Source organism: Squalius cephalus (genome assembly GCF_949319135.1).
Source record: "Squalius cephalus genome assembly, chromosome: 23".
Taxonomy (NCBI): Eukaryota; Metazoa; Chordata; class Actinopteri; order Cypriniformes; family Leuciscidae; genus Squalius; species Squalius cephalus.
The window spans coordinates 31,006,985-31,151,163 of record NC_137144.1 but is presented as its reverse complement, the minus strand read 5'-3'; the positions used below and the strand labels follow the sequence as shown (position 1 = coordinate 31,151,163).

The 144,179-nt window shown below is 38.8% G+C and overlaps 3 protein-coding genes and 1 long non-coding RNA gene across 5 annotated transcripts in view; 3 read left to right on the top strand and 1 right to left on the bottom strand.

Annotated features, from left to right (window-relative positions):
* Positions 1-14,163: 14,163 nt before the first annotated feature.
* On the top strand, positions 14,164-25,208 carry LOC307151578 (uncharacterized protein). 2 transcript variants are annotated; one of them, XM_079859673.1, is made up of 4 exons: positions 14,164-14,416; positions 14,778-14,887; positions 21,285-21,406; positions 22,352-25,208. In XM_079859673.1, exons 3-4 carry the CDS (start codon positions 21,293-21,295, stop codon positions 24,287-24,289), a joined length of 2,052 nt encoding a protein of 683 aa, XP_079715799.1. In that variant the 5' UTR covers positions 14,164-14,416; positions 14,778-14,887; positions 21,285-21,292; the 3' UTR covers positions 24,290-25,208. The 2 variants fall into 2 exon arrangements, with proteins under 2 accessions (XP_079715799.1, XP_079715800.1); XM_079859674.1 differs by lacking the exon at positions 14,164-14,416 and having other exon boundaries at positions 14,760-14,887; positions 22,352-25,195.
* Positions 25,209-62,442: 37,234 nt separating this feature from the next.
* LOC307151544 (E3 ubiquitin-protein ligase RNF19B-like) lies at positions 62,443-119,532 on the top strand. Its single transcript, XM_079859646.1, has 4 exons — positions 62,443-62,605; positions 117,670-117,773; positions 117,877-118,026; positions 118,124-119,532. Exons 1-4 carry the CDS (start codon positions 62,530-62,532, stop codon positions 118,574-118,576), a joined length of 783 nt encoding a protein of 260 aa, XP_079715772.1. The 5' UTR covers positions 62,443-62,529; the 3' UTR covers positions 118,577-119,532.
* Positions 119,533-136,507: 16,975 nt separating this feature from the next.
* Positions 136,508-138,100, bottom strand: LOC307151290 (uncharacterized protein; the record flags this gene model as incomplete). Its single annotated transcript, XM_079859242.1, has 3 exons — positions 136,508-136,779; positions 137,504-137,611; positions 137,704-138,100. 3 exons carry the CDS (start codon positions 138,098-138,100, stop codon positions 136,517-136,519), a joined length of 768 nt encoding a protein of 255 aa, XP_079715368.1. The 3' UTR covers positions 136,508-136,516.
* A 5,453-nt stretch (positions 138,101-143,553) lies between these two features.
* Positions 143,554-144,179, top strand: part of LOC307151548 — a 4,220-nt gene continuing 3,594 nt past the window's right edge. Inside the window, exon 1 of the long non-coding RNA XR_013819898.1 lies at positions 143,554-144,179. This exon is cut by the window's right edge and continues 293 nt beyond it. This is a non-coding gene — a long non-coding RNA (uncharacterized lncRNA).

Below are 144,179 nucleotides of genomic sequence, written 5' to 3'. Positions count from 1 at the left end.
CTACTCTAGGAGAGCTGGACAGGGCCGTAGAAGGTCCTTAACCCATCAGCAGGACCGGTATCTGCTCCTTTGTGCGAGGAGGAACATGATGAGCACTGCCAGAACCCTACAAAATGACCTCCAGCAGGCCACTGGTGTGAATGTCTCTGACCAAACAATCAGAAACAGACTTCATGAGGGTGGCCTGAGGGCCCGACGTCTTCTAGTGGGCCCTGTGCTCACTGCCCAGCACCAGGGAGCTCGATTGGCATTTCCCATTGAACACCAGAATTGGCAGGTCCGCCACTGGTGCCCTGTGGTTTTCACAAATGAGAGCAGGTTCACCCTGAGCACGTGACAGACAGGAAAGGGTCTGGAGAAGCCGTGGAGAATGTTATGCTGCCTGTAACATCGTTCAGCATGACCGGTTTGGTGGTGGGTCAGTGAGGGTCTGGGGAGGCATATCCATGGAGGGACGCACAGACCTCTGCAGGCTAGACAATGGCACCCTGACTGCCATTAGGTATTGGGATGAAATCCTTGGATCCATTGTCAGACCCTATGCTGGTGCAGTGGGTCCTGGGTTCCTCCTGGTGCACAACAATGCCCGGCCTCATGTGGCGAGAGCATGCAGGCAGTTCCTGGAGGATGAAGGAATGATACCATTGAAGGGCCACCACGCTCACCTGACCTACATCCAGTAGAACACCTCTGGGACATTGTGTTTCGGTCCATCTGACATCACCTGGTTGCACCTCAGACTGTCCAGGAGCTCAGTGATGCGCTGGTCCAGATCTGGGAGGAAATACCCCAGGACACCATCCGTCGTCTCAGTAGGAGCATGTCCCGACGTTGTCAGGCATGCATACAAGCACGTGGGGGCCATACAAACTACTGAGTACCATTCTGAGTTGCTGCAATGAAATTTCAGCAAAATTGACAGGCCTGCTGCATCATTTTTTCACTTGGATTTGGTCTTTGAATTCAATCCTCTGTAGGTTGATTATTTTCATTTCCATCAAACGATGTGGCATCCTTTCGTTCATAACACATTACCCAGTCCATATTAGTATAGATATCCAGCATGATATTTTTCCCCATTGAGATCTGATGTGTTTTCAAAGTGTTCCTTTAATTTTTTTGAGCAGTGTATATATATATATATATATATATATATATATATATATATATATATATAAAATGGATTGTTAAATGATTTTACAGTTCAGCTGGTGTGAATTGTTGGTAATTTATTGACGTTAAAAATAAAATGACTTAATGAAAGAGGATGGAGCAGTCTACTAGTAATGAGTAATGATTTTGTCCAGCAGGTGGCAGTAATGTATTGTATAAGATTAAGTGCATTTGCTAAGAAGGAATAGTTGTAATTTGCTGTGCGATCCATGTGGAATAAAGACGCCAGCACAGCCATCCCTTTCTCTTTCTCTTTCTCTTTATCTGTTGTCTCTTGAATATTACAGCAACAGCCGTGAGTCGTCTGTAATAAAGCTTTGTGCTCTAAATCCCAGTGGCTAGCATTGAGAGAGTTGTTGTTGTCAGTGCTGTGATCTCTCTGCTGTAGATTATTAACAGAAGAGAAACTGCTTTTGCCCCGAGGATCACGTGATTTACAAGAAGCGTTTGGCTTGAGGGAAATAAAGTGAGCTGAAGGAAGTCGGGCAGGGCGTGCATTTCTACAGTACAACACATTTCTTTCACAGTAACTGAGATAACCTGCTGAAGTGCTTCATTTGGTCCTGATGTTTAAGATCAGCCTTTTGTATTAGACATTACTTTGAATTTGAAAGGCAGAAAATTTAGTGTGTATAAAGAGCAGCGATCATCATAATACATATTATATATATACTTCCTCTTTTTAGAAGAAGGAAATGAAACAAAACACAGAGCAAAATTTACCCAGGAGTAAATGTTTAATGTCATGTATCATACAAGCTTTTTAGCCATGTGTTTCATAATTATCACCTTCTGACCAAATTATGCTTTGCAGAGACATTTTCCTTTACATAAACTTTAAAGTCTAGCATCAAAATTAAATACATACAGAAACATTCGTATTATAGTAATGAGAGTAGATTCGATTTACTCTCGATTTAAATTAAACTTTCAAATGCCATTTGCAAGAAAGTTTATCTTCCATGTAACATCTTAAAATATTTATGAGTTCATGTACAAATCACAAGTCATATAATGCACTGTACAGATAAAGCAACTGTTCTAAATGAAACACTGTGTTAAGCACTTTAACCTTTTTAAGTTATTAACAGGGCAATAAAAATTACAACAGAGCAAGTAAATCGTCATAAAACACTCCAAAATGATATAACTTATTAAAGACAGATTTAGTCACTGGCAACCTCTCAGTCCATTTGAGCATGTTTTTAGGATCCTTGTTTTGAATATGCACACATCTGTGAGAGAAACATATCAGAATTAGCAAGATATAAAACGAAGAGGATATCATAGCCTATAAAATGAAAAGGTATTAATGTCATTGGCCTACCTCCACCAGTCATCTTCATAACAAAAAATAAGACAGATAAATGTCTAATATTGTAAAAAGCAAGTGTCTTGTGGTCCTCTAGAGGGTCTTTTCCAAAGATAACCCTTAGGGTTTCAGCATCTGTATCAATACAGTGGGGAAACCAGTTGGATAAAGTGTTTTGTTGCTGTATTTACAGAAAAGTTGCTTTAGAAAGACGAGTGCAACCTACCCGGTGCACTAGCGATTTTTTCTTTAAATTTCATCTTTAGTTCCAAAATAGTGGTGTTATTAAATGTGTCCTGAGTAACTGCCACATCAAGCGTTTTATTCTTTTTATCTACGAAATTAATAATCACCTGAAAAACCATTTTTACACTGGCGCGTTTTGGATGTCAGATCACGCTGAGAAAACGAAAGTGTTTTGTTTATAAAATGGCGGCACGCCACCCATGAGCGAAGAGGAGAGGAGCTTCGAGTGGAGGAGCTTCATGATAAACTCGAGACTTCATGATAAACTCGAGATCTAATGAGGTTCACTTGTATGGAAGCAGATTAGTCTCAAATATAATTCACGCAAAAAACATGATTCACAAATGCGTAGACAATTTCACATGCATGAAACCTAATTCACGTACACACAAAAACAAGTAATAAAAACTCAGTGAGTGTTTTAGCGCAATTTTCTCACGTCATGGGATCACAACACTAAGAGATAGTAAATCTTTTCCCGGATTTTTTTTTGTGCATTCCTGAGATTAGACCTTCCTTAACATAATGCCGAAAACCCGAAGTCTCTAGGTGGTCTGGTTGAGGAGTAGATAGAAGTGCAAGATTGGTGCGCACAGACAGAACAGAAATCATGAGTTAACAATCGCAATTTTGTCCGGTGGAAAATTGCACTAAAAATCCACGTGCGTGAAAAAAAAAATATATTCACAAAAAGCAATTCACATGCGCAAAATAAAATTATATAATCATAAAATACATTTCACAAATGCAAACCACAATTCGTAGATATACAACTGTGCACAAAAACCTTTGAATGTTTAAAATGTACGAGTGTATCCTTGCATTTGAATGTGCAAATCGTCATTCACGTACGAATCGCCTTAGATATGTGTGTGTGTGTGTGTGTGTTTTTGAGACTTTCCTGGCAGCATAACACTCGTAACACAGAGCAGTCTACTCTTTAGCCAATCAGATTTAAGCTTATCAGTCGACCAATCAGTATCACGTGAGGGCGGGCCTACCTACATGTTACGTCATCAGCTTTCGACCAGTTCATGGCTGAGCAGAGGTAAGTGCAGTTAATCGTTCATTTCTGTGTTAACTGAAGTTAAAGAAGTTTGAGATCAGTTGAAGCAATTTATTAACTGCTGTTTAGTCCACCTGTGAATATAAACATTTATTTTTAGTATTGATGGATTTTCATGTCCTGTCCACCACACATTCAACTGATGATAATGTATGTAATGACGTGCATATATATAGGAGACATGTTTTGATCTGCATATATTATGTAGTTTTATTGTTTCAGATTTCCAAGACAGATGATGTATGAAGTTGCAGACAACCAGTACTGTGATCTTACCATTTCTACTGTAATTCTTTGAAAACAGTCATGTTACTATGGAGCTATTCTTGTGCCAATAAAAATGAACGTAGCTTTTCAAGAAACTAATGAAAATATAAATTGAAACTAAATAAATTATCTCTAAAACTGAAAAAGTATAAATCGCAGGCAAATTTTTTTACTTAGTTTTTAATACACTGCATGTTTTGCTAACTATTTCTCATATTTCAATCGCTGATCTGAACTTACAAATGCGCTTCCAGAGTTTTCATTTACGCTTCTGAAGTTTTCGTTTACGCTCCCTGAGTTTTCGTTCGCCGTTCTGACACATTTCTCTCGTGGGGGCGGGGCTAGTAGCAGTGTGTTCTCATTGGTTACTGAGCTTTTGATTGATGGCTTCGTGACCTGGAAGTGAAGACGTCAGTGGTGTGTTTATGTGTGGATGTGAGCGTCTGTAATCGCAGCTTTCTATTTCATTTTACTGATATTAAGTTATGTTTGTTTTTTAATTTTATCTGTATTTACCTGCTGCTACTACTTAGTTGGCAGAAGCTTTTTAGGAGCACAAGAGATCTATTCAGTCTATTCAGGTGTAATTGCACATTAAAGTACTGGATATAATAGGCCTACTTAAAATATTGTAGTGTCCAATGTTTTCGGAGAATATTTGTTTATTCCTGATGATTATTTTGCATGTTAGGCTGTGATTAGGTTCAGCTGTTACAATTTAAAGAGAATACTAGCAAACGTGTGTCATATATTCAGCCGTCAAGAAAGTCAAACTTCAACCAGGTAATCATGGCCATCACACTACTCATTGTTAGCATGATATACGTTTACACCATCAAAATTAATGATCACTTAAATAAGAGGAATTTAAACAATATGAAAATTACAGTCGTGGCCTGCTGTCAGATGATACAGACCTCAAAGGGCATTTCATTACATATGTCACACAAAGAATGTTCTTGTTGCCATTTTTTTTAAATTGATAATTGTATTTAGTTATTTCATATAATAAACACTATCTTCTAACATTTAAAATTGTAAATATATTTTAACAATCATCAACCGTTTCAATCGTGACTTATACAACCAGTTAAATAAATGTAATTGAAAATATGAATTCAAATAAATGTACATTTTTTATTGTCACTAAAGCATATACACAAGTATCAGTGAAAGTCTTGGATGCAATTATGTTGTGACAGGAAAGACCAGAATCCACAAAACATTAACTGCATAATATACATATAATGCACAGTATTCTGATATACATTACTATACAAAATGCACAATTACAAATTCATATACATTTTAAATGTTGCAATGATTCTTTGAGCAGTTCCTGTTGCAGTACAATAGCAAAGCAGTGACTGGACACAAGCAGTGCAAGGATAGTCCACCCAAAACATGAGCATTCTCTCATCATTTACTCTCCTTCATGCCACCCCAGATGTATATGACTTTCTTTTTCACATAAACATAGACAAAGATTTTTAAGGAAATAATCCATCTCTGTGAGTCCATAATACAAGTGGATTGTAACCCATGTACGTAAGACAGTTGGTCGGAAGTGAGTTTTAATAGTTAAAAGAGTCACATTATTAGTATATATTGTTTTACTTCAGAAGGCATTGATCATCCACTGAGGTCGCATGGATTACCGTCACGCTCACTGTGTGTGGTTTTTAAAGCGTCTTTAGGACTCGCAGAGATGGATTACTGTCCTTACAATCTTAATTCGTGTTTATCTGTAGAAAGAAAGTAAAATGCATCTGGGACAGCATGAGGGTGAGTAAAATAAGAGAGAATTGTATTTTTGGGTGAACTATCCCCTCAACATTCATATGCTGTTGGTATGCTAATCCAAGATCATCATAGACTAATAAGAATAAAGTGAAACCTCTTGTGTACTTGTGAACTGTGTTTGTTTTAATCTAGAGGAAATTGAAATATTTGCTAAATAGTTTATGTTGTGGCAAAAATATTCATTAAACAATCAATCACTGCGTAAGAGACACTCTAAAATTCAAATGATCATTAAAAAGTAGTTTATTCTTGCAAGAAGGCCCAGTTGCCACACAGAAGTCAAAAGTACAGTCTGTGAAACAAGTGCGACCAGGAAGGGAGGGCAGAGGAGTCTTTATACTGCTTTCAAGGTCTTCTGCTTACAGGCCCTTATCTAAACAAGGGAAGGTTTCTCTGCTAGTGATCTAATCCTGCTGAGTTTATTCTTACAAACTCACAAGTTCTAAATTGGACGGCCTCTGACCCTAGGGGACATAGGCACCTTTTCAATCTGCCTCCTCCTGACGTCTCACCTGTTTCCCAGTGTTTAAACGAAAAAAAAACACACACACACACACATTAGTCATATGTTGGCAGACCATGTACAGTCCAACAAAGAGTCATTTCAATGTCTTACTGAAAGTAAATGAAAATCAATACTGTAAATCAATGAAAATCTAAAAATTGCCATAATAGTTTATATTAAAATAAATCAGGTGTCTGAAGATCAAGATCCCAGTCATTCAAAGGTGATGTGTCTGAACAGAGTAAGATTATTGTCTGATAGGGACAGTGGATCTCTGGTACTATCACTCCATCCTCTGTGTCAGCATCAGGCTCATTCAGCAAAGTTGCTCCACTCCCTGGAAAATGAGAGAGGAAATGTATTATAATCTAACAATACAAACTGCTTTGAACTCCCCACACAGTAACAAGTTGCAGACTTAAAATATTTATTATATTTATATTTAAGGGATTTTACAGTACTAAATATTTACCTCAGAGTCAAGCAGCATTTATCATCTGTAATACTGTTGTGTAACCAGTAGATGGCTGTATAGCCCTATATATAAACATCTGGCTGTGCATTTCCTAGTTGCTGGATGTTTTCAGTCATAATTACTTGCATGTATTAAGTTTTTAATTTGGACATTTATGTATTATTAAAGACTATTAAAGATTTAACATTTGTCTCAGAAATGTTCATTTGAAGTGCACTTTTTTCATTATTATTAGTCAAATATGGACACAGAAAAAGCAATTTGTTCCTCATACTAGCTACATATAATAGCTTTATCAGTCATCTTTATCACACAAAAGTAATCAGAATAAATATTGCAACCAGGGCGATACTTCCAAATAATTGAGTGTTTACATATTACAAACAGAGACGTGTTCTGTGGTCAAGTCGTGTCTCTCCTCTTTCTAAAACTTTGCATCGCAAATTAATCAGCAATTGAGAAATTCAGGTTTAAATAGCTTTATTGGCATGGTAAAAAAGGCTTTACATTGCCAAAGTTGAATCAGGCAGTGATTGACAGCGCTCTGGTCCTATGGCATCAGTCATTGACTGATACACTACAGATACTGTACAGTACTAGCTCAATGTTGTTTGGGGTGGCTGGGGGGAAATATGATCTAATCGAAGACTGTAACCGAATGTAGATAAACAAGTCATGTAATGATTGGGCTAACAGTTAAATCAAGACAACACAGCTCAGCTGTATAATGTTATGGGCTCTCACTGAGCTCTAAAATGCCTCTCCACCTGAAAAAAGCCAGTATTGTTTTATAAATAGTATTAGTATAGTATTAAAAAAAAACAAAAATCAGACTTACCACGAGTAGGCTAACGTTATCCAGTATCCTCCTGATATAGCGACGATGACTAATGATAAATATCATTCGTCTGTACTATTCCTTCTATAAGAGATCATCTCATAGTGTAGCAGGAAATAAATACAGATATAAACTTAATATCAGTAAAATGAAATAGAAAGCTGCGATTACAGACGCTCACATCCACACATAAACACACCACTGACGTCTTCACTTCCAGGTCACGAAGCCATCAATCAAAAGCTCAGTAACCAATGAGAACACACTGCTACTAGCCCCGCCCCCACGAGAGAAATGTGTCAGAACGGCGAACGAAAACTCAGGGAGCGTAAACGAAAACTTCAGAAGCGTAAATGAAAACTCTGGAAGCGCATTTGTAAGTTCAGATCAGCGATTGAAATATGAGAAATAGTTAGCAAAACATGCAGTGTATTAAAAACTAAGTCAAAAAATTTGCCTGCGATTTATACTTTTTCAGTTTTAGAGATAATTTATTTAGTTTCAATTTATATTTTCATTAGTTTCTTGAAAAGCTACGTTCATTTTTATTGGCACAAGAATAGCTCCATATGTTGCAAGCCATCCATTTTGACAGTTGTTTCAACAAGTGGTTGAAAGTGATGCATTGTTACTGTATTAATTTGTCTCCTGCGGACTATATGTACACACTTTAGGAATAAAGCCTGGCTATGCATGCATTATTAAATGTTCTTGTAAGAGTTAAAAGATTCAGACAATATTCAATCTGATGTACACGTTTTATTAATTTGAAAGTTTCCGAATCCTTTGGGAATAAAATATATAAAATGACTTGATCATGATTAATGTTCCTGTTACACATGAAGATCATGAACTGACAGTCTAAACTGTGAAGCACAATATTCAGTACAGAGAAATATACGTCTCTTCAGGAGTTGTGAGATCCAGTCAGAGTGTACTTTGCTTTTAGAGTATATAAATATAAGTGCAATACATCAAGTGAAAAGTTAACAAATGAATTGTGTTCAGTCCGGTCATCAGTAGACCTCTCTGTTAGGACATATAAGATTTTGTCCTGATATTTAAAGTACTAAAACCCTATAGTACAAGAGGTGCAGACAGAGGACGTGGGAAATTAAGTGATGGTATTTGAATAGAGTTTACTGAGTAATCTTAGTCGCATAATCTTAATTGCCTCTCTATGATAAGTACCTTTGTCTTATCAGCATAAAATCAGATTTGCCTATTTTACTAGGCAAAGTAAAATTAATGCTTCACAATATTGTCCTGAGACCTTAAGATGACAATAAAAAACCTTATTTAAAAACCTTGAGATGACAATACAGCATAAAACAAGGAAATGCATGTTGAATATATTGCTAACACTCTACAATAAGGTACAATAACTTAAGTTAACATTAGTTCATGTATTAAATAACCATGAGCAATACATTTGTTGCTGTGTTTGTTAATCTTTATTAATGTTAGTTAAAAATACAGCTGTTCATTGTTAGTTTACAGTGCATTTACTAATGTTAACAAGATTTTAATGAAGTATTAGTAAATGTTAACATTAACAAAAAATAATAAAGGCTGTTCACGTGCAGTTCATTATTAGTTCATGTTAACTAATGAAACGTTTTAATAAAGTGTTACCAATTAAGACATAAATAAAAAAAATAAAAAAAGTATAAAAGTGAATAAAGAAACAACATGAATTAAGATGTCCGTGACTGCTATCCAGATGTCACACCAAAGGTGAGTAATCCTGATAAAATGCAGGGAAACAAGTGTTAATAATAATTTAACATCATACACAAATGGCAAAAACACTGGGTGCTCATTAAAATAGGTCTATTCACTATTTAAAGAACAATCTCGATGGGTATTGACCACAGATGATGGTTTTGCAATCATTAGCGTGATTGTAGCTGTGAGAGCTGTCTGTACCTTCAGCTAAAATACAACAAAACAAGCATCATTCTTCTTCATTTTTGACACGATATGGGACATCTGATTACAACAACACTTGCTTACATCAGTTAATAGTTCATAAACTATTGCTTCAACTGATCTCAAACTTCTTTAACTTCAGTTAACACAGAAATGATCGATTAACTGCACTTACCTCTGCTCAGCCATGAACTGGTCGAAAGCTGATGACGTAACATGTAGGTAGGCCCGCCCTCACGTGATACTGATTGGTCGACTGATAAGCTTAAATCTGATTGGCTAAAGAGTACGACTGCTCTGTGTTACGAGTGTTATGCTGCCAGGAAAGTCTCAAAAACACACACACACACACACATATCTAAGGCCAGGGCCGTGCACAGACCTTTTGAGGGGCATGTGCTGAAACTAAAAAAAGGGCACCCCCCTCCCATGTTCAATAACACAAAATAATAGTCTCAAAAGCTTTAGATTTATTCACGATTAATAACAACCATAATAATAATAATATAGATAATATAGATAAACATGGTTTTAAGGGCTTCTTTTAACCTAACAGCAACCTTCTGTGAGCCAGGGATGTTGGTCTCTTGAAGCCAGCAATAAAAAAATAAAAAAAATAGTGTGAAAAGTACAGTTGCAGTGAAAAGCATTTCTGAAGGATCACGTGACACTGAAGAGTACTGAACTGGAGTAATGATGCTGAAAATGCAGCTTTGATCACAGAAATAAATTACATTTTAAAATATATTCAAATAGAAAACAGTTATTTTAAATTGTAAAAATATTTCACAATATTACTGTTTTTGCTGTATTTTGGATCAAATAAATGAAGCCTTGAAATGAATTAAATCATGAATTCCATTTTGCATGATAAAATATAAAGATTTCACAGTGATCTTCTGTAATGTTTTTTTAAGTCACTACTACAATATTACTGTAGTAAAACCATGTGAGGACGAGCGGAGAGTATAGAATACTATAGATTAAAAAATTAGCTAGATAATATGTGCATATTAACAGCCTTGAATTAACCATAACATGATTAGTCTAAATGTTAATAAATTAAGTGTATCAGCAATCATAAATCAAAGAAGAAATGTCTTGTACTTCTTAGAAATATGTTACCTAGGTGACGAGGATCACTCATCGCTTTGTGTAAGTTCCAGTATGAAACAGCACGGGGGCGCACCTGTTATTTTTCCAATGGTAAAAACAAATTATATGATGTTGTATTAGGCTACTTATCAGTATATAGTTTTTGACCAGCGAATGTGTGCAAATGTGCATTTTTTTGTCCGTCATTAAAACGGCGCCGGCGGCATCACATTACATTTTCATCAACAGGTTACAAACTAGTCAGTTGTACCTATATGGGCGCTCAGTTTCTCCTGCTGTAAAATATATTTGTCCAAAATCGCATTTTATAAAAGATGAAATGCTACTGTATGCACAGGCTATTTAAGTGTCTATGTATTGGCTATGACTAGATGGCAAATGCTAGCCATACCTCTCAGTCTCAGGCGACGTCCCACATGTCTCAGTGAGTCAGACATCAAATGAATAAAATACTAGCTTTTATAGACATAGTGTTTAGTAGTAGCCTACTTATTCAAACAACAAGATATTTATTTACCCTTCTCAAAACTTCGTTCAGCTATATCTACTGTGCGGCTGCTGTGGAACTTCAGGATTCAGTGAATATAGAGGGGGCGGAGTTATCAGCTTACTGACAGCTTGAGGATCGAATACGACTTACACAAGTTCATTTTAAGAACTTTCATTGGCTAAATATTTGTAAAACAGACAGACAGACGTAAATGGTGACCAATAGCATTGATTTAAAAAAAAAAAAAAACACCACCCAAAAAAGGGCACTTCGGAGTGTAAGGGCAAAAAGGGCATGTGCTCTGCACAGGTTGAGCCCTACCTGTGCACGTGCCTGTCTAAGGCGATTCGTACGTGAATGACGATTTGCACATTCAAATGCAAGGATACACTCGTACATTTTAAACATTCAAAGGTTTTTGTGCACAGTTGTATACCTACGAATTGTGTTTTGTACGAATTGTACGCACGTGGATTTTTTTTTTTGTGGACGTGAATTAGGTTTCATGCATGTGAAATTGTCTACACATTTGTGAATCATGTTTTTGCGTGATTTATATTTGAGATTAATCTGCCTCTATACACTTGCGATTGTGTTGTAACCTGGGATCTCATAAAATAACACTTAAAAGGAAAACGCTGTAACCATTTCCAAAAACCTCCGATTTTTCCAGTGATAAGTCATTAAAAAAAGGCAATACATGCTATATAGCCTATATATATATATATATATATATATATATATATATATATATATATATATATATATTCACATCTTCTCTTTTCTTATTTGTGCATCCTCGCGTCTCTGCGAAAAACAAAAAATATAGGCTAAATATCCTGGATTTGCATTCATCAAAATATGTAATTACACAGAAAAAAAAAAAGAAAAGCACAATTATATTAAATCATAACTTTAAATAAGTCGTCATAATGCATAAAAAAACCTTTTTTGTTATTCATAAGTCTAATGGACGAAATAAAAGAGTTAATTTCAGCAAGAAAAATAGTAAAGCGTAAAGGAGACTTCAGCCATTTTTGCTTGTGAATGAAGAATTTTGCATACAAGATGAGATCCTCTCAAGCCAGATGTTAAAGACGTTTTTATTTTTCATAATTTTATTGGAAAAGTTTAAATGATGTCTGGTCACTGAGTTTTTAGTGATATGAACACTTAGATACTTTACGCTGTTTTAAGCGGGATACATTCTAGAAATATTGAGTATTAGACCCAAGTCTTAGAAAATTGCTCCACCAATTCCAGAGCATTGGGTAACTGTTTTTTATCCTATTTATTTATAATTTTAATCTCCTGTCAATTAAAGAAATGCCTATCAAACTTTCACTTTGGATGATCCTCAAGCAAAGTAATTCTGTGGCTAATAGAAATGAAAAGGGGAGATCGGGTAGCCCTGTCTGACTCCACTATAGATGTCAAAGTTAACGATCACTGAGCTGTCAGCCCTATACAACAGGGTTACAGCATCTAGAAATTAAATTTGAAAGTTGTGTTCTATGAAGTCAAAGCTTTATGAAAGTCAAGAAAAACTATGAGGCCATCTGAAAAAGCATATAATAAGAATAATCCAGCAAGTCTAATACTAATCTTATGTTGTTATATATGGCGGCTTTTCATGAATCCAGATTGAGATTCTGAATGTGATCTAGATCAGTACTTAGTCTTTTAGCATAGACAGAGGCTAATATTTTATAATCTAAAGTTAATAGAGTAATAGGTCAGCAATTGTCCATTAAGGGGTTCTTTAGATATAGGCTAAGAGAGATAACTCCCCGTTTCATAGTAGCGGTCATATCCTGACTAATGCATTCCTTATACATGTGAAATAAAGGAAATTTAATAATCTCCCCTAAAAGTGGAGCTAAAATTACTGAAAGCACATCAATACATTCGGGGATTTACACTTTTACATTGACTGTAGAGCTAGCTTAATATCATCTATTGACAAATCAACGTCACTAATTTGACTATAATCACAATCAATACATTCTATACAGTGTTTAATTCTATCAATATTTTTTTCCACAAATGTCATAGTTGAATCTAGACGTATAAAGACGGCTATAAAATTTGGTAACAAATTCTGATACTTTCCTTCGAAATAGCTAGAATTCTTCTCCCCCTCCACTAGATGTTTTGCCCGAGACCTTATATATGCACCTTTAGCCAACTCTAAGTAATATTAATATTTACATATGAATATATACCTTTATATTTAAAGAACTCCCAATACTTTTTTTTATAATCTCTGCTTAAATACTTCTTTGGTAAAGTTGCTGATGCTTTCATTATTATTTTGTCTTTTTTAACACAGGCATTATTAAGCTTCCAATAGCCCCTCAGTCTTAGGTTATATCATTAATGTTGATAAATTTTATTGCATCTAATATATGATCTGATTAAAGGTGCAGCGATGTCTCTTTTACAAAGTTTAGGATAGAGGATGAAATTAGAAGAAAATCTTTGGTAGAAGGATTAAGGAACCGCCTTACGTCAGTACGGGAGAGATCAGCGCATATAGGGAAATAATGAGATCATTATGTTATGTTATATAAGTAAAGTGCTATCTCAGCGCAGGAACAAACGTGTTACTGCACTGGCATTAGTAAAGTTATTGCGCAACATGCTATGAGTTTTAATACAAGCTCTATTCTTCTGCGCAATGGTAATGATCAAAACTTCAACATAACAGAAACTCTTTCAAATGTCAAACATACCTGAACATTAAACATTAGGTAACAGAAGTTTCCCTTCACTCAAAAACAATTTCAATATTTGAAATTGTAGTATATGCGGCTGCATATAGGTAATTAAAGTAACTCAAGTCTGTGAGTATTGATGCTAGTTACATCAAGGTCCCGCTAGAGGGCAGTGTTATGTTGTGGATGTGTATATAAGTTGTGGCATTCGTCTGGTGTAGTTGTTCTAGTGGCAGTATTAAAGACGATCGACAGTCACAGTGCTCTCCTCTGATGTTTATATGAAAAACCCACATAACAAGAACATGATATGGTGTCAGAAGTGCGGGCTGTCGTCAACGTTATAGTCAAGACATCGGCAAGAAGGGCGAGAATATATAAAGTTGAGACACGACTACTTCGGGCAAAAGTGACGTGCACATTAGACAAAAATGGAGCACTTCAAGCCACCCTCAGCGATGACATTGACTGGCAACGTGAGTGAAAACTGGCGCAAATGGGAGCAGAGGTTTGTGTTGTACATGACGGCAGCTGAGCTCTCAAAAAAGAGTGTGACAGTTCAAGTGGCAGTTCTACGGAAGCGTATTGCATTCACTAGAGAAAAAAAAAATGACTCTGTTTTTCTGAATTAACGACTTAATTATCTCAGAATTACGAGATAATTTTTCATGAAAAAATTTTTTTTGCTCTGTTTTTCTGAATTAACGAGTTAATTATCTCAGAATTATGAGATACGTTTTTCTTGAAAAAATTTTTTTCACTCTGTTTTTATGAATTAATGAGTTAATTATCTCCATGAAAAAAAAATATTTTGCTCTGTTTTTCTGAATTAACGAGATCCCTCAAAATCCTGCGAGAAGCTCTCACCTGCACGAAGTAACGTCAGGCAACAGTTGCTGATGCTCCAACAACAACAACAGTGCCAGGCTTACATGGGTTCAGTGCAGGTAAGATAGCTAAGTTATTATTACATGTCAATGCCAAATTATGTCCGCTAACTGTTCGCTTGACGACATGTAAAACGAGGTTAGAATAAGTTAGCTGTTTATAAACATGTAACGTTAATGTTACGGCCATATTTTTTACTAACTACGTTAACTTAATAAGTTACACCATCAACTGCAGTTGGTAGGCTATAACTTATGTAATGTTAAGCTAATATTTGTAAGTTACCGTTAGTCAGCAAAAAGGAAACTTAACTTTTAAGGTCGAGGGGATAATTACGTGTGATTTTTAGGAGGAATATTACGTTAACCACCTTCCTTTCAGTTCGTCGCGACATTACATAACAGTAAACAAACATTCAGAACTTCGCCAGTTTACCCTCTCTTTTGGTTTGTCACTATGCATATGTGTCCTGTAATTGCTTTATTTGTTGATATTTTATAAACTCTGTACTTGATGCATTTAATAATTTGGAAACAAAGCTAGCTTTTTGAAGCTTTCCAGAGCAAGTTATATATTTTTCAAAAACTAGATTCCGGTTGTGCAGTGATTCACAGATAAATGAGTAGGCCTACATATAGCCTATGTCTCAACACTTTTGACCTTGTTCTTGAGTCTAGCCTTCTCTACAATTTGAGTAATGTTACTGTTAAAGGTGAGTGAAGCGGCAACCTATAACCGCTGAGAGGCTAAGCAGCAGGAAAGATTCGTGACGCGTTTCCATCCGTAACATCCAATGGTTTATTCTTACAGGTAACAGATTGTCCACGCTCGAACCATTAACGTACGTACTGACACAAATCCATGTAAACAAATAACCATACAGACGTGCAAACGGTCAACTGAAAGTGAGCACTCCTTGCCACTCACCCCCTCTCTACACAGTGTTCCACAAGACAGGGAGCGCTACCAGGTAAATACCCACTAATACCCATGTGACCAAACACCTGGAAATGTATGCGCAAAATACAAAATAAAAGACACACGTTTTCTGCACTTACATTCCAGCCCCTGATTATTACACAATACACCTGTAATAATCAAAGACATAATAAAGATATGAAGAATACATTACATAATTGTCATACATGATTTTCGCTTTTTTTACAAAGTGCTTAAATGTGAAAAATGTATGCATGTGAAAATGTCCAATCACACAAGTGTTCATTTAGTTCATCCTCGTAGCCGAGTAAAGTTAATGTAAAGGTCTAGTCCAAGTCAGTAGAGTCAGTAATTCAATCAAGTCAAAGTCAACAAGTCAAGTCAAAAGGGTCAGTTGAGGGCTCTCAAATGTCAGTCATAGTTAATCTTTAAATTCCTCGGCTTCAAGAAGACGACAAATCTTGGTAATTGGCCTGGTCAAGCAGGTACTCATAGTCTTGATCTTAACTTGCCGTGTGAATCCTTTTTTGTCCTGTATCGTGTGGATAATTTTGCCCATGATCCAGGAACTTCTAGGTGCGTTTTCATCCATTATCAGAACAACATCTCCCAACTGATAGTTCCGTGTCTTTGCCACCCACTTTTGGCGTTCCTGTAATAGAGGTAGATATTCGCCAATCCATCTTTTCCAAAACTGGTTGGCCAAATACTGAACTTGACGCCATCGCCGACGAGCATACAAATCTTCTTTCTCAAACAATCCGGGTGGTAATGTAAACTTTGTTTTTAGAAGGAGAAGATGATTAGGTGTTAAAGTTTCCATGTCGTCAGGATCCAAAGATGATCTAGTTATGGGTCGGTTGTTAAGTATGGACTCTACTTCACACAAGAGAGTATGAAGATCTTCTTCATTCAAACTTTGCCCTCGAAGGATGGAGTTGAGTATTTTCTTTATCGATCTGATGAGTCTTTCCCAGATCCCTCCGTGGTGTGAACCGGTAGGAGGATTGAAAGTCCATTTTATCTTCTTTTGTAGAAGAAAATCGTTTATCTGACTGTGGTTCCAATTTTGTATCGCCTCCTTTAATTCACGATCAGCCCCGACGAAGTTCGTTCCATTATCTGAACGTATTTCGGCCACTTGTCCTCGTCGAGCGATAAAACGTCTGAGTGCATGAATGAATGAGTCGGTGTCCAGTGATGCAATCATTTCAATGTGAACAGCTCTAATGGTCAAGCAGGTGAAAATGACTCCGTAGCGCTTTAGAGTGGTTCTTCCTCTCTTTACCTCAAAAGGGCCGAAACAATCCAGTCCAACATGAGTAAAGGGTGGTTTGTCTGCGGAGACTCGATCGTGAGGCAAATCAGCCATTTGTTGATGACCTGCAATTGCGTTGAACCTTCGACACACGACACATTTTGATAGAAACGTTCTGATGGCTACGCTAGCTCCAGGGATCCAATATTGTTGTCTAAGAGTCGCCAACATGAAGTTACGTCCACTATGTCCCACTTCCTCATGAATTTGACGCAGGATCAGGTTGGAAATGTGTAAGTCCTTTGCCAATATGATTTGGTGTTTAGAGTGTTCAGGGATCAATGCGTTATCAAGGCGTCCACCAACCTTGATGATATCAGACTGAAGTATTGGATTAAGACTGTAAAGAGGACTATTTCGCTTGACTACTCCACACTTCCGTAGACTCTTTAGTTCCTCCGGAAATCTCTTACTTTGAGAAAGTTGGATGATTTCCATTTCGGCCTTTTCCAACTCTTCCAGCGAAAGTAAGTCCTTACGAACAGTAGGTTTAAACTTCTGCATTTCTTGATTAATAATCATCTCTTGTTGATCTAGGTCTTTATCAGAGCAAATAAGAGAAGCCTGCAGTCGTTTCCTTTCCTTGCTACGGTCCATCAAGATTTGTTTCACACGAAGGATCCATGCTACGGCTTTCTTTACTTGGATCCAAGAGGAAAAGTAATCAAAGAAACATGATATGGAGTCAGAATTTTCATTGACTTCTATCGTGTTTACCAAAGCACTCCTTTTAATCTCAGGATCATGAGAGAGTATTGCGTCCCTATCGGTGGGGTCCATTGGCCAGTCTTCTTGTGGCTGAACAAGGAATGTGGGACCAGAAATCCACATCTCATTCTTCAAAAATGAATCCACCTTTGCTCCTCTAGACGCCAGATCTGCTGGATTGCTTGACGAATTCACGTACCTCCATTGTGCAACATCAGAAACATTCAAGATCTCAGATACCCTGTTAGCCACGAAGCACTTAAACCTTGAGGTCCTATTTCGAAGGTACTTGAGTACTGACGTGCTGTCAGTCCAAAAAACAGAGTTCTGGAAGGGCATCTTGAGTTCTTTCATCCAGATCTTGTCAATACGGCTTGCAAGAGTGGCAGCTGCAAGTTCCAGGCGAGGGATTGTAATGGATCTCACTGGTGTAACTCTTGCCTTGCTTACCAGAAGAGTGGAATATGCCTGTTGTTGGTCATTATGAAGCAACAGGTAGGTAACCACCCCATATCCTTGCTCGCTTGCATCCGAGAAATGGTGCATTTGAGCAGAAGTTACTTCACCAAACCCATCAGGCTTCAAACATCTTCTGACCTCAAAACTCTTCAAGTGATGCAGATCATCCAGCCAGTTCATCCAGCGTTGAGCATACACTAAAGGAATATCATTGTCCCATCCAATTCCCTCTTTACACAGATCTTGCAGTATCCTCTTGGCAGACAGAATCACAGGTGACAAGAACCCCAGAGGATCGTAGATGGAACTGACCACTGAGAGAATTCCTCTCCTGGTAAGAGGTCTATCCTTGACTACCACTTTGAATTGAAAGGCATCTGATTCAGCACACCATTGCACTCCCAAGGCTCTTTCCAGTGGCAAAGTGTCATGATCCAAATCCAGATCCTTTACCTTTTTCTCTCTGTCATCCTCAGGTATGGCACCCAATACAGCACGGCTGTTGCTCGTCCATTTCGTTAAACGAAAACCACCTTTAGCACACATACTAGTAAGATCCTTGTACAGCTGCACAGCATCTGATTCGGAAGGTACTGAAACGAGGCAGTCATCCACATAAAAATTATTGAGAACAACATCCATTGTCTTGGGGTCAAATAGATCCTTATGATCCATTGCACATTTCCTCAATGCGAAATGGTCATGAGCTGGCAACTTCTAACAAGTTCTTTCGGCTGTCCTCGTGTATATTGCTCCAGGTAGTGCAGGCAATCTCCCAGATTGTCTGCCTTCTTTTCCACCACTTCCTCAAATGTGCGCATAAACTCATAAAAGCGCAATGGGTCTCCATCAAAATACTGTATTTCCCTGGGTGGAAGCGAAGACAAGTTATGCTGTTTAACCAATAAATTAGCAATTTCATTTTGCCTACCCATAAGCTGAAGCATGCTTGCGTGGCTCACATCATTTTGAAAACTTGGTCTTGACCCATAAGCATGTCCAATATTCTGATTATCCAATGATGTTGTGTTAGGCAATGCAGATTGTGATGGTTTAATTTTAGATCTTGTTGATTGTTGTTGTACTGGCTGAGATAGGGAATACTTTGACATTCTTTGCATGTGATCCACATGCGATGTACACGGTACAGACATAGACACAGATGCTGCCGGCCCACTGGCTGAAGGAACAAATGACTCCGCCCCAGGATGAAGAGATTTAGACACAGTTCTGCCAACAGATGAATGAGATTCAGAATGCACATCTTGATACACCTTTACTCGTGCCATTGACTCTGCTAATTTAGTTTCCAACTCCAATTTTTCCTTCCGTCTCTTCAATAGCTCCTCTTGTTCCTCTAAATCATGTTTCCTTTGCAGCATTTGTTGAGAGGCCAATAAAGCAGCCAGTTCTGCTTCAGCCTTAAGACGAGTAGAAGAAATGGAAGATCGGCTTGAACGAGATCCATTGGCTGTCACTCCAGATCTTTTACTGCTTATATTTGAAACGCTGTCCATAGGTTCAACTTCATTTTCAAAGCTCTCAGATTCCATTGTGGCTTGTTGATGTGCATCAGAAAGCTGAATATTATGTGTTGTGGACACCACGTCAACAGAGTGTGAAATACCAGATGAACAAACCCCTTGAGATGTTACAGCTACTTCCTCAACCCTGAGCTCATGGGTATCAGATAGAGCAGTGCAGGAATTAGATTTCCCAGTATCATTCATCCATTGTTGAACATCATCCACAAATCCATTATGAGATTTCAAAATTGATTCAAACCATTCGTTTTGTATAATTTGTTCCTCAGAAGGTAGTAGAGGCAATACTTTTTTATGTAACACAGATGCATCATCCATAAGCAGTTGTATCGTTTTCAGCATTGAACACACTTCAGACGCATTGTCATCACATTTCATCAACTCTTTCATTGACCCAATTGTACTCTTTACTTTATTCACTTTACTCTTGCGATCCCTTTGCAAGGCTTCAAGTTTAGCCATCAGGGCTTTTGCCGTGGGTTTATACTCTCGTTTGCTGCTATCAGCAGCGTGCTCCATATCCTCAGAGTTCATTCTCCAACGCAACGGACAATGTGAGCTCCGTTTCAAACAGCGCGCTCACAGAGCCAAACAATGAATGAACGTAGCGAGGCAGCACACGAGAGCCCATAAATATGCAACAGCAACACAAAGCGCGTTCAACCCAGCGCCAATCCAACGTGACACTATAACAGCGTCTTCCACAACAGCAATACAGCCACACTCCAGTTAAAACGCTGACATACCTCCTTTGTTGTATGTGCGTCGTGTCCGTCAATCCACTTCACGGTGCACGTCCGCCACAACATGCTGTGTGCAGAAACAGCCGCTTCCAAATTGCGTCCATAATCCAAAAGTTGTGTAGTTTTCAGTTGACTATAATGAAGCGGCAACCTATAACCGCTGAGAGGCTAAGCAGCAGGAAAGATTCGTGACGCGTTTCCATCCGTAACATCCAATGGTTTATTCTTACAGGTAACAGATTGTCCACGCTCGAACCATTAACGTACGTACTGACACAAATCCATGTAAACAAATAACCATACAGACGTGCAAACGGTCAACTGAAAGTGAGCACTCCTTGCCACTCACCCCCTCTCTACACAGTGTTCCACAAGACAGGGAGCGCTACCAGGTTAATACCCATGTGACCAAACACCTGGAAATGTACGCGCAAAATACAAAATAAAAGACACACGTTTTCTGCACTTACAGTGAGCACATTCAAATGCTTGAGACAGTTTGACTTCCAAGTGATAAGAAAGGCCTATAGTTTTCTACCTATACAGTTGATGCATGAAACATCCATTTTTAGCAACGTTATCACACTCTTGGCCTTTATTAATGTTCTCGTAAAAAAAATGCTTAAATACTTTTTTGAGATATTTAAAGAAATTACACTTTTGAGGGTACAGTCCTGAAATCTGTTTATATTTGTGGTGCAACACATATTTACATAAATGCTGCCTTTTTCCGACATTTGTTCAGGGCCAGCTATGGCTACGTCTTCGTCTTCAAATACCCCCCTCCCACAAGATGATGGTCTGTGGATGTTTCTTCAGAGCAGAGGGATTCCTGAGGAAAATATTCAGAAAATGCAGCAAGATCATGTAGGTGACAGCGCATTCATTCCTGCAATATATTAATTTTAATTGTTTTACATTTTACTGAATCTCAGCAGATTATACAAGTAATCATCATAAATTGTAACCCTATCATATTTAGTGCCAGTGCTTCCGATTTCTTTTTTATGCCAAGCACACCTGCCTCTCCCAACAATGCATTCATGTCTTCCCTATTCTAGCCCTGTAAAATAAGGTTTAAAGGTATCTTTAGGAGTCAATTCACTCTATATTTTGGTCTCTACCCTACATAAACAAGTAACAGTAGTCAGACTGTAACAGTAACAGTGCAGTAGCATCACCATTATACATTCAGGCAACGTGCTGACTTGTATGTTTGAAATAATAAATAAATACACAAAATAAAATATTGTGCCCTTACAATTACTGCTTTCCATGTGATTTTGATATTGTTTTAAAAGGATGGAGTAATGTTTAGATGCCAGCACAGGCCTTGGTTGGGAGCTGAAATATGGAATCAATATGGAATAGCAATATTATGGAGTACATACATAATAGCAGTAATATATGGGAGAAGTGCTTTTCTTGTAATTGAGGTAAATGGTTATATAATTAAAGAGGAATACATGAAAGTAATCAGACCCTGCCTAACTTTGATGTCAAGGATTTTCACTGTTAATACACTGTATTTTCAGCATCATTATGTCACTCAAACTTCATTGTTATGGTTACAACCATTTTTTTAGACAGCAGTTTTTGTTTTAAATTACTTAATATTTTAGGGAATAAAATAAAGGAAAACCTTTTTATTCCCATGCGAAAAAAGAAACAAGCAAGTGAAGAAAAATAGAAATAAATTGCTGATTTGTAGCTACTGCTAAGAAATTAATTTTCACTCATATGGAAATATAGCCATCTCTTAGATTTAGGATAACCAATATGTCTTACTGTATTGTTTTGTTTTCATTACAGATTGACAGCTCGGTAGTTGGAGAAATAGATGATGCCACTTTGACTGCTTACATTCCAGCATATGGTGATAGGATTGCTACAAGGCGTTTCTGTATGGAAAAACAGAGAAAAGGTGGTGATGATCTAAAAAGACTGTCCTTATTTGAAAAACTTAGAAGAAAGATGGGCACATTGACAAGCAATAAAGACACAGATCAAGATTCTGAGGAGGAGCATTCTGTGCAGCCAACAAAGATACATCTGAGAAATAACAAAAGGGCCATGAAGATGACAAGGAAAATAGAACTAGGATGGATACACGACAAGAAACAAGTGAGAAAACGCAATGGTGGAGGAACCAGAGTTCTTGATATTTCCAAGAAAGCCACAAAAACAGAGATTCTATCACAAGCTAAAAAGCTATTTTTCCCCAATGAGAAATCGAGAAAGGGAAAGTGGGAAGAGTTCAGTCACAACATTGTTGACTTTCAGGAAGCATACCTTGATGAGGGGGTTAGTGTGGGAGAGCTCTATGAGACACATAAATTGGGGATTTTAAGATTTTACTTGTTCACAGAGCACCTGACAAATGGAGATGAAGTGTTCACAGAGATGACAGAAGGAACTGATGAACAGACAGATGCAGCGAGGCTAAATGAGCGACAGAAAAACACAACAGAAGATAATGAGCAGCTGACACAAAAAACACATGACAGTGAACAGCAGACACACACTGAGGAAGCTTTTGTCTCTACTGCTGTAGAGATTGTTGATCTTAGATCTTTGTGTGATACATCGGAGGTCATTTTTGGCCCTTTGCAAGGTGGACCATTTTTAGAAGATCTTGATGACACAATCTTACATGAGCCTATAGAAGAGGCACAGATAAACATCAACGCCTACAGCTCAACTCCTGTCCATTCTGACACAGTGCCTGCTGGCCCATTAAGTCCTACTTATGAACTTTTGCATGTGACAGTGAAACTCCACAGAGTCAATCTCTTGGAGGAACTGATTTCCCAATTCAAGGATGAAGCGATGATGTCCTACCCTGTGAAATACAGCTTCATTCATGAAATGGGGGCAGATGCTGATGGCGTGTCCAGGGATGTATATGCTGCCTTCTGGACAGAGTTTTTAGACTGTGCAGCAGAGGGTGCAGATGTGAGGGTGCCATCACTATCCCCAAAATGGCAAGAGGAAAAATGGAAATCTGTTGGTAGGATAATGGTCAAGGGATTAAAGGACCATGGATATTTTCCTTCTCGGCTGGCTCAAGCCTTTACAGCAGCAATCACATTTGGTGAACACACTGTCTCACCTGATTTATTGTTTGACTCACTAATGTTGTATCTTAGTCAGTCTGAGCGTGATCTCTTGTCCACTGCTTTGCAAGATGCCCTTGATGGTGATGATGAAGATGAGCTTCTTGATCTTATGGATCGCATGGGAGTAAGAACAGTACCAACACAAGAGAACTTGAAAGCTGTGCTTCTCCAAGTGGCCCACAAGCAAATAATCCAGCAACCAAAATATGCACTGGATAACATTGCAGCAGTCGCAGGACCAACTCTCAGGGAGTTCTTCCCCAGTGTGCTGGATATGCAGAAGATGTATGAGGATCTTAAACCATCAACCCGAAAGGTATTAAAGTTGATCACAGCCTCTCCAGCTACTCCAGCAGAGAACCAAAGTTTGCGATTTTTACACCAGTACATCAGGGGATTGGATGAGATAGGCCTCCGAAAGATGTTGAGATTCGTGACAGGATCTGATGTCATCTGCGTTAAAGACATTCAAGTCATATTCACCCCTTTGGAAGGGTTATCAAGGCGGCCTATTGCACATACTTGTGGCCCAACTTTAGAGCTGCCATCTACATACAACAGCTATCCTGACCTCCGAGCTGAAATGGAGGCTATACTGTCCAGCAACTTCTATGCAATGGACATTGCATAGAGGTGTCTCACTCACTCACATGTACACACTCTTCCCTCTTGACCAGATATAGCCTTATCAGTGCCTTCTGTTTACCTTTAGATAGTGTGTGAATGTGAGACAGAGCACATAGGGGAAGTAATTAACTCAGGTGGTGCATTATGAGCGCAGGGTGATTTATTTTATATTTTATGTTTTTCAGTTTCAGTTTTATCTAGAATGTCATTACCAAACTTACTGTGGAAACATGTTTACTGGCTGTTAAACATTTTGTTGATGGACTCCGAATATATCCAGCCCATAGAAACATTTACACATGATCACAAGATACAATAATCAGTTTGATTTATTGATAATGATACAGGACCATTCAAATGCCATTTAGGTTGCCCTGTTTGCAGTGGGCCCAAAGTGTGTCAAATCACATTTGTTCATGCTGAATAGTTCACCATGAGGACAAATTTGCCATTTTGACAATGGCAACATGTTTTGCAACGTTTCATTTGCAGTTGCTGTTATTACCAGACTTAAACTGTCTGTAGAAACATATTGAGTGGCTGAACATTTTGTTAATATACTTTAAGGTCCACTTAACCAAAAACAAATTATAAGCCTTTTACAGAATGTATGTTATAAATGCATGTGGATCAATTTTCATTTTTAAGCGAATTAGATACATATACCAATATTTTAAATGTACTTTTATGTAAGCCATAATTTCTGTTAGCAGTTTAGGGTCATACTTTTTGGGACAATTTAAAAGAAATGTTCTTGTAAAGTTGCATTTTCATTGAGAAATTATAATTAACTTGGACCCTGAGCTCATGTTAAATCTTAATATTGGCAGTGTTTGGAAAACTGTTCTAACATACAGCACTGTACATTAGAAGGTGTTCTGCTTTTTACAAATAAAAAGCACAGGTTTCTCTCTTGTTTTGTACAGATGTTTTCAAACAAATCGGGTCTTTACTGCAGATAACACATGGATCTTGTCTCACACAGTAGAATTAGTTTTTGAATTAGATCAGAATTAGAATTAGAGTTTTGACAACTGCACTGCAGTTCCTGCATTCACCAGCACTCTTTAGACAACATATTTAAAGGACAACTCCGGTGAAAAATAAACCTAGGGGTAATTAACACATGGTTACCGAGTCGATCGTTCTCTGGGATGCGTTTTCATGATAATCGAATGTAAAGAGTTTTATCTCTAAAAACAGATTAGCTTATAACGCTAGTATATGGGGCACAGAGTAAGTAAAAGTAAATCGCTAACGTTAGTTAATACCACTAACAAGGCTCAAAATAGCCTCACACTAACACGGTAACAAAATGAGGGTCCCTGCATGCAAACCGAAGCATGGAGAACTTTGTAAGTGTACAGACAGTTTAATAAGTAGTTACTTTATAAAGACAGTACATTACACATATACAGACAGGATCCATCTTGGAAAACAGTCTGTCTGTATATGTGTAATGTACTGTCTTTATAAAGTAACTACTTATTAAACTGTCTGTACACTTACAAAGTTCTCCATGCTTCGGTTTGCATGCAGGGACCCTCATTTTGTTACCGTGTTAGTGTGAGGCTATTTTGAGCCTTGTTAGTGGTATTAACTAACGTTAGCGATTTACTTTTACTTACTCTGTGCCCCATATACTAGCGTTATAAGCTAATCTGTTTTTAGAGATAAAACTCTTTACATTCGATTATCATGAAAACGCATCCCAGAGAACGATCGACTCGGTAACCATGTGTTAATTACCCCTAGGTTATTTTTTCACCGGAATTGTCCTTTAAACAGTCATCTCTACATTACAAAATTTACCAAATAGGCCTATTTTCTACATAGTAAATCACACTGGGGAGAAAAGAAATTTGCACTGCACTGTCTTAGCATTTATTTATATGATGCCAAATAATTGTGTAAAAAAAAGTGCTTTATGTGCAGCCCAGAGACACGATAACAAGATACAATAATATGTTTGATTTAAAGGCCATCCAAACATCATGTAGGTTTCCCTGTTTACAATGAGCCCAAAGTGTGTCAGACCACATCTGGTGATATGAAATAGTTCCACCATAAGGACAAATGTGGCATTTTTGACAATGGCAACATGTGATAACTTTAATTTGCAGGTACAGGATTGTTCCCAGTTCTGTGGTTGAGATGGACTTTTTTACATAATGATAAATAAAAAGAGATGATATGGAGCTCAGTCAGACTTGGGAGATGTCAATTATGAAAGAGTTGTCTTTGCTTAAACAGTACTTCTGTCAAACATTTACAATGAATGTCATGGTTTCTGTCCAAACAGCAATTCTCTTTTTTTTTTTTTTGGCTATGAGTGGGTGCTCACATTCAGTCATTTGATCCAGTAGAACAACTTGTGACTATTACATTTGGGTACGTATGTAAGCACGTAAGAACATGTAAAGATCAATGGCTTCCTCTGGAGAGGTTGGCGGATGAAGACTGTTTTCTGCCATGGCAAGGCAACAAATGTCAAACACTGTATTATCACAGGGATATGGTCCTCTCTCACGACATTCCTCCCTACAAGCCTGTATCTTCTGTTGGGATGCCTCTTTAAGGTACTCTCTAGCACCAAAAAGATGGGGTAGGGTGTACATCATCACTGGACGTCCACCTGGAGACACAGCATTTCTGGATGGTCGAATTCTGTGAGTGTTCCAGAGATGAACAACATCCTGCAGTTCTTTCTAAATATAAAGAAAAGAGTGGGAAAGTAAGAAAATTAGTCCACACCGTTGCAATACCACTTGCAGGCAAAATAAATGCTTATGGTCCAGTATGATACAGTAGAGCCGTTTCTCAAACAGTTTCATGCATGTTAAATTCTATATTTGAAAACAATAAATCTCTGTATGTTAAGATTTGTGTTATATGATCAGGGTCAGTCAGATAAGTCATCCCTCTCTGACATACTGTGTCCCACTAATGCAGAGAAACAATTTTCTTTCACCAAAATGTACATAAAAGTACCAGAATGAAATGAATACAAGTAGGCTACTCATAGTGCGGTAAGTTTTGTCTTGTCAGTGTTTTACTATTATTATGTTTTTGGGTTAATATTAGATAGCAGTTTGTGCAACGTCCATATAACAGGATTAATATTACAGCTGCATTAATGTTTGTGTTGCATTTTATTGTTGTAGATGTAGGCTGCTGCTAATTCTAACTACTTATCCTGAGGTCCACTTATCTCTTAAAAAGTAAAATATGTAGGAAAAATTGTGATCTACAAATAAATGTAATAATCTAATTAAATAGCCTAACTAATGGTTATCGCCCATTTGCTTCTGTTATTGAACAGTTGTTAGACCTATGAAATTAGATAATTATGCTGCATGTCACAACATTTTGGTGTATTGACAAAATCTATAGCTGAATAACATATCACAATTTACATGTCTAAAGCACATTTCTTACCTCTATTATTTCAAGACATGTGAACTGTATTAGACTTTTGTCAAGGAAGTCACCGGAGAAGTCGTCAGAATCTTTTAGATCTTGAAATAGGTTGATCCAGAACTGTGCATGCTGCTTCCTCAAAAATCCCCACCAATGCTCTATCCGTTGGTTATGATTGCTTGAGCCATACAAATAGCAATTTCTCGAAAAGTCGTCCGTATGATCATGTCTCAAGAACTTCTGCATCTGTTCCATGTAACAGTTCTCTGTCCCCAAGTCTGAGCGAATTCGGGTGGCTGTCCCATTCCTTGATAACACCGCATCAATAAAGTATCCAGCGATTACCTTGGGATCACTACTTGTAGAGTATGCATGTAGCCATATCATCATTCGTGAAAACCCGTCGATTGCACCATTGATGCAGATCCCATATGGTTTAAGTTTATCATATGAATCAACATGCCATAAAAAGTTCGGGCCTGGATTATGATACAAACGTCGCCGAAGACGATTCCGGCGCCTAAGTTGCACTCCATGGGGATCCAGTATTTTCAACAATTGCCTGATTGTCTCTTGTGTTACCACGTAGCCAGCCTGAATGCATTTCAGATGCATCATCTTATATCCGTGAAGCATACCATATCGGTTTAACTGATCCTGGAGAAACACAGCAACGTCAAGCAGATCAGAATGTTCTTTTCGTCTGAACAGGCGCAAAGTCTTGAGGTGTCTGCGCAAAGTTGACGCACTAATAACAATACCATTTATATTACTTAAAGACAGCAGTATCTCCCAATGTCTCAAACCCAAAGTAAAATAAAACCGGATTAAACTTGAAAGCTGGGACATGTTTACTTCCATGCAATCCAGCTAAAATAGAGCTCCTGGCAGGATTTTGAGGGATCTCATTAATTCAGAAAAACAGAACAAAATATATTTTTTTATGAAAAATTATCTCATAATTCTGAGATAATTAACTCATTAATTCATAAAAACAGAGCAAAAAAAATTTTTTCATGAAAAATTATCTCGTAATTCTGAGATAATTAAGTCGTTAATTCAGAAAAACAGAGCAAAAAAATTTTTTTCATGAAAAATTATCTCGTAATTCTGAGATAAGTCGTTAATTCAGAAAAACAGTCATTTTTTTTTTCTCTAGTGAATGCAATACGCTTCCGTACAGTTCTACTACACTCATTAGGTGAGGAAGATTCCGGGCAAGATGGCGTGTTGATCAGTCACGCTTTAGAGTCGGAAGAAAAAATTGTCCCAAATTTTGATTACGTGCTTATTAAAGACACTCGAATATAAAAAGTTCAATGAAGTATGATCAAACCAGCTAGACTGATTTTTAAAGACGGGGTCAGTGAAAGAAAGCAAGCAGCGATGAGTGTCAAGGAAGCAAAGATTCAAGAGAAATCTACTGATAACGATTACACTATGGAAGTTAGCACAATCTGCAAAAGAAAAGACAATGTTCCAACAACTCCGAGCAAGATTCCAGCCGGTAAGAAGAGCAAAACTTCTTTAAAAGAAGCTGATGAGGTCTCTAACTTGGCCATATTGGAAGCCATTCAAAGTTTGGAAAAGAACTTTAATGAGCAACTGTCGCAACTTCGAGAGCAAGCTAAACAAACGAGCACCATGGTTGCTAGCCTTGCTAAAGCTGTGCAATTCAATGCAGAAGAAGTTAAAGAATGCAAAGGGAAAATCAATGAGCTGGAAAGATGCAACGATCGTCTATCAAAAGAAAATGTCGAGCTTAAAGAAAGAATTCGAGAGCAGGAGAGATACAAGATGAGATGGTGTCTGAAATTGAGAGGTTTATCGGAAAGAAAAGACGAAAACGTTAGAGCAGACGTCATTCAACTCTTCAGTGAGATCGCCCCCGACATGGAACGGCAGCAGCTCGAAGAAGCAGTCGACATTGTTCACAGAGTCGGTCGTAAAGAAGATAACAGGAGTAGACACGTAGTTGTCTTGTTTGTGCGGAGATTTGTCAAGGAGGAGTTGTGGCGTCGATGCAAAGATTCCCGGGTGTGCAGAGAGAAAGGCGTCCGTCTCGCCGAGATGCTACCGCGAGAGGACAGGGAGGCAAGGGAGAAACTGTGGCCGCAGATTGAGCAGGCTCGTCGGGATGGAAAGCGTGCTTATTTCCGTGGGCCGCACGGATACATTGAGGGTCGACGAATTGGTTAATCGTAGAAAGGTTTGATCTACTTACACTAGATGGAAAAGAAGTGTGTTAAAAGGACAAGGGACTCTTTTTGTATTTGCGAAAAAGAGTTAATAAGCTTTGAAACAAGTTCTTACGAGTTTTTTTGTTTTGTTTTGTTTTTTGTTTTTCTTTTTGGTTAAACGAAAGGCATTATTTTTATTTTGCAAAGGGCGAAAACCACAATGTCTATTATTACAAGAAACTCATTCTTCCCTAGAGGATGTTAAGTTTTGGTCTAACCAATGGGGGGATCGAATATTGTTTAGTCATGGGACTAACAAGTCTGCTGGTGTTGCAGTTTGCTTTAATAGGTTTCCAGGTGATATAATTGCATACAGGACAGATAGTCAAGGGCACTGGCTGCTGGTGGTCTTGGAAATGGATGGTTATTTTTTCATATTAACTAATGTTTATGGTCATAGAACGTTTACCCAAAATAAACACATGCTTGAAGATGTTGAAAAAACTTTATCAGAGCTTAAAACAATTTATCCAACAGATTTTATTATATGGGAGGTGATTGGAATATGGCACCTGATGAATGGGAAGATAGATGGCCCACTAAATTTGATAGACATCACTTTAATCATATAATTGGGAATTTTATGAATAATAACCATCTGATAGACATTTGGAGAAGTTTAAATCCAGGAGTTAAACAATACTCCTGCACTCAAAAAAATGAACTTGGTTGGTGTCAGTTTTACTAAATAATTTCTTGTTCACTTTACTTAACAAACACAAGTAACTGGATATAATTAATTTAACTTAGTAATTTCAACAAAAGACCACATCTTGTCATCTTTACTTTAGAAGATTTTGTTCAGTCAACAAATCATTGTTCAGTGTAACGCACAAATACAAGAAATCCAAAACGGTATGTCCCTTTGCACACACCGTATGCAAATGCAGCAGCGCCAAAGACAGACGAGAGGAGATGATGGCATGGCGACTTAATTTGTGTGAGGTATGTATATTTGGCTTAAATCATTTCCATCCTGAATAATACTGCCAATAAAAGTATTGTTACTTCGAGATCTCAGGTTATATCAGAGAATATACGTGTTTTTCATTGTAGATGAGCTGAAGACCAAATAGTATTTGCACTTTATGGTATGGGTTTTTGTCGGAGGGGAAAAGCAGGTTGAGTTTTCTTTTTTCTTTCAGTGCATAAAATTAATTTAATTATATATATATATATATAAAAAACGTTTTTGTCATTTCTTTCAGTGGATAAAATATGTTTAACTTGTTTATATTTAAAAAATAATTGGCCGTGTCTTGTCATTTTAACTTTAGGTGTTTTTGTTCAGTCAACAAATCATTGTTCAGTGAAACGCACAAACGCAAAAAATAAAAAAAACATTTTGTCCTTTTGTACACACCGTATGCAAATGCAGCAGCGCCAAAGACCATAGACAGTCACAGACGAACGTTGAGGAGACGACGGACGACACATTGGCGACTTTGAAAGGTATGAATATTGCCATCCTGAAAAATAATGCCCAATAAAAGTAATATGTAGTACACTATATCAATGTACACTTTATCAATCAATGTTTAATATGTCAGTTTATGTCATAAGCTGCGGTTACACGAAATTAATTCATTGTGATTGATGAATTTGTGTTTGCATGAACGCAAAAGTGATGAATTTGTGTTCGCATGAACGCAAAAGTAATAAATTAACGTTAAGTTAATCAGATTGATGTGCGCAATATTCCATGTATCACATTGAAATTTATCTTTTCACGTGCGTAGGCCGCACAAACCATTAACGTTAACGTTACTCTCAGAAGCAAGCCATTTGCAGAACATTACAGTTTCAGAAAGCAAGCGATCACATGATTTTTCATTGCTAAAATTTTCTTAAAACGATCGGTTTAACGTTACATAAAATGTTTACACTACCACTTACAATCCTAAATAAATTTAACTCGGATCGAGCTCAATCGGATCCATAGAGGTGTTTACATGAAGGTTTATCCGTGGTTAAAATGTGGTTACTAACAGATAATAAGTTAACGTTATCCATGTAAACGCAGCTAATGACTGGCTCTTCTTTTCTATTACAATATAGGGTTTTTTTCTTCTTTTTTTGTAGAGCTGTTGCTGTCCGAGCTGTGAAAGGCAGATGCACCAGATTTAATTACTTTTGCAAAGGAAGTTGATGTGTAAATATTTTTTAAATCCTTTGACATCTTTATGACATCTTTGTTGGAGTCTGGTCATGCATCTTGATTTTTTTTCTTTTCTTTATATAGTATTTTTTTTCTTTTTTTTTCAATTTTAATCAGTTATGTGAAATTTTCAAGACCATGTGGCAGTGTAAGGACTGTAAGATAGCAGTGCAAACACGATCTCAATTGTTGAAGCATTACAGATTAATGCATGGACATTTTGGTCGGAGCAATAATTTCCCATGTACTTATTCCAATTGCCCTTGCCGTTTTAAAACCTGGAATGCACTACACAGTCATTTAAGTCGATTACATACTAATAAGACTGCATGCTTAACCACATTTAACTGTCATTTGTGTTCTCGCAGTGATATAGTGTCAGAACAGGAATACTTTTGTCATATCTACAAACACCTTAAAAATCATGAAACAGTGCGTTGCATGTTTGAGAATTGCTCTTTCCATACAAATGTGTATGGCACATTCAAGTCCCATAAAAATAGGAAGCACAATCCCTATTCTCTTCAAGATTTCAAACAAGGGGTCATCATAGAAAGGGGGGCTGAAATTTCCACTAATGAATTCAATGACAATGAATTACCAGTTGAGGAGGAGATTGTAGATGTTTCAAGTAATGTTGAAATTGGCACACAAGGACAAGATTTGTCTAAGATAATCGAGCGAAAATTTGCATGTATTCTTCTAAAACTGGAAAATTATTTTCATGTTCCCAGCAATGCAATTGATGAACTTCTGACAGATTTACAGTACTTGCATTCTGCATCAGTGCCCATATCAACTCAAGTTTTTCTTGAGACCTTTCAAAAACATGATCTCCATGTAGATCAGCAGGTTGTTCAAGAACTTTTCAGTTCATTATCATTGCACAACCCTCTGTTGAAATTGACATCAAAGGATGGCCCTTTAGCCACTGCTTTCAAGCGCATGAAATATTACAGAGAAAATTTTGATGTAATTGATCCAGTGGAATACATTCTTCAGTCAGAAACAAACCGTTCTTTTCACTATGTGCCAATCTTAAAATTGTTACAACTACTACTCAATCGGAAAGACATAATTAGTAAAGTTGTTGATGGTCATAACGAGCAACACAACATAAATGGGGAATTTTACAGATCTTTCAAAGATGGTCAGCATTTTCAACATAATGAGTTTTTCTCAGACAATGAGCTTAGACTATCTGTGTGTCTGTACATTGATGACTTTGAACTGTGCAACCCATTAGGGACCTCTCGCAAAAAGCACAAAATGTGTGCAGTTTATTGGAATTTAGGAAACTTGCCACCAGGTTGTAATTCTTCATTGTCCTCAATTTATCTAGCACTGTTATGCAAGAGTGATGACGTGAAGACCTTTGGCTATCAAAAACTTTTGGAACCTCTTGTGACTGATCTCATCACTTTAGAGCATCAAGGGGTGTTTGTCAGTCACCTGGGAGCTTTCCTTAAAGGTACAGTGCAATATGTTGCTGCAGACAGCCTTGGAGCACATTCTTTGGCTGGTTTTGTTGAGAATTTTTCGGGGGAGTACTTTTGTAGGTTTTGCACTGCTACACGCACTGAAATTCAGGCAAAAGAGGTCAAAGATGGTGTTTTTCCTCTCAGATCTGAAGAACAGCATAGTGTACATTTATCAGGTGCACGTGCAAAAAGAGAACATTGTTGTGGTGTGAAGAATGTGTGCCCATTAGCTGAGAGTCTGTCTTACTTTAAAGTCACTTCAGGCTTTCCCCCAGATGTTGCTCATGATCTCCTGGAGGGTATTGTACCTGTTGAATTGGCAGGGTGCTTTGAAATACTTCTAAAGAAGAAATATTTCACCTTTGATTCTCTTAACAAACTGATTAAAGAATTTCCATTCAAGTGGGGAGATAAGACCAACCGTCCTCATGTGCTTCCACAGACATTTGTTCAGAAAAAAACAATTGGTGGAAATGCACACGAGAATTGGTGTTTGCTACGGCTGTTACCTTTAATTGTTGGGAAACTTGTACCTGAAGATGAACCTGCCTGGGAAGTAATTCTACTCTTGAAAGACATCGTTGAACTTGCTGTATGTCCTGTGCATACTAACGAGTCTGTTGCATACTTTGAGAGTAAAATATCTGAACACCGAAATCGATACCAAGTACTCTTTCCAGAAAAAAAGCTATTGCCGAAGCATCACTTTCTGGAACATTATCCAGAAATGATTCGTCTGTATGGTCCACTTGTCTTGGTGTGGACAATGAGATTTGAAGCCAAGCACAGTTTTTTATAAACGGGTGGCTAGGCATACAAACTGCTTCAAAAATATCACAAAGACTTTGGCCAGGAAACATCAGCTCATGGTTGGTCAATTTATGCAGTCACCTAGCTGTGACATATCCTCTGTAGAGGTTTCTCGTATTTCAACAGTCCCTGTTGATGTTCTTAATGAGGATGTTGCTCATACCTTTAATCAGAAATACCCAAATGCTGCTGCTATTAATTTAGCTCAGACAGTATTTTCTGATGGCATAAAGTACACAAAGGGCATGATCATTGTGCATGGAACAGTCAGTGGACTTCCAGAATTTGCTCAAATTATGCAGATATGTGTTCTGGATGATGGAATTGCTTTTATAGCAAGAAAGTTAGATTCCTGGTACAATCAACACTATCGCTCATTTGAACTTGAACCAACTCCTAGGGATGTTTCATTTATAGAGCTAGGTCAATTAGCAGATCGCTATCCTCTCTCTGATTACACTGTTGGATCTGTTCATATGGTTACATTGAAAAGGTACATACATGCTACTTAACTCCTCTTTCTACCTTTACCTTTAGTCAAAAATGATGAGTGCTTCAGCAAAGTTTCGGATTCTACTAGGAGACAATGACTCTGTGAAATTGACACTGCCCTCTGGAATTCCTAAGACCATTGATGAGTTAAAAACTGAGATTAAGAAACAATGTGGAGTTACAGGGGATTTCAGGCTGCAGTATCTAGACACTGACTTTGAAGATTACGTAAATCTTACCTCTACTGTGGACCTCCAAGACAAGGCAACAATCAAAGTACTCACACAAAGATCATTTGATGTCTGCTCTCCTTCCTCTGCTGACACTGATATACGCTCATCATCATCTTCATCGCCAACACCTTGCTCTTCAATTACAGCATCACAATCAGATTCGTCTGGCTCAGCATCTGAGTCAATGTCGTCTTCAACAATGCTGAGAAGTGAAACCTGGCCAACCAATTTTCCAATCCCTCAGTTTCCCTACGAGGTAGAACTGGAACTGCAGAGAGCCCATGAGGAGTTCTTGCAAAATGGCACTTCACTAAATATAGAATCCAAGCCTAAACTGAAGACAGAAATTCTGAAATCCTTGGCTGCAGAAATACTGAAGTACAAAGTTTACCCAAGGAGTGACGAGTATGAAGATGTTGCGAAAGCACTGATTGCAAAGTATCCATGCCTAAAAGAAAAGGGATCTTCTGGTGGATTTTTCGGTTGGAAAGTCAGTTTACAATGGAAGATGGGGAACTACCGTCGTACCCTTAGAGCTGTTGGATGTCCAGAAATCAAGATAAATTCTTTAAAACGAAGACCAGATGGTGCATGCTCGCATTCAATCCAATTCAAGAAGCCTAAGAAAGCAGAAGTCAATTTCTATCCTGACTATCCAGCTGGAGAAGACAAAGAAAGTCTAGAGAAAGAGAGATTGGCTCTGTTGTCTGAAATCCAGAAAAAGGACAACCATCAAACAATTAAACAGAAAATGGACAAAACTTTTGCTTACAGACGACATGAGGTAGTCCAAGACATGCCCTTCATTGCCGAATTCAAGAGCAGATGGCCAGCTCTATTTTGTGAAGATCAGGCAAGTTTGATAGAATTGCTTTTAATAGTAACTAGCCTCCCTGATGTCACATTATGCTTTTTGATCTTGTCCATTTAGGCTAAATGTTGTTTTCAATAGAATAATGAACAGTGCCATTCTTGTACATTAACCTTACGTCTTATTGTTATGACTCTTAAAGGAGAACTCCGGTCAATTTTAACATTGAGCTAATTTTTTTGTACATTTGGAGTGCTGTCAGTACAGAGAACAACAACAGAAATCGGTGTTGCCTACACCATGTTATCCTATTTTTAAAATTTGCACCCTGTTGACTTCAATGGGGCAAATTTTAAACCTGCTTTTTTAGCCTCTTAACATCCTTGGTGTGACATTACAAGTGCCTAACCATGTGAGTGATTCCTTCTGAGTGAACACGAGTGAATCTGACTGCAGTAGATGTGAAAGATCTGAATAAAAGTGATGTTATTTCAGCCAGCGTACATGCCTGTATTTACTGCCTGTATTCGGTCGAAGTCCACAGTAATCGATTGTCGAGTTCACGCGTGTGATTAAGCAACTGTGGAGACTCAGACGCGCGCAAATTCGACAATCGACTACTGTGGACTTCGACCGAAAACAGGCAGTAAATACAGGCATGTACGCTGGCTCTCTGTACTGACAGCACTCCAAATTTACAAAAAAATGAGCTCAGTGTTAAAATTGACCGGAGTTCTCCTTTAAATCTCTAGATGGCTACTGAGTTCACTCGGATTACCACCCTTCCACTGATTCAAACTTTCATGTCAAAGCTGGATGGTTACACTAACAAACTGACCAGACTCTTCAGGAAAAAAGGAGGAGCTGCAGGGCGTAAGATCAGTGAATTGATGTCTGTCATTGACGAGGTTTGTGATGTTTCTTATGAATGATTTCAATAAACTATTTATGTTAAATGAATAGTTCATCCATAGATGAAAATTTGCTGATAATTTACATACCATCAGGTCATCCAAGATATATCTGAGTTTGTCATATATAAAAGTTCGGTATTTTACACTTAAAGCCCTGTTTTCAGATTGTTTCTGATTAAATTGAATGGTTAAGATTAAAATTTGGACACTTGCTGCTGGCCCGAGAATTTTAGGTTTTGGTGTTAGCTACACAATGGCTGCATAGGTCCATATGAAAAATCCTTCCTAAAACGCATTAAACTTTCGTTTACAAAGACGTGAAACTCACCGAGTGGTCAGGGGTGTTCACTGATATGTTCACACATAAATCGCTGCAAAAGATGATTTCCATCAGGTTTTATCGTAGTTTTAGTACAACTCCATTGATTTGTATTGAATTTCATTTGAGGTAGGCGATATTTTCTTTCCTAGGATGGTAGGGGAAGACTCATTAATATTCATTAGGGAAGTCATCCCTGATTGGTCTTAACCCCAGTGACGGTTAGGTTTAATGGCGGGGTTGGGGTAGGTCATCAGACCCCCATTGACCAATCAGGGATGACTTCTCTAATAAATATTAATGAGTCTTCCCCTACCATCCTGGGAAAGAAAACTAAAATTCTCGGGCCAGCAGCAAGTGTCCAAATTTTAATCTTAACCATTCTATTTAATCAGAAACGATTTGAAAACAGGGCTTTAAGTTTAAAATACAGAACTTGTCCTTTAAACAATGCACATGCATTTCCTCCAGTTTTTTGATGGTCCAAAATTCATCAAAATAATTTGCATGAATCCAGTTGACAAATAAAGTTTTTGCTGTTAAATAAAGCAATACGTCTAATAAGCTGTGGGTTACAATGAATTTAAACACCCTTGGCTGTTCTAAATTCACTGTAATCCATGGCTTCACAGGACTTATTTATGGTTTATGGTTAGTCCATAATTTTTAAATAAACATATTTATTCTTTCCTGCAAATAATGTAGTTCTTTAGAAACATTTCAACAAAGTAGTTGTCAAGCAACACAGATGCAGTGCAAAGCATGCATAAAGATTGAGGTGATTATTACCATTTTTCTGGATATCGGCATTAATTGTGCAAATGTTGAAGTATGTTCAAATAAGTAAGCACGTTGTACACATGCACTTTAATTTTGTGATGCAAGAGCCAAGGATGCAGCAACACACAGAAGCAATGGTGCAGTAAGTAATGATATCACCGGTGAATGGTTGTAAAGTAATTTCCAACAGCTTCGAACACAGCTTAACTGATCAGAATCAAGGACCAGAGCTAGCAGCAGCTTTATAAAAATATATTCTAATACACTATAAAAGTATTACTTTGTTTCTGAAAATAATCAATAATTTCGGTTCAGAAGAACTTTTTGTTGACTGGATGTGTGGATATTTTAGATCCCTTTCTAAGTGTGCATTTTAAACCATCAAAACAAATGGACTATTTCAACTTGAGGCCTGGATTGAAATCACACAAAAAAAATAAAAAAAAATAATAAATAATAATTCTGTTTTGAAGATGAAAGGAACTCAGATACATCTTGGATGGCTTGAGGGCGAGTGAATTATCAGCACATTTGAACTATTTAAGTAAATTTTTCTCTCTTCAAAATCTTCTACAGGATGATACTATCTCAACTCGAAGACCTTGCATTCTCAAAGCACTTTCGGTGTATCTTAATGAAGACAACGAGAAGCTCATGAAGGAATATAAAGTAAGTTCTCCAAGGAATTATTTCTAATCATAGAATATTACTCTTGCCATGATACCGACTTTTCGGTTTTCATACCGACTATCTTGGGGTGGGCGTTATGGCAAAATATTTCTCTATTTTAAAAACAAAGCCTTACAAGTTAACAAAAAGAATGGCAGAAAGTGCCAGAATGGCATTTAGCCCAAAGTGGCGAAGATGGCATTAAAAAAGAAATAAAATGAACAAATATAAAATTAAAACACTACATAGACTTTACTTTATAAATTATACACTGATTCTTATTAAAGCTAATATAACATTTCTCAGTCAAAAGCAGTGATTGATTTTCTCCTTGTGTGTTTAAAAAAAAAAAAAAAAAAAAAAAATATATATATATATATATATATATATATATATATATATATATAATATATATATATATATATTAACATTGAAGGGATATTGTGCCCCAAAAAGCTAATTAAATGTTTAGGCTTTAAAGCACAAGGCTTTAAAGCATATGCGAATAATGAACTTTTGTGAACTGCAGTGTCCTGTGAGTGCACAGGCATGAAAACTCCTCACCTTTCTGCGAAATTCGCCGTTTTAAAACCAAAATGGGTCACTTATGTGATTTGTGCAGATCCGATGAGAAAATATTTATTGGGGGGTCGTGGCCAGCATTGACCCGCTATATCTCTATAGTTACCATAATCTTCGCAGCTTTAAAAAACCAATCATCATTCCTAATGCCGAAACCTGACAGCCAATCCGGCATAATTGTTTTCAAAGCTTTTTGGGCCGATACATCTCATACTTTTTTTTTTTTTCTTAACGGCCCATAAAACTCGTACATCGGCGGCCCATTCGTTTTGTTTTGCTTAATTGGGTTAGTGCGTAATTAATGTGTAATGCATTGGTCAAAAAAAAAGTCAGCGTTAGTTTTTTTTCTGACATCCGATGAAACACGTAGATCAGCGGCCCATTGGTTCTTTTCTTGATTGACACTGGGCTAGCCCAATCACATCTTCAATGTGAAGAATGGAAATATACTCTTTCAAGTATAGAAATTAGTACAAAATTAATTATGAAAGTTTCCTTTATTTTTCAGTGCATTTGTTTTACAATATATTGCTATTACTATCATAGGATTAATATTATAACTATTATTATGTAGCCTAGTAATGTAGACAGACACTGTAACTAAAAGAGTTTTGAATTTTTCTTTGTTTAATTTGCACCAGATTGATGAATTAAACATTAAAAAGCACACAATTTTCTTACGGGGGAGCATGCCCCCGAACCCCCCTAGAGTGGCAGAGGTCCACTCACCACAGTGATCCAAAAATCATTATAATATGTATATATACATACAGTTCTGGCACCTCTATCCCAACATTGTACATTCACATCACATGTTAACGGAGATGTAGTGTTACAACAGGCATGAAAACAGGTCAGGGGTCAAAAAGGTGAGAAGGATGCGGCAGCCAAAAATCCAATCCAATGAACTAATATATTTAGATAAATATATTAGTTCATTGGATTGGATTTTTGGCTGCCGCATCCTTCTCACCTTTTTGACCCCTGACCTGTTTTCATGCCTGTTGTAACACTACATCTCCGTTAACATGTGATGTGAATGTACAATGTTGGGATAGAGGTGCCAGAACTGCAACCAGGGCTGGACTGGGACAGAAAATCGGCCCTGGCATTTTGGCCCAGACTGGCCCACTACATATGATCATAAACACCACCCATCTTTGAACGCCTTTGAATATGTTTTTGTTCAACTCCTATTCATTAAAACCACTAATGCCATGTAATGAGTGAGTATAAACGAGTGAGAGTTAAAAGATGAAATCAGTACAAAATTGTAATTTATTAATACAATTGAACTATAGTCTACTCCACAGTGATGAATCCCAAAAACAAGATATAAGCTGCATTGGCATAGCAATACCATTGTTTCTCAAAGGAATTTTGGTAAAACTGTGGTGGGTGGACTTCAGTCCTTCTAGGGGGGTTTGGGGGCATGCCCCCCCTAAGAAAATTTTGTGCATTTTAATGTTAAATTCATCAATCTGGTGCGGTTTGAGGGTTCAAAATTAAAAGCTCCAACCCATTTTCAGTGTGCAAATATAACAAAGAAAAAACCAAACCTCTTTTAGTAACAGTGTCTGTCTATATTACACTACTACATAATAATAGTTATAATATTAATCTCATGACAGTAGCCTAATAGCCATATATTGTAAAACAAATGCACTGAAAAATAAAGAAAACTTTCATAATTAGTTTTGTACTAATTTCTATACTTGAAAGAGATAAGCACATGATCTTTTATTTTGACGGAAACTGCATCGAGCTTTTATTTTGGCGGAAAACATGGATAAAAACGCGTCTCATTAGATTTCTAGTAAATGATGGAAATAATCTGTAACTGGGTTATGGGTTCATACACTCATAGCCAAAGTGTTTTGAAAGTAGTTCTGCTTACCGCGGACTCTACGTTACACTTTCTCATCTCTCTCCTGATCCTCCTCATCAGCCACTGGAGCTGATGAAGGTCCTGCTGCTGCAGAAAACAAAGCTATATCTTGACACATTTTACAGTGTCTGCTTGAAGGGCCTGTATCTATTTTTAACGCTATTTCTCTGCACATTCCTTGCGTTTCTTCTCCATCTCTCAGACTATTTTGACAGATACACACTTGACACTGCACGCTCGCTTAGAGCCCAGAGGGGGAGGTGTTTAAAGATGTGATTGGGCCAGCCCAGTGTCAATCAAGAAAACAACCAATGGGCCGCTGATCTACGCGTTTCATGGGCCGGTCTGTCAGTGGGAAAAAAAAACAACGCTTACTTTTTTTTTGACCAATGCATTACACCGGCACTAACCCAGCGCCGTCAATTAAACAAAACAAAACGAATGGGCCGCCGATGTACGAGCTTTATGGGCCGTTAAAAAAAAAAAAAAGTATGAGATGTATCGGCCCAAAAGCACGTCGGCCCACCGGGCATTTGCCCGGTATGCCAGATTACCAGTCCAGCCCTGACTGCAACTGATAGAATCGCACACCCCTAATGCTATCCTTAGTTCAAACCGGTAATACTTTTATTGGTGCTGGTTGGACTCTGGGTTAATAGGTGGTGCTATTTGGTCATTTTCAGTGCACAGTTGCATACACAACATAAGGCAGTTTGATTCTAAACTTTAAGTTGAATTTTTATTTAAACTAATATTAAAATAAAACATTACACACTTAAATTAGTTGAAGCTAAAAGCACCCATTCAGTATGCTGTAGTTAGAATAAACAGAATAGAGGGAACATATATGTGATCTAAAACATAAAAAAAAAATTATGCTTGCCACATAAACAGTGTAAGATGCCATTTAAGTGGCTGTATTTTTTTTTAAAGCTATTCTATTCATTATGATATTAACCCATTTAATCCCAAATTTTTCCCAGACACAAAAATATCCAAATCATGTGTCATTAGTATCCCTTTGAAACAATCAATCATATTTTTTTTAAATTTTCATGGAAAAGTGTGTGAAAAAGTGTGTTTTATGGTCGGTCACAATTGTGACCGGTGGGATACTGTGTTGTATCAACCATTGTATTGATTTAATATAGGTCTGTTTGACCTGTGCAGTGTGTTTGTGTGTGTTTTTGTGTGTGTGTGTATGTTTTTTGTGTGTGTGTGTTTTTGTGTGTCTGTGTGTGTGTGTGTGGAGATCAGACATCAGAGGAGACGTGACCATGTGTGAGTGTGAGTGTGTGTGTGTTTGTGTATGTGGGTTTGTGTGTGTGTGTTTCTGTGTGTGTGTGGAGATCAGACATCAGAGAAGACGTGACCGTGTGTGTTTGTGTTTGTGTTTGTGTGTGTGTGTGTGTGTGTGTGTGTGTGGAGATCAGACATCAGAGGAGACGTGACCGTGTGTGTGTGTGTGTGTGTGTGTGTGTGTGTGTGTGTGTGGAGATCAGACATCAGAGAAGACGTGACCGTGTGTGTTTGTGTTTGTGTGTGTGTGTGTGTGTGTGTGTGTGTGTGTGTGTGTGTGTGTGTGGAGATCAGACATCAGAGGAGACGTGACCGTGTGTGTGTGTGTGTGTGTGTGTGTGTGTGTGTGTGTGTGTGTGTGTGTGTGGAGATCAGACATCAGAGGAGACGTGACCGTGTGTGTGTGTGTGTGTGTGTGTGTGTGTGTGTGTGTGTGTGTGTGTGTGTGTGTGTGTGTGTGTGAGTTTCTGTGTGTGTGTGTGTGTGTGTGTGTGTGTGTGTGTGTGTGTGTGAGTGAGTTTCTGTCTGTCTGTGTGTGTGTGTGTGTGTGTGTGTGTGTTTCTGTCTGTCTGTGTGTGTGTGTGTGTGTGTGGAGATCAGACATCAGAAGAGACGTGACCGTGTGTGTGTGTGTGTGTGTGTGTGTGTGTGTAAAATTAGGTAGAAAGTAAGGTAGAACAGTTAGCCTATGTGTATTATTAGTATGTAGATACAATGGGTTATCCCACCGGTCACTATTGTTGCCTTTGACATGTTTGTAAGTTCTATGACCACATTAAACAAAGTTGAGTAATTGCAAATGCATATATCAATACTAGACACCATAAACATGATGTGTATCAAAAATCTATGTCCTATCTTTATGTTAACATACTTTAATAACATATTCTTTGGGAGCTTTCTTGCTGCCATCCTCTTCTCTTGGCGCAAACAGGAAGTAAACAGCTCTGGTCATGTGACAATTTACAGTAAACATGTGACACTGCACGTATTTCATTGAGACCCTTTATTATTTCAATATCTGCTGGAAATGCATTGATAGATCATTCAGTATCATTTTTATAGCCTTAGAAATGAAACATTTTTTTACTGTCACTATTGTGACCGGTGGGATTAAATATAGGAAGTGTTGTTGTCAAAGTAAGTTCCATGTTTTAAAACTGATTAACTTTTGTTGTTTGTTTTAGGACAATGACTTGGAGAAAGCTGAGAGAGACATGGCTAATACAGTCATTGGAATTTTCATTGTCCGAGCTGAAGGTGCAGGACCTGAACAACCACCATTGGATGTTGGGATCCTTGTTGAAGGAGTGAAAGTGCTTCAGAAGCTTGGAGATGTCACCAAGGCTTGTGCTCTCCTCTTGGGAGTAATTTATAGTTTGAATCTGAGCTATCCATGTGATCTCAAGTACACCTTCGAGTTTCTTCAAAAGGTGATAATGGAACTTGATGCCAGCAAACTTTCACACAAAATTCAGGTACTTAAAAACAAACTTATGGAATAATTTACTGATGTTTAGTTTAATTACTTCCAGTACAATGCTGCTGTTTGAAAAACAATATTCCTTTTTTTTTTTTGTATTAAAAAAACATGCCAGTCATAAATATTCCATAATATGTTGATGTATTCTATAAATGTGAAGTTCTGTAGCGCTTTGGGGTGTGACCCTATGTTAGAAACACGTTGTCATGCTCACTTGTAGAATTTATTTGAGGAAAAACAAAAAAGTTCAAGACTTGTTTGTATTATAAAAAAAATAAAAAGCTATTTGTTTCTGAAAAATAGTTGTCTGATTATTTAATAGTTTTCTTGGAACACTTGTATGGCTCGTAATTACAAAGCAACTGAAATCCTTCAATGTTTATTGCACACTAAATGTTCGTAAATTTAGCATAACATTAATTATATAATAATAGTAATAATATAATAATATATGATAATATAATAGTGACTTTAATAGGATTTCTTTAGCTCATACATCATAACATTTTGTATATGTAATATTGACTTTACTAGGATTTCTTTAGTTTATACAACATAACGTTATGTATATGTAATGGTGACTTTACTAAGATTTCTTTAGTTCATACAACATACATTATGTATGTCATATTGAGTTTACTAGGATTTCTTTAGTTCATACAACAAAACATTATGTATATGTAATAGTAACTTTACTAGGATTTCTTTAGTTCATACAACATTTAAATTGTCAACTTTACACAAATTTTTTAGTAAATACAACTTACATTTTGTTTGTTGAGATTACTTAACAAAGCTATGTGGAACCACTTGACGAAGTTTTCTTAAGTAAATCCAACATATTATTTTTTTGAGTGTGGTTTAAACCTAATAACACATGTAAATCCAGGATTGACTACTGGCTCGTTGATCAAGCGCTTAAAGATTTTGTCTCAGATATCTTGATTTCCAAAGCCCCACTAACAGATCATTGCATTGTAGAAATTAAATTAAATCCATTTGATAAAATAAAGAAAAATAAAGGTTACTGGAAATTTAACTCCGGTCTTTTAAAAAATAAAGATTATTGCACAAAGATAAAAGAATTAATAATTGAAATAGAAAATAATGAGAATATAGAGAGTTTTTGCAATAAATGGGAATTTGTAAAGTATAGAATTCGAGAATGTTCCATTAAGGTGAGCAAGGTGATTGCCAAAGAAAAAAGAAAAGAAGAAATTAATTTGTTTCAGGAAATTAGTAAATGCTGTGAAAAGACAGAATTAAATAGTGAAGATAGAAGAAAATTATTGATATTGCAAACTAAATTAGACGATATGTTTAGCAAAAGAGCTCAAGGTGCTTATGTGAGATCACGAGCAAAGTGGATAGAGGAAGGAGAAAAGAACACCTCATATTTTTGTAATTTAGAGAAGAGAAGACAGGAAAGCAAGGCAATATCATCACTGTAAAAAAAAAACCTGTAAAAAAACGGTATTATTCCGGCAGCTGGGGCGCCAGAAAATTACCGTAAAATAACGGCAAAAAACAATCTCGTTAAAATACAGTAATTTTCCATAATTATATAACAGATTATATCTTTAATATTACATTAAATCTTATGTAATTATTGGGATTTTTAATGTTTTAAAAAGTCATATACACCTTTAAAACAATTAAATACTGTAAATTTAAGGTTTTATAAAATTATTTTATATAATAATGCTGTCTATCTACAGTAATTTTCTTTTAATATAGTTTTTATGTGTAAAATAACAATGAAATTATGTATAAAAAATGCACACAAGTACATCAATTCAAATACAAATGTTTGTAAATTTACAGTTTTATTTTTTATTTGTACAGATCCAATTTCACAACATCTCTAATTAAGTTCTTAATAATAGCAAATTTACAGCCAATTTCTTTTAAATTAACTAAATGTATGAGTACAAATTACCTGCATATTTACAGTATTAGTAATTGAACAAACACTAAACATCTAGATAAGTGATTGATAGGAAATAGAAGCTTAGTATAGAATTTAGAACATGTAAAAATATCCACAATAAAAAGCAATTACCGTATACCTTTACAGTATAACTTATTTTAACATTTACAATTACATTTTATCCAAAGTGACTAACCAATTAAGATAATAATTAAAGATAATAAAAAGCAACAAGTGCAGTGACAAGTCCCAGTTAGTCGCACAGTACACATAGCAAGGTTTTTTTTTTTTTTTACAAAGATTTAGTATTATTGGGTGAAGTGTTTATGAAAAAGATGGATCTTTAGCAGTTTCTTGAAAATGTGTTGCGTTGCGCCGGTCATTCCACCACCAGGAAACAGTCCAGGTAAATGTCAGTGAAAGTGGTTTTGTGTCTCTTTGGGATGATGGCACCACAAGGCGCCGTTCACTTGCAGAACACATGCTTCTGGAGGACACGTCGATCTGAAGCAGTGAGTTTAGGCATAGGGCTACCTTTAAAGACAACTCTTGCTGCAGCATCTGGATCAGTTGCAGAGGTTTGACTGACACTGGAAGAGCTGCCAGGAGAGCATTACAATAGCCCAGTCTGGATAGAACAAGAGAGTTGTGTAGCTCCGATAGGAAGGGCCTGATCCTCCTAATGATAAGGCAAATCAGCAGGATCACAGCAAGTATGTTTTGGCTGAAAGCTGAACCATAAGCAGTTCTGTCTTGGCAAGGTTGAGTTGAAGGTGAAGGTCATTCATCCAGCAAGAATTTTCCATCAGGTAGGCTGAGATGCGAGCAGCAACCGTCAGATCATCTAGCTGGATTAAAAGGTAGAGATATGTGTTATTAAGATAGTAGTGATAGGAAAAGTCATGTTTCTAAATGACAGAGCCCCACTAAGCAAAATGATGTCCGAAAGACTTCTTTTCAATGTCTTTGTTACAAAAATCAAAGGTTGAAATGCCGTCCACTGAGGAGCCAGAATGAAAGTTATGACGTCTTTTTTTGACGTGTTCTGCACGTCCGATATAGACGTTCATCGAACCTTCGTACAAGGTTAAAACTAGTTAAAATGTGGCCATTGTGGACATATTTCAACATCATTTATGGTCTCATTTAGACATAATTACTTTGATTATTGCTGTCAGATGATCTTAGTGAGAATGAACAGAGGTTTCGATGTTGATATTCGTTTAATTTGAAGTGTCACCATTGTGGCGATCCGTGTTTGCTTTAGTTGGGCTCTTGGTCTCCGTTCCTTTTACTTTAACTTTTCTTTGGCTGCTGTAACAGTGTGTTTGTGTAACACAATTGTTGTGGCAGAGAAAGCCTAGAAAAAGTTTGAGGTGTTATCAGTTCAATGTTGATGATGACATAATTATCACAAAAATGGGCCTTTAATATTGTGTTTAAAGTTTTGTGTTTATATTTGCCATTAATAACCACCAACCTTGTGGAACTGCATTAATGGTGCCAAAAACATTAAAATGATCCCTTATTTGAAGGTGTATAAAAAGCATGTGCACATGATGTTTTGAGCAAGAGTATCATACAGTCACACACAGACATCAAGATTGTGCATATGATTTCCAACAATGGTGACAATTAAAAAAAAAGCTTCATGCTGCAATGCATGATGGGTAGCTTTCATAGTACAAAACTCATCCTTAATTCCCAAGCTTTTTTTGGTTGTCACCGTTGTTGTGATTCATATCCAAAATCTTGATGTCTGTGTGTGACTGTATGATACTCTTGCTCAAAACATAATGTGCACATGCTTTTTATACACCTTCAAATAAATACACCTTCACCAATAATGCAGTTCCAAAAGGTTGGTGGTTATTAATGGCAAATATAAACACAAAACTTTAAACACAATATTAAAGGCCCATTTTGTGATAATTATGTCATCATCAACATTGAACTGATAACACTCAAACTTTTTCTAGGCTTTCTCTGCCACAACAATTGTGTTACACAAACACACTGTTACAGCAGCCAAAGAAAAGTTTAAGTAAAAGGAACGGGGACCAAGAGCCCAACTAAAGCAAACACGGATCGCCACAATGGTGACACTTCAAATTAAACGAATATCAACATCTAAACCTCTGTTAATTCTCAGTAAGATCATAAGACAGCAATAGTCAAAGTAATTATGTCTAAATGAGACCATAAATGATGTTGAAATATGTCCACAATGGCCACATCTGAACTAGTTTTAACCTTGTACGAAGGTTCGATGAACGTCTATATCGGACGTGCAGAACACGTCAAAAAAAGACGTCATAACTTTCATTCTGGCTCCTCAGTGGACGTCATTTCAACGTCTGATTTTTGTAACAAAGACATTGAAAAGAAGTCTTTCGGACATCATTTTGCTTAGTGGGTAGTTAAAAAAAATTAAAAAAAGAAAGAAAGATGGGTGGAATCTAACACAATCGTAATCTTGCTGTAGCAAATCCAAACCTTGTGCATACTTTTAGTGCAATCATATGGAATCAGAAGACTGTTATGAACATATGGAATCAGAACCGTTATGATTTTTATGTTTTAATGAATTCTTCCCATACCTTGTTTGCCATGATCATCTGCTTTCCACGTGACCTGAAATCACACACACACACACACACACACACACACACACACAAGTTATTTTAAAACTCAGTATTAGATTTACACATGTCAGAATATGTTCCATTGGGACAATGCAAAAACTCAAATGACTATGATCTTGAAGCTGAGCTGGAAAGGCTAACAGTAATATTTTGAGCTGCCATGTGATTTTAGCTAAGTTACATTTATAGAAAGTAATGTTAAATGAATATGATTTACTGTGACCTAGCTGCACACCTAGTAGGCCTATTTTTAGTAAAACTGTGGCTATTACAATGGTAAAAAATCAGCTAAAAACGTGTTTACTACAATTTTATTATAATAAAATAAAGTATGTTTTTTAAGAGAAAAGTTTTCAGCTTCCAGACAGTGTTTCAAAATATCCCGCCATTTATTGGTTTAATGTTACTGACTATCATAACGAAGATTTTATACACAATTATGGACTTTAATATGAATAACAAGTCTACTAAAGATTGTTTTAGGTCTTTAAGTTAACAAGTAGAGATGTGGGTTGGGTTCAACTGATCTTTCTTAACACAGATCGATAATTAAAAAACGCATGCTGCATTTTCAGTGTTTTGCCCTGACCCAGTTATAACTGAACATCATTTAAGAATGCTAACGTTAGCATGGAAACTGTCTAACCACTTAACACAAATGTAATATAAAATATCGTACACACATGTAGTATGAGACTCTTACCTCAGCCGTTGATCGGTCGGGATGAGGTCCGCTGTGACGACGAACCAGGCTCACTGAAAAAGGGCGCGTTATTTCTGGACTGACTGACACCCAGACTACAAACAACTAATATGTGTTCAGCGCTCCTGCTCACGGCTGGCTGCTTCTGTCGAATACGATTATAGCTTTGAACCACTGTGATCACAATCCACGACTACTTCACGAGCGTAGACTGAAACTTCAAATCTCCCGCTTGCCCTTGACACAGATCGACGACAGAGACAGATCTGTAGGTAGCTAACTGTTGTGGGCGGGACTAGCAGCAACGAAACGTAATGGCGGATAATTTGAATCTGCGCGCGCGCGCGGGCACACACACACACACACACACATACATACATACATACATACAAACGCACACAAAGCCACGCAGATTTGGAAAAACGATTCATAAAAGACATAAAATATAGGCCTAAATGAAATTTTCGGGCAAATAGCCTACAAATGATGATCAAAATGAACATCTATTTGCAAGACAAAATTAAAAGACTAGCCTAAATAATTAAATAGGCTTGCCTAATGTGTGTACAAATCTTAAAACTCACTTTAACCCCCACATGCTTAATAATCTTTAAGGAAAACATGTTTAGTGACTGCTAATTTCTGCAGTTATACCTTATTTTCTTTGTTTTCTAATTCCACAGAAATAATCTGTAAAATATTACTTAATTTTGTATGTAAAATTACACATAACCCTATAAAATTACAGAGAATTTCCTTTAAAAAAACGTAAAATTAATGTAAAACCAAAATAAAAGCAATTACCTGTAAATTTAATAGTGGACCTTTAAATTACAACAAATATCTGTAAAATAACAGGTATTCACTGTATAATGACAAAACGACAAAATTCTGTTAAAAAATACAGACCGTTTCCTGTAAATTTACAGTTTTTTTTTACAGTGATGTTTACTGATAAATGAAGTTGAGTGTAAGGACAGTAAAACCATGGAAAATGCAGTGTTTACATTTTATAAGAATCTTTACACTTCTGCATATTCCAAAATAGATTCTTCCAATTTTTTAAATGAAATTAAGGACTTCATACCCAAGATTGATGCTCCGTTTAGAGAATTCTGTGAATCTGATTTAACAATTGAAGAATTGGATGGCGTAAGCATGAAATTGTCTTTAAATAAATCTCCAGGTACCGACGGGCTCACTGCTGAATTTTATCGATTTTTTTGGAAAGAAATCAGACATTTATTATTTAAGGCAATTCAAGAAATCATAGAGAAGAATGAATTAATGACAAGCATGAAGCAAGGTAATAATACTTATTCCTAAACATGGCAAAGACAAAAGAATTTTAGATAATTTAAGACCGATTACACTTCTTAACATTGATTATAAGTTATTATCCGGAATCATTGCAGCTAGAATGAAAAGAGGCCTTCCTCAGATAATAAATGAAACTCAGTCTGGCTTCCTTGCTGGAAGATCTATACATAATAACATACGGTTGGTACTAGATTTGATAGATTACAGTCATACATTTATAGAAAAGGGTTTTATTGTATTTTTAGATTTTTACAAAGCCTTTGATTCAGTTGAACACCCCTTTATTTTAGAAACGCTAAATTATTTTGGTTTTGGACAGAAATTCTCAAATTTAATTCGTCTACTTTATAACGATATTAATAGCTGTGTATCTCTGGAGCACGGCACATGCTCTCGATTTGCAGTTAAGAGGGGCATTAGACAAGGCTGTAACAGCTCTCCTTTATTATTTATAATGGTCGCTGAGCTATTGTCTATTAGGATAAGAATGAATAATTCTGATGGCTTCAACATCATGGGAAAGCACATCATAATAAGTCAATTTGCGGACGACACAACGTTATTTTTAAAAGACAAAAGACAAATTTCCAAAGCGTTAGATTCAATAAGCCAGTTTTCTAAAGCATCAGGTGTTATACTGAACACTAATAAATGTGAAATTTTAGCTTTACATGACCAGCCAGACCACTTGATTGATAATATACAGGTTAAATCTGAGGTCAAATATTTGGGCATAATGGTCACCAGAAATAAAAAAGTAAGAGAAAAAGAAAATATTCTTAAAAATATTGATAAGTGTAAAGTAATTTTGAATTCGTGGCTGCAAAGGGATATAACAATTTTTGGCAGGACTCTTCTATCTAAGACGGAGAGTATATCAAGAGCCATCTACCCTGCCTTTTCATTAGAAATTTCAAACAACATGATTAAATTAATAAATAAAATAAATTTTAATTTTATTTGGAAGGGTAAATGCCATTATATTCGGAAAAATGACATGATTAAGAATTTTGAAGAGGGTGGCATGAATGCCATAGATTTTTCTGTGATGAATGGCGTAAACTAAAATGGTTGAATTCATTTGTGTGTCATAGTGACTCTTTTTGGTTTAGCATCCCGAACGCAATTTTCCAGAAAATGGGGGGAATTGATTTTGTTTTGCGATGTGACTATGATTTAAGCAAACTACCTGTAAAACTGTCTGATTTCCATCAGCAAGCTCTGTTGTACTGGAACCCAGGGGCGGAGTGGCAATCGGGAGAGTCGGGACTTTTCCCGGTGGGCCGGTAGTGTTTTGAGGCCGCGGAGGGCCGGTCTGATAATAGTTATACATTGCGAGTTATTTTAGCAACACCCGTCTGGCGGCCTGATGTGCGGCCGCTTCTCGCTGGTCAAACTGTGCAGCCTCTCTGCTCAACACAGTATATAAAAGTGCTCAACCCGTTCGGCAGGTCCAACCATGTCTATAGGATTTTCAAAAACATAGGGGGGTCAGTGAGCGGCCCCTCCCAAAATCGGGTCGGCCTTTGATGTAAAAAGCCGCCGAACACCTCTTTTTCCTCGTCACGTCTTGGAAGTCTAACGTCTGTAAGAGTGAGTTAAATGATGGAAAGGCAAAAAAGAAAACTTATCTTGTTATTTCGAGATATTAAGACGTTATTTCAACATAATATCTCGTTATTTAGACATAATAAGTCGTTATTTCGACATAATAAGGGGGCATTCTAATCTGCATTAAGCTAGCCTACATTAAGCGTTCTTAGGCCTAATGGTTTTCTATGGGAGGAAATTGCTTAACGTGTAATTAAACGTTGCGTTCATATTCTGGGCTCATCTGATTTTTAGTAGGCTACATAGCATTTTTATGATTTTAGTATCATAATGATTAATAAATGCACGCACAATTATCCGTGAACTTGATTTGAACAAACGCCTTTCAACTTGTGCAAAATTCAGAATTAAATGAATGTGCAGCAATTTGCACAAATAGAGAGTCTGTAGGCCTATTGTAGCCATTAAATAAGCGCATTTAGTTTCATATTTGTTAAAATATATAATGTCATTTCTTTTCCATTTATGTTTATTTATGAAAAGTGAACAGCACGAATAAGATATGATGCCTATCAAGAGACAGAGGGTCAGACAGACATGATTTTGACCATTTCATTCAGTTTTGTTTTGTAGAAAACCTTTCATTAAAGTGAATTTCGTTTTGTATAAATTGTATCTTAATTTTAATCATTTTTTAAATAATAATAAGCAAATATAACAAACAGACAATATAGCCTAATCATGGAGGCGCCCGCGCGGTCAATTGCATTGCACGTTAACTGAGCGCATCTCATCCGAACTAAGTTAACGAAACTCAGTGTATGCCTCACACAGACATGCGAAACACATCAAATACACAAAGCTTGAAATAACTTTAAACGAAATAATTCAAAACGAAAAGAAAAAGGCTTGCCTACTCTCTGATTACGTAATCATGCATTTCTCTAGGCGCGTTCACTATATATGGCGATCGTCAACTTCATCTTTGCAGCCGACACCCGAAACTGTCAGAAAACACTAATTTATTACTAAAAATCAATGCACGCGTTACCGGATTTACAAATGCACATCTTGCTTGTTGCACGCACATAAATGTTGAAATAACGAAATATTATGTTGAAATAACCTTATTAATAAGCTACTAATAGCCTACATCTTTTAGAATATTTGATTGAATGCTGAATGTTGCGCTTGTTCAATTTAATAAAATTAAAACTTTAATTGTGATCATTAAAATAATTGAATATTAAATATTTAGTGGCCAAGTTTTGCTCAATTATTATTTGTATAACTGCGCAGCTCCCCCGTCAATGATCTAGCACCCCTCAGCACAAGCGTTAAAAAATCTGGCGCTGAGAAGGTCAGACTCAAAAATTATGGAGGAGGAGGCAGTGAAATGCTCCAAAATAACAGACATGTTCCGGGCATCAACAAGCAAAGATAGGCTACTACAGGTGAAATAAACTGAAGCACATGTTGTCAAAGCTAGGCACAGATGGGAATTAGCACCAGCTATGCAGCCAGCCAGCCAAAAGCTTGTGTAATTTGAAAGTAGCAGTGGTAAATATGAGACAAAAAAAAAGTTTACTATTGAGTGACTATCTAGGCTACTAGTGGCAGATTTCCTAGTTTTAAAACGAGTAACCTCCCTTGGCTGCTGCTGCTATGTTAAGTGTATACAGATTATGTTAACACTAGCAGAAGCTAACGAGCAAGGTGTCGTGTCACCGTGAAAATGCCATAGACCCTTTTCAACAGGGTGATGATGACACGTTTTAACGGTCATCATCCGCATAAATCCTGGAAAGTTTTTTTTAATATTTTCAATTGAAAAAAATATGTATTTACATTTAACACTATTTTATATTATATTACCTTTAATAAAATTACAAAAAAAAAACGAGTTAATGCTGCTGTGAGGGTTTCTAATGCTGCGTCTGTGGGAGTGATGACAAAGTGACTTATATTTCTCTCTTCTGAGTTCTTCTGACTGCCGTTATCCATCTCTCGCAATTTTTTTACTCTTTTAGAAAGTTGTGAAAAAACTATAGAGGAACAAAAAAAATCTATTTAATATTCTCTCATTCACTGCTATATTTTTTAGCAAAGGTTTTTTTTTTTTTTTTGTTTGTTTTTTTTTACCACCGAGGGCCGGTGGTCTACGAAATTTCCCGGTAGATTTTTTGGTCCCACTCCGCCCCTGCTGGAACCTATTGTTTAAACACAACTTTACACCACATAATACACCTCTGTGGAACAACAGATATATTTTGAGTAATAGAAAATCTTTGTTTTTAGAATCTTGGATGGAAAAAGGATTATGGGCATTAACCCATTTGATGGATAATTGTGGTAATTTTTTGAATTATAGAGATTTGTGTGAAAAATTCAATTTTCAGTGCCCGATTAAGGAATATAATAAAGTGTTAAAGGCCATTCCAGTACCCATGCAAATTATGATTAGACAGTTTGTAATGTATTCAAATTATACTTCAGAAATGAGACCACTTTGTATTGACGGAATAAATTTAAACAGTAAAGGGTTTACAAATAAGTTTATTAGGAATGTGTTATCCAAACACAGGGTTTCCGCGGGGTTGTAAAAGGTAGTAAAAGGTAGTAAATGAAATGATGCCAAATTAAGGCCAGTAAAAAGTAGTAAAAAGTAGTAAACGTCATCTGACGAGGTAGTAAATTTTCGATTGCCTTTTGTAATGTTATGATGCCTGGAAATTAGTTCAAATCACCTGCGAATCTAGAGCGAGCGAGCGAGAAAAAGCGCGCATGCAAACCGTGTAGCGAGCGCACGGCAGAGAGGGAGAGACCTTGCGTGTCTCTCTCTCTCTCTCTCTCTCTCTCTCATGCAGTGGTGACGCGTTCATTAAACGGCACCTAAACGCTGTAAAAAAATATTATGACATTTTAATTGTTTATTAATAAACAAGTGTTTCTGTGTCAGCTGCAAAGATGAAGTTGACACTGACTCGCGATCTTCGCAGTAGTGAACGCGCCGGAGAATGCATTTCTTACGGATTAGCCTATAGCCTGGTAATCTATAGCTATAAAAGTATACTTTTATTTAGTTTTGAATGGTTCTGTTTAAAAGTAGAAATTTCAAGCTTTCTGTAGATAATAGATATAGGATATTTCTAATTTGTTTAGGTCTGTGAGGCAAGTAGCCTAGGCTACCTTACAGTCTGGTTTCGGTTCATGTCTGAACGTGTTGTTATTATAGCCTACAAAATAATGAAACATGGATTAAAATTAAGATAAAATTAATACAAAACGAAATTCGTTTCAAAGAGAGGCTTTGTGTTTTCTGTTTGATGTCTCTGTGAAAGTTTTAAAAGCATCCTTAATGGAGAACGAACGGTAAGGCTACATAACATGTTTTTTTTCCTCAAATGCAAACACGAAATAAAAGACAAAATACTTTTTAAAAAGACAAACCATCAATTAAATGGATTTAAATGGAAAAATATGGATTTATAGCGTTTGAAAAAAAATCTGGATGGATTAATAGCGTTTTGGAAAAAAAAAATCTGGATGGTTTTATAGCTTTTGAAAAAAAATATGGATGGATTAATAGCGTTTTGGAAAAAAAAATCTGGATGGATTTATAGCTTTTGAAAAAAAAATCTGGATGGATTTATAGCTTTTGAAAAAAAATCTGGATGGATTAATAGCGTTTTGGAAAAAAATATGGATGGATTTATAGCTTTTGAAAAAAAAATATGGATGGATTAATAGCGTTTTGGAAAAAAAAATCTGGATGGATTTATAGCTTTTGAAAAAAAAAAATGGATGGATTTATAGCTTTTGAAAAAAAAATATGGATGGATTAATAGCGTTTTGGAAAAAAAATACCGAAGACAGAGAAAAGAAAGGTCGGACCTGAGTGAACGGAATGACGTCACGCGATGTGTACGTTGGGCGGTTCAAGCTGGTAGCTTGGCGGTAAACCTCTGCTCCGCGCGAGTTTACCAAGTAAATATGGGCAAGTGCAAGTTTTCGGACCTCTGGCTGGAGGACGCTCGGTTTAAAGACTGGCTTAGGCCAGTAGTTGGAAACAGCCGAGAAGCTTTTTGCAACGTTTGCAAGAAAACGATAAATATTACTTGGATGGGGGTGAAGGCGGTTAATTCCCACAGGGAGTCTACTAGCCACCAAGCCAGGATGCGGGGACGTAACACCCAGCTACCGTTGTCGCTGTTTTGCGCTGGACCAACGGCTACATCGACGCCATCAACCTCCACTGCTCCCTCAACCTTGCCTGCTCGCACCGCGGAGTCCACTGCCAGTAATCCTACCACCAGCATACAGACGATCTGCACCACCACCGCTACGCTACAGGCTGAAGTACTATGGTGTTTAGACTTGGCAGTGAAACACCACTCGTTCAAGTCCAATGATGGCATAGGAGAGCTGTTTAGCATGATGTTCCCGGATTCCCAAATCGCCAAATCGTTCGCTTTGGCCAAAGACAAGACCAGCTACATGATCAAATTTGGCATCGCCCCCTATTTTAAGAAGCAACTGGTTGAAGCTATAAATCATGCCGGACCATACGTACTTATGTTTGACGAGAGTCTCAATGAATCGTCAAAGAAAAAACAAATGGACATACACATTCGTTTTTTGGAGGATGGCTGTGTCCGCTCGAGGTATTTTGGCTCACAATTTCTGGGACATGGAAGAGCTGAGGATCTGTTGCAGCACATTAAAGTAAGTATATTTTTATATACTTATTGGTTAGGGGCAGTGTTGGGCAGTAGCGGCATTCAAAACAGCGCCGTTACTAGTTTACCTACATTTCTCAGTAGCGTCGCTATTTTCTACATCAAGTAGCTTTTCAGAAGTGAAACTATTTTACTGATTACCCGCACCCGTAGACAGGCAGAGCGGAGATGGAAGAAGGACAAATTACATGTGTCTTTGGAAATATTAAGGGGCTGTCTTTTTGATTATCAAAGGGCTGTAAAGGAGGCAAAATCTAAATATTTGTCAAATATCATCACTAATAGTGGGCATTGTCCAAGGGTGATGTTTAATACAATTAATTATGTCATAAACCCACATACTTGTTCTCTGACAGATGCCTCAGTCTCCACTTGTGAGAATTTTCTTCACTTTTTTATTAATAAAGTGGAGTCTGTCAGACAACTCACGACTAATAGTTCTGTAACTGATTCAGTTGTCGCTGCAGCACATTCTGCTGTGTTTGAACCAGTCTCACTATCATTTTTTAATGAAGTAGTGCAAAAAATGAAAATTACAAATTGCCCCCTGGACTTTGTTCCAACAAAGTAGTTATGTACTTTTGTCATTTTATTGTAGCTTAGCTTGCTACATTTGCTATATTTTCGTTTGGTGGGTAGCTTTTCATTTAGTGATTGATGGAGAGTAACTTATAGATTAGCTTAATACATTTTTCCAAGTTGCTTGCCCAACACTGGCCAGGGGACATTGTTTGCATTTGAACAGTTTCATGGATTTGATCATTTTATTCATTTAACCTACTTTTGAAATTCTGTAACACAATGTTGGAAAAATTTATATATGGTAATTAAAAAGTGTTATAGCCTAACTTATGCTTTGGCAAAGCAGTCCTTGACATAAGCATAATATCTATCTCTTTCAAATGTATTTCAACATCTTACTTGCATTTTACATTAGGATAATAAAGCTAAATGTTTAATTTGAAGCATACTGTATACAGTTTTACTGTCGGTCTGTATGTGGTTTACTTAATCAATAAATGTGGTTTACTTAATCAATAAATGTTATTTAAACAAACTTTCTTCTGTGTGATAATTCACAGGAATGTGTTGCTCAGCTCAACATGAGGCAGCTCCTCTCTGTGGGAATGGATGGCCCCAACGTAAACTTCAAGCTCCTCAATCTCCTTCAAAAGGAGCATACCGAGCTGTATGGAGGTGCTCAAGTCCTGATAGTTGGGAGCTGTGGACTTCACACTCTCCACAATGCCATGAAGGCAGGCTTTACAGCCTGGCAAATTGACAAGCTCCTGCGTGCGCTCCATTTCCTCTTTCACAACGTTCCTGCCCGCAGAGAGGACTACACCATCACCACTGGGTCGTGCTGCTTTCCCCTCTCTTTCTGTGGCCACAGATGGGTAGAAAATGTGCCAGTTGCCGAGAGAGTCCTGGAAATTTGGCCTATGATTCAGAAATACATCAATGCTGCAGAGAATAAGAAGGTTCAAAAACCAAACACGGCCTCTTATTACGCCATCCTGGCAGCACAGGGGGATCCACTCTTAATCCCAAAGCTCCAATTCTTCCTCTCCATTGCAAGAAGTTTCAACCCCTTTCTCCAAAAATACCAGACAGATGAGCCTGTGTTGCCATTTTTGGCAAAAGATTTAACTCAGCTTCTCTTGGTGAGTATCACTGTAAAGGTTTTGATTAACTCATTTGAACGTAAACCTGTATTAATTGATGGAATGGCTTGGTAACTATCTGCTTGTTGTCATCATCAGAGTTTACTGAGGCGCTTCATCAGAAGGGAGCTCATTCAAGACCTAACCCCCCTGCAGCTCATTAAATTGGACATCTCTGATGAGAAGAACTGGATCTCCCTCAAAAGGGTAGACATAGGCTTGGGGGCTGAATCTTCCATCAAGGTAATTTCATTGTTGTTTATTTGTTTTACACAATCACACTAATTACACAATCACAATTACATACAATTTGTTCACTATGAATATTATGATTATTATTAATATTATACAAACATTTCCTTTCAAAGAAAACATTGACATGGGTGTTCCTTAAATTAATAAATAATTATTATATTAATGAATTATTAAATTAATAATGTTCCTTAATAGGCACTCCTGGGCAAACCAGGAACCAAGATAGGGGAACTCTCCGTACTCAGCCTGAGAAGAGAGTGTTTGCAGAGTCTGATTCGAATCATAAAGAAACTGCAAGAAAGGTCCCCGTTGAAATTCCCCATTGTTAGGCAGATTGCCTGCCTGGATCCCACAAAGATGGTCAAAGATCCAGAGTGGTGCATCGTACAGATGAAGGCATTAGTACAAACTTTCATCCAGGGACAGCAGCTGGCAGGTGGCATTGCAGCTGGTAAGAAAATATTGTACAGGGACAGTAGAGCTGGATAGGTTATTTAAATGGAGTAAGGACTTGTGCTCATTTGTGGTTTTCTGCCTTTTTAATAGAGGTTTGAAAATGTCAATGATCAGTTTGTAATTTAGGCAAGACCTTTGTGTCCCTAGGTTGAGAACCACTGCTTTAGATACTGTTGTGTATCTATGATGAACTGTATGTACTTTTGTTGAATGGATGATGACGCAGTTGACTGGTATGTGTTAATTTAAAAAATGTATTTAAATGTTCCTTTCAATGCTGCAGGTGATGTCATCATTCAGCAGTTCACTTCCTTGCTCTCGGATGTGGGCAGAGAAGAAGAGTTTGTTTCCTTCCAACCCCTGAGGCAGCGTCTGGATGTCTTTCTCCACTCCAAACTCTGCACGTCCCACCCTGACCTGCTCAAGTTCTGTCAAAGTGCTCTCCTCCTGTCCCATGGACAAGCCACAGTGGAGAGAGGCTTCTCAGTTAATAAGGAGGTTGAAACATGCAACCTTCGCGAGGAATCTCTCGAAGCCCTCAGGTTAATCTGTGATAAAGTAATTGTCTGTGGTGGCGTTCTGAAAGTTCCTCTGACCAAGGAGCTCTTGACATCTGCTGCTTCAGCAAGGTCACAATACAGGCTGTACCTTGATAGTGAGCGGAAAAAAAAGGAGAGTGCCACACAAGAGCTGAAGAGGAAAGCAGCAGAGAAGGAGCTGGAGGACCTCCGGAACCAGCAGCAGGTACTCGGTAGTGTGTGCCATTCACTTGAGAATGAAGCCGACAAGTGTGCAGAGATGGCTGAGGGAAAGGCAGGAACCAAGATGGCTGAGCTCATCACAAAATCGAACTCTCTTCGAAGAAGGCACAAGGACAAAAAAGCAGAACTTCTCCAAGTGGAAAAATTGATCGAAGAAAAGGCCGCACAGCTGAGGCACTTGTGATCCTGCCTTAGCAACTTTTATGTTTGTTGTTAATTCAATTAATTGTTTATGCTCTCTCTCAATCTCTCTTTCTCTCTCTCTCTCTCTCTCTCTCTCTCTCTCTCTCTCTCTCTCTCTCTCTCTCTGTTGGACAGTGCTTGGCTTGTGTCCAGTGTTGAAGTTATTTGTTTATTAATGAAATACTGTTATTATAGTGTACAATTGTACAATTATTATTACACTATTATTACTATTATTATTGAGTAAATCCTATGGACCAAGGCCTGTTGTGATGTCTTGATTAATCCAAGTCCTATGGTAGAGTTCCCTCTTACTTGAATGTAGCTCACTCACTTGCCCTAACACACATGCACACTCACATACACCTACAGAACCTCTCCTGACTTTCTCTTTCTCGCTCTCTCTGGTTCTCTATCTCTCCCTCCCAGTGTTGAAATTAAGTTATAATTGCCTCATTAAATTGTGATTAAATATGTTATTAATTCATTTTGGAAAGATATTTCATGTCTTTACTTGTCACTTTACTTAACACTTAACACTGCTACAGTTGAAGTTTGAAGCCGTGTTGGTAGTAAAAATATTGTGATGGTAGTAAAATAGGTAGTAAAAAGGTAGTAAATTCAATTTAAGAATCTCTGTATAAACCCTGAAACAATATTACCCTGGTCAATTGAAAAGAAAATATGTTCTAAAAGATTTCAGTGATGATGAAGCCAAAAAAATAAGAAAGCGCTACTTATCTTACCCAATCCTCCCCAAGGCCAAAGAAGTGACGTTTAAAATCTTGAATGATATTTATCCGTCTAATTGTTTTTTACATGAAAGATTTAACTGGGAAAACAATTCTTGTGGATTTTCTGAAAAAGAAATTGAAACTGTAGAACATATCTTCTTTTACTGTGAATTTGTACAAGAATTTTGGCTTACATTTCAAAGTTGGTTGCAATCTAAAGAGATATTGTTTCAGCCTTTAAATGTGAATTCAATTAAAGTTGGAGTCTTTCTGAGTGATAAATACTCCGATTTTTTGATTAACAATTTGATTGCTTTAGGTAAACACTTTATTCACAGATGCAAGTATTTAAAAATCAAACCCCATGTCAATGGATGGAAGAATGACTTAAAGCTATTTGTGAAGTCTCTTCATTGGATGATGGACAAAAATGCCCTAAAACTCCTTTCTGTTTTGGATATGTTTAAATTATTGGACTAAGACCCTCGCCCCATTTTTTATTTTATTTTATTTTATTTTATTATATTTTTTTTGTATTTTTATGTTCTTATATGTGATATCAACACGATCATAATTGTATAATTATTCATTTCTGCCTTAAATGTTTGTACTTGAAATTTGTATATTAAAAAAAAAAAAAAAAAAAAAAAAAAAAATTAGGTGAGGAAGCACTAGAGATTTATAACACTTTTGAAATAGCAAAAGAAGCACCAGAAGAAGTGACTGTAGATAAAATTTTGGAAGCTTTCAGAAACTACTGCACACCTAAAAAGAATGTGGTGTTTGAGAGACATCAGTTCTGGACATGCATCATGCAAGAGCCGATGCAGATTGATAAGTTTGTTACTGAACTCAGACAAAAAAGCAAAAATTGTGAATTTGGTGCGTCTGAGGACGATATGATAAGAGACAAAATTGTCTTTAGTGTGACAGACAAAAGTGTGACAGAAAAACTGCCACTAGAACAACTACACCAGACGAATGCCACAACTTACATACACATCCACAACATAACACTGCCCTCTAGCGGGACCTTGATGTAACTAGCATCAATACTCACAGACTTGAGTTACTTTAATTACCTATATGCAGCCGCATATACTACAGAAATTACAATTTCAATGCTGGAAACTATGGTGTCTCAAAATAAAACAGTATAATTTAATTAATTATCTTAAAAAAAATATTTAGCTTTTTTTCCTTAATTTTAATCAGCTTATTCGGTTCCTCAATTTAAGCCTCAAAACTGCAAGTTTCCTTAAAAAAATTGGGAAAATGTTTATCTTGTTTTTATTTATTTATTTATCCGTCTTTTCATGCTGGCTGCTGACGCAATCTTCAAAATCTTTCTCTTATGAAGGACTGTTTATGATAATATTGAATGGACTGATCCTCATACTTATTAGATAAAGACTTAGGCTAGGTCAGGTCTTCTCAATTACATTTAATAAAGACAAAGCTCTTGTTTTGTTGAATCTTGCGATCTACTGCCTGGCACAGGAAGGCATCTCCACCCCCTGATCCCTAAACCCACCCCTAAACCTACTAATCTCCACCCCTTAGATCTGGATCCAGCTCCGCCCCCTGGATCTCGTGTACTGCAGTGAGGGGAAGGGGAACTGTTATCAGTCACGTGATTTCTGGTAAGTCTGCATGAAAAGAGTAAAAACGAAAGTCTCCGAGTCAGAGCCAGAGCCAAGAGCTGTTTAAGAGACATTCTTAAAATGTCACAGGAGAAACGATATAAGATATCGGACTTCATCCTCGGCATTAAGCTCGTGAAAAAGTGCAACGATATCGGTGAGTTTGAATAAAGCTTGAAATATTTGAAGAAAGTAGTCTAACTTTACCACTAACCGAACTGATCGTAAGACAAAACATACGACGACAAATTACACAATAGCGCTAAAATCACAGTTAAATGGGTTAACTTTATGCTTCTTATTGAATGACCTGACATGTTAAATCCAGCCTTATTAACGTTTTTTTTTTTTCATATTCTTATGCTACTGTGATCAAGTTGGTTTGACGTTGGATGTTCAACAGATATCCAGTCGCGAACATTTCTATATATTATTAGTGAATTATTTAGTTTGTAAAATGTTTGAAATGTTTTGATCCTTCTCAATGTCTTGTAACGCATATAAGCTAGGTTTTAGTGAGTGACACGCCTCGAGACCAGGGACCGTCTACAAAGTCTGGTTGGTAGGCTACATTCACTCAGCCTGCAGAATAAAACATTTAAATAAAATATATTGTAAACAAAAACAGCAGTAGACAAAAGAAGAGATTGGAATAAAAATAATAAATGTAGTTAAATAACGTGACTAGAATAGTATTTTAATCCTGGTCTTTGCCTTTAGTGCATTAGTGAATTTTTGAGTTTTGAGTCCGGATTGCCACAGGAAAGAAGCTGTCCTTTAGTCTTGTGGTCCTTGTTCTTAAGGATCTGTACTGTCTGCCCGAGGGCAAAAGATTAAACAACAAGTGCCCTGGATGTGATATGTCCTTGGTGATGTTATTGGCCTTTTGAGAGACAGTGGGAGCAAGCCAGTGTTGCCAGATTGGGACGGTGATTTCCAGCCCAAAAGCTCACCAAAATCCGCCCACTACAAGAAAAAAACTCCCAAAATTTTACTGCCAAAATAATATGATATAATTTCATATCATTACCGTCATTCAAGGTTGATAAGCACAACTTGTATCTCCTTAAAACAAAATAACAATGCTAAAATAATCCAAAAAAAAAAAATTCCAGGAAAACAGATCAAAACAGGGCAATAATTAAGAAGAATTAGCCAATATGACTAAAATGTCCAGATGGACACTGTCAAAACGGCAATCAAGAAATGAACCGATGACTTTAACCCTCGGTAGAACACATTGCAGAACATAACGCAGAATTTAGCAGTCAAAACTGATTCATCGTTGTTTCAAACCTTTTTCAGCAGCTGTCAGGGTCGAGTATAGTGCAGTCTGGACGGTGTAAAAGTTGCCGATGTCTGGTAAAGTTAGGCTAGTGTGCACATGGCCATGGACATATTTCACGTCCCATATTTGATTTCATTTCAAGTCATTCAACAGTGCTCTACTCTCAGAGTTATAGTCACCATCGATATCTCCCACCACGTGTAGCCTACGTTTTTAGAGTTGCTCACTATCTCACTCTTTACTGTGATACAACTTACTGTTTAGTAGGCTATATCACTTTGGCATTAGCGATCACTTGAATATACAGCTACAACTCATTCGCATCTGCCTGCTGATCGCTGATTGGCTAAAAGTGCGTGCTCGTCGGTGATGTCAACACCAATGCCAGCTGACTCTGCATGGGCGTGTGTGTACAGTAATTAGTCGGGGAGCCAAAGTCTCAAAAATGGGTTGAACCTGACATGGTCTGTCATACTTTTTATTTGTGTTTTTTCTGTTAACTTTGACCCTAAGAACCAATAATTGGAGGGTCTGCTCTGCTGGAAATATCGCGAAAAAAAATTGTGGCCATTTTAGTGTATGCACCCTTTATTTTCTATCAGAAAAATGTGAAAAATGATCAAGTTGATTAAGTTTTTGATCAAGTTTTTCTCAAATCCTCAGTGGGTTTGGTAGGCTGTCAATAAATGCATTCCAGATACAAAGAACACATTTGCTGACAACATCCACTGAAAAAATAACTCTTAAAACACATTTCTACATGATTTTGCATCAATTTAATGCAAAAAATTAGGCGTTTTCTCACTTTTTTCCAATATTTTCATCTTTACTTCATTGGCAATCAACTATTCCCCCAAGTTATGACATCAGTCAATATGTCATTCTTTTCACCAAACAGTATACTCATTCCACAGAAAAAATCATAAAAATCCAACCAAAATCAATGGATCTGTGATGATTTCACTAATAGTTGATCAGCAGGCTCAGAACCTCAATAGAATTGTAGGCTACTCTCAAAATTCCGAAAGACATGTAGTCCATGAGCCAGGGGGGTTGATCGGTATCATCGGGGGGGAAAAATGCTATCATTGTTATTTGGCAAGGTATACACCCCTAGTATTAGAAAAATCACGATAGCAGTGCAGGGGTGGTAGCGAAATCACTTTTTTCAGTTCATGAAGTTACTAACCCCCTAAGATAAATTCCGTTTTTGAAATCTGGTGTATATCTGGTTTAGGCTCATGCTAGGGATATTGTCAATATTCTATAATATGGTGCTTGGTATTGCTGGAAAGGGGACCTTTTAGGCTTTCATTTAAGCCCAGTACTGAATCTGTCCGACAAACACAGAGGTCACATGACTTCTTTAAACCAGAAATAACACACATTTTTTCACAATTTCCACCTAAACTGTATGCTTTATTTTATCCCTGTGGCATGAAAGAACACCACGGACACAAAAGTCAACAACTTCAATACTCAAGGCACTCTGATGACTCAGAAAATGTATAATATACCCATACTATTTATTTGTGAGAGCCTTAAATTAGACTTCTGCAGCCAGCACAAGTCTTCAAAATAGAATAGAGCCAATAGAATGGACAAATAGAATACCCTATCAGTCCAGGGCCAAATGTTGTAATAAAAACACTTGTAATTGGTGTAACAAAATGTTTCTATTATGTATTTTGATATTCACCCACTTTCAGTTAGAATGTCAGAAAGTAGCTCATGCACTGAATGTTGATGAATTTTGACAAGGTTTTGTCAGTTTTGTGAAAAGATTGTTGGAATCAATCGCTGTAAAAACCTATTATTGTCTATCCATTCTAAAAGTCCATCTATCCATTATAAAAGTCCATCTATCCATCATAAAAGTGCATCTGTCCATTATAAAAGTCCATCTATCCATCATAAAAGTGCATCTATCCATTATAAAAGTCAATCTATCCATTCTAAAAGTCCATCTATCCATTATAAAAGTCCATCTATCCATCATAAAAGTGCATCTGTCCATCATAAAAGTGCATCTGTCCATTATAAAAGTCCATCTATCCATCATAAAAGTGCATCTATCCATTATAAAAGTGCATCTGTCCATTATAAAAGTGCATCTGTCCATTATAAAAGTCCATCTATCCATCATAAAAGTGCATCTATCCATTATAAAAGTGCATCTGTCCATCATAAAAGTCCATCTATCCATTATAAAAGTGCATCTGTCCATCATAAAAGTGCATCTATCCATTATAAAAGTGCATCTGTCCATCATAAAAGTGCATCTATCCATTATAAAAGTCCATCTATCCATTATAAAAGTCCATCTATCCATCATAAAAGTGCATCTATCCATTATAAAAGTGCATCTGTCCATTATAAAAGTGCATCTGTCCATCATAAAAGTCCATCTATCCATTATAAAAGTCCATCTATCCATCATAAAAGTGCATCTATCCATTATAAAAGTGCATCTGTCCATTATAAAAGTGCATCTGTCCATCATAAAAGTCCATCTATCCATTATAAAAGTGCATCTGTCCATCATAAAAGTCCATCTATCCATTATAAAAGTGCATCTGTCCATCATAAAAGTCCATCTATCCATTATAAAAGTGCATCTGTCCATCATAAAAGTGCATCTATCCATTATAAAAGTGCATCTGTCCATCATAAAAGTGCATCTATCCATTATAAAAGTCCATCTATCCATTATAAAAGTGCATCTGTCCATCATAAAAGTGCATCTATCCATTATAAAAGTGCATCTGTCCATTATAAAAGTGCATCTGTCCATCATAAAAGTCCATCTATCCATTATAAAAGTGCATCTGTCCATCATAAAAGTGCATCTATCCATCATAAAAGTGCATCTGTCCATCATAAAAGTGCATCTATCCATTATAAAAGTGCATCTATCCATTATAAAAGTGCATCTATCCATCATAAAAGTGCATCTATCCATTATAAAAGTGCATCTGTCCATTCTAAAAGTCCATCTCTCCATCAAAAAAGTCCATCTCTCCATCATAAAAGTCCATCTATCCATTCTAAAAGTCCATCTCTCCATTATAAAAGTGCATCTATCCATCATAAAAGTGCAATTATCCATTATAAAAGTGCATCTGTCCATCATAAAAGTCCATCTCTCCATCATAAAAGTCCATCTCTCCATCATAAAAGTCCATCTATCCATCATAAAAGTCCATCTATCCATTCTATAAGTCCATCTCTCCATTATAAAAGTGCATCTATCCATCATAAAAGTGCATTTATCCATTATAAAAGTCCATCTATCCATCATAAAAGTGCATCTATCCATTATAAAAGTGCATCTGTCCATTATAAAAGTCCATCTCTCCATCAAAAAAGTCCATCTCTCATCAAAAAAGTCCATCTCTCCATCAAAAAAGTCCATCTCTCCATCATAAAAGTGCATCTATCCATCATAAAAGTCCATCTATCCATTATAAAAGTGCATCTGTCCATCATAAAAGTGCATTTATCCATTATAAAAGTTCATCTATCCATCATAAAAGTGCATCTGTCCATCATAAAAGTCCATCTATCCATTATAAAAGTGCATCTGTCCATCATAAAAGTGCATCTATCCATCATAAAAGTGCATCTGTCCATCATAAAAGTCCATCTATCCATTATAAAAGTGCATCTGTCCATCATAAAAGTGCATCTATCCATCATAAAAGTGCATCTGTCCATCATAAAAGTGCATCTATCCATTATAAAAGTGCATCTATCCATTATAAAAGTGCATCTATCCATCATAAAAGTGCATCTATCCATTATAAAAGTGCATCTGTCCATTATAAAAGTCCATCTCTCCATCAAAAAAGTCCATCTCTCCATCATAAAAGTCCATCTATCCATTCTAAAAGTCCATCTCTCCATCAAAAAAGTCCATCTCTCCATCATAAAAGTCCATCTATCCATTCTAAAAGTCCATCTCTCCATTATAAAAGTGCATCTATCCATCATAAAAGTGCAATTATCCATTATAAAAGTGCATCTGTCCATCATAAAAGTCCATCTCTCCATCATAAAAGTCCATCTCTCCATCATAAAAGTCCATCTATCCATCATAAAAGTCCATCTATCCATTCTATAAGTCCATCTCTCCATTATAAAAGTGCATCTATCCATCATAAAAGTGCATTTATCCATTATAAAAGTCCATCTATCCATCATAAAAGTGCATCTATCCATTATAAAAGTGCATCTGTCCATTATAAAAGTCCATCTCTCCATCAAAAAAGTCCATCTCTCATCAAAAAAGTCCATCTCTCCATCAAAAAAGTCCATCTCTCCATCATAAAAGTGCATCTATCCATCATAAAAGTCCATCTATCCATTATAAAAGTGCATCTGTCCATCATAAAAGTGCATTTATCCATTATAAAAGTTCATCTCTCCATCAAAAAAGTCCATCTCTCCATCATAAAAGTCCATCTATCCATTCTAAAAGTCCATCTCTCCATTATAAAAGTGCATCTATCCATCATAAAAGTGCAATTATCCATTATAAAAGTGCATCTGTCCATCATAAAAGTCCATCTCTCCATCATAAAAGTCCATCTCTCCATCATAAAAGTCCATCTATCCATCATAAAAGTCCATCTATCCATTCTATAAGTCCATCTCTCCATTATAAAAGTGCATCTATCCATCATAAAAGTGCATTTATCCATTATAAAAGTCCATCTATCCATCATAAAAGTGCATCTATCCATCATAATAGTGCATCTATCCATTATAAAAGTCCATCTCTCCATCAAAAAAGTCCATCTCTCATCAAAAAAGTCCATCTCTCCATCAAAAAAGTCCATCTCTCCATCATAAAAGTGCATCTATCCATCATAAAAGTCCATCTATCCATTATAAAAGTGCATCTGTCCATCATAAAAGTGCATTTATCCATTATAAAAGTTCATCTATCCATCATAAAAGTGCATCTGTCCATCATAAAAGTGCATCTGTCCATCATAAAAGTGCATTTATCCATTATAAAAGTTCATCTATCCATCATAAAAGTGCATCTGTCCATCATAAAAGTGCATTTAGGCCATCCTTAAAAATATTTTGGTTTGCAGTAACAGCAAAAAAAAAAAGAAAAAAGGGGTCGGTAGGTAGGTATATATTTTTTTATATATAAAAAAAATAATATAAAAAAGTATATTTTTTTTATTAAAAAAAAAATCGGGGTCGGAGGGGGAGGGGAGACAGTGAACGAACATTTTTCACCGATGTCTAGGGGCTGTTTACACCAGGCCACTTCATGCGTTTTCTCAGATCGGATTGCAATCTGATTTATCAAAACGATTCCATTTACACCTGGTTACATAGGCTAAATGTGTGTGTTTTTTGCGGATATAAATCCGATCTTCAATTCCCGCTATATGCAGATTTAGGAGTGCACGTCACCGAAAGCAACAGTTATGAGACGCATTATTTTATTGATCATCAGCTAAAATGTCTGAATCAAAGCCCGCAATAAGAGAAAGCGGAAACAGCCCTGGTAAGATCATTTTGTTTCTTTACATTTAATGAAGATGATTGTGTGTTAAGCGTCTGCGACTTACTTTCACTTTGATTTGCGATAGCACGTTGATGCTCAGCTTCATCTGCGGCGATGCGTGTTGCAGTAGCGTCGTCATATCTGACTAAAACATGACATATAGCCTATAACACGCTCTCACATGTTTATTTTTTAATAAACCATATTCAACAACATATAAAAATGAAATAATCTTTAGAGTAAAGCCGCAGCCATCATCACCAAGCGCGAACCATTGACAGTGAATGAAACGAAGCGAACTTTGCCTGCAGGCCGTATGTGATGCGTAAACCAATGGTGTAAACATAATCATAGATGACGCGCCACGGGTTTTTATTTAAAAGAAAGAACGTAGCTTATGTTTGTATGTAGGTCTAGGCAATTTATATTCACAATACTTAATAACTATTATTTTATTGCATTTGTATTAGTTGTTTGAAGAGTTAAAAAAAAAATCGGTCGGTCTTAACGCAAGTTTACAACCGGCAAGTCGGTCGGACTAAAAGGGAAAAAAAATAAATAATTGGGTCGGTGCTAAATTGACGGTCGGTCGGGTTACGGCAAACAAGAATATTTTTAAGGATGGCCTTATCCATCATAAAAGTGCATTTATCCATTATAAAAGTGCATCTGTCCATTATAAAAGTGCATCTCTCCATCATAAAAGTGCATCTATCCATCATAAAAGTGCATTTATCCATTATAAAAGTGCATCTATCCATCATAAAAGTGCATTTATCCATTATAAAAGTGCATCTATCCATTATAAAAGTCCATCTCTCCATCATAAAAGTCCATCTATCCATTATAAAAGTCCATCTATCCATTATAAAAGTGCATATATCCATCATAAAAGTCCATCTCTCCATCATAAAAGTCCATCTATCCATTATAAAAGTGCATCTATCCATTATAAAAGTCCATCTATCCATTATAAAAGTCCATCTATCCATTATAAAAGTGCATCTATCCATTATAAAAGTCCATCTATCCATTATAAAAGTGCATCTATCCATTATAAAAGTCCATCTCTCCATCATAAAAGTCCATCTCTCCATCATAAAAGTCCATCTCTACATCATAAAAGTGCATTTATCCATTATAAAAGTCCATCTCTCCATCATAAAAGTCCATCTCTCCATCATAAAAGTGCATTTATCCATTATAAAAGTGCATCTATCCATCATAAAAGTGCATTTATCCATTATAAAAGTGCATATATCCATCATAAAAGTCCATCTCTCCATCATAAAAGTGCATATATCCATTATAAAAGTCCATCTATCCATTATAAAAGTCCATCTATCCATTATAAAAGTGCATATATCCATCATAAAAGTCCATCTCTCCATCATAAAAGTCCATCTATCCATTATAAAAGTGCATCTATCCATTATAAAAGTCCATCTATCCATTATAAAAGTGCATCTCTCCATCATAAAAGTCCATCTCTCCATCATAAAAGTCCATCTCTCCATCATAAAAGTGCATTTATCCATTATAAAAGTCCATCTCCATCATAAAAGTCCATCTCTCCATCATAAAAGTCCATCTATCCATTATAAAAGTGCATATATCCATCATAAAAGTCCATCTCTCCATCATAAAAGTCCATCTATCCATTATAAAAGTGCATCTATCCATTATAAAAGTCCATCTATCCATTATAAAAGTGCATCTCTCCATCATAAAAGTCCATCTCTCCATCATAAAAGTCCATCTCTCCATCATAAAAGTGCATTTATCCATTATAAAAGTCCATCTCCATCATAAAAGTCCATCTCTCCATCATAAAAGTGCATTTATCCATTATAAAAGTCCATCTCTCCATCATAAAAGTCCATCTCTCCATCATAAAAGTGCATATATCCATTATAAAAGTCCATCTATCCATTATAAAAGTCCATCTATCCATTATAAAAGTGCATATATCCATTATAAAAGTGCATCTGTCCATCATAAAAGTCCATCTCTCCATCATAAAAGTCCATCTATCCATTATAAAAGTCCATCTATCCATTATAAAAGTGCATCTATCCATTATAAAAGTCCATCTCTCCATCATAAAAGTCCATCCATCATAAAAGTGCATCTATCAATCATAAAAGTGCATCTATCCATTATAAAAGTGCATCTATCCATCATAAAAGTGCATCTATCAATCATAAAAGTGCATCTATCCATCATAAAAGTGCATCTATCCATCATAAAAGTCAATCTATCCATCATAAAAGTGCATCTATCCATTATAAAAGTCAATCTATCCATTATAAAAGTCCATCTCTCCATCATAAAAGTCCATCTATCCATCATAAAAGTGCATCTATCTATTATAAAAGTCCATCTATCCATTATAAAAGTGCATCTATCCATCATAAAAGTGCATCTATCCATCATACAAGTGCATCTATCCATCATAAAAGTGCATCTATCCATTATAAAAGTGCATCTATCCATTATAAAAGTCCATCTCTCCATCATAAAAGTCCATCCATCATAAAAGTGCATCTATCCATCATAAAAGTGCATCTATCCATCATAAAAGTGCATCTATCAATCATAAAAGTGCATCTATCCATCATAAAAGTGCATCTATCCATCATAAAAGTCAATCTATCCATCATAAAAGTGCATCTATCCATTATAAAAGTCAATCTATCCATTATAAAAGTCCATCTCTCCATCATAAAAGTCCATCTATCCATCATAAAAGTGCATCTATCTATTATAAAAGTCCATCTATCCATTAAAAAAGTGCATCTATCCATCATAAAAGTGCATCTATCCATCATACAAGTGCATCTATCCATCATAAAAGTGCATCTATCCATTATAAAAGTGCATCTATCCATTATAAAAGTCAATCTATCCATTATAAAAGTCCATCTCTCCATCATAAAAGTCCATCTATCCATTATAAAAGTGCATCTATCCATCATAAAAGTGCATCTCTCCATCATAAAAGTGCATCTATCCATCATAAAAGTGCATCTATCCATCATAAAAGTGCATCTATCCATTATAAAAGTGCATCTATCCATTATAAAAGTCAATCTATCCATTATAAAAGTCCATCTCTCCATCATAAAAGTCCATCTATCCATCATAAAAGTGCATCTATCCATCATAAAAGTGCATCTATCCATTATAAAAGTGCATCTATCCATTATAAAAGTCAATCTATCCATTATAAAAGTCCATCTCTCCATCATAAAAGTCCATCTATCCATTATAAAAGTGCATCTATCCATCATAAAAGTGCATCTCTCCATCATAAAAGTGCATCTATCCATCATAAAAGTGCATCTATCCATTATAAAAGTGCATCTATCCATTATAAAAGTCAATCTATCCATTATAAAAGTGCATATATCCATTATAAAAGTCCATCTCGCCATTTTAAAAGTGCATCTGTCCATCATAATAGTGCAGCTCTCCATTATAAAAGTGCATCTGTCCATCATAATAGTGCATCTCTCCATCATAAAAGTCCATCTCTCCATTATAAAAGTGCATCTATCCATTATAAAAGTCAATCTATCCATTATAAAAGTCCATCTCTCCATCATAAAAGTGCATATATCCATTATAAAAGTGCATCTATCTATTATAAAAGTGCATCTATCCATTATAAAAGTCCATCTATCCATTATAAAAGTGCATATATCCATTATAAAAGTGCATCTATCTATTATAAAAGTGCATCTATCCATTATAAAAGTGCATCTGTCCATTATAAAAGTCCATCTATCCATTATAAAAGTGCATCTATCCATCATAAAAGTCCATCTCTCATCATAAAAGCCCATCTATCTATTATAAAAGTCCATCTACCCATCATAAAAGTGCATCTGTCCATTATAAAAGTGAATCTCTTCATCATAAAAGTGCATCTCTTCATGTTCATTTTATGAAGTATGCTTAAGTAATTTTCAAGTATATTTTTAAGTATACTTTATGTAGTAAGTATACTAATATCAATGTGTACTTGTAGTAAAATTGTGTACTATTTTAATACTGCTTGGGACTAAATTGGCTCACTTTTCGTATTTTTAGTATTTGTAAGAGTAGTAAACTAAGTACACAACTAGGTTTCTCATTTGTAATGCATCTGTACTACAAGTGAACTTATAAGTATACTAGTAGTTTACTGTTTTAATACAAGTAGTAAAATTTTTAGTTTATGAAAGTACACACTGATGTGTACTCTCAGTAAACTACTAGTTTCGTAGTTTATACTGCAAGTGTACTTGTAAGTTTTCTTTAAGTAAACATAACATTATACTTTGCACTTAACATGTAACATTATTATTTTTGCACTTGAAAAATACCTTTAACTGTACTTTAATTTTAAAAACATGTTATTAGCTTCATGCATCCTTTTTTAATCTTAACACTTGAATGTCAGTAAGTTTCATAAAGAAAGGCAACATTTTAAACAAAAAAGTAGAATTAGAGTAAATTGATATACATGACCAGTAGACTAGCCTCCACAAAAATTCAGATATGCAGAATTAGAAACATATCTGTTATATATCAATTTTCTAATCAATATTTTCAAACAATGTAAGTTTCATAAGACTGTATGTATATGAAAAAACTATGTAAAAAAGTATATTTAATTGACTACTCAATCAAAAGAGTTAACACAACTACAAGACAAGTATACTTTGAATTCTTAATTATTCTTTTAAGTATATCTGGATCAAAAGATTGAGTTCAAGTACAGGCCAAATATACCTGGGCCCGTATTCATAAAGAATCTTAATGCTAAGAGTAGCTCCTAGTGACAAAATTCTAAAATTCTTAGAAATGTGTCCGTTTACTCTTAAAATTAAAGAAAACATTCCAGTAAAGAAAAAAGTACTTCAGAAAGCATCTTAACCCTTAAAAGAGGTCTTAAGGTCAGAATTGTTAGGAGTACGGACGAGGACTTTTAAGAGGCTGAAGAGTTTCTTCAGCAGAGGAGATCATGGCAGAAAGAAGGAGGAGAAGAAATCTGTTGCAGACAATGGATGACAGTGAGTTAATAAGACGCTATAGATTAGATCATGCAGGGATCATGTTTGTGACTGATCTTAGAGACGCGCTAACATCTCCGACACAGCGCAGAAATGCAATAGCGCCAGAAATGAAAGTAATCACTACATTACGATATTTGGCAACTGGGAAAATGCAACAGTGCAGCAGTGTGTAATGTACACAGTCACATGTAATTTCAAAGTGGAGGCTTAGAATAGACCCTATACTTAAAATCACTCTTTTTTTCCTTCTTGGACAACCAGCCAATCACAGTCTTCAAAAGATTGTGTCATACATAGCAACGGGGTCAGCCCCGCCTCCTCACTAAGATGAAAGTTTTTGTCTTTTCCTTGCTCAGAGTTGTTCTCAGATCGGTCCCGAATCGCTCTTAAGCTAAGACTCCTACGTAAAAGTTTTTAAAGGAGAACTCCGGTCAATTTTAACATTGAGCTCATTTTTTTTGTAAATTTGGAGTGCTGTCAATACAGAGAACAACGACAAAAATCGGTGTTGCCTATACCGTGTTATCCTCTTTTTAAAATTTGCACCCTGTTGATTTCAATAGGGCAAGTTTTAAACCTGCTTTTAGCCTCTTAACATCCTTGATGTGTCATTACAAGTGCACAGCCAATGTGAGTGATTCCTTCAGAGAGAACACGGGTGAATCTGACGGCAGTAGATGTGAAAGATATGGATAAAAATGATAATAATTCAGCCAGCGCTCACATGGCTGTGCACTTGTAATGACACATCAAGGATGTTAAGAGGCTAAAAGCAGGTTTAAAACTTGCCCCATTTAAGTCAACAGGGTGCACATTTTAAAAAGAGGATAACACGGTGTAGGCAACACCGATTTTTGTCGTTGTTCTCTGTACTGACAGCACTCCAAATGTACAAAAAAATGAGCTCAATGTTAAAATTGACCGGAGTTCTCCTTTAAGCTAAATTAAGAGTTTTCGGAGAGGATTCTTAGAATCTTTATGAATGCGGGCCCTGGACTTTTCTCTCAGTATAAATCAAGTACACTGAAGTGTAATTTTAAGTATATTTCTGAGAAGTACATAAAATGTAGACTGAAAGTATACTTTCTTATTTTAAGTTTAAAAAAAGTATACTAAGTGTGAAAAACACCAAGCTTACATTAGCTACTGCTACTATTCCCCACCAATTCACAATCACAAGAGAAAAAGTATTTTGTACTTACATTTAATACCCCTGGAACTCAATGGAAGTTGATTGAAGATGGTATAGTTGGTAGTGTTGTTATAACCAGTCAACTGAACCAACAATCTTTTCACAAAACTGACAAAACCTCGTCAAACTGTCAAAATTCATCAACATTCAGTGCATGAGCTGCTTTCTGACATTCTAACTGAAAGTGGGTGAATATCAAAATACATGATAGAAACATTTTGTTACACCAATTACAAGTGTTTTTATTACAACATTTGGCCCTGGACTAGTCCATTCTATTGGCTCTATTCTATTTTGATAAAAAAAAAGTGTGTTATTTCTGGTTTAAAGAAGTCATGTGACCTCTGTGTTTGTCAGACAGATTCAGTACTGGGCTTAAATGAAAGCCTAAAAGGTCCCCTTTCCAGCAATACCAATCACCATATTATAGAATATTGACAATATCCCTAGCATGAGCCTAAACCAGATATACACCAGATTTCAAAAACGGAATTTATCTTAGGGGGTTAGTAACTTCATGAGCTGAAAAAAGTGATTTCGCTACCACCCCTGCACTGCTATCGTGATTTTTCTAATACTAGGGGTGTATACCTTGCCAAATAACAATGATAGCATTTTTCCCCCCCGATGATACCGATCAACCCCCCTGGCTCATGGACTACATGTCTTTCGGAATTTTGAGAGTAGCCTACAATTCTATTGAGGTTCTGAGCCTGCTGATCAACTATTAGTGAAATCATCACAGATCCATTGATTTTGGTTGGATTTTTATGATTTTTTCTGTGGAATGAGTATACTGTTTGGTGAAAAGAATGACATATTGACTGATGTCATAACTTGGGGGAATAGTTGATTGCCAATGAAGTAAAGATGAAAATATTGGAAAAAAGTGAGAAAACGCCTAATTTTTTGCATTAAATTGATGCAAAATCATGTAGAAATGTGTTTTAAGAGTTATTTTTTCAGTGGATGTTGTCAGCAAATGTGTTCTTTGTATCTGGAATGCATTTATTGACAGCCTACCAAACCCACTGAGGATTTGAGAAAAACTTGATCAAAAACTTAATCAACTTGATCATTTTTCACATTTTTCTGATAAAAAATAAAGGGTGCATACACTAAAATGGCCACAATTTTTTTTCGCGATATTTCCAGCAGAGCAGACCCTCCAATTATTGGTTCTTAGGGTCAAAGTTAACAGAAAAAACACAAATAAAAAGTATGACAGACCATGTCAGGTTCAACCCATTTTATTGAGCTTTTGAGACTCATGACTAAATGTCATGATGACTGATTTTATGGACTACATGCACACTTTAGTTTAGTTTTTTAACCAATTAGACTTTAAAATGTAGATGTTTGAAAACCGCCGAACTTACCCCAAACCAGCCCAAATTTTGTCCACCCGCCCAAACCCTTTTTTACCCGCACAATCAAATTCAAAACCGCCCAATCTGGCAACACTGGAGCAAGCAATGCCTTCCAGGGAGAGTAGCTGACAGCCACTGATTTTTTTTTTTCTTTTTTTTTTTTGGGCTGTATTAATTATCCTTTGGAGGGCTGCCTTATCTGCTGCAGTACACCTGGAGTACCACACTAATACAGTATGTTAACACACTTTCAATTGTGGAGCAGTAAAAGGACACCAACAATTTGCAATCTAAATGATGCGTCCTGAGCACTCTAAGGAAATGCTGCCTTTGCTGGGCCTTTTTGATTATTTCTGAGGTGTTGGCAGACCAAGAGAGGTTGTTGGATATTTGGACTCCCAGGAACTGAAAGGTGTGGACCCTTTTCACAAAATCTCCATTGATATAGAGTGGGGCTGGTTTCATGCAGCGCCTCCTGAAGTCAACAATGTGCAGCCTTCCTTGTGTTTACTAGCCTGGCTAACGTCAGACCTCTTTCTCATTGAGATGTGGTCTGGGAACCACATGTTCATTTTCTCGTATTTGAGGCGTGGTTTACGAATGCCCAGAGCCGTTTATTGAGCGCTACAAATGTCTATCAAATGCGCCTGTACGTAGCTCATAGCCAGTCGTTTCAATTATACCAGATGACGTATGTAGAGCGACAGAAATTCGACGAGGAAGAAGACAATGGGTCAGAGATTTATGTGTACAATAATAAACTACTTAGAACACTATCTAAGGCTGCATCGAAAGGTAACTTCGCGTCTGCTGCCATCATGTTGGATCCATAGATATAAACAAATTGCTTCGGTGTGTCGCATAGACGTCGTCATCGTCTTGCTGCTCCCTCCCCGTTCTGTGATTGGTTCCCTAGCTGAGGTGAAAATCTGGTCCATGGTATCCAGACTGCCTAGCAGCGTGAATAAAATCGTGCTGCGCTCAAGGCAGCATGGGGAAACCCAGGCTATGCGTTTACTGTTTTGAGCACTCGCGTTCCTGTAGGGTGAGATGGCAGGTGCCAGAGGTTGGCGGAAATGCTAGAAATGTGATGCAAACATTTTAAATAACAAATAATAGAGCAAAGTTAATCATTTATGATTAAGGTTAATTTATTGTCATTCTGTGTGTGAATATCTATATATATATGTATATATAATAATTTCACATTTAATCTGGAACAGTTGTGTTGTCATCAGATGCTCTGGAAAAACTGCGCAGAGTGAATCAGCTGACAGCTCTCGAACCGTTCTCGCGGGACTCTGATGGCATACGTCACGTGGCGTCGGCACTATCTCAAGTGCATCTAACCGGCATGCACTGCTTCAAGTCAGCCGCCGATCATAAGTCGAACAAGCCTTTTTAAGCTTGGTTTATACTGTCGCGTCCGCACGTCAAAAATTACGTCTTTTTAAAAAATTATGTATTGCGATAACAATATTAGAGCCCGATCGATATGGATTTTTGGGGGCCGATACCGATATTAGGGAGTAAAAAAGCCTGATATCTATATATTGGCAGATATTATTTGTGTATATTATAATACTGTATAGGGTTGGGCCGATAGACGATATCATCGTCCATCGCAATGGATGACAGACATCACAATGTTGAGCCGGCATCGCGACCCCCCCCCCATTGTTTCCATGGTGACGCGTCATGCTTGCCACGCGATTCACCACAGCCAAAATAGCGCTGTATGGCAGATGTAGCGCTTTTTATTTCTAAATATTAACAAACTTGCTTACCATGTCATTCCGGTTCTCAGTGTGAGTTTGTTTTGTAATTTAAAACCCTTTATAAATGATCTTGATCTGTAATGGGAAATGGGCGCCCTCATGTTTGTTTGGGCCGCAGTTAGGGTGACCACCATCAAACAAACCAAATGTGGGACGACTATAAGTTTGTGTGGGACATGTTACCAACACTAAACATAACCTGAAACTGTTATATAATGTCTATCTTACTTAATACAAACATTTGCATTCTGCCTTTCAGCTGATACAAGTTCTTTGTTCTTTAGTCCCTTCCAGAAATCACCATTACATCACAATGTAACATAACATGTCTTTATTTTACATGTCATTTAAATTCAACATCACTGAGCCCAAAGGCAGCATGCAGATAACTATTTTTGGAACGGTTCTGACCAAGTCCAACTAAAATCCAACAAAATATAAAACAACATGAAATTAGATCATTGACAGTCTTATATATTAAGAATATATTAAACCAAAAACTCATATTTTGATCAATAGTATTTTTGATTGATTAATTAAATTAAATATCCCCAAATATCCCCAACTGAGCAAGCCAAAGGCAACAGTGGCAAGGAACCGAAAAACTCCATCAGGTGACCTAATGGAGAAAAAAAAAAAAACCTTGGGAGAACCCAGGCTCAGTCGGGGGCCAGTTCTCCTCTGGCATTTATGAACTAGAGGTCGGATTTAACCCTCTGGAGTCTGAGCGGTTTTCTGGGCACTGGAGGTGTTCTGACATGCTCTGACATTTGTGCTTTTTTCAGTTATTTATAAACATGTTAATGGCAAAGGTGTAAATTCACTCTATATAGCACAAACAGGGCTACCAAAATATGTGATCACCATGCATGTATATTTTTAATTTTTAAGAGAATAATGTTTATGCGTGGTTATATAAAAAAAAAAAAAAGAAAGTTGCTGAAATAAGACCACAAAACTCATACTAAATATGTGTCAATAAGACTTTTGACTAATGGATGTTGTTGCTTCAAGTTCTGGCTTCAAAATTATGTGAAAATAGTCTTGCTTTATCGTTCACGTAAAACCATACATTGATTTAAATTGATGTAAAACAGGTTTTGCTTGGAAAGCCAATATGCGAGGGGGGCGTGAACGAGGAGTGGTTTACACTAGGGCTGGACGATTTTGGAAAATAATCTAATTGCGATTTTTTTTTTTACCAATATTGCGATTGCGATTTAATATGCGATTATTTTTTTACGCTTTCTATTATTCAACAAAAACAAGCAATAAATCATTATAAAATAGGGAAGGGAATCTTTACCCAGCAAACACAAAAACGTTGCAAAAACGTTTTTTTCACTTCGTGAAAAAGTTGTCACAACGTTTTTATCCTACGTATTTAATACGACAGATGTCGGGTTTTTTAAACGTTATAAATACGTATTTTCACAACGTGGCTGAAACGGGTTTTTTTTAACGTTGCTTCGACGATATGCGTCATGTTCAACATTTTCAAAATGTCAATATCACGTCTTATGTGGTACTTTTTTTTCCTATTGGTTTTTACCACGTTCACCCGAAAAATTCACTGAAAGAACGTGTTAATCACTAAAACCTGAAATGTTTCCATCTTTGGATGTAGCCTGTAAGCGTTTGTAGCAGCAGCCGTTCTGCAACTGCTGCCACGTCCGTCTTCAAAGAGTCCAGTGTGAAGAGTAATCGATCCAGTGGGCTATAAACTCATCTTTAACACAATTCTTTCTGGGACCCGTTAAAAACAATGAAAAATCACTGGACACAAAACATAAAAGTTAAGCAATTTCTATAGAATTTATTGAATAATAATACAATATGATTGATATGATTAATGATTTTAGTTAATGAGTGCATTTCTGTAATATATTACTAATTCTAGAATAAATAGTGATACAATCTATTATATATATATATATATATATATATATATATATATATATATATATGCAGGGTTTTTCCTGCATAGAGAATTATGAGGCGGTCGCCTCTGTTAAATTTCGTGCCGCCTCCGGCTCTCGACAAAACTCGGACAGACAGTCACATGGTCAGATACACTTTTCCCAGCGTGACGGATCTGTTGCGGTTACCGCTTGTGTCCATTCTCAAAACGTATAGTGCTGCGCGGATAATCCGCGGGTCGGGCGAGCCAAGTAATAAAAACATTCCATTCCAATTAATCGAGGGTGGATGACAGATAAATCATTATAATGTGTTGAGTTTAATAAAGACACGGAACTCTCATCACGGTAAAACGCAATGAACGTGCGTGACTCTTTTACTTTCGTTTTCAACAACGTAATTCTCTTCAGGGAAAACAAATAAAGGAAAACATCAGGGCTCGACAATAACGCTTGTTAACAATAACATAGACTGTGTCCGCGACACGTGTGTTTTTTTTCTTTTTTTTGAAGGGAAAAGTGAGAGAGAATTGTAGCCAATCCGGACAAATGCCCTGATTAAAACAATTTTTAATATAAAATAAAAAATAACTAGGGAATCACCGAAAACGTGAGGATGATTCTGTTTTATTTAATTTAATGTAAGTGGCGATTGATAGCCTATAGTTGATAATAATATAGTCCTACCTAATGTACTGACGGTAACAATGTTGCGCTGTTGAGGTTCGCGCAGTTATTTATAACATATTATAGTTAAGAAACAATATATAGCTAGGCTACACGCGACCAGAGAGCTGTTTCCTGAATGCCATCAAGATTGAAACCGAGACTGATTTCATAACAGTTCAATAAACAAAAAAACTTAAAATTAAGTCACTTACATTTTAGACGCAATGACTGTTTTTGTTCGGTTTCAGCAGCGAAAATAGTTCCAAACAAAGATCACAGCAGAACCATTGCGCATCTCACAGCATTACTGAATGATTCAGCATTTTGAACGAATCGGTTGAGTCAAAGATTCAATTAACTATTCATAAACTGCTTCATTCTGAATAAATCAGCCGATTGAACGAATCGTTTGAATGAATGACTCAATGACTCGCTCATTAAGACGGTCGCCTGCCGCCTCCTACTGGCGGTTTAGTTTCATAAAGTAGGCTATCATTCTTTTCAACATTCCTTATGTGTATATTCAAAAATATTTAAAATAATCTCATTTAATACAGTTATAATTTTTCAGTGTAAATTATTTAATTTGATTGGTAACAGCCTAGTGTCTTATTATTTTAATTGAATATATTGATCAAATTTAAGACTTTGAAATGAAAGATGGAGCTAACATTTAAGAAAAAAAAGCATTTTATAAAGGTACAAAAAATTATTCTTGAGTGTTTTCAAACAGTGATGTAATGAAACATTGACAATTTAAGTTTGAAGGGAGTAAAGCCTCTGTTTAGGCTATTAAGGAAATGTAATTTTGCCAAAAGAAGAACTTTTATTTTAAATAAATTTTCTTTTTTAATTAGCCAAATTCAATGTGATATGTTACCATATTATCATGCTTAACACTAATTTGAATAATTGTAATGTGATGATCAGATGCAGATATCTAAATCAAAGAATATAGGTGGTTTGCGGGTGGATTATTTATTTTTAACAGTGGATTCGGGTGACTCAAAGTGCAACAAATTAATGAATTTATCTTTAAAATGTACAAAATTTTCTTACGGGGGGGCACCAGGACACACCTACAAAAATGATGTGGGAAACACATTAGGCTATATGATGATCTATGAAAAATACTAATTTAATTACCTTATTATTAAAATACATTATTAGGATTTTACCACCTCCGCCTCATTTTGAGCCAGGAAAAACCCTGTGTATATATATATATATATATATATATATATATATATATATATATATATATATATATATATATATATATATAACATTTATGATTATTATCAGTTGTACGGCTTCATATTTTTGTGGAAACTATGATACAGTTTTCAGTATTCTTTGAATAGAACTTTCAAAAGAGCAGCATTTATTTGAAACAATTTTTTAAAAACAATTTAAAAGTTTTTACTGTGACTTTTGATCAAATTAATCTATCTTTTCTGTATAAACATTTTTTCAAAACAATAAATCTTTAAAATATTGAAAATGTTTATAAAACAGAACAATGGCCAATTATAACCACATTAGAAAACATTAAAGGGATAGTTCACACTAAAATGTAAATTCTGTCATTAATTAACTCATGTTGCTCCAAACCCATACGACTTTTGTGGAGAACACAAATGAAGATATTTTTAACAGATAGGCTACCTTATGTGCGCATACAATTACATCTTTATTCACAAATTATGTATCTCCGACGCATGTTGCGCCATGAGATCGCTGGCTCTCTTGCCAACACAACCCTGATGAATCGTGGTGCTCCGTGAACGTGTCAGAGATGTATATATTATTTTGTGAATAAAGATGGAATGGGTTTTTTTGCACACACAGCATTCACTTCATTTCATAAAGTTGAGGTTAAACCACTGGAGTCATATTGATTATTGTTATAATGTCTTTACTACCTTTCTGAAGCTTGAAAGTTGTAGTTGCATAAACTGTGAAATGGAGGGACAGAAAGCTCTCAGATTTCATTAAAAAGATCTACATTTGTGTTTCAAAGATGAACGAAAGTCTTACAGGTTTGCAACGATATGAAGGTGAGTGATGAAAATGTTTGGTTAAATTTGACGCATTAGGTAAATCAGTTCCTCAGGGGCACCAGTAGATCTCTTCCTTCCACCATCCCAATCCTGGATTATTGAGATGCTTTGAATGCTTTAGCCAGGCTGTTTTTTCTCCAGCATCTAAAGTGAGAAAGAGAACAATAACCAAAAGGTAAATGTAAAAAAACAATGGTTGTCCAAAATGTGAAGTATACACTTGAGTTTTCCCTCTACATACTTGTGGAAGATTTCAGTCATAGATAAATTGTAAATGTTTGCTTGATTAGGCATTACCTGTCTAGAGATGTTATGTTTATGCTGAAATATAATATTGGTTTGTGTTTTAAAATCACCTATCACATGTCATTTTGTAGAGAACTGTCTCGTATGATTGAAGTTTTGTGCTTCAGAACTTCCGATAACATAGTGAGTTTTTAGGGAGCGAATGTTTCAGTGCACTGTAAGGGTTTTGTGATAAAGACGGCCCTTAACCACTGACTACTGAGCTAGAGACCTGAGTGATGTGCACCCAGAGTTATGCACCTTGATTAGCTTGTTCAGGTGTGCTGGACTAGGATGGAGTAAAGCTCTGCATGTAAGTGGACCTTGACAGACAATGTTGAGATCTCCTGCAATATATTCTGAAATTACAACACTGGGACACCTGAACACTGGAACACTGAGACCGAAGTCCTGCAGAGTTTCTGGTGATCCTGGATCAGCTGCTCAGGTCTGCTTAACTGGGTTTGGAGCTAAACTCTGTGATCAGGACTAGATGGCAAACAATACTGTAAAGGAGAGAAGACAAACAATATTATTTTGTTGTAAATAATTTGTTCTGTGTTCATCTGCTTACCTGTACAAAGTATGCATCATGAATAAGCAGTATATATTTAATTTGATCTTTTAATAACACTGTTTTACTACATTAATACTAACTACAAACCTGATAAAAGGACTGGGCAGTGGAGGAAAGCCTTAGTTTGCCCTCCAGGTGGGCGTAATGGTGTGACGTCACGTGATAACTATGAATTAACCATAAATTGCATACATTTAGGTTAAATAAATTAGCTTATTTCCATTTATCCATTGACCAATTGTCAGCAAAACCTTTACAAAACTATCAAAATATTTAATCTACACATAAGATGTGATTAAAAGCCCAAACCTAACCTCTTACGTTAGCTGCTAAGTTAGATAACGTTAGCTAAAGTTAGTTAGATGCTAACGGACTTTTTCGAAGGCACTAAACCATTTCTATTAAGTAAATATTCAACGGAAGCGAGTGATTTACATGAAAGAAAGTCTCAGAAACATTTGTATGTACTATTTGTGTAATTTTATGGACTAAACGTACCTTAAAGTTGTTAAAACAACAGTGAGAGACGGAGTTTCGCTGATTGTCAGTTGAGCTGCCGCCTCGTTTCCATGGTAACGCCCTCCGCTCCAGTTCAAACGCGGCTTGAACGCCCATTAAAATACGTAAAAGTCACGCAGCATTTACATTTAAATTGATGGAATGAATTATTTTAATTATTTGATAATAAGCTAAAATATCCTGAAACCTGATGTATTATTAAGTGGATAGTAGGCCTGTGGCCATCGCAAACTGTAAATTGAATGAAAATATGAAAGCATTGAAAATGTAAAACGTTTTTTAGTCATTTATATAATAGGCTACATTATAACATAATATATAGGTCTACCTTTAGAAATGGTAAACAAGGTGTAGAAATAAAATAGCAAAAACTAAAATCATAATTATGAACATCATTTCATATAAAGTATGTCAATCATCGTCACCCTCAGGCTGCATGCAAGGACATTAACATTTTTCCAAAAGTGTGTATGACATGTTCAGTGATGATAATTTTTTTTAAAAAATGTATAGGCTATTAAATGAGAAGAGACAACTGAGAGTAAGCATTCACATATCACCTCGAAGTCCTTTTGATAGCCTACTTGATAGTCAGGCTGCTATACTCGTCTGTTGGCTACTCGGTCAATGAAGAATTGCTTGTTAAAATGTTATACTGTTATATTTTATACACAAACAGAACGTACCATTGGAGATTTGGCATGTTGTATTAATACTGTCGTGACGTTTCTTTTAAAACCTATTTCAACGTGCAGACAACGTTATTTTAACACCTAAATAAAACGTCTCGCCAAAGTTGCATTTTGGTCTGGTTTTGTTATCGTAGTAGACAAACGTGATATTTACGTTTTTTTGACTACCTAAAGAAAACATACCTGGTTGGTATTTTCACAACGTTTCTAAAACGTTTTATTTTGGTTACATTATTTTTTTTTATTTTCGGTGTGGTTTCTTAAACGTTTTTAAAACGTTGCACTGCAACATTACCTAATTGCAACCAAAAAACAACGTTGTGAAACGTTGTAAAAACGTTTTGTGTTTACTGGGTAGGCACCTCATGAGCCAATAATTTTTTTCTTATTAATAAAACTTAAAATATTTAATTACATAATTATAAGTAGGCCTACTTATAATAATTACACATTAAAAAACTAAATTAATACAATTACATGTTAATAATTTTAACAAATATAGCTTCAAAACAAATAACAAAGAGGGAAAAAAATATTACAAGCAATAAACAAAGAGTGCTTTCAGTAGCCTATTTAAGAGTAGGCTGTCTGAATGTTTTCATCTCTTTTGAAATTATAAGATGTGGTTTTTCCTGTCTGTTTAATAACTGACTGTGTCACATTACCGGTAATTTCGCGTCATAAAAGCATTTTGAGATGCAAACCTACATTTAACCACGTAGACAGAGTCGCTCACAGCCGCATGCTCAAACGCTCTTCGCAAAACGCACGTGAGTATTTGAAATTGAAAGCAGCTTCTGTCTGTGATTTTCATATAAGCCAACTGCATTCCAAGACATATGATGCCTTCGTAGAACATTTGTAAGTAAAATACCGGCGGGCGAGACCGCGCACTACAAAAGTAACATCACGCAGACCGCGCGTATCTCATATCTTGTGCAATGACGCCCGCGAATGTCCTTGTAACTCGCTTCAACTTTTCCGAACTTTATTAAAGATTATTTCTCGTAAGGTTCGAGTGGTGTCGTGTGTGTGTGTGTGTGTGTGTGTGTGTGTGTGTGTGTGTGTGTGTGTGTGTGTGAGAGACGGAAGCAAGCAGAATACGGTTGTTTATAAAGCACGCGCGTCGTCACGCGTTATCTGTGTTTAAAACTAAGCTCAGACATAAATCTGAAATTATCTTAATCCATACAGAATCGTTGGAGAGAATCTATAACACAATATCACATAAATTAAACATAAACTGTTATTTCCTGTAGCCAGATCTAGGCCTATGTGTCGCGTGCCAAGATGATGCTTCATCTGCAATACAGACTGGTTTACTCTCGCGTGTCACGTGACCAGACTATAATCGCAGCTTTGCGGTTTAAAAAATCGCATTTCATCATATCGTGATATTATCGCAAATGCAATTAATCGTTCAGCCCTAGTTTACACCTGAGAATACAATGTCCCACCCACTCTGCATAATTAGCCATTCACTCAGGTGTGACACTGACTGAGCCACAATGCAAGGACAAAAGATATATTTAGAAGAAGACTTATATTGACCATTTAAGATTTTGCTTACATCTATCTTGTAAATATGTTTTGCTATTTTATTAAAAAGGTTACAATTACAACAATAATTACAATTTCAACAATATTTCAAGTGTACTCTTTCTTTGTAAAAAAAAAAAAAAAAAGATTATAGGCCTACATTTTATCTATGTATTCATTAGTTTGAATATAGCCAACATTGGAACAGCTGACATCTTAGTTGATGACTTTATTTTTGACAAAAATTGTATTTTATATAGAAACAAAAGCTTATTTGATGTGGCAGTATATTCTACAGTAAAAACTGTACCCAAATCTAGTCAACAAAATGTTGTCTTTCATAATTTGCCTGACTGTAACGTTGTTTTTATGAAATATTAGGGCATATAAATGTTAATTTGCAGTTTAATACGTTGCTTATACAAATAGCCTACATTTTATTTCAACATATTTCAGTCGATTTTGACTCATCTCAGTATAGCAATACAGTTTGCTAAAACATCATCATTCATTCACACACGCGATTTAAATTTAAACTGTCTTTTGGCAAGCTGTGGTAAACAGCACATCTCTGCCGTTCATTCATTCATAAACAGAAACCCGATTCACGTGAGAAGGAAAAAAACTTACTACAGTATTCCTCAGCTCGCTCCTCGATATACCCGCACTTCTGAGGTACATTTTCCATTATTATTATTCCTCACAGCGCTGCGAGACGGTGTAAACAAGTAATGATCTGAATAAACTTGTGTTTTCTCCAGCTGATATGGGGGCGTTCACAGGTTTGCGTGGATTACCTCAATCATTTGCGTTTGAATAGCGTGTGCTCTTCGTGGGCGTGTCACATTACATTTGAATTAGCTCTAATGAGCTCGACTGGAATCGCTCTCTTTTAATACAGATTTCACAAGATGAGAATATTTGTTTTTTATATAAATAACTTCATTTAAAAGAAGAGAATTCAAGCTTCATGCCTGTGTGTCTGTATGTCTGTTTGACTGAGTATTCGCTGAGTTATTGTTCATTTTCGGACGCGTTTCAGAATGGACTACACTGACAGAGAGAAGGCAGAACTCGCTTTGTGTTTATTTTTCTTTATTTGGCGAAAAGCACAACACTTTGTTTTTATTGTGAGTATACACAAAAATAATACACATTTAACAGAATCGATTGATGTACGAAACTCCTATGAAAAATCAAAGTCAACAGAGTATTTATGAGTTTTTTTTACACTTATAAAAAAAAAGCGAGCTGGTATCGCCGGCGATACCGTCGACCTCAGGGGGTTAAGCAACATGGTCACATGCAAAGTGATAGTTCTTACACACAGTGAATAGTGGCATTTGCTGTTCCATTTGAATGTGATACATATTAAAAATGTGGCAGTGAAATATGTGTGACATTTTCTCAATATGCGATGTGCGGGACAATGGGTGAAAATGCAACGCATTTGCAAAGCGGGATGGGTGGTCACCCTAGCCGCAGTTCAGAGATTCCTGTCTGTTGGATTTATTACAGCCCGTGAATTCATCAGTTTCTCCTGAGATACATGAAAGTAAGTGGCCGGTGAACAGGGAGAAGAATAGAGTAAACTTTCACAGTTAGTTACACTGTGTATCTGATATGAATAAAACGCTTCGGCAAATATATTTGAATGGATTGTAATGCTGCTTCCATAGACACCATTGTGTATTTTACAAACTATAAATGTATTGTTTTAATAGTATAGTATGTAGACGTTATGAAATGAGATTGGAGTAAAAACATGAAGCCTAATGTTTGGCGCGTTTTGCTTTTCAAAGCCATAGCGTGAGTGACTCAAACTCACAGCATGTGCAGAGAACATTATTGAACGATCTAGCCGCTCCAAACTATGAAATGGTGTTAGCACATTATAAACATCCAAGTTTGAGCAGATATCAACGAACACAGCAATAAACAGTAAACACTGGTCTAAACATTATAATATGCATCATAAATGTATATATCCTTTTATATCATGCTGTGTTTTATTATCTAACATAAAAACATCCTTGTGTCTGCATAGGCTATATTTATTTATCATTGAACCTGTCTATAGTTCATGTTTCAACATGTTTCCATCAATTTAATAAATTTTAGTCTGGCACCAGTTCAACTAGTACAATGTGAAGTTTATGCACCAATAACATGCTAACTATTATAAATGGGAATAGGCCTACATGTCTTACATTAAAAATCTTATCTTCAAATCGCATTCTTCTTGTTCTGAGGTAAGGTTGCCGACCCCAGAGGGTTAAAGGGTTTAATGTTTTAAATGTTCAAACACAGTACGCAACAAAGACAAATGTTCTTTCCAGTCATTAGAAAAGATCACCAAGTCATCCAAATATGCCTTAGAGTTAGGTACCCCAGCGGAGCAGTTTGGATCAATAGCCGCGTTTCCACTGTCGGGCCAGTGCGAGCCAGGGCTTTAAACGGGCCGTGCCGGGCTAATAGCCTCGGGCTAATAGCACCGGGCCTGGGTTTCCACTGTCGGGCCAGAAGCTCCACAGCGCTTCACTAAAACACGCCCGTAACACGCCTCTCTGGAACAACGTCACACTAACCCATCATTTCACCAACAAATGGAAGTTTTATCAGAAAACTAATCAGAAATCACTGGAAACAGCGTTGAAAACAAACATGATAAAAGCGGCCGTTTGCTGGCATTTTTGTTGTTTACTTGAATATTTAAAACTCAAGCATCGATGTTTTACCACAGGTTTACAATAAAAAGTGATACATCGATCATAATGAATTAATTTATGTCAATTTTGCACATTAGTCACTCAGAAATAATTACTGTTAGGTCTATTTCACAGAAGAAAGAGGACACACTTACTTTTTCAGTCACGTCTGTTGTTTATCTGGTAGTTACAGGACATATTTACATCACATTTAGAAAGAATGATAATTTATACAAATATATGCCACCAAAAATACGACCTGATGAGCTTTAGCACTCTCTCGACTCTCGATTTTCAGTCAGAGAAATAGAGGAAGCTCCCGAAAAAAAGTTGCTTTATTTTATGATAACGTTAGTCCGGTATAAAGAGACGAGACGTAGGCTATGACAGATAAAATAAAAACATGATTGTGATAGCTTTTATGATTGGTCTGATTTCTTCAAGCATTCACTATGTTTTTTTTACTATGTGTATTTTCAAGCGTTTACTATGTTTACTATGGTAATGGTTATAGCGCACATAGTCTTTTGCATCACAAACAGAAGGCATTCAAACATGAACGCGAGTTAAAGGGGGGATGAAATGCTCATTTTCACTCAATCTCCTGTTAATCTTGAGTACCTATAGAGTAGTATTGCATCCTTCATATCTCCAAAAAGTCTTTAGTTTTATTATATTTATAAAAGCTAGATAGGCTGTACTGAGACTTTCCGTAAAAAAAACGAGCGTCTGGAGGCGGACCGTGTGGGCGGAGCTAAAGCTGTGCTAACCGAGCTAACAACACACAGAGACATTTGAAGCAGTTTCTTACTCACCGCCAGCGACTGCGAACCTTTATCATTGCGACTGCTCGATCCTTAAGCATTAACTTGGACGATCTGCAAATCCGTCGATCTGGGCTTTGTTTATAAAACAATCCTTGTCGAAATGCAGGGAACAAACAGTCTCTGAAAAAACAAACTCCATCCACTTGCCCCTTAGCGCTGGGTTCTTTAGGAATCTGTGCAGGGTTGTCTTGCCCTGGCAACCAAAAACCCACTTCTTTGGTGAGCCGAGCAGAGCGTTTTGATGAGGTAACGTTACTGCTTTCGCACTCTTCCCTCTCTGGTCTACGAGTGCGCGCACGCAAACTTTCCGAAACTTATGACAAACCGGAAGGACAATTTTTGGCACAGAAACACTCCTTCAAACGTACAATTTAATTTTTGAAACTTTGTCCATGTTTAGCATGGGAATCCAACTCTTTAACAGTGTAAAAAACTCAGTATGCATGAAATAGCATTTCACCCCCCCTTTAAATTATTTTAAAAGTCTTTAATGATGACAGAATCATCCGGCGCTGGCGTCTCCAGACTCAGGTGAACTCCGCCTCTGTTCGTAACCTCTCCTCTAGCCCGAGCTGGCCCGCTTTGGCCCAAGGTATTCGACGGGCCAGAAATCCTGGCCGTTGGCCCCGAGTAAGCCCCGATCAAGCCCCGGAAGTGACAGTGGAAACGCGACTGGCCCTGGCACACACTAGCACGGCCCGGCCCTGGCCCGACAGTAGAAACGTGGCTAATGGCTGGAACTTAGCCCGAACAACATAACATGGTATTGTAAAAAGCAATCCGGAGTTATGAATGTGAATGTGTCAGACGCCAGCGGAGTTAATGTTACCTGCCAGTACTCTTCAAGTCATTCAAGTTTTCTAACAAATCTAGCGGAACCGATACTGTCGACACAATCCTCCATTCTAGGGAGCGGATAACAATCAGGAACGGTGACAGCATTGACTTTTTGGTAAAAAAACGTTAAGAAACCTGATGATTCGTTTCAAGAAGACATGGGGAGCTCCACAGACTATAACTATGAAGAGCTAAATCATTCTCTAACAAATAGTCAGTTTCTGTCTTCATAGCGGATCTCTTAACTTTGTTTACTCGATAAGGATGTTGATTTATCGGTTTTGCATCTCGAACATCAATATCGTGCTACAGTACCCCAGTCTCAGACGGGACATCAGAAAATAGAATGGGGAATATGATGATAGCTTCCACATCATGCCTTTGCTCATCAGGTAGGGAAGAAAGAGTTTGCTGGTAGTCAGATTGGACAGAATAACGGAGTTATCCAATTTACTGCATTGTTGAGGAGTATTTCTCAATACCAGTCCATCCTCATCAGCATTCATGTCACCTTCTACAACAGACAAAACTTGAGACGTTATTAATACCGCTGCATTGTCAGTGACCTGCTTTACAGGTTCACATTCGTAACGATTAGGGTTGGGTACCGAAACTCGGTTCCAATAGGGAACCGGTTCCGACGTAAACGGTAGTAACCAGACCAAATAAGAACGAAACTTTCGGTGCCTGATTTCGGTGCCTGACGTTTTTTACCGCCCCCTATACAACATCTCGCGGCACGAATGATCCAATAACAAAACATCTCCAGTTAACCAGCAGAGCATTCATTTAGTTCGTTTGTTAAATAAGAGATCTAGCGCTGAAATATGTTTTTTAAATCAAGTGATCAAAGTGCTCGTTGCCGCTGCGATCAGTGGCGCGGATACAGTGTTTTCTCTTGGCTCGCGCACACACTTGGCTTCACTCGGACGCGCGCTTCAATACGTTGCGGAGATCGATCTATTTATGAGGCGCCGTCTATATGATTATGTGCGCGGAGAGTTTGTGTGTGTGTGTGTGTGTGTGTGTGTGTGTGTGCTCGCGTCTCAGATGAGTATGTGCGCGGAGAGTTCCGCGCGTCTCGTGTGTAGAGTTTGCGTGTGTGTGCGTGAGCGACTTTAGAAGTTGTGCATTTTATTAGTTTGAGCATTCAGTAGTATACATGTATGTGTGACTACCTAGTATATGTGTATGCAAGGGTTTCATATGTGCGTGAATGAAGTTTGATTTAAGCCCTAGACGGCGCCTCATATCTATTCGTTCTGGTGAAATCTCAAAATATAATGGACACAAAGTGTCCCTGCTTGATATACAACCACTGATGAGCATAATCGGTTTAAATAAATAAATAAATAAATAAATAAATAAATAAATAAATAAATAAATAAAAAACTACGAATGTGGATTAGAACCCAAAACCTCTGACACACGCTTGACTAAAGTTCAAGTTCAGCTGCCAGTGTTCCTCTTAGGGTAAGTCTAGTATTTTAATGCCAACTGCAAATCTTGAATATCAAGTATGAAGTATATCAATATCAAGTATATTTATATGAGGCTATACTGTGTGTTAAATATTTCTGCTCAGTGTCAGATATTTCTCTGTTTTGTAAAAGTCATAATATGAGAAGACAAAATTTTGATCTTAACTCAAGTGTTTTGTGCTACATCAGTAGCCTTTTAAAGGGCACAATTTTTCATTTAATCAGAAAATCTTTTTCAGAAAATCACACACACACACACACACACACACACACACACACACACACACACACACAGAGGTATTATTTTTTTTGATAAAGTGTGTGCAGTTTAGTTTTCTTAAGTACCGTTTCAAGAACCCTTTAAGCACCGGAACCGTTTGAAAAATACCTAGTAGGTACTGGTATCGGATAAAACCCAACCAATACCCAACCCTAGTCACGATCATGGTATGCTTTAAGCATGTTAATGTGGCAAACTCGCGTCTTACGCCTTCTTTCAGCAGTGCGTATAACATAATCAACTGAGTTTCCTAACTGTTATATGGACCAGTAAATTGACCAGACAATGCAGACCCTGGTATCGGTAATAATACCACCACCTTGTCATCAGGCTGAAAAGACCATGCCACAGCGTGTCTGTCAAATTGGTCCTTCATCTCCGACTGCACATTTTTCAGGAATTTACGCGCAAGATCACATGCACTATGCAGTTTCTCTCGAAATCGACTAACATAATCCAGGACATTCGTTCGTTTCTCTGTTTTACTCTGTCATCTGATCAAATCAAATCAAATCAAATCAAGTATATTTGTATAGCGCTTTTCACAATACAGATTGTATCAAAGCAGCTTCACAGTATTAAAATAAAATAATACAACCAAGTTTGTTTCTAGTGGAATTTATTGACTGATAGAATAAAATAAAATATCCCCAACTGAGCAAGCCAAAGGCAACAGTGGCAAGGAACCGAAAAACTCCATCAGGTGACCTAATGGAGAATAAAAAACCTTGGGAGAACCCAGGCTCAGTCGGGGGCCAGTTCTCCTCTGGCATTTTATGAACTAGAGGCCAGATTGTAGTTTGAAACTGTGAGATTAACAATATTATATGAATGCCTGGCTGAAAAGATGCGTCTTTAATCTAGTTTTAAACTGGGAGAGTGAGTCTGAGCAACGAACAGTATCAGGAAGGCTATTCCAGAGTTTTTGAGCCAAATGTGAAAATGCTCTCCCTCCTTTGGTGGATCTGGATATCCTAGGTATGACCAAAAGCCTTGAATTTATTGATCTTAAAGAGCGTGATGGATTATAGGGCGATAGAAGATCCGCTAAATAGACTGGAGCTAAGCCGTTTAGGGCTTTATAAGTCAATAGCAATACCTTATAATTAATACGTAACTTTATAGGTAGCCAATGCAGTGATGATAAAATCGGTGTTATATGATCATATTTTCTTGATCTAGTAAGAACTCTAGCGGCGGCATTTTGGACTAATCTGCATTTTGGACTATCTGATCTTTCAAAACCTTTAATGGTCCCTGAACAGTATGTCTAAAAACCATCTTGACCGGACTAAAACAGAGCGATTCTTGCACACTCTCACGTACAGCAAACAATACTAAAGAAATTCCTTCATCCCAATCTTAACTTGTGTCCATACAAAATTTTCAAAGCATAGTTTTAAGGTCTGATGAAACCTTTTGATTGCCCCTTGACTGTCTGGGTGATATGCACTGGAAACACGATGTTCTATGAACAAAGACTTTAGAGTTTGGGTAAAAACTTGTGACCAAAAAATTTGTACCTTGTTTGGACAACATTGTTTGGACAACATTGGAAAGTTCAAAGGTAGAAAATAAATTAGTGAAGCTTTCAGAATAACAGGAGCCGTTATCTTCCGCAGTGGAACAGCTTTGGGAAATCTGGTCGTTCTACACATTATCGTACATAGATATTGATTACCTGTGCTTTTGTTTTCAGTAATGGTCTGACACAGTCAACCAGTTGCCTACCTCTTGAAACACCTCTCCTATACCCCGGGATAGGAGAAAGTGGAGCGGGTGAGATAACCTGATTTGATTTACCTGCAATTTGACAAGTATGACACGTACAACAACATTTTGCAACGTCTCGCTTCAACCCAGGCCAAAAAAACTGAAGAATACTGAAGAATACGAGTTTTCGTTGCCCCCAAATGTCCAGAAAGCAAATGTTCATGAGCCAAACACAATACATGAGAACGATATTTGCTTGAACAATATTTGCATTTACTCAAAGAGGGTTCATCGTTTTGTGCAATAACAATCTGAGAACAAGTAACGGGCAGATCTAACAAATTAAAACTTTCTAGCAAATTCTCAGAATTTTATCACATTAGAAACGTCTTCAAAACTTATCTTAGTTTCAGAGGTTTTCAGAACATCCGCTAACACAGATCCCATCAGTGAGTCAGTCAAATCAACTTCGCCTATCTAGATTATAGACCTACAGTATCTCTAAACTACCTTTTTTTTCAAAAGTAATAGAAAAGGCAGTAGCCAAGCAATTGTTGAAGGTTATTGTAACGGTCACCAGCTGGAGTGCCCTTGAGAGCCACCAGAGGGCACTCCACATCAGACTACTGTCATTCCCTCACAGACTCCATTGCCCATAATCCTTTACCCAGACTAATCAGCCATTAGGGATGGGGCCGATCCAGTATCGGTATCGGGACCGATAACAGCGTAATTCACGTATCGGATTTTCCCGATCCAACCTGCGGAGATATCCGATATCCATGAGTCATGTCTAGGCTTTAACGTTGTCTGCTGAAATGACTCCAAAAGTGATTCCCGCCGGCGAGTCTGCTATAGCTGGCTGCAAACTGCGGAATGGATTTCCTGAACAGAGGCGCGGCTCAATGAGACACAGAGCTATGAGACACGCCCCCGCCCAGGAAATCCATTCCACAGTTTGCAGCTAGCCAACATGTCCGCTGTGTGGAAATACTTCACACTGGAAACATCGCAGAGCAAGACAACAAAATGCAATGTTTGCAAAGCCGTAATTCAGAGCTCTTTAAAGCTCCCTCACGTCGTACAACACAACGAATGCAATCAAACATTTAAAAAAGCACCACATTACTGTGCGTTCACACCAAACGTGAATAGCGCGTCAAATTCTCGTCTACCGCGTCTAGTTGGACGCTTGAATATTTTGAATCCATTCGCACGTCTGAGGTGAAATCCGCTTGTCTGTTTGCAAGATGCTGATGTTGATCGAGCATTCATCGAGAAAGTTACCGCATCGGAGCGAGGATCACCCTTTAGAAAGTGTGTGTGTAAGATGTTTACACTTGCACTTTTCTTATATTTCAAGACTCAAGTATTTGACATTTTGGGAATGTAATAAACATTGACATGACAATCAATTTGAAACCCTTACAGTTGCATATTTGTTTCAGAATGGAATTTTTCCTGTTAACAGGATTTCCTGGTTTTTTTTTTACTTCCTTTTCTGACCTTATACTTACCTCAAGTTGCCTTTTGGGACATACATGCATACATGCGTACATATCATACTTGCCTGTTGAGAGAAGTTTATTTCAGCATCATATAAAATAAACAATAATGATAACAAAAATATTAAAGCAAACACAGCTCTGGTATCGGAATAGTATCGATATCGGATAATGTAGAGCGAGGTGGTTGTTATAGCGAATACACCCCCTCAGGCTGATCAGGACACCGACACGAAGCGGAGGGATCTTGAATCCTGAAGGGGTTGTTATTTGCTATAACAACCGCCTCGCTCTACATTATCCCGCTTATTACATGGCTAGCTACCAAATAAATAAATAATTTGACACAAATTATTGATTTAAAAAGATTATTGATTTAAAAACAATTGTATTGTTTCTGCTAAAGAAAATAGTCCATTCCGCGTCCATAGCAACGCTCTGTTTTTCATGTGAACGGTCTGTTATACTTTGCAGCGCTCTGATATCAAGAAATAACACACCGCATTCTATATTGGAATTCAACCAAGCCATGTAATAAATATAAAATAAGTATTCTTCTACATGTATCAAGAACCCATTCAATTACAAATTCTGGTCTCACAGTCTGAACCCCTCAATAGGGGACCAAAATCTATAAAGACAAACACCACCATTTGGTAAGCATATTGAATTATCTGGGTTTATAAGAAAAATGGGAAAAAGGTTCTGGGAGTCTATAGGTTGACTTCCCACACAGCCGCTGTGTGTAATTTTCGTTGCCAGGTAAATATTTCTATAATTCCTTGATTTCCGAATTGTTGTTATTATATTTGATTGACTGATGATTTTATTTTATGAATTGGATTTTGAATTATTGTTTTATTACCTGGTCAATAAATAGTAAACTTTTGATTTTATTTTGACTGACTCTGAGATTTAGTTATTTTAGTTTAGATTTAGTTTAGAGATTAGTTTTCCCAAGTAGATTAAACGGATTTGTATGTTCCTGCAAGTCTGCATCAGATCAGTGACGACTGATATCTGGACTGGCACTAATTCAATTGTACTTTGTTGCAAAGACAAAAAGTGAATTTCTAAATCTGGGTGTGTTTTACCTCTGTTTTAATTTAATGTTACTTTAGAGAAGTGTACGTGGGAAACCACGGCTTGGCCAATCCAAACCCATTATAAGAGAAGTAATGTTGGTCGGCTTATATCTGTAGTAGTGGCCATACCTCTACTGAAGTAAACATTAAGTTAAATTCAAAGTGTATACAATCACGGGGGCTATACCAAAGTATCTTTGATTGTGTAAGCGTGAATGTGAGCGATCTCAGGTACAGTAGGAATTACCTCTGTTTGTTGACCAAAACTGATGAGCTTGTGATCATGAGACCTGCGTTACACAGAAGACGTGAGGACCTCTGAGGGACACCGTTTCCTAATCTGAATGGGTAAAAGATACTTAAAGAGTTAAAAAGAATAATCAAACATTCGCTCACTTTTAATGATGCTCAGAACGAGGTAATACATATGAGAAAACGTATTTCATTCAATCGTGTTGTCAGTGGCGGTTCTACATTGAATTACACCCTGGGCGAGACCCCCTCCGAGCGCCCCCCAATTCTAAAAATTGGGCCTATAAAGCAAATACTCGCTTTATTCCTGTTTTCTGCTTCGGCATATTATAGAGCCAACTGGATAAATTATGCAACAATAATTGTGTGGGTGTGTTGGTATGGATGTCTAAGTGTGGTTTGTATGTGTGTAATAAAATAAAAAGTGTGTTTGTGTGCTTGTAATATTTGAGAGAGAAAAACTCAACTGCAAATCGAAAATCCAATCATTGTGTGCACCAGTGGAGTTTTGCTGGCATCCAATGGGGAAAGTCTGGTACTGCGCCCAAACAAAATCTTACTGAAAGCTCATTTTTTGAGATATCATCCTCAAATTCGGAACACAACCTGTTTAGATTTATGGCTTTGAATTTATATCAGTTTTAGAGTTCCAAATGTTTCATAAAATATATATTTTATATAAAATATTGATTATAATGTTCATAAATATTTTTCATAAACTTAAACTTCTATAAAAAAAATTTGGTTGCACTTTTTTCCAATTTTTTCACTTCAACAACAATCTGCCAAGTGTCTTCTTTAAAATGAGACCAAACTTAAGTATTTGCTCCCAAGCATAACATTTTTATGAGAGTTTTTTGACTTGGACATTTTTGTCCCTTTTGGACCTATGTGTAAGTTTTTTCTTTTTTTTTTAATGTTAACTGCATTAATTTTGGCACAGGTGTCTATTTTTATTGTAATTTTACTATTTCACCCCCATTTCATTTGAAAAAAAAATGTTGCACTAGTTACACAAAATACTTATTTATATTTTATATAAAATATTGATTATAATGTTCATAAATATTTTTCATAAATTTCAACTTCTATAACATTTTTTTGGTTGCACTTTTTTTCACTTTTTTCACTTCAACAACAATCTGCCAAGGATCTTCTTTAAAATGAGACCAAACTTAAGAATTTGCTCCCAAGCATAACATTTTTATGAGAGTTTTTTGACTTGGACATTTTTGTCCCTTTTGGACCTATGTGTAAGTTTTTTTTTTTTTTTTTTTTTTGTTAATGTTAACTGCATGAATTTTGAGCTATTATAGAGCCAGTTGGATAAATTATGCAATGATAATTGTATGTGTGTGTTGGTATGGATGTCAGAGTGTGGTTGGTATGTGTGTTATAAAAAAAAAAAGTGTTTGTGTGCATGTGTGTGTTTGTAGTATTGAGAGAGAAAAACTCAACTGCAAATAACAAAGCCAATCACTGTGTGCACCAGTGGAGTTTTGCTGGGATCCAATGGGGACAGTTTGGTACTGCGCCCAAACAAAGTCTTACTGAAAGCTCATTTTTTGAGATATCAACCTCAAATTTGGAACACAACTTATTTAGATTTATGGCTTTGATTTTCTAGCCGTTTTAGAGTTCAACTTGTTTCATAAAATATATATTTCATATAAAATAATATTCAGAAATAATTTTCATAAACTTAAACCTATATAACCTTTTTTTGGATTTACTTATAAAAAAAATTGAACTTCAGCAATAATCTGCCAAGGGTATTCTTTAAAGTCCCCGTGAACCGGAAGTTGCAAACGACTTTTCTTCAGTGTTATGACGTATTTCCCAGTGAAACGGAATATTGAACAGAGGGCAGGGTTTTACTCTAGCGCTCCTCCTCTCCATCTCTGCTCATAGCAGACTAACGGTTTGAGGGGAGTGGTTACGCGTTGCCCAAACCAATTCCTCAAACCTACGTCATCGGAGAAGGTCCTCCAATGCAGAGGGGAGGGGCATTTTCAGATTTTGATTAAAGATTACCATGGTAAAAAAAATTTTTTTAAAATATTTTCTTGCACGGATTAATTGTTCACCACAAGACTAGTAATATGCGCTAACAAAGTAAATAGGGTCAATTTTGATTTCATGGGGACTTTAAAATGATACCAGAGTTAAGTCTGTGCTCCCAAGCTTCAACTTTTTATGACAGTTTTTTGACATGGACATTTTGTCCTCTTTGGACCTATGAGTAACTTTTTTAAATTGATGCACAAGGGTTAATATCTTATGTCATTTTACTACTTTAGTAAAATAATGTTAAGGGACTGTTCGTTATTTATTTAAGGGGCCACCGGAGGAGTTTTGAGATCTGTTGTCAAAAAAGACATGACCCTCCCTTCGCCAGCAATAATTTTTTCTATGACCCTCCAAAATGATTGTGAAAAAAGGCATGACCCTCCCCGATAATTTATTGTTCTGTACTGGTTTGCGCTTGGCAAAGATGTTCAGATAGCCATTGTTTGTTTGTTTTTTAAACCATAAACTCTTGCTTTCTCATCTGGCTGTAACGATAGACCAAACCTACGATTCGGTTCGTATCACGATTTTTTATTTTAGATTTGAAAAAAAATCATGTTTTCGGTGCTGATGCGGTGTGACTCGTTCAACATGTGGGTGGCGCTGCCAATAAAGCATCTAAAAGCTGTCACAAAGAACCGGCAAAAGTAATGATTATTAATATGTCATATATTGCTAGAAATTTTAATTGTTTTTAATAAACAAGTGTTTTCTGTGTCGACTGCAAAGATGAAGTTGACGATGCGTCGCGATCTTCTCAGAACGCGCCAGAGAGAAATGCACATTTCATAAGGAGAAAGCAGTCTGTTTTCCTTCGTTTTGAATTGTTCTGCATGTTTAAAAGCAGACATTTCAAGCTTTCTATATATTTCTCAGGTCTGTGAGGCAAGTAGCTTACCTTACGCTGAGTTTCGGTTCATTTATGAGACAAGAGTCCAGTTCACTCGCCCGCGCCTCCGTGTCATGATTATCTATTTTCTACTATATTTAGACTACTTCTTATTTATTAAATCCAGATGAAACATTGATTAAAGTTAAGATAAAATTAATAAAAAAAACGAAATTCACTTTAAAGAAAGGCTTTGTACTTTCTGTTTGAGGTCTCTGTGCCATTTTTAAAGTCGCTTCAGAGCAGTCATGTGCGTGCGTAATGGAGAACTGTCACGTCCGTAACATTTTTTTTTTTTTTTTTTACATAAATGCAAACACGAAAAATAAAATAAAAATAATATAAAATGTAATTTTCTGTGGAGGCCGATCTTTATTCATCCGGTGGGTATATATATCTTGGTTTGCAGTGTAATTTATAGAATTAGCCTACTAAAAAATATTTTGCCACCTAAAAGTTAAAGATTTTTTTGTGTCACGTCACATGTGTATTTCCCTCATATTAAATATAAAACGCATGTGTAGACTGATATTTTTCTAATGTCTTGACTCCTTTCAGACGTTTCAAATAAATGCATTTTCTGAGAATTTTTATTTTAAGTTTTGACTGCAAATGTCACGTCCATTCACTGGAATCGCCCAATTTTAACGAATTTATCCTCAACTAGTTTTTGTGGTGTAGGTCTATATGTATTTTACGTTTAACTTAAATAATAGCCTACTAATAGTGATTTAAAGATGTGGTAGCGCTGCGTAGATCGCGAGTCGTCAACTTCATCTGTCTAGCCGACACTGACATAAAAATAACTGTTTTATTAGTAAACAATTAAAATGTCTCCTGCTATATTGAACATATTTGCCTGTTCCTTACAAAACACTGACAGTGGGGTTTTTGACCGGGTTTTTTTTTTTTTTTTTTTTTTTTTTTGAGCAGCTGCGGACAAATTTTTCGACACACACACACACACACACACACACACACACACACACACACACACAATATTAAACAGGATTTTTTTATTGCTTTTTTAATACAATAAAAATTTCATTTAATTTATTGTTTAATAAAATTATAAGCCTATTATTTTTAGTTTATTAACAGCAACAACAGCTGTAAAGATGAAGTTGACGATCGCCATCTCCGTAGTAGTGAACACGCCTATAGAGAGAAATGCACATCATTACTACATAACCAGAGAGTAGCCTATTTCTTTTCGTTTTAAATGGTTAAAAAGACATGTCAAGCTTTCTTAAGATATATTTCATGTAGGCTATGTGAGGCATATGCTGAGTTTCGTTAAGTTAGGATGAGATGCGCTCCTGTTTACGAGCAGTGCAAGTGACCACGCGGGCGCCTCTATGATTGTGTTGTCTGCTATATTTGGTATTTGGCAATTGGTTGATAAAAAAAAAAAATTAAAATTAAGATAGGCTACAATTTATACAAAACGAAATTCACTTAAAAAATCGTTTTCTGCAAAACAAAACTTAATTAAGTGGTCAAAATCATGTCTGACCCGCTCCATGTCTCTCGATATTGCGTATAGGCTACTCGTGTGTGCGGTTCACTTTTCATAATCAACATAGATGAAAAAATAACATTATTATATTTTAACAAAAATGGAACTAAATGAGCTTATTTAATGGTAACAACACAGTAGGCCTACAGACTCTGTATTTGTACAAATTGCTGCACATTCATTTTATTCTGAATTTTGCACACACAAGTTGAAATGCATTTGTTTGTGCATGCATGTAAAACATATCTCCAACATTTATCAAGTTCACTGATAATTATGCGTGCATTTATTAATTATTATCTTAATGAATAATGTAACAAGGACGAAGCATGTAAACTGTTTGTTTAGAATTTGGATCGATCATCGCAAATAGATCCGAATGAAGAAACGTACAAAACCATAGGCTATAGAAAATGGGTGGGCCCGGACCTAAATGCCCACCCGGGTCCAATGGTAGCGCCGCGGCTGGTGGTAGCCCTACATCTTACACATCGTGGAAACAAAATAAGAATGGAAACTAAAATATGCAGTATCGCCCTACAGCGATGACACTGTGCACTTAACAAAAGTTCATGCTCGTGCTTTAAAGCTTTGCCGGGTAAACATTTCTTTGGCATTCTGTTCTGACATGATGCACTTTTTCTAAGCGCGAACTGAAGTGCGCACTGTCAAACAGCGCCAAACTGGATTTTTGTTGGGTCAGACCCATCTGATATCGAAGGGGGGCTGACAACGCGAGATCAACATGGAGATAAATGGAACAAAATAGCACCAAACAAGCCACTTTGAAATGTTGCTGTTTTAATGAATATAAAAGTTGGGTGACCCTCCCCCTAGACTAAAAAAAGTTGGATGACCCTCCCCTCAACAAAGAATAAAAAGACATTTTCCTCCGGTGGCCCCTTCCATAAATACCGAACGGTCCCTAAGCATATTTATTTAAGAAATGTTTGATATTTGGACTGGAAACAAGACAAAAATACTAAGTAAGAAAAGCATTTTTTGCAGTGTAATAACTGAACTTGTAACAGTTTTGTTGCAAAGCACAATATTATGGTGAAATTAGATCTCGTGTTTAAGTTAAAACCATAGACTGTAAAAAAATAGGTTAAAACCGTATTGTTAAGCATAGCAAGAATCATAGCAAAAAGGCTAACAAATAAGAGTTATACCCACCAATTAATATTGCCCCTTCATTCATGACATGGATACCGTAATCATACAGAGAAAACATAGTTGCATACCTTTATCTTTCGCTCGTTTCTAAATTTGGGCACCTGATGGCTTTGACCTTTCTTGTCCATCTCTTATTTGGCACTCGACATCGACAATCAACAGATTTTTTTTTGTTTGGTACGGTTCGCTTTCACACTGCTCTTTTTGCACGTGAACCAAAATGTGTAAACAAAACCACACGTGTGCTAAGGTCGTCCATTCATTGGACATGAATTCTCAAGCAGGGAAAAGCAGGAAGTGCACAAACAGGCTCAGCATGGAGATATTTCGTAATGTAATATTAATGTAATAATATTATATGTAGTATATATTATAATATACAGTGAGGAAAATAAGTATTTGAACACCCTGCTATTTTGCAAGTTCTCCCACTTAGAAATCATGGAGGGGTCTGAAATTGTCATCGTAGGTGCATGTCCACTGTGAGAGACATAATCTAAAAAAAAAATCCAGAAATCACAATGTATGATTTTTTAACTATTTATTTGTATGATACAGCTGCAAATAAGTATTTGAACACCTGAGAAAATCAATGTTAATATTTGGTACAGTAGCCTTTGTTTGCAATTACAGAGGTCAAACGTTTCCTGTAGTTTTTCACCAGGTTTGCACACACTGCAGGAGGGATTTTGGCCCACTCCTCCACACAGATCTTCTCTAGATCAGTCAGGTTTCTGGGCTGTCGCTGAGAAACACGGAGTTTGAGCTCCCTCCAAAGATTCTCTATTGGGTTTAGGTCTGGAGACTGGCTAGGCCACGCCAGAACCTTGATATGCTTCTTACAGAGCCACTCCTTGGTTATCCTGGCTGTGTGCTTCGGGTCATTGTCATGTTGGAAGACCCAGCCTCGACCCATCTTCAATGCTCTAACTGAGGGAAGGAGGTTGTTCCCCAAAATCTCGCAATACATGGCCCCGGTCATCCTCTCCTTAATACAGTGCAGTCGCCCTGTCCCATGTGCAGAAAAACACCCCCAAAGCATGATGCTACCACCCCCATGCTTCACAGTAGGGATGGTGTTCTTGGGATGGTACTCATCATTCTTCTTCCTCCAAACACGTTTAGTGGAATTATGGCCAAAAAGTTCTATTTTGGTCTCATCTGACCACATGACTTTCTCCTATGACTCCTCTGGATCATCCAAATGGTCATTGGTAAACTTAAGACGGGCCTTGACATGTGCTGGTTTAAGCAGGGGAACCTTCCGTGCCATGCATGATTTCAAACTAGGGCTGTGCGATTAACCGAAATCGGAATAAAATCGCGATTTAAAGACCCACTCCGATGAAAATCATGTTTTTCTAGGTGTTAACATGTTCTTGTAGCATTTTTCTGATGTTAGAGGACATATCTTGAGAAAAATAAGCTCAAAGTTGTATTTCTGAGTATTTCTGCATTCAAATGGCTGTGAATCAGTAACAGGCGCTAAAATGCCAGCTAGAAAAGACTGGAGTTGTGACGTAGTAACTCCACTGGGTGGGGCCACAAGCTCATACTCCCCTCCGCCCCCGCCCGCTCAGGTTCCGAGGAGTAGAGAAGACGATGGCGGATCAACACCTATGTGCGGTAGCGGGTTGCAATACTAACTACGTACAGTTCACACCGCCGCCGACTTGAGCGGCAAAGAAGCTCTGGCCGCCCTGTCAAGGACGCTTGTCAAAAAGTACGAGGAAGCTTGTTGACGCTTTGGCCGCTCTGACGTAGCAGCATTCTATGTTCGATCATGGGAGAAGAGAAGTGCCACACCATGATAAGTAAACAGAATAAACAAGCAATACATTGACACTAGAAACCTTTTATAATGACAGCATTTGTATAACCGTTTTGGTCACATTATTATTTATTATTATTAATAGTGAGTGCGCGCGCGCGGCCGGGGCTCTCGCTCGCGCTCTCTCTCTCTCTCCTCGTTCTTATATGCCCTGTCAAGCGCGCCCTGTTAAACTGGCAGGACTTAAAAACACATGCAAATGATAAACTTTCACTCTGTGATGGTTAAACTGCAATTAATCCGATAATGATAGGAAACCCAGCAACGGAGATGATCAGCTTCTCCTCCGTTTTCTCGGAAGCTCAAGTCGGCGCCGGCGGGTGTGAACGTACAGAGGAGAGGAGGGGGAGGGTCATTTCCGTGCCAACGGCTCCGCCCACAACGCAGAGGCGAATTGCTAATGAGCTACTGCCACTCTGTCCCAGAAGTCCCAGAAAACGGCACAGGTTTTGTGATTTTGGCTAAAACCGGCATAATCATCATTTAAAGACCACTGAGAATGTTTAAAAATAGCTCGAAATATGATCGGAGTGGGACTTTAAGCATGCACGATTTCTAAATCGCTTCATAGCACGATTTTTTTCCGTGCTCCCGGCTCCAACCTCCCAGTATGCTATCCGAACCAATCAGAATGCAGCGCGCATAAAGTGAGCGAGAGAACCAAACAGACCGGGCAGGCATATCGACAGATATTCTACAGAAACAGGGAAGATGAGTTCAGGACAGTACTTGGTGGCCAAAAAAAAATCAACATACTGTATGTGGTGTGGGATTACTTTGGATACAGGAGAGATGATTTATCACAGAGTAAGGTAATTTGCAAGACCTGTCAATCTGTCATTCATTTCGGCAAAACAGGGTAACACAACAAATATTTTTCAACACCTGAGGCAGCGCCACACATAGCTTTATGACCAATGCATGGCAAAAAAATCCCTCGGTCCATTGAGCCGCACATGCAGATGACATGCAGATTACATGTCAGCACACCGCAAGCTCTCTAACACCGCACCGTTTTGTCCCACTTTCGGTGTGTTTGGCTTCCCATAGTATTCCAAATGCAAGGCCAGTGTTGAATCGGAGTTAAAACAAGTGAAATACTACGCAACTACTTCAGATATGTGGTCAAGCAGAACATCGGAGCCTTACTTAAAGGGGACATATCATGCTAAATGCACTTTTTTAGCCCTTAAATGCATTTTGTACAGAAAAGATGAAATTATTCTCTTCAGGTGCTTCGTTGATATCTTTATATTCTGTTTTGGTCATATTTTTCAACCGGTTCAGTTCTCTTACGAGAGGTCTCTCGTATTGCGTAAGGTTAGCTTACTCATAGGGAAAGTCTTCTTTCTTCGAGATCTGAAGCCAAAAAATTATCCTTAATTTTGTATACATTGTCAACGCAGTGCAGCAGCCGACAGACCTAGGCAGGCTGTATAAGCGTGCTCATTGGCTGCTCGGCGGCAACTGCTTAAGCCTATCGGTGAGCGCTCTGAACGCGGCAACCAATGAGGCAGCTTCGCGCCCTCCACACCCTTCTAACCGTCAGAATGGGTGTGGCCAGCGTGTATATATTCAGCGCTCATAGGCTAAAATTCTGATTTTCTTGTCTTCAGCGACGCTCTTCGCATCGCTGGATCTTGAGAGCCGCCGCCGTTGAAACCAGCGACCAGCAAGCTTAGGACAGCGCCTGAAGAAGCCGGCCGGCAGCAAGCCGGCAGCAGTGCTTCGGCTGGGTCTTTTACGAATGCGCCCGCTACAACGCTGGCTGAATGCCCGAGTGCCTCACAGAGCATGGGCTTCCGGCGGTATTCGCATCAGAGTGACTCAGAGCTGCGTTTCAGCTCTGAAGCCCTGGTTAGCGGCCGACTGGTACCAGCGGGGAGTGACAATGGGAGCTATCTCACACCGCAAAGTTATCTCGACGGACGCTTCCACCTCAGGCTGGGGCGCTCTGTTCGAGGGCAAACCGGCTTTTGGCCTATGGTCAGACCGGGAAAAATGCCTCCACATAAACTGTTTGGAGATGATAGCGTTCGAGAACGCGCTCAGGCGCTTCCTCCCATTCATACGGGATCACCATGTGCTAGTCCGCTCGGACAACACGGCCGTGGTATCCTATGTGAACCGACAGGGCGGTGTCAGATCCAGGAATCTGTGCAGGCTGACAGAACGCCTTCTCGTGTGGGCTTACCGCTCGCTGCGCTCGCTGAGAGCCGCACACGTGCCGGGCCACCTGAATGTCGGTCCAGACAGACTGTCCAGGGACAACATTCCCCCGGGAGAATGGTCTCTGCACCCCCAGACAGTCCAGTTTCTCTGGCGCCTATTCGGCAGAGCGGAGGTCGACCTGTTTGCGTCGAAAGACAATGCTCAATGCCCGAAGTTTTATTCGAAGAGCGAGGACGCGCTGTCCCAGACATGGCCCAGCCTCCCGCTGTATGCTTTTCCTCCGATCTCCCTGTTGCCACAGGTCATTTCGAGGATCAGAGAAACGCACCACTCGGTGCTGCTTATAGCCCCGCGATGGGAAAACCAAACTTGGTACCCAGAGCTAGTGAGGCTGTCGCACTCACCCCCATGGCCGATCCCGGTGAGAAAGGATCTCCTCTCCCAAGCCGGTGGATCGATCTGGCATCCCCATCCAGAGCGCTGGTCGCTGCATGCATGGGTGATAAACGGATACCCGTTGACCTGTCAGAAGGGGTCGTGAACACGATCACACAGTCAAGAGCCCCCTCCACGAGACGGCTCTACGCGTCTAAATGGTCGGTGTTTTCTAAATGGTGCGCTACTAAAAAACTTGGATCCGCGCGCATGCGGGGTCCCGCGGGTGCTCTCCTTCTTACAAGAGCTGTTGGAAAAGGGCAGGTCCCCTTCCACGCTCAAAGTATATGTGGCCGCTATTGCAGCGTTCACTGAGACGACGCGCGGCCGGGCAATGGGAAGGAATGAGCTCATTATCCGCTTCCTCAGAGGAGCTAGACGGATGAATCCCCCGCGGCCCCCCTCGGTTCCCTCGTGGGATCTGTCCTTGGTCCTGGGGGCCCTAGAGGCTTTTCCCTTTGAACCGCTTGAATCCGCGGATCTAAAGTATATGTCGCTTAAAACCGTTTTTCTGATAGCTCTGTCTTCAGTCAAACGAGTGGGTGATTTGCACGCGCTATCTGTTAGCCCTGCATGTCTTGAGTTCGGGCCGAATGACTCGAAAGTCATTCTCAGACCGAGACACGGTTACATCCCCAAAGCGATTGGAACCCCGTTTAGGGCACAAGTTATGTCCCTCTCGGCTCTGCCAGCATCCGACAGTGGGGACAGTGATAACCTCCTATGCCCTGTCCGGGCGCTGAGAGTTTACATCACGCGCTCCGCCGCTTTCAGGCGTTCAGAGCAGCTCTTTGTTTCCTTCGGCGGACGCACCAAGGGTCTTGCCGCCTCGAAGCAGAGCTTGTCCAGGTGGATGGTGGACGCGATAGCAGCAGCTTATGCCTCCAGACACCTGCAGTGCCCTCTGGGCATCAGAGCCCACTCCACTAGAGGCATGGCCTCGTCGTGGGCCTGGTCCAGCGGAATTTCTAATCACGGTATTTGTATGGCGGCGGGCTGGGCCTCCCCGTCAACATTCGTGAGGTTTTATAACCTGGAAGTTCCTGCCCTACAGGCAGAAATACTGTCAGCATAAGTGACATGTATGCTCTGCCCATTTCTCGTGTGCAGACTACGTTCATATGCTGGCGCTATTCTGGTACTATACTCAGGGTGAAGTGTTTGACTCAGACCGGCTGATCCGCTCTGTTTCCTATTTCCCGTTACGCGCTGTTGTCGGTGCTGGCCCGCGCTGCTGGCCGCCCGTATTATTCTCTGTCACGCGGGAATTTTTCCCTTCATGTGAGACCGACTATGTCGTTTTTCTCCTACCCTTATGAGTGCTTATGTACTGTATGGGCTCGCTCTGCCGGCCCTACTGTTTGTACTGTTATATGTTTATAGACCGGCCGCGCCGCTCTATTTCATATGCTGCATGAAGTGCCTGTACTGCGCTGGCCCGTCTCTCCGACCGGCCACATTTCCCAGCAGAGTGTTTTCCCCGGTTTCCCTGGGATTCATGGGCTGGATGCTCGGCGCACACGGCGTTGACAAAGGGTTCCCGATGCGTAAGCTAACCTTACGCAATACGAGAGACCTCTCGTAAGAGAACGTACTCGGTTACTAATGTAACCTCGGTTCTCTCTAGAAGAGGGAACGAGTATTGCGTAACCTGCCGTGTCGCGCCACGAGCTTTTGCGCTTCAGACTGCGAAAATCAGAATTTTAGCCTATGAGCGCTGAATATATACACGCTGGCCACACCCATTCTGACGGTTAGAAGGGTGTGGAGGGCGCGAAGCTGCCTCATTGGTTGCCGCGTTCAGAGAGCTCACCGATAGGCTTAAGCAGTTGCCGCCGAGCAGCCAATGAGCACGCTTATACAGCCTGCCTAGGTCTGTCGGCTGCTGCACTGCGTTGACAATGTATACAAAATTAAGGATAATTTTTTGGCTTCAGATCTCGAAGAAAGAAGACTTTCCCGATGCGTAAGCTAACCTTACGCAATACTCGTTCCCTCTTCTAGAGAGAACCGAGGTTACATTAGTAACCGAGTACGATTTTTCTGTTATCTATGACGTTTTTTGAACTATCACGTCACAGTATTTGCAGCGGAACTGCCAAATAAGGACATTGACTTCCGGCCCAACACTTCGAGCAATCCGCCATTATTATTTCTCGCTGCAATTTTGTAGTCCAAGCTAAAGGGTGCAGAAGTTATGAGAGGGTAAGTTAAAATGTTCGGTTGTTGGATGTAGTAACCCACACGCTTCATTACACCGTCTAATGTAGATGAACTGCCGCGCTTGTGGCGCATGTTTGACTGAAAGAACGAGCAGAGAGAGAGACCCGGTCGCGCGCGCGCTCTCACTCTCGCTTGGAGCCAGGCGAAAGTATAAACAAGACTTCACCGTCTCCAAACTAGACGCTGTCTTGCTCTCTCTCCCTTGCACATATTAATCAAAATAAATCGACACGGTGGTAAAAGGTCGGAAGACCAAAGTTTCATGTGTAAATACAGTAACATACCATTGCGATCAGTGGCAGCTCCTGCAAAATCTCTCAGGGGGGGCAAATGTTTGGATGATTGATAAGGTTAAGGTCCACCCATGCAATGGATAAATTAACAGCTTAAGCATGTAAAGGCAACTTCACTACTTTAATATTAGCGTAATGAAAAATAAAGTGACTCTTACAAATAAATAAATCTTTATTTACAATTAATAAATCTCCTTGTTTGTTTCTATATGAGTGTTAACAATTCAGCAGCAAGTCAAAATCAATTCAAACAAAGTCCAGCCAAGATGCGAATTTCCAAAAACGTTTACTCCAATTTCAATTTAATAAGAAACAACTGAAATCACATAACTCACTATTCCTACGCTACTTGCTCTGGCCAGCGTAGCGCAAATTGCTCTGAATCTGAAGGGCTACATTTTATTTCTCCATTTAATAAACAAACTATTCCGTCAGATAGCCTAAATATTTGTTGTGAAAGAAATATAGTTACATTTTCAAGCATTTTATCCAAAATGTAAGCACTTTTCAAACCTTAAACACATCGAAATTCAAGCACTTTCAAGGATTTCAAGCAAGCACCCGTATGAACCCTGCACATTACTCAAGTTACACTACTCACTATTATTACACTGCTTACATCACATTACTCGCTTAATACACTGCTTACTTGTACTGAAATTTTGCTCTTCTCTCTTTCAAAGTAGCAAAGTGATCAATTACTCTCTCATTGAAAGCAGGCATGTTCCTGACTAGTTCCCTCTCCATGGAAAGCATAGCCAGTGCATTCAGACGATAGAATTAACTGCGTTCGCCATGACGTTGTTCAAGTTCAACTGGCCTCAACTCGCGAGATGTCCTAACAGTCTCTCGCTCTCGCTCTCTTTTTTATTTTTATTTTTTTAATCACATTTGATAAAGATATTAAAGTAGTGTTTCATTTTTTTTTTCAAATATTATTTGTCACTTAATCTTAAAGATTTTTAATAGTGTGTGTTTGTTCCCACCAATCGCTGCACAAGTTAAGGATACGTATGATGACGTAAGCACGTTAGTGCGAGCCCTCCCGGAACCCATTGAGAATGCATTGCAGTGCTTGCAGTTCGAAAAAAAACATATTTGAATGTAAGTCTATGGGAACATTCTGGGCGATTCTCAGCCAGAGTGAAATCGCCCAAAAAGAGGCGGTACTCCACAGAACGTGACATGACGCTGATTGGACTATATCCAGAGACAGAACATACAGTGACGGCTAGCGTAACTCTGTGGTTGAATGAGATTGTGAATGTGATTGAAAAAGTCCCTTTCACACTTTGGTGGTGCGTCGCCCAATCGCCCTAATGTAGAAACCGCCACTGATTGCGATACATCCATATGAAGACGTTGTTCTGCAGGTTCGTCGTCTTCATTTTCATCTCGCTCCGGCTCCGACTCTGGCTCGAACATGTAAGGCTGGCTGGACAAGTCTTCCGTTGTTGACATTTTGTTAATAACGTGTGAATAAAAAGTTTCTGTGCCGCTAGATAATCGTATCTCTGCTATCAAACTACAAAAATGGCCGAACGAGGTGGAGTTGAACCGAGTGTCACCGCTACAACCTGGAGAGGGGGCGGGGTATGAAGTGTCTCAATATTATTTAAAGAGACCGCACCAAAACGAGTTGCTCTCAGAAGCACATCAGAAAAGGGGTAGAAAAGGGGCCTGTGGAGCTATAATAATGAGGAATTCAGACCCAAGCATTGCAGTTCCGCTTTATATAGACTACAAATGTATGATTTATATGTAAAAAGGAACAATTTAAAAGCATGATATGTCTCCTTTAAGTTTAACGGTGCACTTTATTAATGACTATTTCGAAATGAAAAGCCGATGCTTGCAAACGTCATATTTCTTTATTTCATATTTCATATTTCCTTTGGAAATATGTTTGAAATTAACACAGAATGCATTAAAACTGTAAATCATGTCTGTTTGTGTCAAAATCGTGATTAAAATCGAAATCGGAAAAAAAAATCAAGAAATCGTGATATGTTTTTTTTGTCCATATCGCACAGCCCTATTTCAAACCATGTATTACCAACAATAACCTTGGAAACGGTGGTCCCAGCTCTTTTCAGGTCATTGACCAGTGTAGTGGCCAATTCTCAGTCTTTGGTTCAGGTCTTCAATGTCTGGTGCAGGTCTCAGAAGAAATCTTTCAGAGTCAGAGTTTCAGGTCTTCAGGAGAAATAACTTTATTGAGCAGTTCAACAAAGTGAGATGGTAGCTAAGCATCTGATCTTACAATGGTCTGCATAGGGGTCTTATACCTCAATTTACGTCACTTAATGTCCATTCTGGTATCCAATTAACATTCGTAGAGTTATCTTTTTCTCTTTGCTCCTCCTTATCACTTCACCACGATTAGAAACACCTGCATTAATGTCTAATTTCTATTGGTGGCCATACTGGCGCATGCGCTTTATTAAATATGATTTCATATATGGCTTTTTGGGTACTTTTCCACTCTTGTCCTTAAACACCCTTTCACCCAGTTTTTCTGTCCTGTCCTCAGACGACTTCTATCCTCACATACACTTTTGACAGGTTCAGTGGTTCCCATCATTTTGTCCCCTTTACTCTGTTTTCTCCGTTTCCTGTTTTCTCTGTTTCCTGTAATTTTGGGCCTTTCATATTTTAGGCCTAGTTCCTTTAATATTGGTATCATGCATCTGGACTCATGTATGAGACAGATGAAATTCTCCAACATATATTCATGTATAAAATTCTCCAACACCAGCTCCTCCCGTGTAGTTCTGGGCTGATTTCTCACCTTTCTTAGGATCATTGAGACCCCACGAGGTGAGATCTTGCATGGAGCCCCAGTCCGAGGGAGATTGACAGTCATGTTTAGCTTCTTCCATTTTCTAATGATTGCTCCAACAGTGGACCTTTTTTCACCAAGCTGCTTGGCAATTTCCCCGTAGCCCTTTCCAGCCTTGTGGAGGTGTACAATTTTGTCTCTAGTGTCTTTGGACAGCTCCTTGGTCTTGGTCATGTTAGTAGTTGGATTCTTACTGATTGTATGGGGTGGACAGGTGTCTTTATGCAGCTAACGACCTCAAACAGGTGCATCTAATTTAGGATAATAAATGGAGTGGAGGTGGACATTTTAAAGGCAGACTAACAGGTCTTTGAGGGTCAGAATTCTAGCTGATAGACAGGTGTTCAAATACTTATTTGCAGCTGTATCATACAAATAAATAGTTAAAAAATCATATATTGTGATTTCTGGATTTTTTTTTTAGATTATGTCTCTCACAGTGGACATGCACCTACGATGACAATTTCAGACCCCTCCATGATTTCCAAGTGGGAGAAATTGCAAAATAGCAGGGTGTTCAAATACTTATTTTCCTCACTGTATATATATATATAATATTAGGGCTGGGCGATAAAACGATAACGATATGTATCGCGATAGACACGTAATCAATATCAATAAAAAATGCGTTCGATAAAACGTTCGATAATTTTTTCTTCTTCGTTGGAAGAAACCAGAGGTTGCAAAGCAAATTTGGTTGCATGAACAAAGGCACTCAACTCTCTGGTAACCTTGCAACGTAGGGGGTGACACGCTAACAGCCAGTCAGTATGGTTGCGCAATATTGTTGTCTCGTGTTGGATTCTTCAGTAACAGAACCGGCGTGTAGTGATACAGCGATTGTTGATAAAACAGGAAAAGTCAGCTCACCTGACTTCAAGTCTGACCGTAGTCAGACCAATGTCGTCTGCAAATTATGCAAGACCATCGTCAGTTTCTTTGTTATTCGCGTGCTTATGAGCTGTTCTAACGTGTGCGTTTCTCAGCGCGTACATGTGAAGTTCACATGCACTAAAAGCCTGTCTACCAGTGCCTGGATACTGGACTAAGTTATATTTCGAGTCTTATTGTGCTAATACTGTTATACACACACAAGGTTTACATAAACTAGTCTGATATGTCTAAAGTGAAAGCAAACTTGAGAAAATTGAGAGAAAATCTGCTTGTCAAATGCGTGTATATTAGACGCGTCGCGCGCAGCTCTTAAAGAGACAGTAGCAATAGAGCATCGCAGTCCCGCCCACAGCCGGTTCCGGAAGTAAAAATTCAATACAATTTCTCCATTGACAGTTGGGATATAAGCCATAAAAACGTAACCATACATGGTAGACTTAAAACCAGCTACGGCTGTACTAAGCGATTGTATATGCTCATATAACCGCCAAAAGTTCATGGGGCACTAACCTTGTTTTGGGATAAATGCCTTTTATTCGCGATGTCTTGGAGAAGTACTTCATTACCCACAATCCTGAACAATCCCACAATCCCACAGTGATGCATCTGATTGGTGGAGCTTGTGTAACTGTCTGGTTAAACCCCGCGAAAGTCCGTGAAGACTGAAGATCATTAAAAAAAAAACCTGTGTTTGTTGCGTTTTTTGCACGGTAGACTTATCAGTGCAAGCATGATCTCCTTGGCTGCCATGATGGCTTTTTTCAAGGAGGAAAACAAAAGTGTTAAAAGGGGTGAAAACCACTTAAAATCGGGTCATGTAGTTGAGTGTAGCGTGTCCGAGGGTCAGCTTGTGGGTTTTGTAAGGGCCAGCATGAGTGACAAGACCTACAAAGTTGTGGTGAGTTTTGCAGGGAGATGGCAACGTTAGTTAGCATTATCGTTCACTTTAGCTAGGCTACTGTAGCCCTCATATGGTATGAGTCATATCAAGCATTTTATGATGCCACTGTCAAAACAATATTTAGCTTAGGCATACCTCTTCATGCATTTACTGAACATTTGTGTAATAATTCATGGCAAGTTAATAAACTGAATATGATGCACTTTCTGGTTTGCTGACCATCACTGTTTAATTTTCACTTGTTGTTATTAAGAAAATACATTAAATGTTATTACAATTAAGGATGAACTATAACTTCATGAATAAAATGAGCATGGACCACAAGTGGGAAATTGTTGAGGCATTTGTCTGCAAACTGCCCGTGGGCCGCTGAAACTGATGAGCAGAACGTCGCGGACCGCCAAAACTATTAAACCTTGCAGGCTGTTGGTGACCCGGCTACCGGCTACCGGCAGTTTCATAAACACGTCCACACACAACACAACATGCTAGACATTACAAATAATTGTAAAGTAGGCTAGAATGCATGCTACATGTTTTGGAACCTTTGAACAAAAACATCTTCAACCTGTCCTGTCAGCAGTGTCCTGTAATATTGAGAACAGGCGCGCTCAACTCCCAAATCATTTATGGGTGCGAGACTGCGAGTAATAAAAAAAATTATCAAAAATAAAGACGAAAAACCGCACTCTCAAGGTATAATTTCATGAATTTATTGTAACCATGGCAACACAGACGCGTTTCGATCTAAGCCATCATCAGTGTGTAGCAGAGTGTCCCTGTGTCATAAAGGGCTTTGAAATAAACACACAAACTACACACTGAACACACACACTAAACCATCTCATTAAACACAGATTAATGTCTTTTCACAAAATAATCGTTATCGTTAACCGCTTTTCACACACGCACACAATATAAAATACACAATAAAATACAGGATGATAAATATAAAATTCAATACACAATACCTATAAAACACTATTATTTACACGATTACTACTGAAAGAACTGCTATAAACTGCACAAGAAAAAGTTTGCGTGGCCGTCGTCAGATTTGAAAGTCGCTCTAAAGGCTCTTTCGCGGTTGTGGCTTCAGTCGACTTCAGTGAGGCGCGGTGGTTTATGGGATGAGTAGTTCCTTTGCTCGGAAATGAAAATATGTACACAGTCTTGTACCTTTGACTTTTTTTGGATTTTCTCGTCGTTTTTTAACTCGAAACGATATGTTGTATGCCTATGAGTTCAGCCGTAGTTGGTTATCCTCAGACATGCTCTAAAACTCTTTAAATACGGATTTTCCAAAACGTCAATGGGAGAAATGAATGGGAAATTTACTTCCGGAACCAAAGCGCTCTCGGGCTGTGGGCGGGACTGTGATGCTCTATAGTAAACACGCTGCCGCTTGTCCTTAAAGGGATAGTTCACCCAAAAATAAAAATTTTCTCATTATTTACGCACTCTAATGTTGTTCCAAACCTGTATTAATTTCCTTCTTATATTTTCAAATATTAATATTTTGAAGAATGTGGCTATCCAAACAGTAAACAGAGCTACCCCTTTAATGTTAATAAAACAACAAAATGCAAAGAGAAAAATCATTCACTGCTCTTGACTGATAACTTTAATAGTAGCTTTAATAAGTATCAATGTATAATTTATACAGTTCATTGTGATTTTAGACTAATTATTTGAGTGAGTGTTTTCTATGGTCGTGTTGACATTTCTGCCTTTATAACTGATGGGATTATAATCAGAGGTAGGTTAAGTTTAAAATAAAAAATCTTTAAATGTAATATATTTGTCTCCTGGACTGGTCCTTATTTTAAATATGTCATAAAAAAATATCAATAATTATCGATATCGACCGATATGAAACACTTATATTGTGATACAGTTTTCAGCCATATCGCCCAGCCCTATATAATATTATATATAGTAATGTAATATCTCTCTCTGCCGTGCGCGCGCTCTTGCTCGCTCGCTCGGTTTAGACACCATTATGCCAAAATGTCCGTTTTGTTAAGTATCCTCATAAGAGCAGTCAAATAAAAAGGCGCAGTTTTCTGCAATTGGGTCTGTTCATGTTCACACCGTAAACGAACCGTACCAGAGTTCGTTTGGAACCGTACCGAGACCACCTCTTCAGCTGGGTCTCGGTTCGATTGTTTGGTCCGCACCCGAGTTCGATTGCTGTATTCACACCTGCCCAAAAGGTCCGCACCAAGGGGGGAAACGAACTAGAGTTCGATTCAATCGAACCAAACGAGGCAGGTGTGAATACACCCTTAGATAACTATATGGATCCCCCCTCCCCCTCCCCCCTTCCCCTTCCCCCTCTCCCCCTTCCCCCTCTCCCCCTCCCCCTTCCCCCTCTCCCCCTCCCCCTTCCCCCCTCCCCCTGTCCGTTCCATTTGGGAGAGACCCACAGATGAACTGTCATCCGCTCCCCCTCCTCCCCTTTCCCCTTCCTCCCCTTTCCCCTTTCCCCTTCCTCCCCTTTCCCCTTCCTCCCCTTTCCCCTTCTCATACAAACAGCTTCTGTGCACAGCATCTTCTCAGCAAGCAGGGGCACCTGCAGCTGCAGGTGGCGCAAATTTGCCAAAACAAAAAACAAACCTTGTCAGTTACGTTACGTCATCATGTCGTGCGTGCCTCTTGACACAACAAAAATTCGAATGCACGGATTTTGTTTTCGAATGTGCTTTTTTATTTTAATGTATATTCGAAATGCGGGGTTTTATTTGACAGCCCTAATCTGATGTATGCAAATAAATTTAAGACATTGCTTTTTTCCCCATCAGATGAATATGAAGACGATCCAAATGTTTTAAGAGCTGAATTATCCTGTGGTCACGTCACTGATCCACAGACACTGACTAACTGCTGCAGAGTACAGCTGGATGATGTAAGTGTACTTTAGATTGTTTCCAACACAAGCAGTTTCGTTTTAGTGTAGTTTTCTTTTTTCAATGATAATACATGCTATTTCTCAAAATAATGAATTGCAGGGTAAAGCCGAGCTGAGATGCCCTGTGTGTAAAAAACAATGGACTTATATTGAAGTTCGTAAATTAGCCAAACTCACACCTGAAGAACAACAATACTTTGAGGAAAGACTTGCCAACAATTCTACCAGACAGACAGTCGACATCAAGAACGTAAGTATGGTCTCTACACCTTTTGATTCTTAGAAACATGAATAAACGATTGTCAAGGTCAAGGTCATTATTGTTCCTGTGCACTATCTCTCTTCAGTGTCCTGGTTGTGACTGGTTGATTGAGAGATCAGAGTCGTCTAATCTCTGTGTGCAATGCACCATTTGCTCTGTAAATAAGGGCAAAACCTTTGAGTTCTGCTGGCAGTGTGAGAGAGAGTGGAAAGGTCCGCGTCCTCGATCTGATAGATGTGACAATGACGACTGCAGCAACAAAGATCTGGATCTGCTGAGAGATTGTGCAACTATTACTTTACCATCTGTAAAAAACATTGAATGTCCAGCGGTTCGTGCTTGTCCAACATGTGGTTTGCTGCTTAACCACAGCAGTGAGAAATGCAAAAACATAGTGTGCTCTAGATGTCATAAAGAGTTTTGTTTTGTCTGTCTCAAGCTCACACCTGACTGTCTGAAGACAAGTAATTACTTTATTCCCTGCTCTGATAGTGTGGCTCCACGACAGACATCTATTCCACTCTGGAAAGTTAATTAATAAATGACAAACACAATGACAACTGTGTGAAACAACATTTACCAAGCACCTCTACTATATTAATTGGCAAACCTTAAACCACATGTAAACCAAATTTTCTATATCCTAATCATTTCTTAACGTGTATTCATTACTTCAGTGAGCTCATTGTTTCTGCATTAAATTAATACATTGTTAGATAACATGCATGATTTGTAAATGTACATTCCTGAAATCCATTATTTTGGTCACAGTTTCCTCTGATAACAGATCACTCTAAATTGTATTGTAGACATGCATTTTCTGTAAAGCTGCTTTGAAATGAAATGTATTGTGAAAAGCGCTATACAAATAAATGGGAATTGAATTTAGTGTATTTAGTTGTAGTGTATTTAGTTGACAGAAATTCTTTTTGTTGTGTTAGCATATAGTACTGAGATTTATGTGCAAGAGCAAAAAATAATTAATAAATTTGTACACCTGTAAATTTATAATAATGCATTTTATGTAATGGTGCTTTTCATAACACCCAAGGTCTCTACTCCGTTGTGCGCTTCAATAAAGCCACTGTGACAGAGAAACAAACTGTCCTGATTATAATCTACAAACAGAAAACTTAACCATAGCAACAAACTAGAGAATGAATGTGTAACCAAGAGAACGAATATGAACAGGCAAACATGAATAGAGCAAAGTGAAAACTAAACCAAAACAGAGCATACATATTACAGTCACCTTATAGGCAAGCAAAAAAGATTACAACAATCCTGACAGCATGATATAAATACAATAAAATGCAATACAGGCTAAATAAAACGGGTCATAAAAGAATAAAGAGGTGAGTCTTAAGACTATATTTAAAAGTATGCAGACTGTCACTATTGCGAATATTCAGAGGGAGAGAATTCCATACAGTATGTGAGTAAAATGTTGTAATATGTCAATGCAAACAACAATAAAATCATAAATGGACTTTCACTGTCAGCACTCCTGCTTGTGTGACATTAGAGACACTGTCTGAGATGTGATCCTGGTTCAGGTGCCTTGAAGGGCTAGTTCACCCTAAAATGAAAATTCTGTCATTAATTACTCACCCTTACGTCATTCTAAACCCCATAATACTTTCCGGAATTAATGAAAGTCTCTTGTCTTTATCACATTCAAGCCACAGAAAGGTAGTAGTTGCATAGGATGTCAATGGAGGGACAGAAAGCTTTCTGGTTATATAATAGATGTCAATATATATTAAGGAATTTTAAAGGAGTGGATCTTGTTAAAAGTTACATTCTGTGGCCATGCGCTGGAGCATTTCCTGATCATGAACCCGACGAGTGAACGGCACTGAGCACGACTTCACATGACTAATGATGAGCAAACAACAGAGAGAGAATTAAATTAGCGCTTTTATTTCCAGCATGCCATGCACTCATTCATGTTTTACTTAATTAATGTAAAGTTCCGTCTTTATTGGAACATGAATAGATTACATGACTATGAGTTTGTCTCTTTTTTTTAACCCCTTAACTGTAATAATTTATTTTAGAATTATGGCAGGTGGGGTATGAATGACATACCCAAAATAAAAAGGTTGCTGCTCATAAGTCATTCTTAATGGACACATAACCCAACTTATATTTAGAAAGCCAACACTAGAGAGTTTATAGTTCAAAACATAGAATTTCTCAGACTGTACGAATGTGGAGATATACAAGCATAAACATAAAAATATAAAACATATAATTTTTAAATGTATAAAAATATTATTAGAATGCAACAACTTATAACCACTATTAAAGTGAAGTCAGGTGTGGTCGTTGTTTATTTCAAATCTGAGAAAGACATCTCTAAAACTGTTTTATGAAGCATATTGAAAGACCATGTCTTGAGTTTTTAGAGAAGGCTGATAAGATGCTAAAAAATATTTTCATATTTTACATTTTTTTCATATTTTTTTTCAGATTTTCATATTGCAGTCTAACGTCTGGAGAGGAGAACTGCTTAATTCATGCTCTATATTTCTTACTCAATGTACCTTTTACACTTCTGCTGTGAATGAGACTTAGGGCCCGATCACACACACCCGGTGCAATGCAGCGCCAAGCGCAATGCAAGTGTGTTTTGCTAGTTTCAGCCCGACGCAGTTTTAATTTTCGTGTCCTGTGCCACATTATTTCCCACATCCATTACTCAATAAAGGCTACGTTTACACATGGCCGGCTATTTTCATAAACAGGCATTTCACCCTCTTTGTTTGCAAAAATAACTTTGTGCACACTGACACTTGTCAGTTTTCAGAAAAGTGTTCGTTTACGCTAACCCGTGTATATATGCCGTCAAGAGCATGCCAAACCTGTAGGTTGCAGTGTAACGAGAAGCTCAAGCCCAGGTTAGCCAATCAGAATCCCGAAAATAGCAACAACAGCAACAAATCACTTAGTTTCATCTAACCCTAACCCTAAATGAAGGACCTGCGCCTGGACACAATGACAACGCAGGCCTGAAGTGTTTTGATTATTCATTTATTCTAAGAAAAGCATATCTTTCATGGCCACCAAAAAAATAATTATTTCTTAGCATGTACAGCGCTTGTAGCAAGATCAAGATCGTAAAAGTGTCATGATTGAAGGATGGAATCAAAGTGCAAGTAAAAACTCTTTATTGTATAATTGATGATGAGAATGATACACCTCCAGATGAGACAGGCTAGCGGCGCAGGGACCCCGATGGCCAGATGAACCCGATGATGAGAGTGCAGCAGTGCGGTGAAGTGAGTCCAGAGATGAGATAAATCCAGAGTAAATCCACAGGAACAAGAAAGGCACAAGACTCAAGACGCTGACGGGAACAAACAACGATCTGACAAAGGAGATGAGAAAGCAGTGAGTAAATATAGGTGATGAGATAAGCTGCAGCTGGTGACGGGAGTGATGAGCTGGATCATTGATGAGCACTAATGAGCCGGCACACCCACACAATCAGCGCGCACACACACACACACACACACACACACACAACAGAACATGAGACAAGAAAGAGACATAGGATTTATGAACCGTGACAAAAAGGGACTTTGTTGCAAGCAGAGAATCAGAACCAACTACATATTGTGCACAAGTTTTATTAACTAAATCACAAACATAACTAAACTAAACAAACATACATACATTCATACATACATGCATAGGTAAAAGGCTGAGTGATATGGAACCGGAAGCAGGAAAAAGAACTATGGAAAAGATCTATTTAAATCTATTTACTATGAAAAGAACCATCAGCTTATCATTTTCAGAGCACCTCATTAAATTGATACTTGCATGGTCTATGTGCAGTGGACAATTCTTGAACTGGTTGAAAATTTAGTTTGTTGATGGGTCCGTGAGTGTCAAATGTCACTGTACAAGTTGAAGTCGTTTTCTTCTCTGCTGGGTGGAGAAGATATGATGAACTTGCATGGTGGTTTTGACGCTGTTGTGGTTGAGAGAGAGTCCTCTCTCTCTTGAGGGAGCACATGGCTGTTGTGAGTCGAAGCCTGCTGCCCTGGCCTGTTAAGGCCATGCTGGACGGCACGGCATCCTGAAGTGCCGAGAAGGCCAAGAGTTGATCGTTGCCCATTCAGTGATGATAAGGTTGTAGTTTTCTGGATTGAAGAAAAGGCAGTCTGACTGAAGGCATAGCAGGCGGTGATCAGGCCTTTGGGCCCCAGTAGGGGGGGGGGGGGGGGGGGGGGCTCCCACTATCAACGTGAAGAAGCAGAGGCCAAAGAGAAGAGCTAAGAGAGGGAGGTCACTGTGGACTGTCTCTAATAAAGCCTGAGAAAGACCCCACCTCTCTGGGTTCGCTTGACCAATGAGAAGGGTGGACTTTCTGGTGGGAGTTTCCTCTGTGGGCAAGATTTATGAGTCTTTGTCCTAAGCTTGTGTCAAGTCAAGTCAAGTCATCTTCATTTATATAGCGCTTTTAACAACGTAGATTGTTTCAAAGCAGCTTTACAGAGATAAGCGTATAATTTAAGGTAACAGAGATTGTTTTGGCTTTATAGCAGAGTTAAGTTATTTTCCATCTAAAGTTAGTTTTGATTGATTTGCTTCCGTCGCAATGATCATTTGTTATTAAATTAGGGGCCGCTAAGACGACACCATTCTCTCTACACAGACTTAAAAACATGAACCTGTGAGAAACGCTGATGGCGTTCACATGCGCATTTAGAATGGGTTCTATAGTTATGTGTGTTAGAATATACGCAGGTTTGGAATGCCCTACAAGCCAAGCCTAAACAAAGTACTTGTCTTTCCATATAAATTTTGATAAAGAATTGTATTTTATTTTGTTGCTTTGGGGTAGGACCGCGAAACGAATTTTCCTGACAACGCCTTGTGGTAGAGGGATCCTCCATAGGGAGAGACTAGTTGGCACTTCAGCACTGCGTTGTCATCGGGTCCAGGCGAAGGTCCTTCATCAGATCTGGATACGGCCTGGATCCGGCAGGCTGCGGGAAAACCTCGGGATAAACAAAGACACTAATATTAGCTTAGATGCCATTCTTCTCATGATGTAACGAGTACATCAGGATTTATGGGAAGTGTTCCCGGTTCCGGCTGACCTAATCTATGCAGCCTAACATTGAACTATAGTAGTCTATAATGTGTTATGTGAATGCTATGTCAAAGAGATGTGTCTTTAATCTAGCTTTGAACTGACAGAGTGTGTCTGCTTCCCGGACAATGGTAGGAAGACTGTTCCAGAGTTTTGGTGCTAAATAGGAGAAGGATCTACCGCCAGCAGTCGACTTTGATATTCTAGGTATTATCAACTGCCCGGAATTTTGAGATCGCAATAGACGTGAAGGACTATAATGCGTTAAGAGCTCACTCAAGTACTGCGGAGCTAAACCATTTAGTGCTGTGTAAGTGATCAGCAATATTTTAAAATTGATGCGATGTTTAATAGGGAGCCAGTGCAGTGTTGACAGAACCGGGCTAATATGGTCATACTTCCTGGTTCTGGTAAGAACTTGAGCTGCTGCGTTTTGAACTAGCCGTAGTTTGTTTATTAAGCGTGCAGGGCAACCACCCAGTAGAGCATTACAGTAATCTAGCCTTGAGGTCATGAACGTGTAGTGGGACGTACTGCTGTGTCTAATTAACCTAATTAACCTAATGCGTTCGGGTGTGAGTTCAATCATAACGATACAGGACCATATATAAAAAAGGGTTTGGAGTCACTGTTTACCTGTGGCTGTCATCTGCGTGGTGCGTCATTGCACGGGCACTGCCCCTCCTGGTTCCTCATCCGTTCTCGCTATGAGGTATGTGTTTGGCTGACTAGTTAAACAGAGATGCGTGATGTCATGTAAACAATTGTTCCGTTTTAGCTTCGAGGATAAATCGCGGCTGTGGGCTATTGGCAGCTGCTACTCTCCTCTGGCGTTCCTCATGGTGTTGTCTTGTGTGCGCGTGATGTGGACGGGCGACTGTTATAAAATGAAGGTATGTAAAACCTTCACTATTGTGTGGCGCTCCCTTTTTTAGATTGCTGCAAATATATATTTTATGTTTATATTCTAGAAGGAATAGACTGTCAGTGACACCTGCGGGGCAACGCTGCTTGACGCTGCTGCTTTATACACTCGGATTCCTGTTGTGTGTACGTCCGGATTTTTCCCGGCAATAACATTTCTCATCAACACGTGCGCTCGATTTATGCGTCTTGTGTGACGCCTGCTCTCCAGCGCTCCCCCTTGTGATCGTGGGGTTGTTTCTCCAACTATAGTCTTTAAAAAATTGTGATTTGTTGTTTAAATATATTTATTTTTGTGTATCTATTTATGAATGTTTTTGTTTTTAAAAATATTGTGAGTGTTGTTTTCTGGTTTGTTGATTTAGTGTTTATTATTTGTTTTCTTTTGTAGTTAGTGTCTTTGTATATTGAGACCGGTGCAGTAACTTCTGTTCTCATTACAGGAGCCGAGGCTTCAAGGCAGGCTGCTAGTAGGCCCTCACGTGCTGTGGTGGAGGTTTTGTCACCGAGTGCTGTGCGTTCATGCTTGACCGTAGCCTATTGAGTGTATGTGATACCTGTGCACAGGGTGGTAAGAGTGATTATAGGAGCCTTGCGCTCACTAAAGTAGTGTACCTGCCATTGTTAAGCCTCGGCTTCCTCCTTGTTTTCGTGAGTGTTGCATGACGACCCAGTCTTTTAATGTGGTCTTAAGATTGTTGCTGATTACAATAAAAATTTTATATTTTTGTATCCACGTCTCTGGCCCTTCCTCGATAACAACGTTCCTGTGTGTCCTTTTGGTGGGTTATTTATATATTATATGTATGAGTATTAATATTTCCCTGTTAAACAGGGTGGCGTAGTCATGCATATCTAGAGGTAGTCAATCGAGCACCTCCCCTTGAGGGGCCGCCTCGCTACAAACGCATGAACTAATTGTTCCGCATTTGTCAATGAGAGCATATGGCGTAATTTAGATATATTTTTAAGATGGAAAAATGCAGTTTTACAGATACTAGACACGTGACTTTCAAATGAAAGATTGGTATCAAAGAGCACACCCAGGTTCCTAACCTACGACGAAGACTTAAAGGGGAACTCGGCAACTCTAGCGAACTCTAGTCACTTCTTCGGTGATTTTCCCTTTTGTTGTTGCATGTTTTCCCCACGAGCTCCCCCTACAGCTGTGGTGGGGCGTATATGTCACAACACGGTCGTAAAAACCTGCGTGTGTGTTTATGTCGAATTGCCGTAAAGCAATTCGTGTTTCGCGCTCGCGCTCGTTCTCGTTCTCGCTTCTCACGAGACTTCCCATTTCTATCTTGCCGGGACGGTAGTCCCCAAGTTGCAAGGTTGGTTTTCCGCCTGGGAACGCTGGGGGGAGTGGGGAAAGTCACCAATATCAACAGAACAGGTTGTTTAACCATCCAAATGATTTCTAGACAGTTTTATTAAGTTAAAAAAGTTACCAAGTTCTCCTTAAACAGAGCAGCCATCAAGTGTTAGACCGTATTCTAGATTATTACGTGAGGACGTTTTTTGTCCAATAATTAGAAACTCTGTTTTTTCAGAATTTAGTAGTAGGAAATTACGAGTCATTCAATTTTTTATATCAGCTATGCATTCTGTTAATTTAGTGAATTGGTAAGTTTCATTAGGTTTTGAAGAAATATACAGCTGAGTATCGTCAGCATAACAGTGAAAGCTAATTCCATGTTTCCTAATGATATCTCCTAATGGTAGCATGTACAGAGTGAACAGCAGCGGTCCTAGTACTGAGCCTTGTGGTACGCCATACTGAACTTGTGATCGATGAGACATCTCATCATTTACTGCTACAAACTGATAACGGTCAGATAAGTATGATTTAAACCATGCTAGTGCATTTCCCGTAATGCCAACATAATGTTCTAATCTATTTAAAAGAACGTTGTGGTCAATGGTGTAAAATGCAGCACTAAGATCGAGTAACACTAATAGCGAGATACAACCACGATCGGATGATAAGAGCAAATCATTTGTGTTAAAAGTTTCTATTGTAATATCTAGTTCTTCTAAGCTATCTGGGATGCTGAGATGATGAAACTGATTAGGAAGATTATTAATAAAGCAATCTTTAGTAGCAGAAGTGATAGGTCTAACATATTTGAAACACGGAGTCGGCTTTGCAGCCTTGGCTAAATGCAAATTACACAAGACTAGGTAATGATCTGAGATGTCATCGCTCTGCTGCAGTATTTCAACGGCATCAACATCTATTCCGTGTGATAATATTAGATCTAGAGTATGATTACGATGATGAGTAGGTCCTGACACGTGTTGTCTAACTGTGTAGGATTAAAAATTTGTACTGTGTTTAATTTAGGTTACTGAATTTAGCATTTGAGGCATAGATGATGATATTGTTGTATTCAATAGTATTCCAGCAAGAGATTTCCTGCCAGACCTGTTTTTCCATTGTAAGTTAAATGAGTCAGACTCTCACCTTTGTCTTTAATGGCTCTTAAAGTCCCAGTTTCACTCAGACTGATGGGATTAGCGTCTATGCATTTTGAATGATAGTGTTATGCTAATTGGGCCTGTTTCTCTTGATCGGGCAGAAATGTTGAGCAGTCAGATAACCTGCCTAACCGGTTTTCACTTGATAGAATCAAATCATCCCTATTGTTTGTTTGAATTTGTCTGCACCTCAAAAAGTCCCTCCTCCTAAAATGCCTATAAGATACCATGTAAAGTTACTTTAGATTAAACTGTTGGAAGAACTGCAGCAACGCACAGCGAAGTTCTCAATAAAAGAATAACTTCTGTTGAACACAATCCCAACGTCTCCTGGTCTCTGCTTCGATGAAGGAATAAGTTTACAACACTTGCTCATTTGCAATGGCACACTGGATTGGTTTCTGATGACGAAACTAAGAAAGATTCTTGTAATACTAATATGTTGCATAGCAATTGGCATATCATGAACACAATCATTTCGATCTTCAAAGTACCCATATATAGAGACCAAACATGGTATATGTGAGGTTACCCTTAAATGTCAGTTCTATAATAAAATTCATAGTATAAAATACATAGTATCAAGAGATAATAGTATCAACAGATAATAGTATTAAAAGACACAACACAAGACAGTAAATCATTCACAAAATGTTCGTGGTCGTGGTAACGAAGACCGTCTTGCCCTGTTTGGGGGGATGGGACCACAGATCCCAGAGTGAAGTTTGAAGATTTGTATGGTACCGGTACATATACCAAATAATTGTGTCTGATTTGGTCTGCTCTTAAAGTAACAGCCAATGTTTTGGCTTTACAGCAGATCTAGATTAAAGTTATTGTCCAGCTACAGTTAGTTCTCTTACGAGAGGTTCTCTCGTATTGCGTAAGCTTGCTTACGCTGCGGGAAAAGTCTTCTTTTCTCGAGATACTGAAGCCAAAAATTATCCTTAATTTCATATTTTGTCAACGCAGTGCAGCTGCGGGCAGCTGAGCTAGAGTGGCATACTGCACGCTCATTGGCTGCCGCGCGGCAACTGCTTAAGCCTACCAGTGAGCCTGGCGTGACGTCACGCCCAACGCGCCCTCGCGCGTCACAGCCCGCCAGAATGGGCTGCGTCAGAGCGTATATAAGGAAGGCTCGTAGGCTATATTCTCTGATTTCTGTCTTTTCAGCGAAGCACTCGCATCGCTGAACTCTGAGAGGAAGCCGTCGCCGTTGTCCTGCAAGGAACAGCTAACGAGCCAGCTTAGGACAGCCTGAGGAAGCCGGACGAATCTTCGCCGCCTTCAGCCTGCCGTGCCAGCTCAGCTATCCGGCGATATCCTTTGCAAAGCTCTTTCTGTGTGTTTTGCTTCCGCAGCACTATCTAAAAGAGCGGAGGCGTTGTTGCAAATGCCTCGCACCACGTGCGGCTCATGCCGCTCTACGCTCAGCGACAGAGACCGCCATCTTATCTGCGCTCTCTGCCTGGGCCGGGACCACGCAGCCGTCGCGCTTTCCACGGGCGGCTGCACCTTCTGTGAAGAGCTGCTGATGTCGACCCTGCGGGCTCGACTCGCCTTCTTCACAGAGCCTGCTCCAACCGTCGTTGGGCCGCGAAAGAAGAAACGCCGCTCTCAACGACCACCGGAGCCCGAGACTCGAGCCAGGGCCTCGCCGGAGCCTCTCCCGCGAGCCTCGCTCTCTCCCTCTCCGCCCCCGCTTCCCGACGCGCAGCCGACGGCTCTCGCCCTCGATGCCGTCGCCTCAGGGGATGAAGCGGATGACAACGCGCTACTGGACACGTGCTCATTAATGGCGTCGGACAGCGAGGGATGGTCCGGTTCTGTCCGCTCCGCCTCCTCCACCAGAGCGTCCAGCAGGACTCACGCCAGTGTGGACGCCGAGCTTCTCCGCCTCCTCACTTTGGCAGTCGAGCACCTGGGCCTCGAATGGTCTCCGCCAGCGGTGCCACCGCCCAACAGGCTCGACGGTTGCTTCCTGCCCGCCAGTCGACAAGCTCCAGGGTCCAGACCAGCGCCTTTTCTACCGGAGCTTCACGAGGAGCTTGCTAAATCGTGGAATGCTCCAGTTTCGGCCAGACTCCGCTTTCCGGCCTCATCAGCTCTTTCCCGCGTGGATGGAGCCACGGAGAAGGGGTATGACCGGATCCCACCGGTCGAACAGGCGGTTGCAGCGCATCTTTGCCCCCCATCCTCGAGATGGCGCTCAAAGACTGCCCTCCCGTCTAAGGCCTGCAGGACTACTTCGGCGTTTGTCAGCCGCGCTTTCTCCGCCGCTGGACAAGCCGCCTCAGCCCTGCACACAATGGCGGTCCTTCAAGTTCTCCAAGCCGACCTCCTCCGCCAGCTCGACGAGGGAGAACTGGATAAGTCTGCCTTGACCGACCTGCGCAGTGCGACGGATCTCTCCCTTCGCACGACGAAGACAGCGGCCCAAGCTATCGGACGTTCCATGGCTTCGCTGACCGTCATAGAGCGCCACCTCTGGCTAGCGCTAGCCGACATGGGGGAACAAGAGTGGTCCGTGTTTCTCAACGCCCCGCTCTCACCCACCGGTCTCTTCGGTCCTGCGGTGAGTGGCCTCGTGGACCGCTTCTCTGAGGTACAGAAGGCGTCACAGGCCATGAACCTCTTTCTGCCCCGCCGCTCGAGCTCCGCTGCAGGCCGCTCTAACACTCAGCCTCCTGCACGCAGCTCCACGCAGCGCCCGTCTCGACCTCCAGCTTCGCAGCAGCGCCAGCGCGGCCGACCCAGGTCCCGCTCCACCAGCCAGCACAGGCCGCTACCCCCGCGGGGTCCCCGGCCTAGAGTTTCGCTGAAACCCGAGCCTGCGAAGTCCTCCTAGCACTCGCCGGGAGGAAAAGACGGCTGAGTCCCGCCGCGGCCGGACCGCCGTCAAAGCTAACTTGTATCCCTCTGCCAGTCCCCTTGATAAAGGCTACTGCAGTAGTGTCCACCGCAGCCAACGAGCCAGTTTCTCAACTCTCTCGCCTGCACACAAACGCCGTTTTTACGGCGACCCAGATAAATCAAATAAAGAGTGTAAAATCTGGTCATTCGGCTCACGCCGTCAGTGTTATGAGTGTAGTAAACATGCCCACGTCCCAGTGTTCATTGCTACACACAAGCACAATTTCCCCTGTGTACCCCACAGAGTGCACTCACATAAAGCGCGCTACGGCCGCTCGAGTGTTAGTTGTAGGTCACGTGCCCACGCCCCAGTGCTCACACCTACACAGTGCTCGCTCTGTCTCACACATTCGGGGACCAGAGCAATCCGCCACCGGCTGTGTGTTAATAAAGAGCCCTGTGCCCGCTACACAGCACGCACACTCTCATGTGAACACTCACGAGCCCGCCCCGCTTCCGCGCCGCGAGCCGTCACACACAACGCTCTCTCACAGAGTCACTCAGCCGGCTGGCGCTATCAGCGAGCCCCCGTCTCCCCTCACTGCCACTGCGCGACTCGCGCACATACCGCCACAGGCTCCCTGTCCCGCGCTGTGCGGCGGGCGGGACCCGGAGGCAATTCGACCCCTAGCTATGAGTGCGAATGCATGGAAAGCTATTCCGGGAGTGTCGAAGTGGGTACTAAACACAGTGATAAAGGGCTATTCGCTTCAATTCGCTCGCCGCCCCCCCGCGCTTTCGCGCCCGGGTCGAGACTCAAGTGAAGGCGGATGCAGCTCATCTGCTTCACGCAGAAATAGCGAATTTGCTGCACAAAGGGGCGATAGAACGAGTTCACCCGCCGGTTACCGAGGCAGGCTTATACAGCCGTTATTTCCTCGTACCCAAGAAGGGCGGAGCGCTCAGACCTATATTAGATCTGAGACATTTGAACAAAGCGCTCGTGAAACGACCGTTCAAAATGCTCACGACCAGTCAAATCCTCGCGCAGATTCGCCCGGGGGACTGGTTCATCTCTCTCGATCTGAAAGACGCGTATTTTCAGATTCAGATTATACCCCGTCACAGGCCATTCTTGAGATTCGCCTTCGACGGTCAGGTATATCAGTACACCGTCCTGCCGTTCGGCCTGTCCCTGGCACCCCGTACATTTACGAAGTGCATGGATGCGGCTCTCGCACCCCTGAGATCGAAGGGAATGCGAATTCTGAACTATCTGGACGATTGGCTCATTATAGCGCACTCAACAGAGGAACTAGTTTCTCACAAGATAGCGCTTCTCGGTCATTTGGAAAGCCTGGGTCTTTCCGTGAACTGGGACAAGAGCTCTCTAACCCCCAGCCAGTCTATCACTTTTCTGGGTATAGATCTGGATTCGGCGGCGATGACGGCCAGATTGTCAACACAGCGCGCGCGCTGTGTTCGACACCTCGCCGCTTCCATTCAAGTGGGGAAAGTATTTCCCCTGAAAACCTTTCAGAGGCTTTTGGGCCATATGGCGTCAGCCGCAGCGGTCCTGCAGCTGGGTTTACTTCGAATGCGCCCGCTTCAATGCTGGCTAAAGTCGGAAGTGCCCCGCAATGCATGGTTTTCGGGCCGTGCACCAGTCAGAGTGACTCAGCGCTGTGTCTCAGCCCTGCAGCCCTGGCTGGCGGCCGAATGGTATCAGCGGGGAGTGACGATGGGGGTCATCGCACACCGCAAAGTGGTCTCGACAGACGCGTCCAACATGGGTTGGGGAGCGACTCACGAGGGCAGTCCGATTTGCGGCCCATGGTCGAATACGGAGAAAAGCCTTCACATAAACTGTCTAGAGATGCTGGCGGTCGAGAAAGCGCTGAAGCACTTTCTACCGCTTCTACGGGGACACCATGTGCTAGTTCGCTCGGACAGCATGTCAGTGGTGTCTTACGTGAACCGCCAGGGCGGAATCAGATCCAGAACCCTGCGCGCTCTCACAGAGCGCCTCCTATCCTGGGCTCAGGGCCCGCTGCGCTCCCTAAGGGCAGCTCATGTACCCGGTCGTCTGAACGACGGCCCGGACAGACTGTCCAGGGACAACGTTCCCCCAGGGGAATGGTCTCTACACCGCCAGACGGTCCAAACGCTTTGGCGTCGTTTCGGCGAAGCGGAGATCGACCTCTTCGCCGCGAGCGAGAACGTTCAGTGCCAGAGGTTTTTCTCAAAACACGAGGACGCGCTGGCCCAGACCTGGCCCAGCGTCCCGCTGTATGCGTTCCCCCCGATCTCGATGCTGCCTCAAGTGCTAGCGAGGATCAGGGAGGCGGACTGCGCAGTGCTCCTCATAGCTCCGCGCTGGGAAAACCAACCGTGGTTCCCCGAGCTAATGAGACTGGCAGACACAGCCCCATGGCCGATTCCGGTGAGGAGAGATCTTCTCTCTCAAGCCCGAGGATCGATTCTGCATCCCCATCCAGAGCACTGGTCTCTGCATGCGTGGGAAATCAATGGATATTCGTTGATCTGCCAGAAGGGGTAATTAACACAATCACGCAGTCCAGAGCCCTCGACGAGGCGGCTCTATGCGTCTAAATGGTCGGTGTTTAGCAAATGGTGTGTGGAAAAGGGTTCTAATGCTCAGTTCTGTGGAGTCCCACAGGTATTAAACTTCCTCCAAGAGATGTTGGACGCGGGCAGGTCCCCCTCCACGCTCAAGGTGTACGTCGCGGCCATAGCAGCGTTCGCCGATTCGGCGCGCGGCCGCTCGCTGGGCAGGAACGAACTCATTACCCGCTTTCTGCGCGGGGCCAGGAGGATGAACCCTCCTCGGCCCCCGTCAGTCCCTATTTGGGACCTGTCTCTGGTCCTAGAGTCCCTAAAAGTGCATCCCTTCGAGCCTTTGGACTCTGTGGAGTTGAAATACTTGACGCTTAAAACCGTTTTTCTGCTAGCTCTGGCTTCAGTCAAACGAGTGGGTGATTTGCATGCGCTGTCCGTCAGCGCGTCGTGCCTCGAGTTTGGACCTAACGACTCGTTAGCCATTCTCAAACCGAAGCACGGTTATGTCCCCAAAGTGTTAGGTACTCCCTTTAGGGCTCAAGTCATCACCCTATCGGCCCTGCCGTCATCCGGCAGTGAGGAGGGTGTTAACCGCCTTTGCCCGGTCAGGGCGTTAAGGTGTTATGTCATGCACTCTGCAGCCTTCAGGCTCTCAGAGCAGCTTTTCGTCTCGTTTGGAGGGCGCGCTAAGGGTCGCGCCGCCTCGAAACAGACGCTATCCAGATGGATAGTGGATGCTATTGCAGCAGCATATGCGTCAAAAGACCTGCAATGTCCGTTGGGCATACGGGCTCATTCCACCAGAGGCATGGCCTCATCGTGGGCATGGTCCAGCGGGATTTCCATTCATGACATTTGTATGGCGGCGGGCTGGGCGTCCCCCTCTACATTTGTTAGGTTTTATAACCTGGAAGTTCCCGCCCTGCAGGCTAAACTTCTGTCAGTCTAGTCGTGTTCATGTCCTGCTCATGTGCGCAGGCTGTATTATCGATTAGCTTGTCTGTTGAGCTGCACGCTCAGGGTATCAGTATGCATAGACCGGCCGTGCCGTTCTTGTGTTCCCTAGGTGTGCTTATGAACATGTGTTGGCCCGCACCGCTGGCCACCTGTCATTTCACCTCTATGCTTTTCTTAAGAGTCATATGTGATCGTTAGGCGCGCACGGCGTGGACAAGGGGTTCCCGCAGCGTAAGCAAGCTTACGCAATACGAGAGAACCTCTCGTAAGAGAACGATACTTGGTTACTCACGTAACCTCGGTTCTCTCTAGAGAGGGAACGAGTATTGCGTTCCCTGCCGTGCTTAAAGCCTATAGCTCGTGTCGCTTCATTCGACAGAAAACAGAGAATATAGCCTACGAGCCTTCCTTATATACGCTCTGACGCCGCCCATTCTGGCGGGCTGTGACGCGCGAGGGCGCGACGTCACGCCAGGCTCACTGGTAGGCTTAAGCAGTTGCCGCGCGGCAGCCAATGAGCGTGCAGTATGCCACTCTAGCTCAGCTGCCCGCAGCTGCACTGCGTTGACAAAATATGAAATTAAGGATAATTTTTGGCTTCAGTATCTCGAGAAAAGAAGACTTTTCCCGCAGCGTAAGCAAGCTTACGCAATACTCGTTCCCTCTCTAGAGAGAACCGAGGTTACGTGAGTAACCAAGTATCGTTTTGATTGATTCACTTCCATCGCAACGATCATTAATTATTAACTTAGGGGCCGCTAACACGACACCGTTCTAACAGAAAACCCTTAATGCAGGGTTGCCAACTTTGGGACTTTGGCTGGAGTGAGACTGTAAAACATCAGTGCCCGCACGTAACCCTAACCCTAATTTTAAAGAGCACCTATTATGGCATTTTAAATGTTCCTAAAGCCGCGTTTCCACCGCAATTACCAGGAACTATTTGTCCCAGGAACTTTTTTCATAGGAACTTTTTTTGCCCCAGACCGGTTGCTTACTGCGTTTACACCGCGGTCTAAAGTACAGGGAAGATTATGTAAATTAGTCTGGTGACGTTGAACTGCGTGCGACTGCTCCTCCCAGTCTGCGACGGACAGGAAGCGCGTTTGTTTTGAGTTTTGAGCGCGTTTTGAGTTTTAAGTATGGAGGAGATTCACGCTGTGCTGCTTTTGTGTGTGATCTATTGGTTTACTAACGAGGTAATGAACAAAACGGCAGAAAAGAGACGAGCACTAATACTAAAGCGTATTCAGAAAGCTCGTAATGCTAGATATAAAAGTAGACAACGTTTGTTATCAGCTATAGCGGACATTGACCGTGAGATGGATGGGACGAACGCGCGCCATCGGGCAGAAAGAACAAGATTGGTAAGAAATTAATCCATCAAAATGAACAAGAGTTGTGAATAATGTTATTATCGATTACATCAACTTATTTTTTGCAACTTTTGTGTGTTTTAGATATGGGAGTACTATCGAATGCGTCGTGTTTCGCGATCGGTTTGGATACACACTAGAACAACAGAATGGTGGGACAGCGTGGTTCCAACTTTCACCGAAGCACAGTGGATAAAGAATTTCCGGATGTCTAAGGATACTTTTCTGTACCTCTGTCGTCGATTGCAACCCGAACTGGAGAGACATGACACAAACTACCGACATTGTGTACCCATTCAAAAAAGAATCGCCATTGCACTGTGGAAACTTGCGACCAACTCAGAGTATAGAAGCATCTCTCATTTATTTGGAGTCGGAGTTGCTACTGTGTGTCACTGTGTTCACGATTTCTGCTCATCTGTTGAGAAGGTACTCATGCAAGAAGTTATCCAGTTACCAAACAGTGAAAAGTTAAAAGAAATGGCGACGTATTTTGAGTGCAGATGGGGTTTGCCTCAGTGTGTAGGTGCAATTGATGGATCACACATCCCCATTCTTGGACCAGAGGAGTACCACACAGAGTACTTCAACCGAAAGGGCTGGCATTCGATCATCCTACAGGCTGTTGTGGACGGAAGAGGTCTCTTTTGGAATGTTTTTTTAGGAGCGCCAGGTAGCCTGCATGATGCCAGAGTGCTGCGTTTGTCAGGATTGTGGGACCTAGTGGATCGGGGTTTGTTACTACCTGATGTAACCAATAACATTTGTGGACATGATGTAGGGTACTATGTCCTTGGTGATGCAGCCTATCCTTTGAAGAGCTGGCTGATGAAACCTTTCACAGACAACGGACGACTGACACCCCAACAACTTGTGTACAACCATAAAACAAGCAGAGCCAGGGTGGTGGTTGAGAATGCTTTTGGCAGACTAAAGGGCAGATGGAGGTGTTTGCTAAAACGAAATGACTGCAATACACACAAGGTCAAATCCCTGGTAATAGCATGTTGTGTTCTTCATAACCTCTGTGAAATGAATGGTGATGAGTTCAGAGAAGAATGGGTTACGGGTACATTCAACCAGCCTGATGGGGCACTGTCATCCACTGTAGAGGCCGAGGGTCTAGATGCACGTACAGGTCTAATGAAGCTTTTGACTACAATGTAGTAAACTGCAGTATCACTGGTTACACACCAGAAAGTTTTTTTTTTTTGGTAAGGGAAAAATAACCTTCAGGTGCTGTAATGCGCCTTTTTTTATGCTGTATACACCTGTTGTACATTGTTTTTGCTGTGTAACACTTTTTTGTAAATAAAAATGATTACTTCTGAATCATGCTTTGGTTTTAATTTATTGTTATCACCTTCTGTTTACAGGGGAAACTTGAAAAATTTGAATAACGTGCAAAATTGTTTTTCAGTAATTAACTAAGCTGTAAGCCATAGTCATAATTATAACAGGCTTGAAAATCTCTCACCTTGCATGTAATGAGTCTATATACGAGTTTCACCTTTAAGTTGAATTACTGAATTCAACTGAAAAAGTTGAATAACTTTTGCACAATATTTCTAAATTTGAGTTTCACCTGTATATTTGGCTGTCAAATATAAAATGTAATTTCATAAGTGACTTAAATTACCTACACTTTGCTTATTTTAACCTGTGCACTTTCACCGGAAATGTTTTACATTTAACCAGCACTTCAAAACCTTACCGTAAGAGCTAAAATTACCATGGAGATGAAAAGGCACTTGATCTCAAAGTGACATTTTACAAACTTTATTTAACACAAGGCAAGTACTGCTTACAAAATATAATTTGAAATAATTTTTAAAATACAATCATGTGAAAAGAAATAAATTACGAGAACAGTAATATATTGTGTAAAGAAAAACAAATACAAATGTATTTTTGAATGACTGGGCAAACTGTCCAACGGACAGAAACCCGGCCCTCTGCAGGAATGCAAACAATATATAAAAATTAGAATTGTGCAAATAAAAATAAAAAATGCAAATGTACAATTTAAAGTGCAATCTCAGAGTTCAAGTGGCTACTTTTTGAATGACTGGGCAAACTGTCCAAGAACAGACAGAAACCCGGCCCTCTGCAGGAATGCAAACAATATATAAAAATTTGAATTGTGCAAAAAAAAAATGCAAATGTGCAATTTAAAGTGCAGTCTGAGTTCAAGTGGCTACTTTTTGAATGACTGGGCAAACTGTCCAAGAACAGACAGAAACCCAGCCTGAAAGTCCCTCTGCTGCCGTCTGCTTTCTTCAGCTTCCGACTGCAGGAACGCCAACTCCTGCCTCCTCATCTCTCTTTCCTCAGCCTGGCTCTCAAGTAACAGCTGCATATATTTGTCACGCTGTTCTTGTCCAAGCTGCAGGGCGGTCCGGTTAGAATCTTCCATGTCCCTCAGCACATCAAGGAAGTCACAATCCCTTTTCCTCTTCCCTAAGTGCAGAAACACATGACAATAAATACACAAGCCCACCCTGAAAACAATAAAATACTTATTTTAAGTGTTTTCACTACAAAATCTTAAATTTGAAACTTATGTTGGGCCATCATGCTCCATATTTTTATCATGGACCATTTAAGTTTGCAATCAAAAAAATAACACAATGACCCAAAACCATTAGGATTACAATTAGGTCAGTTTTGAAAAGGGGTGTAACATATCACGATACAGTGTTATTGCGATACTCCCAAGACATATGATGAAAGGTTAACAAAAAATGTACTGTTGATTAAAATGCTAACTTTGATATTACATTGTGGGTTTAAATTAATAAGCTTGGACTTGGTGCTTGTAACCCAAGGACAATTGAGACACCAGAATAAAAATATTCATGATTCTGAAGCTGAAAATACAGAATTATTTTAGACGAATATGCTTAACATTGGTAACATATAGATGTTTGGCATTATCAGGACCCACAAATATCCCCCCATTGCATTATATTATACATTAATCTCAACATCATTTTAATGTAGTACTGACAACTAAAACTCTGAAAACCAGATTTTTTTTCCTCACACAGTTTTTTTTATTTTGGGTGAACTATCCACGATACGTATTGTTGCATTTTTGTATTGCAATATATTGTTGCACGATATATTATTACACCCCTAGTTTTGAAGTATATTTTTATCAACAGACAACGTTGTTTAATACCTCGTCGTGTGTGTGTTTCGGCGGAAGACATGGGATGAGGGCTACTGGTGATTGCTGGGGAAAACACGCTGGTCTCTGTTGCCTGCACATCGGGGCCATTCATTTCATCTGTAAAAACACGTTGAAAAAAGTTAGTTTGTTTTATCACTGCAACGAGTTTAAGACGATAATATTTATCATGTACATGTGTAATAATTTACCTTCAACCGACTGGTCCTCAGATTCATGAATGGATTCCAAAAATGAAATTGCAGAGTCTTTTGTCACCGCTGCTCCAGAAAATGCTGGCCTGTGTCCCAACAACGCGTCCAGACGGTCAAACCACTTGTTAGTCCGCCGATCGGATCCGCTTCTATTGTTGTGATCCTTGACTTTTTTGTAGTCTTGTTTTAATTTTTTTAACTTCTCTCTGCACTGTTTTCCAGTGTGAACAATGCCCAGCTCGTATAACCGACTCGATATTTTGAGGTAAACCTTTTCATTGCGGATTGCTGTTTCCAGTTCCCGCTGGATTTCTTCTTCCGCAAATACGCTTATTAAAGCCTGGACCTCGTCGTCGGTCCAGCGGTCGTATTTTTTGGTAAACTCCATATTCATTTCCAGACAACTCTTTTACTGCACGAAGCCAGGAAGTGCGATTTTTAAAAATGGCGGCTAAAATAAAATGCAGCGTGGATTCAACCAATCAAATGTGACGTGAGCTCAACCAATCAGCATGTTCAGCGCACAAGTCCCACCCCGAAAGTTCCTGAACTCTGAAAAAGTACTACCTCGCCAGCAGGGACTTTCTGGGGGGTAAATTTTTACCCGGAACTTCATTTAGACCCTGGTTCCTGCGGTGTAAACACACCGAGTACCACCCCAAAGTTCCTAGTTCCTGGGGAAAGTTCCTGCGGTGGAAACGCGGCTTAATATTGTTTTAGAAGTCCCCAACAACAGTTTTGCATGCATGCAATGACAAAAAACACTTTAGTTTTCTTATAATATGCATTTATTTTTACCTGTTTTGACCGCGATTCTCAAATGATTCGTTTAGTGAATCACATTTCAAAACCCCACCTTTACGTGACACTAATCTGCGGTGATGACCCAGTCAAATGTTAGCAGTGTTTACAGAGATAATACTTATGTTTAACACGGAGTACAATGATGCTTTTATCAATTAAATTGTGTTATAATAATGATTATAGTGCACTGTGTAACGGGACTGTAAGTCTCGCCTCGTAGGGGAAAATTAAAACACTACCTTGGAAGACTTAAAAGCGAAAGGATCTTAGTCCCCGCTCCAGTGCTTTGAGCCTCAATATGCAATATGTTATGTATATGTTTTCTCTTACACTAGTTTATACTACAGGAATAGGTAGCGTAGGCTTCAGGTGAGTATGTCGACACGGTGGCTTCCTGAAGTGTATGTGGTGAAAAATAAATTGAAATTCACATCCCCACCCACCTAATCCTAATAGTGTAAGTGAGACGCCCCTACCCCAAGGTAAGTTCAAAAAAATAACTGTCAAATGTCTTACGTTTTAACAATTAGTAATTTATTTTCCTTCTCTTTGTAAATTATATTTCTGCTGGAAGGATCTGTTTCAATATCATAAAATACCAAAAAGTAACAAAAAATAAAATAAAATAAAAAACAGTTTTGAGATTGTTTTCTTGAAAGATCTTCAAATAGTTAACACTTTCAAAACAAGCCTCTTTTAACACCTCAAAAGTGTCTCCCAAAATTAATGTCAGTATAGGGCACAAACTTATTTACAGACAACACTGGATATAGATGACTCTTATAGTTTGATCCAAATGATTCACTTCATAATCTCACTCCACTTAAATGACTCACTTCTAACAACTCATTTCGAATGTAGGTAACCTTGAAATCACTTGAACGATTCCCATGAATCAATTTTATGATTCAGTTTCCAAACAACTCAGTTAGCACAAACACAGTTCAAATTGACAGTTGAAACCCTCAGTTTGTTCAAACACTCAGTTCAGTTCACACTATATCAGTGAAATGTTCGTGTGTGTGTGTGTGTGTGTGTGTGTGTGTGTGTGTGTGTGTGTGTCGAACTGTAGTACCAGTCTGTGGCAACGACAACTTTGATGTGATGACTTGCGATGACTTGCGATGACTTGCGATGACTTGAACAACAGATGTAACGATTGAATGAACAGCTGAGACAGGACAGTGAGATGTCGTAAGGATGGCAGGGCAAATAAAAATAAAAAATAAAAAAACACAAGAAAGTTTCAGCGTGGCTCAGGAAAAAAACTGGCGCAGCTCAGCCCAGCTCGCACGCGGCACGCATAAATCAAATGATCTGGATCACACACAAAAAAAACGTCTTTCAAAAACAAATCTTCACCATTGACGATCGTCAGTCTCCCAAAAACGAATCACTCCTTCAAGATCGATCGATCAGCTCACATAAGCATTCTTCTCGCGCACTGAAAAGTGCACTCAAATGATTCTCAGAAAAATAAATGTCTCTCGTTCCAACACGGTCTGTAGATCACCCAGAAAAACAGCAGGACGCTCAAAAATTCTTAGACTAACGGAAAAACAAGTGTTCCGAATGAAACTCACGGCTCTAGCAACTTATGGAGCGAATTATGTGCCATAATTTAACAAACAAATCCAGCATTTTGCAAACAAACTCAATCTACTTCGCAAAGGAAAACTCGACTCGCAAACAAACTCGATCCGCTTTGCAAAGGAAATCTCGACTCGCAAACAAAAAGAAACCAATGTGCAAGCACAAAGGTCACAAATGTGTCCAGGCAGATTTTCTCACAAATGTGTCCAGGCAGATTTTCTCACAAATGCGTCCAGGCAGATTTTCTCACAAATGTGTCCTGGCAGATTTTCTCACAAATGTGTCCTGGCAGATTTTCTCACAAATGCGTCCAGGCAGATTTTCTCACAAATGCAGTTGAGCAACTTCCTCCTCTAAAACAGTAGATGGCGCTAAACTATAGGCTAATTTAGCGCTAGTCTCCCAGGAGAAGCACTGATTTGAAACTTGCCTTTGCCTACAGCTGAGGAAAATGACCGGTGAACGGGTGTGTTTCTGTCTTATTTGATCTATAATTAACCTTTTTGAGGTTTTCTCTTGCCAAACGTTTATTGCATATCTAGACAGAAATCCACATTAGCACTTAGTAGCACTTCACTCTAGGATCGGGGAATCTATAAGCTGAAAGCTCTGCCATCTTGTTGCTTTTTGTCATTTTTTTCTGCATCGGACTCATGCGAAATTACTAAATTAGTGATTATGTCTACACTTGAATGAATCTATTTCTTTCGTTCTCCATAAATTAATGAGAACATTTAATTTAATTGAAAGGAGGCTCCCACTTATTTATTTATTTAGCCTAGTTGGAATTCAGTCAGCTTAACAATTAATGTAATAAAATAATTAATGCAAAAAAAAAAAAAAAAATATATATACAATTGTTTCTTATCTTGCCTGTGACGTAGCCTATGCAGTGCCCAAATTATTATTTTGGACACACAAATGAAACCCGCCGCTCAATTAAATGAAATGTTCTCATTCATTTATGGAGAACGAAAGAAATAGATTCGTTCAAGTGTAGACATAATCACTAATTTATGGTGCTAATGTGGATTTCTGTCTAGATATGCAATAAACGTTTGGCAAGAGAAAACCTCAAAAAGGTTAATTATAGATCAAATAAGACAGAAACACACCCGTTCACCGGTCATTTTCCTCAGCTGTAGGCAAAGGCAAGTTTCAAATCAGTGCTTCTCCTGGGAGACTAGCGCTAAATTAGCCTATAGTTTAGCGCCATCTACTGTTTTAGAGGAGGAAGTTGCTCAACTGCATTTGTGAGAAAATCTGCCTGGACGCATTTGTGAGAAAATCTGCCTGCACGCATTTGTGACCTTTGTGCTTGCACATTGCTTTCTGTTTGTTTGCGATGATTTCCTTTGCAAAGCGGATCGAGTTTGTTTGCGAGTCGAGTTTTCCTTTGCGAAGTAGATTGAGTTTGTTTGCGAGTCTAGTTTTCCTTTGCAAAGTAGATTGAGTTTGTTTGCAAAATGCTGGATTTGTTTGTTAAATTATGGCACATATTTCGCTCCATAGCAACTCTCTCTCGTGCTCTCAGCCAGTCTCCAACACTGTTCTCCGTCCGATGACGCAATCGACCGAACCTCTGTTTCAACTGCGTCTACAGTTTCACGACAATGTTGATGTACACTAAACTCACGAAACTTAATCCGAACGTGCACCACTGTTTTACATTACAGCTTCAACAGAAAAATATCGACCTCTTGTACAGCAATCATGGCGTGTCTGCCTCGTAAACTATTGCGCTCTCTTCTTCTTCCCAGACGTCTTTGCATCTCCCGCGAGCACGCCGGAGAAAGAAAAACCCGTCAAAATAAAAGTCCCCATAGAGAAAAATACCTCCGTTACAACTGCTTTGTAGTTTGTAGTAAAAAAAATAAAAATAAGATAAGGAATTTAATGTTATGTTAGCGAGCATAGCCCAGAGATATTGTAAAAGCACAATCAGTCTTTGTTTGCGTTAGCCCGATGCATAAACATAACGTTTAAAAAATAATAATTAAAAAAAATGCAGTACTACGAGGTATTACTATTCTTTAAGACGAAAACAACGACAAACACTTCACATATCTCAATACAATTGTCATTGAAGACCTAGAAGCTAAACGGTGCTTACACAACAAACAAAATAATTATTAAGCATGCTACATAAAACATAGGCTAAAAGCAACAATTATTAATAACACTTACAGGTTGTGATACGGAGGAGGAAGCTGATGCAAATACACTTGGAACTGAACCTTCCTTCAATATCAGCCAGCTCGCGAATCCAAGTTTGACTGCATTTAAGTTGGTAAAGCAATCATCTTCAAAATGGCGCGAACAAAGCACAAGGCTCGGACTATAGTTCTGTGGTATAGTTGTATATATGAATTGTAGCCACTTAGTGTTCAAATGCTCCTCCTTGGGCAGATGAAAAAAGTTTGCTTTTGAGTCGCACTTTAGAACACAGCGTTTCGTTGCCATGACGTTTTCACTGGCGTCTTGGAGTGTAATAAGTGGGGCGTATCTTTTTTTTATTTTTTTTATTATGCCTTAAACAACATATACAGAACAATACAATAAGTGGGCGTATCGTATTCAAATAACTTGACAAGTTGACGTCATCTAGTCAGAGAAAATAGGCTTGTTCGACTTCATGCAGCTCTGCGCAGACCGATCGGCGGCTGACTTAAAGCAGTGCATGCCGGTTAGAAATTTTGTCGACTTGATACAGCGCCGACGCCACGTGACTGTGACGTGTGCCATCAAAGTACCGCAAGAGCGATTCGAGAGTAGCCGGAGAACTCAGCCAGCGCAGCTTCTCAAGAGCGGCTGCACACGGGCTGCAGGAGGGCTGATGACGACACAGCTGTTCCACGATTGGCCGGATTTACCGCATGACAACGATCACGTGTGTTTCGTGTTTATTTCGATCACCTTTAGTTCCTCTAAAGCTCTCAAATCAGTTTATTATAACAGTGAACACTCTTTTCATGTCGTTGTCATGCTATATTGTGTCATGTTTATCAAATTAAAACTGCTTAAAAAACATAGACTCCACTTCATTGATATTTGCTTATGTTGAACTTTATTCTTGTTCAAACAGACGCTGTATGAAGCAGTAGGCTACATAAAGTATTGAATGAAAATGTCTCTGAAACATCTGTGTATTATTTGGCAAATATTGCATCTATTTCACTGCAGCTGTGGTAAAGTATGCAAACACCACGTGAGTGGTCACTACAGGAACCAGAAAGTGTCCGACTTCACGTCTCTGTTTGCAGCTCCTCCCCGCCTGCACGCGGCTACTCTCGCCGATCGGGTGCATCCAGCCGCAGCCGATGTCCAACACACCTAAATCTTCGGTCTTCTAACGATTCATAAAAATGACTCAGAGTCGACTCTTACTTTTGAAAGACAATTAGAACTACTTGGGACTATATTAGGGGGAAGCACAGGCGAAACACTGCTACTTGGGCGCAGAGATATCACGCCCAAGTAGCAGTGCTTCGCCTGTGCTTCCCTCTAATATAGTCCTTAATATATAAGTCAATATCTGCCTAGGAAATCGCCTAGTGTTAATCTGCATCGCTATTTGTACTCGCTGTGAATACGCAGGCCACAAGAAGTAATTAGGTGGGTTTTTTAAATTTTTTATATCACTTTTACTCAGGACATGCTAGCTGGGGATTCCATTCATTATGCTAAGCTAAGCTAGCGCCAACCCTGTCAAACTAAAACAATGCATGCACTGAGACAAAAATGCATTTGCCCACCTATCTAAATGTAGGAAAGAAGGTGAATAAGCCCTATTTCAAAAAACGGTGGAGTGTTCCTTTAACAGAACGTAACATTTTACAATTTTAAAGAGCATTTGTCTGGGCCCTGCCACAGCACCACAACAACAAGATTCTTTTTACCTCTTTTTTTATTCAAAAGGCTCTTAACATAGCTTAGGGAAGAAACAAAGGCTTCAGAAGGGTGCAATGCCAAAATAACAAACAAAAAGCCAGATCTACCTGTTTTTTTATATTCTTAATAAGCCTTACAAAGAAAATACAAATAAATAACAGAAGTCTAAACTCACTCCCTGCCTA

Excerpts from the sequence above, each read along its gene's own strand:
- LOC307151544 (XM_079859646.1), top strand. The coding sequence starts at position 62,530 with ATGTCACAGGAGAAACGATATAAGATATCGGACTTCATCCTCGGCATT. Across the intron at positions 62,606-117,669 it reads GAAAAAGTGCAACGATATCG|ATGAATATGAAGACGATCCA; the intron begins GTGAGTTTGAAT and ends TTTCCCCATCAG. Across the intron at positions 117,774-117,876 it reads GCAGAGTACAGCTGGATGAT|GGTAAAGCCGAGCTGAGATG; the intron begins GTAAGTGTACTT and ends AATGAATTGCAG.
- LOC307151578 (XM_079859673.1), top strand. The coding sequence starts at position 21,293 with ATGGCTACGTCTTCGTCTTCAAATACCCCCCTCCCACAAGATGATGGT. Across the intron at positions 21,407-22,351 it reads AGAAAATGCAGCAAGATCAT|ATTGACAGCTCGGTAGTTGG; the intron begins GTAGGTGACAGC and ends TTTTCATTACAG.